This window comes from Engystomops pustulosus, chromosome 1 (assembly GCF_040894005.1).
Source record: "Engystomops pustulosus chromosome 1, aEngPut4.maternal, whole genome shotgun sequence".
Lineage (NCBI taxonomy): Eukaryota > Metazoa > Chordata > Amphibia > Anura > Leptodactylidae > Engystomops > Engystomops pustulosus.
In genome coordinates, this window is record NC_092411.1 from 71136008 (window position 1) to 71280186 (window position 144179).

At 43.3% G+C, this 144179-nt stretch overlaps 2 protein-coding genes across 4 annotated transcripts; both read right to left on the reverse strand.

Moving 5' to 3' along the window:
* Nucleotides 1-15519: 15519 nt before the first annotated feature.
* On the reverse strand, nt 15520-82936 carry SCARB1 (scavenger receptor class B member 1). Of its 3 annotated transcripts, none has more exons than XM_072144358.1 (13): nt 82523-82935; nt 59181-59341; nt 49451-49592; nt 48950-49153; nt 48744-48839; nt 48050-48165; nt 47323-47489; nt 45324-45442; nt 31000-31073; nt 28339-28390; nt 27379-27525; nt 26281-26417; nt 15520-17976 (listed from the first exon to the last, which is right to left on the reverse strand). In XM_072144358.1, exons 1-12 carry the CDS (start codon nt 82640-82642, stop codon nt 26292-26294), a joined length of 1524 nt encoding a protein of 507 aa, XP_072000459.1. In that variant the 5' UTR covers nt 82643-82935; the 3' UTR covers nt 15520-17976; nt 26281-26291. The 3 variants fall into 3 exon arrangements, with proteins under 3 accessions (XP_072000459.1, XP_072000458.1, XP_072000460.1); XM_072144357.1 differs by having other exon boundaries at nt 26292-26417; nt 82523-82932; XM_072144359.1 differs by lacking the exon at nt 26281-26417 and having other exon boundaries at nt 82523-82936.
* Nucleotides 82937-118944: 36008 nt separating this feature from the next.
* UBC (ubiquitin C) lies at nt 118945-121642 on the reverse strand. The gene is made up of 2 exons (XM_072144360.1): nt 121502-121642; nt 118945-120184 (listed from the first exon to the last, which is right to left on the reverse strand). Exon 2 carries the CDS (start codon nt 120179-120181, stop codon nt 119036-119038), a length of 1146 nt encoding a protein of 381 aa, XP_072000461.1. The 5' UTR covers nt 120182-120184; nt 121502-121642; the 3' UTR covers nt 118945-119035.
* Nucleotides 121643-144179: the final 22537 nt, after the last annotated feature.

The following is a 144179-nucleotide window of genomic DNA, read 5'->3' on the forward strand; positions in this document are numbered from 1 at the left end:
TTTTGGACATTCTTGATAAACAAGGCTTTCAAGTATTGCTGCAGTATATACTACAAAATTATGATTTCCATGCTCTGAATTTATACTTCAAGCATATAAAGGCAGTATCAAATTATTCATAATTTAATTAGCATAAGCTTCAAAAGGAGCATTCTCTTTTTCCTTTAATGTTTTCAGTTTTTTATGCCTACCTTAATGTTTTTCATGCAAAATTATCCATTTACGTATAAGAATTTAAAATGAGTGGAACTAGTAATCCTCTTTCAAGCGGTCAGTAAAGCAACCTAGATGAGAGAAATGTTGAATGCTTGCAAATTATAATGATAAATCTCTCATATTTTGATGACTGCTCTTTGAATTGGGTTGAAAAGCCATCAACTTATGTAAAAGTAAACATGCTGTCCTCAGAATGGCATAAGAATAGGTCGAATTAAATTGCAGTGCTCAAACACAATGACAGTAATGGGAATCTACCATCAAAATCCATCTTCTTATATTTGTTATCCATGGCTTCCTTCCTTCTAAAATCAACTTTTAAGATTATGCTAATGAGCCAGAGAGGCTATGGGTTTTTTTTTTCAGTAGCCCTCCATACTGCAGCTTAGCAGGTTGCTTCATTTGGATCAAAATCAGTGAAGTTTCGGCCAATCACAGGCCTTTGTCAAACACTACAAAATATAAACAGTACATAGATGAGGGATCATATAAGAGACCCACTGTAACATAGTGCATACTGAATAAAGAGTACGTGTATACAGGTTGACCAGGGCAATAGATGTCAGTATAATAATAGATAATGCTCAGAGGCTGTAATCTATGACAAGAGATCAACTACGGTATTTCAAATGCACAATATACCGTACAATTAGAAATTTTAGATCATATAAGGGACATCTATCAAAAAACAATCTGAATAACTTTCCTAGGTTTCAAGAAGAGGTTTAGTAATACATTGTGATATGTAACAATACAGTCAAACGCTGTCAGTATAGGTTGCCTTGTATGTCCCTTATCACATATAAATGGTTTATTAGGGTAAACAGTCGACAGCACAAAAAGGACTATTCTGAAGGGGCGTGGCTTGGATGCCGAGCGGAATAGTCGCATAGAGAGACAGCTCCGATACCAGCTCTAATTAAGCAACTACCCACAGCACAAGACCCCAAAAAAATTCAGTCCTGAGAGGTGTAAGAGAGAAGGGGAACGGCCCGCGACCCTGTAAACTAACGGATTTCTATCCCATGACCGCAACAAACCAAGATGGCGCCGACGGCCAGCACATGCGGCCATCGAGATCACCACAGCACGAGCAAGATGGAGCTGGCGACAGACACTTACCTGCAGGTTGGAGATTCTGCTCAGTGCCATGTTCACCGAGCATAGACCACTCGGCAAAACCCGAGGACAGAAGGGAACAGGGTCCAAGCTCCGGAATAGTGGAGAGTAGGCCAGGAACAAGCTTACGCCATAGCAACTCAGACACATGGCCCTTCCTGCCATCCCCTAAAGGCCGGAGCCCGGCTAAAAAATGGCCTAGACTATCAAAGGACACCGATACCGAGGAGGTCTGTCCCACATGGCACGAATCAACGAGAGATGATCCGTTTGATACACTACCTGCATCTGATAAAGGGCTGACAGAAGCCACCATGAAAAACATATTAATAGTGTGGAGGCAATCATTCCAAGGAGACATAGCGAATATGCTTAAACCGGTGAAGGCGACAGTAGACTCGCTGGGTGAGAGAATCAACCATGTGGAGGGCAAAATGGGGGAAATGGTGGCGTCACATGACTAATTAATAGATGCACACTATGATATGGAGGAAGAATTTAAAGTGGTCCAAGAAAAACTGGCAGACTTGGAAGACCACTCGAGGTGTAATAACGTCAAATTCCGGGGTATACCCGAAATCATTGCACAATCTGAACTGACCAAATATCTACAAAACTTGATAAAAATTCTGCTTCCAGAATGTTCAGAACAAGAACTATGCATTGACTGGGCACACCAACTCCCCAAACCAAGCCACCTAGAGGAAACCATTCCCCGTGACGTACTCGCAAGAATCCATTTCTATCCGGTTAAAGAGCACCTCATGGAAAAGGCGAGAAAAAAGGGGACACTACCAGCACCATACTCTGAGGTCACGCTTTATGTGGACCTGTCGGCGACCACCCTGCGACTCAGAAAGCAACTTTCTCAAATCACAGCCACCTTGAGAAATGGGGCTTTCCAGTTAAACTAGTGATCAACAGAAACTGGGTGATCTCGCTGATAAGAAACCCGGAAGAAGGCAGGCGACTCCTACAAAACTGGGGAATACCCATGAAAGAGTCTACAAAAACAACTGGCCAAGCCCCCACCAGGATGGAGAAAGACTGGCATACAGCAGGGTCTAAAGACAAAAGATACAGATGAGAGCTGCGGAGCAAGACATGTAAGATAGTCTGATCTTCATACTTCACAGACTGATATCCTTAATTTGAACTGTTTCTTTAACCCCCATAGAGCAGTCTATACCTAAATAGCTGCAGAATTGTTGCAGGATAGTGATATACCTGCATAGTTTGGTTTACTGTTATGTTCATGTTCTCACAGGGACTCAATTACAATATGCATTATGTGTATAGGAGGTGTATATCATCTAGCTTAGAGCTTAAAATGATCTGGATATTTCACACAGTGAGCATAATTAGGAATACCTCCCATGAGTGTTAAATTTAGAAGTATAAATGCCAAGGGCCTCAATAGCCCTTACAAGAGGGCACAAATATGGAAAGACGCCCGGGAATCCGCATGTGATGTTATATATGTGCAAGAGACGCACCTAAAAGCAGAAGATGCTTTTCGCATGCGCAATACAGCGTTCCCACACATATACCAAGCACACTTTAAGAATAAGAGTAGAGGGGTCCTGTTTGCTATCAAGGGTTCATGTGCATATCAAGAAGTTAAAAAAATACAAGATCCCTTGGGTAGATATGTGCTATTGGTGTGCTCAATCAACAATGAGTTGTACACACTTGTGTCAATATACGCGCCAAATAGGAGACAAATCCATTTCCTAAAAAAAAATATTTAGACTTGTAAAGAAACATTTGCAAGGACATCTTGTTATGGGTGGGGACTTTAATAGTGTTCCTGACCCGTCCTTGGACTGCACATCAGGTTCAAGCAGAAATAACTTGGGCATCAGGGAGGAATTATGGCGAAATGATGTATACGATGCATGGCGAGCACAACACAATACAGAAAGAGATTATTCATTTCATTCAATAGTACATAATACGTACTCAAGGATTGATCTATTTCTAGTAAATAGATCTCTTCTAAATAGGATTGCAGCAACGTCCATAGAAACAATTACATGGTCAGACCATGCGCCCATATCCCTGGAAGTTAAGGACATATATGATCAATCCCCCACATATATTTGGAGGTATAACGAATATATCCTTAACCAACCAAAATACAAAGCAATCATTTCGAGGGATGCAAAAGAATACTTTAGATTCAACCCAATGTCAGTAGCAGAACCAATACTGATGTGGAAGGTCCATAAGGTGTTCATTAGAGGGATTTTCATAAAGCTAAGCATCAGAGACAAAAACCAGAGACTGGCAGAAATTACAAAAATCATGGATGAGATCTGTAGATTGGAACTAATTAATAAACAAACACCAACAATACAAACAGCAAAAGCCCTGTCCACGCACAGAGAAATTAATGCTACATACTTATGAAAGACGATTGCAAAAAACAGGGGCGTTATTCTACTCACAAGGGGACAAGGCAGGCAAACTGCTAGCCGACCGATTTAAAGCCAGGCAATTAAAAAGCCAAAATATCCTTTCTGTATACCCCAGACAAAAATGGAAAACTAATTACCCCTAAAGACATCTCAAATAGATTCAAAGACTACTATGCATCCCTGTATAATTTACAAAATGACCCATTTACATTCCACCCAACGGCTCAGGATATAAATAGCTTCCTAGAGGATGTCAACCTAAAAAGAATAACATCGACTCTGGCCACTAGGCTTATGAAGGTCCTCCCGGAACTAGTAAACACTAACCTAGTAGGATTTGTCAGAGGAAGGCAAGCATCAGATAACACCAGGAAGGTAATTGACCTATTGCATTGTGTGGCACGAAGCAGAGATCCAACGGTGTTGTTGGCTTTGGATGCCGAGAAGGCGTTTGACCGCATACACTGGTCGTACGCCTTCTCGGCGTTGATGAAAATGGGACTGGGGGGGGGGAATTATGAATGCGATAACAGCATTATACACAAACCCATTGGCAAGAGTATGTACAAATGGTGCTTTATCTGACCCATTTCAGATAACTAATGGCACCCGTCAGGGATGCCCACTATCTCCCCTTGTCTTTATTTTATCAATAGAGCCCTTGGCAAGAGCCTTACAGAACAAGGAGGGAATACGGGGTATAAAAGTGGGGGCAGAAGAGCATATCATTTCACTGTATGCGGATGACATAATACTCTCACTATCCAGCCCAGAGGAGTCCACAGAAATATCCATGGATCTAATCCACTCATTTGGAAAGGTCTCTTACTATAAATTAAATACATCCAAAACACAAGCCCTACCACTGTTTCTTACACCTAGCACCCTATCCTTCCTACAGGCCAAATACCTATTCGACTGGAAGTCTCCAAGCATACAATACCTAGGGATACAACTAGCCTTACATACCAAACATCTATACAAACTTAATTATGAGGCCATTATAGAAACTCTACAAAAAGAAATCTTAGGAATGAACAAAGTTGAAGCCTCTTGGATGGGCAGAGTGGTGTCTTTTAAGATGCTGCTCCTGCCCAGGCTGTTATACTTGTATCGCACATTACCCATGAGGCTGCCAGAGAAATTCTTCACAAAGGCACACCAACTGATGTCTTCGTATATATGAAAAGGCAGAAAACCATGACTATCACACAAGATACTTCTCAAACACAAATCTGCAGGGGGGTTGAGCGTACCATGCTTAAAGGGATACCACAGGGCCACAATTCTTCAGCAAGTAGCACATTGGCTTAACGCCGAAATTAAACTCCCATGGATGGAGATAGAGGAAAACATGGCCCACAAATGCCAAGTATCTAAGCTACTAACCTCCAGCTTATATGGAGAGATACAGGATAGGGACATGTTGCCACTTACAAGAGACCTGATCCAAACCTGGAAAATAGCACATGCAGGTAAAACAGCATACACTAAGTCCCTAGATATCTCCAATATAGAATTGGACACAATAGAATATTTAACAACAGACCTAAATCTAGGGCACTGGAAGAAAGCAGGAATAGACACAATAGCGCAAATCATGAGAGGCCCCTCTATCTTGCCATTCACAGAGATCAAGGAAAAATTTCAACTCCCTAGTGGGGAAATATTTACATACCTCCGCTTAAAACATTCTATAGCAGCTACAAACAAAAAAACAATCCCTTGTGATACCCATCTAAGAAGACTGGTGTTGTCCCCCTCTAAAGGACTAAAGATGTTATACAAACACCTTACAGATTGTATGCAATTTTGCAAGAACTATGCTTTGAAACAATGGGATGTGTAATATCTCACAAAAAGAATGGGGCAGGGCGAATGGAATAACACATAAGGCTTTGAAATGTACAGCACATATTGAAAATGCAGTTAAAGTAATGTTGAGATGGTACTTTACCCCAGACAAGATACAGAAAGCATACCCCCTAGCCACCTCTAAATGTTGGAGAGGATGTAATGAAAAGGGCACACTTCTGCACATAATGTGGGACTGCCAAATAATTAAACCATACTGGGATAAAGTATATAATATGATAGAAAACATGATAGGCCCTATGCCAGGCAATGGTCCAGCACAAGCGTTACTCCATTTGGACCTAAATAACATTGTTTTAAAGCACCAAATGTTAATTGTGAAAATATGCACAATTGCTAGAATAATTGTAGCTAAGTGTTGGAAGTCCTCCGATTGCCCGCAGAAGAGAGAAGTAGAATCGCTTATCAATAAGACATATAAATTCGAAAAAGCGTTATCGTATGGCTTTCTAAGACACCAACCAGTGGAAGAGGTCTGGCAGCCATGGGAAGGGTATTGGTCAAAAAATGTCAACCTTAACTAAGCTAGGGGAAAGATAAAAGCCACTTAAGGCTCTTAGAAAGTAAGAACATCATCTGCGAGCACACATCCTACACATTAATTGTAACATAATGATAAATATAAGTGAACCCTGTGAAATTTATTAAGTTCATGTTGTTAAGCTTGAGACATTTGTTAATATATGTTAGATAAGGTCTAAGAATAGAAGAAAGGATAAATTGCGATAACTAACGCAAAGAAGCAACAACAGAGCAACACACGTCAAGAAATACATTGGAACAAGCAAGATAGATGGAAAAATTTTGGTTATAATGTACAGAAATCGCAAATTATACTTTAGATATACACTCACCGGCCACTTTATTAGGTACACCATACCAGTAATGGGTTGGACCCCCTTTTGCCTTCAGAACTGCCTCAATTCTTCGTGGCATAGATGAAGCATTCCTCAGAGATTTTGGTCCATATTGACATGATGGCATCACACAGTTGCCGCAGATTTGTCGGCTGCACATCCATGATGCGAATCTCCCGTTCCACCACATCCCAAAGATGCTCTATTGGATTGACATCTGGTGACTGTGGAGGCCATTTGAGTATAGTGAACTCATTGTCATGTTCAAGAAACCAGTCTGAGATGATTCCAGCTTTATGACATGGCGCATTATCCTGCTGAAAGTAACCATCAGATGTTGGGTACATTGTGGTCATAAAGGGATGGACATGGTCAGCAACAATACTCAGGTAGGCTGTGGCGTTGCAACGATGCTCAATTGGTACCAAGGGGCCCAAAGAGTGCCAAGAAAATATTCCCCACACCATGACACCACCATCACCAGCCTGAACCGTTGATACAAGGCAGGATGGATCCATGCTTTCATGTTGTTGACGCCAAATTCTGACCCTACCATCCGAATGTCGCAGCAGAAATCGAGACTCATCAGACCAGGCAACGTTTTTTCCAATCTTCTACTGTCCAATTTCGATGAGCTTGTGCAAATTGTAGCCTCAGTTTCCTGTTCTTAGCTGAAAGGAGTGGCACCCAGTGTGGTCTTCTGCTGCTGTAGCCCATCTGCCTCAAAGTTCGACGTGCTGTGTGTTCAGAGATGCTCTTCTGCCTACCTTGGTTGTAACGGGTGGCGATTTGAGTCACTGTTGCCTTTCTATCAGCTCGAACCAGTCTGCCCATTCTCCTCTGACCTCTGGCATCAACAAGGCATTTCCGCCCACAGAACTGCCGCTCACTGGATGTTTTTTCTTTTTCGGATCATTCTCTGTAAACCCTAGAGATGGTTGTGCGTGAAAATCCCAGTAGATCAGCAGTTTCTGAAATACTCAGACCAGCCCTTCTGGCACCAACAACCATGCCACGTTCAAAGGCACTCAAATCACCTTTCTTCCCCATACTGATGTTCGGTTTGAACTGCAGGAGATTGTCTTGACCATGTCTACATGTCTAAATGCAAGTTCCCTCCATGTGATTGGCTGATTAAAAATTAAGTGTTAACGAGCAGTTGGACAGGTGTACCTAATAAAGTGGCCGGTGAGTGTATATGGACCTACAGAAAGTTTTCCTGCAATATCAGACTTCCAAGGGAATTAACTAGGAATGACACAGACCAAGCAATTGACATTAAAGAGCTCGGTCTGAAGAAAAAGAGTACTTTTATGCCATTTAAGTCCACACCTGCCATAGAGACCTATATACGTATGGTCACTAAGAACATCGAACAGTTTAGTCATGATCTCAATAGAAGTCAGTACAAAACCCACAGTAATATGTCCGGGACTGACGGGCTCTCCACTCATTATTACAGAACAAAGAGATTATTATCAAGCCCACCGATAAAGGCGGTGTTTTGGTAATAATGGACTAGAAGGACTATGTGGTGGAATGCCTATGTCAACTAAATGAACAAGAAAATGAATACTTTCCTATAGTGATGCTTTGATGGGTGCTAGCTGCTCTCTTCTTCTCCCGGGTTTTCCTCCAGCATCTTTATCATCTTCTGTGCAGGGACGCAGGTGGCGTGACGTCATCACGCGCCGCCTGTGTCCTGCACTACATACTGAGAAGTGCCGTCTCTCAGTCCATTAATCGTGTCTGTGCAGGGCTGGCTCCAAGTTTCAGTAGGCCCCTGGGCAACAGAGCCTCATTGGGCCCCTTTGCAGTGAACTCATTAGAAACACAGAAACTATAGCCCCTTTGAATAATTATATACATTCCCCATGACAGAACGCTAAGGGGGTAAACCCTTGATGCTCCATGACATACTAGTGTTAGTATGTACAGTCATCCAGGGCTGGCACCAGCAATCAGCATAGCTGGACAACTTAGGACTACAACTCCCAGCATGCTCTGAAGGAGAAGAAACAAGAGGAGAGCCCTGCAGGACTACAAGTGCCAGCCTAGAGGAGAGGAGGTGTGAAGGGGAGATCTGCAGGCTTAGCTCAGGCAGGACTCCAATTTTCAGCATGTCCAGGATGAGGATGGGAGCCCTGGTTCATGCAGGACTACAACTCCTAGAATGTCCTGGAGGAGGGGAAGGCCTGGCTCATGTTGGATTACAACTACCAGCATGCTCTGGAAGATAGGGGGAGGTCTGGTTCCTTCAGGACTACAACACTCAGCATGTCCTGCAAAACAGGGGACGCTGACTTCGAAAAGGACTACAACTTTATCCAGACCCTGGAAAAGAGGGGCAGAGCAAGGGGAAAACTGCCCCTACTATGCTGCAGGAGCTTCAGTTGGAGCTGAAGTCATGCTGAAAGGCTCTTACCTTAACCTTGTACGCAGGCAAGTTGCAGGGCAGGTGTTTGTAGAGCATCCTTGCTGACCGTCCTCAGGCTCCTCCATACTTCATTCTCTTCCCAGTGCAGGCAGAGGTGCCAGTGCTTACACAACAGATTGCAGCTCTCGATGTCTGACAGCTCCATGTAGAAGATCAGCTCCAGCACATGGCTCTGTGATTGGCTGGAGGCTGTGGGGGAGACTTTCTAGTTCTGCGGGATTCAAACCACTTTCCAATCCCTCATCACCCAGCACATCAACTTCCTGCCCATAGTCACTTCACTGCTCCTCTTCCAGGCTGTATTCCACATGCCTGCCGCAGCACTGCTATCCCTGAGAGCTGGCAGCAGCACCTGTCACCTCTGCAGTGAGAAGTATGAGTGCCGTGGGCATCACCACTTACCCAGGTATGCTGGATGCTGACACCTGTGATGTGATTGGGGCAGACTTGGGCACCCGAATAACCCACAAACATGGGAACATGCCGCTTCCCCAAGGGCTCTCGCATCTCTCGCCTGAGGCGAGATTCTCGCCTCGCCTCATGGCCAATGAGGCCCTGCTCCCATGGCTAGACTAGTTACATGGGATGTAACTAGCCTTTATACGTCCATTCAACACACCAAGGGACTACAAGCAGTTAGAGATGCTGACAGAATGTGACACAGAACCCACCAAAGTCTCCTTCTATACTGATTAACTCACTTTGGTCCTGGAACATTTTATGTTCCAGGATCAATTTTATTTACAGCTCCAGGGTACGGCCATGGGCTCAAACGTAATATCCCTAATATCCGTAATATACGCTAATTGCTATATGGCCCATTTTGAGAGATGATTCCTCTACCATCATCCTCTATTCAGCAAACATACCATCATGTACAAAAGGTACATTGATGATATATTCTGCATCTGGGAAGGCCCATTTGACACATTATTAGAATTTCAACTTTACATGAATTCCATCTATCCGGAACTAAAATTTACCTTACGTCAAGACATTGACACCATTAGTTTTTTGGACACTATAGTTACAAAAAATGCCAAAGGATACCGCTCTATGGATCTCTTCCGTAAAGACACCGACCGAAACAGTCTCTTACACTTTACTAGTTGCCATTCTCCTGCTACAATACAGGCCACTCCTAGATCCCAATTTACTAGAGTCAGACACAACCCGAAGTCCGTCCACAACGTCTACCTCGCCTGGCTCCTGCTCTCCAAAGGCGGTTCCAGCCTCCAGCCGAACCGTCTGCAGAAGAGCCTATCCAGGTGGACAGAGCCAGACTCTCCTCTCAGGAGTGTTCCAGAAGACATCAGGGGAACCTTTGCCTGTATTGTGCCAGTCCGTCCCTAATGTCCGGGAAACGTGTTCTCCCCAGACCTCAAAACCCACCAGTTTCACGTACGACAAGTTCTTGAAAACGTCAGCACCTAGGGTTCTTGGGAGAAGCGTCCCTAGGTGTAAACAAAGCTTTTCCACGTCTGACTATTCCTGTGCTCCACACTTTTGGCACCTGCACCCAGATCCAAGTCTCTGCTTTCTTGGACTCCAGTTCTACGGGAAACTTCGTGGATGCCGCTCTGGTCTCCCGGCACCACATCTCTGTGGTCCTTCTAGAGAAGCCTCTGGTCATCTACTCGGTCAGCAAACTCTCTCCGATCCGGTATCACAATGAGCCAATTTCCCTGCAAGTCGCTGCTCTGCATAAGAAGACATTGTTCTTCTACGTGCTGCGACACTCTACCTCTTCCCTCCTCCGTGGTTGCAGCTCCATGCACCTGATGTCATTCACTGTGTCAGTCCCACTGTATGGTGGCATCTCTACCAGTACCCGTCTGGATGTCCTCTGTGACTCCCAAGCCGGGACTTTGCCGATATGTTCTCAAAGAAGCAGGCAGAAATTGCCACCACACTGTCCCTACGACTATACTATAGATCTGTTGCCGGGTACCTCTCTCCGTACCCGAGACCTCTGCCATGTTGGAGTATATTAACCCCTAAAAGACGAAACCATATTATAGCTCAAGGCTCAGCCCCATTTTTTGGATTCTGACTTGCGTCGCTTTATAGGGTTATAACTTTTGAACACTGTTACTTATCAAAACGATTATGTGATTGTTTTTTCCCCACATGTTGTACTTCATTTTAGTGGTAAATGTTGCCTAATTTTTTTTTGTTAAAAAACAGCAAAAAACTTAAGAAAAAGTGAAAAATTTACCATTTTTGAAATTCGAAATCACTGCGTTTTCAGGCAGATAGATTTACCGCCTAAATAAGTTGCTGAATAATATTTCCCATTTGTCTAATTTACATTTTCATTATTTTTGAATACATTTCTGGATAATTTATTTTGATGTCACGCGGCTTACAAATCGAATATCGCTTTTCCGTATTTTCAGAACTGACTATTTTGGGGATAAATACAGTTTTGAATAAAATTTTACATATTTAACATCAAAACCCCCTGAATAATCAACCCATTTTCAAATCTGTACTCCTCAAACTATCAGAAACAGCTTTTAGGAAGATTGTTAACCCCTTGAGATCTTCATAGTAATTGAATCAAAATGGAGGTGAAATTTAGAATGGTCAAATTTTGACGGTTACCCGTTCATTTAGCCCTAAAATTGACACATTTCCAAAAGATAAAAAGAAAACTCATCTTACAATTTGTTGTGGGGGATTTTAATTTCCTCATTGGCCCCTTTAGTAGGCTATAAAATTTTTGCTTTTTTGTTATTGGGGCAATGTCACGGCATTTTTTTTGCGGGATGAGATGCTTTTTCTAGTTTTACCATTTTGGGGTTGGCATCTCCTATTGTTGAAAATTTAGGAACTTTTTTTTTTTAGGGCAGGAGTAGAAAAGCATGAATTCTGTACTGGATTTTATACTTTTTTATGGTGTTCACCGTTTAGCCTAATAATCATGGTTTTATTCTATGGGTTGATACAATTACGGCGATACTATACATGAATATTTTTTTCTTACGTTTTACTAAATTTGTCAAATAAAACCCTAATGTGGGAAAATCTATCATTTTTGCATTGCAGTCTTCAAAGTGAAATAACATTGTTACTTTTTTGGCTACGGAGCTGGTTGATGGCTTGTTTTTTCCAGGACATATTCTACTTTGCACCAGTATCATTCTGGAGTAAATACATTTTTTTGATCACTTTTTATAGTATTTTTTTTGTGGGATTGGATAGGTAAAAAATCATCACTTTGAGGGTTTATAACAGTTATTATCTGAGCCCTGCAGGGTCGACCAGGACCTAGTAATTTTATGGTTACACAAAGGAGGCATATGTCAGGGAGTTTCTAAAGTCAAGCCAGGGGAACCAGGTTTTAGTATGTTGTTGAGTGGTTAGATGTGAGTCTGCTGTAAGTACTTCCTTCCTGTGTAATAATTTGATTTCTGGATACAGGCCAGAGCTAGAGGATACCCTAGTGGATTTCCACATATGTGGTATCAAGGACTTTGCTGCTCTAAGGGGTCACCTTTTTGAAAGTTTTTTGATTCCTGATGAAGTTGTCTGTTTAACAGTGTTTCAACCTGGGGTAATAGCATGGGAAGTTTGCTGTAGTTCGCTCATAGACAGAGCTATAGAAACTACAACCGTGTGTGAGCCCATAGGAAGACATGAGCATTAGTTTAGACAATCTCACACTGTACTTTATCAAATGAATTGTAAGGCAAGACATTATGAAATCTCAACCAACCAGCATCAGAAATTTTTATAAATCTGGCATAGCACAAGACTGCCTATGAATATTTTTCGCCTTTTAGTTGGCTTCATTTAAGACCTAAAACCCGCAAACTTATGGAACACCAATCTTTGTTGCAGTTTTTCCCTCAAAGCCATGACCCCTTTTGTTAAACTAGTTGGAAATGTATGAGAATTAGCTAAAACTCTTATTTGGTACCAAAAAAAAAAAAAAAATTGAGGCTTTCAATACTTACAAAAAACTTACCAAAATCTGTAAAGATTCAAAGAAATCAAATCAGCCAAAATACAAAATGAAAGACAGGTAGCTAAAGATAGCAAAACAAATCCCAAGAAATTTTTTAGGTATATCAATGCAAAAAAAATAGGTCACAACAGGTTGGACCCCTTTATTCTGAAAATGGGGCATCGGTGACTGGAGACCGGGAGAAGGCGGAGATACTTAATAGGTTTTTTTAGCTCCGTTTATACAATAGAAGAGAGAACTTCTGACTTGGGTGGTGCTAGTGAGGGTCATGGATCCTGTGATATACTAGGCTGGCTAAATGTAGACATTATCCAATCTAAGCTCAATAAAATCAATGTGTACAAAGCTCCTGGACCAGATGGGTTACACCCCAGAGTTCTTAAAGAACTCAGTTCTGTTATTGCTGTACCACTGTCTAAAATCTTCAGGGACTCCGTAATGTCTGGTGTGGTGCCAAGTGACTGGCGCAAGGCAAATGTGGTGCCAATATATAAAAAGGGCTCTAGAACTTCGCCTGGCAATTACAGGCCTGTAAGCTTAACTTCCATTGTGGGGAAAGTATTGGAAGGGTTAGTAAAAGACTACATACTGGAGTATGTGACATCAAATAGTATAATAAGTGACAGCCAGCATGGGTTTACTAAGAATAGAAGTTGTCAAACTAACCTTATCTGCTTTTATGAAGAGGTGAGCAGATGCCTGGATGGAGGAGCAGCTGTGGATATTGTGTTCTTGGACTTTGCAAAGGCATTTGACACTGTCCCTCATAGACGCCTGATGGGTAAAATTAGGGCTATTGGTTTGGCAGAAATCATTTGCAATTGGATTGAAAACTGGCTGAAGGATTGTATCCAGAGAGTTGTGGTCAATGATTCCTACTCGGAATGGTCACCAGTTATGAGTGGTGTACCCCAGGGTTCTGTGCTTGGCCCACTACTATTTAATATATTTATTAATGATATAGAGGTAGGAATTAATAGCACTGTGTCTATTTTTGCAGATGACACCAAACTGTGTAGTGTAATACAGTCTATGGAGGATGTTCATAGGCTGCAGGGTGACTTGGACAAACTGAATGTTTGGTCATCCACTTGGCAAATGAGGTTTAATGTGGATAAATGTAAGGTTATGCACCTGGGGGCCAATAATCCAAAGGCAAAATATGTCCTTGGGGGAGTAAATCTGGGAGAGTCCCTTGTTGAGAAGGACCTGGGGGTACTAGTAGATCATAAATTGAATAACAGCATGCAATGTCAATCAGCTGCCTCTAAAGCCAGTAGGATCTTGTCATGTATCAAAAGTGGAATGGACTCTCGTGATAGGGATGTAATATTACCACTATACAAGGCACTGGTTCGGCCACACCTGGAATATGCTGTCCAGTTCTGGGCACCGGTCCATAAAAAGGATGCCCTGGAGCTGGAGAGGGTTCAACGTAGAGCCACAAAAATGATAAGGGGTATGGAGGGTCTCAGTTATGAGGAAAGATTAAAACAACTAGATTTATTTAGTCTGGAAAAGAGACTACTACGAGGGGACATGATTAATTTATTTAAATATATGAATGATCCATACAAAAAATATGGTGGTAAGTTGTTTCAGATTAGATCAAATCAAAAGACGAGGGGGCACTGTCTCCGTTTGGAGAAATCAAGGTTTAATCACCGGAGGCGACAGGGCTTTTTTACTATGAGAACGGTCAATCTGTGGAATAGCCTGCCTCAGGCGCTGGTCACAGCAGGGACAGCGGATAGCTTCAAGAAGGGTCTAGATGCCTTTTTACACCTAAATAACATTGATGGTTATGTTATATAGAATTGTTTCCCCTAAATCCCTTCCTCATCCAATCCCTTCCCTTCCTTGGTTGAACTTGATGGACAAGTGTCTTTTTTCAACCGTAGAAACTATATATTTTTTTTTTTTTTGAAACTTTAATCTGGACACATTTATCGGTTATCTTTCCACTCCTCTCATTGTTTGTTTGTTGTTTCTTTTAGGGCTCAGCCCAGTTGTTTTTGAACTTCCTTCATTCCAAAAGCTATAACTTATTTTAACAATTTATTTAAACAGATTTATATGGGCTTGTTATCTGCAGGACAAATTGTACTTTTTTTGGTGGCACAATATTCCATGTAGTGTACTGGAAAGCTTGAAAAAAAATAAAATAAATTGTGTGCTGTGAAATTGACAAAAAAGAAAAAAAAAAACCCACACACTTGCAGCATTTTCTTGGGGACTCCAAAAGACACCTCCCCTTTATTCTTTGGATCAATTTTAAATCTTTTGTACAAAAATGGTATTTGCCAAATTCACTTCGATGTATGGACCCATGTAAGGTGTTATTTTTGTGGTACACACCAACATATACATAGAGCTCTATATATCTCAATTGTTGATCTATATGACAATTTTACTCAAATAGTTATGAATGGTAAAATGATTTTGATAGATTGGAGAAATTTGGGACGTGGAGACACCCAACATGTTTACGATTTGTACTAATTACATCTCTTCCCTTTCCCTAGAACACCTGTAAAAAGTAGTAAACTATTTTTTTCCTATAAGAGAGAAGCTATTAGAGATCATTACAACACACATCAAAAAAGGACCACAAAAACCATGTAACAAAGTCAAAACTTTATACTTTTTTTTTTTCTTCCAATTATTTAACTATTTATATTGTGATAGGAATACAGTAGTAAAAAGAAAATTAGAGAACAGCAGTGAGAAACAGATGTAGCACCTCTATAGAACAGTGAGACAAGGTTAAGACAGCAATAATGTTACTAAACAGCAGCTTTCAACAAAACTTTATATGAAAATAAATAGCACAGAACATAATAGATGGAACGTTCAAAGTGCTACCACTCCTGTAAAGGCCAACATTACATTGATAGTCTTTTGAAGTAGGAAAAAAAAAAGGTTCCAAACAGGTTCTGTAAACCAAAAGGAATGTTTTCATATTTAAAATGTTTTGGGTAATCCAGACTTGGCTCAGGGATTAAGAGTTTTCATTATGGAACAAACACCAGAGTCCCGCAATTCCAACCACCTGCACAATGTTTGCATTGGCAAATTATTCAGACTGGCATATTCGGTCCATGAGATGCCTGCTGGACATAAGGCATTAGCCAGGTTAGGTGGGAATGATTGCCGAATGTACACAGCGCTACAGGTAAGACAAAAGTAAAGGATGACCATGGCAGGTATTCAAATCCATTTGCAGCATCTTTCCAGCTCCATTCAGGCTATGAATTCCTTAATGTTCCCTGAAGAAAATCAATGTCCTAAGGTATCTGCTCCCAAAACCTGCGCATTTCAATCTCAGTACTAGAACAGAACCAGCAGGCCAATACAGGATATAATAGTGATGAAAGCCTAGTGATTGTAAAGATAAATCTCATACAAAATGGTTTTAAGCTATAAAATATTTGTATAAATTTTATATTCAGTCACATATACACATGTATGAATTACATCATATAATTTACATTTAAGCTATTTTATAAATTACGTTTCACAATTGTATAAAAAAGGCACCAGGATTCCATTTAATTAAAATAAATTAATGGATAAGCTTTGGGTGTACTGTAACACTTATGTGCATATAACCTAGGTTGTAAATTGTTTCAAGAAGACTACAATATGTAGTGGAAGTTATGAGTGACCAACATCCCAAATCGACCCAAAGACCTTATTCTGTCATAGGGTGAAAACGACATTGTGCAATTTTGGACACAGTAAAAGAACGGTATTACAATTACCAAGGAGGATTTTTAAATGGAGCAGATCATGTTGTAGAAATTTCCGGTCATTTATCTGACTCAGACCAGCAGAAAAGCATGTTCTCATCAGTAATTCACCATAAAGAATTAAAAGGAATTTCTGTGCTGCCATGAAGGAATATACCCTAAAAGGTGTACCGTTACATCACCAGTAAGCACATTGCCCTGGTAGTATCTGATCTTGGTCTGGCAGAGAGAGAGCGCGAAAACCCCAAAGACAAACATTTCTGGAAAATAAACACAATCCTCCCAGACAATTCCCTGTAAAGGAATCCCCATTGAATGCAGCCTTGTACTTTAACAAACATTACCCTGAGATGTTTGTGGAATAAATCATTGCTTGAGAAGTTCAGTGCAAAATCTTTTGTTGAGGCTTAGAGCTGCGAAACATAGTTTTATTTAAAATCGTCATTTTCCTGGACTTTTTTTCAAATGTGTAACCGTGAACAAATTTTGTAAGATGAGCGCAGGTTATACTGCTAAGAGGGACATAAGTGCTTGGTAAACCGAACACAGGACAACTTGGCTTTTTAGAAGGTAGTGAACTGAAAAATACAAAGCTTCAGTATTATGCTATGACAATGTAATCACATTTCTGAAGGGGTTTATATATTGAAAGACATTCCAATAACGGTAAATACACTGGTTTGCTTCATAGCGATTTGCCCGTTACCACATCCATATATGCGCATATTAATGCAGTTATAACTTGTGTGTCATAAAAACCCTAGCTGAGTAATCATGTGGCATAAATGGAGGAGCTGCATCTAAAGCAGAAGACACCACAGGTTGTTGTGCATTCCATTCAGGTCAATGAAAGTTAACGCACCGAAAACCGCATATCTTATGCATTATGTGATCTGCTCAATATACTGTACACCAGGTACTAGAGGAGTACCTTCATTGTTTAAAAAAAAAAATCCCACTTATGCCAGGAGGTCATTGGTTTGACAACAGGCGTCAGAAGAAATCCAAATATATTGTTTTCACGTTGAGACAGGGAATACCATTAGTCTTGTGAGGACTGACCCCATTATATTTTGCTGTGTGGATGCCCCTCATTTTCGCTTAAATTTTTTTCCACAGTTTTTTTTTTTTGGAACAATGACCACTTTCCACAATGAGGAGATTCCAAGTATTGAAAAAAAGTTTAGGCGAGTTCTATTAAAGTGGGAATTGCCATTTATCAAGTTTGTGGTGTATCATATTCTGGGTCTTCAAGAAGCTTTGCATCATCGGGACACCGATCGGTTTGAGTTATTTCACCTGTGTCTTGCAAGATGTTTTCTGGATTCTAAAAAAAAATGTGAAACACAGGTACAAACATTAAAAACACATTTTTAATCTTTAGAAAATAGAATCTTTAAAAAGGCCCTGTTATCCACCATCAATTCTGGATTTCAGGGCTGTGGAGTCAGTAAGCCAAACCTCCAACTGAGACACCTCAGTGAGTGCAGCTGAGAAGTTTCTCACTTCTCCAGATTCTTCTCCTGGCGCTCCACTCTTTCCCCTAACTCCAGACACTGGCTGTATGCATGGAGATCAGGATCCAGAGCAGAGCACCCCGGAAGAGGACCCAGGAGTGGAAAGTACTTGTACTGCTGTCCACTGTACTCTACTGTTCCCAGGTCCTCTCCTGCACCTGGCACAGCTCTGCTTTGGGTCCTGATGCCAGCACGTATAACCAGTGTTGTACACCGAATGGCACATGGCAGAGAAATAAAGCTGAAAGATACAGGGCAGCCAGGAAAGAAGAGTATTTATTGTATGCTCTTAGGTTTCTAGTATACGTTTTATTGAAAGTATAAATCAGCAATAACTTAGGCTGCATAGATATTGTATCCGACACTCGGTATTGTAAGTATAAAAAGATACAACATGACAAACTAATTTGCATTAACATATATGTACACATTTTAATAAAATTAAACCGCTTACCTTGTATGCATTTCCAACAAAGTATTTGCGAACATAAATTTCTACAACAAATAGCAGGGACTTGAAAAGAATTAGAGCCAGTTACAAAACTGTAAAAAGAGCATGTAGCATGCAGTGCCCTCATAATTACATCTGTATAAGGTGCATATTGTCTGTATACATCATTAGCGTTTTAAGCACATAGATATTTAGCCTCTCTGTATTGGGAGGGATAAACTAGTAGTGATGGTAACAAACACAAAAGAAATAATTGGAGCACTTAGATCTTAACTATACAAATATACCAACATGCAAGTGAACTAAAAGGGAACAGAGCTAGATGGGAAAATAGGTCATTCCCAAACAAAGGTGTAAAAGGTCACAAAAGCAGAATTTAAAATGCTATTAACGTTCTTCCAATTGTTTAGGGAAATAAAAAAAAAAAAAAAAAAAAAAAAAAATCAAATATGATACCTCCCAGTGAGAAGACCAGAGGGGTAGGGATCCACGATCTTCACTCCTCAGGACGGAAACAAAACGCTGACCGACAAGTCTCTTTTCCAATTCAAGTTTGAGCATATTTAACCAAGGATACCGCCAGAAACCAAGATCCGATCAGAGAGCTCCGCTAGTCAAATATTCCGTACCATGGAAAATGAAGCCACAATATTGTGACACCAATGTGATGAAGGTACAATACGTAAAATTTATTATACTCAATGTTCTTAAAGACCTTTTTTTTTTTATTCACGTTTAAAAACGGCAAGCATTAGAGTTCCGGAGTCATAACCATCTAGGTCTCCAACCTTGACAATTCACCATACCTGTGCTCTCTTATACTTAGAAATTTGCCTTGATCATATGTGTATGGATGGCCAATGTAATTTCAAGTGCACTGCATTAAATTCTCCATTTCACATAAAACATTGTGCGCAATATTACAATAAAGTGTAAACACCCATAAAACAATTACAAGTGCTGTAAATATGTAAATAAAAAAGTGCCCATAATAGTATTACTCAAAAAATTATTTCAAAGCCAGCATTAAAGCCTAAAGGGGTAACTGTTTAATTCATAAATGCAATAACCTCATCTCAATATCCCATCGAGTGATCTTTTACTAATAAAATCACCAAAATGTTTAAACAGTCTCTAAAGCATCATTCTCTGTAATATAAATAAAGATATTTTCCATAGAGTTCCAATTTTTTTTCCAATCTGTACCTGGCCGTCAGGGAGGAAGAATGTATTCACAATAATAATCCGTTTTTGGACCATAGAAAGATGTATAAAAGATACATCGATGAGGTTGTCATACTTTGGGAAGGAGATATTGAAAAGTTAGAAAAAGTTTAGGGAGTATATGAATACAAATTCTTCCACACTTCTACATACAGTTATGAAAAAAAACAATAAAAAATCTTAGACTTAGAAATTCTAAAAGAACAGAATAAATTATATACAGAATGTATTTTAAAAGATGCAGACTAACCGTTTTATAGATAATAGGTGTAGCCAATATGGACCATGTCTGAAAAACATTCCGAAATAGCAGGGCAAGAGGCTAAAAAGAAATTTAACTTCTAAAAAGAATTACATATTAAAAACTAAAATTTTAGAGGAGAGATTCTTTAAGAATTATAAGTGAGAGGAGATTGAAAAAGCACTAAGGGAAATAGAAGCTAACGGTTAGGAAAAAAGTCTCCAATGAAGAATGCAGTAAAAATAAGGTAGAAGAATTTTCTAAACCAATATGTCAGATTGGTTTAAATAAAAAACGATTTATTCTTTGCTTTTTCAGGTGGTAGATGTCCGATCATTGGATCATGTCGAAGATATGCAGTACAGCAGGGATCAGGCTGGCTAGGAAGTTAACAGCTGTCTTGGCCAAACAGGACAGCTGAGAAGCTACAGCGTGCCCCATGGCAATAACTGGCGCATGCGTGAGTTAGGCAAGTTCACAATCCTGGCCAGTGCCAGTCAGAAAACCCACTCTGTGCGCCTGCGCGACCACCTCTGCTGGTGTGTGGTGGAGGCATTATCTAATGACAACTAAAGGCTGCAACTGAGGTATATAAAGCCTCATATACAGTAAGTAATCACCATATAGGTACATTTTTTAAAATTACAACCAATTGAAGAAATTTATATCTACAGTTTAGAAATTAAATAAAAGGCATTTAGTGAGTTGGGAATACCCCTTTTAAATGCAGACTTTAAAGTGCCCATAACAGTACAACTCCTAAAATAAATATTTTATTTCAGATATTGTTTTATGTGAAATAATATAATTTAAAGTGCATTAAATTCTCTAACAGACCATACACAACTGCTGAAGCTGGAGTCGGGTGGGAGTCCTAGATCGTTATGAATCTGAAACCAATGCCTTCTATCATTAATGTCCTTAAAGGCCTTTTTTAAAGCTCGTTTGGGAGTATAATAAATTTTATATATTGCACCTTCATCACGTTGGCGTCACACTATTGTGGCTACATTTTCCATGGTACGGAACACTTGACTAGCAGACCTCTGATCGGATCTTGGTTCCTGGCGGTATCCTTAGTTGAATACGCTGAAACTTGAATTGGAAAAGAAACTTGGCGATCAGCGTTTGTTTCCGCCCTAGGTCTTCTCACCGATATGTATTGTTTCATCTATTTCCCCAAGCAATTGGAGTTATGTTGATAGAGGGAAATTCTGCTTTTGAGCAGTGGTAACCCACTGGTAGCACGATAAACAAGACTGCCTTCTCGGGCACAAAGCCTCCAGCATTCCGAAGGTTGTGCGCTTATAATAGACGTTTGTAGGAAACGAGACCTCTGTAGTATCTTCACACCATGCATTGGCACCTGTACACTATTCTCCATTGTGTCACTGTCAGAGCATTTGAATGGATAAGGAGGTAAGAAGGTAAAAAGGTAAAACAGTTTTCCAGCCTCCTTTTACAAGCTAGTAATGCTTGAGGAGTAGGAATCATATGGTTAAAAGCAAAAAAACTTAAAAAAACTTTCTGAGCGTAGGATTGTCCAATCAGCATCTCAAAGTTCGTTCGTATATAAAAGCACATAATAGCAGGGTTCAACTAGATGCGTTTCGATAGCTCCGCTCTCTTCCTCAGTAGCAATTTCAGATTGTGCTCAAAGGGTTATCCGGGTATAAAAATTTACTAAGGACCGGGCTGGGGAGGGCTATTTAAAAATAAACTTGTACTTACCTACACTGGCGCTGCTGATGTCCCACGCTGCGGTCCGTCTCATCTGTACACCAGACACCAGGCCGGAAGCTCCCATCAGACAGCATCTCCCAGTGCTTACAATGCCAAGAGATAGGGACGGATGGGAGGAGCCGGCCACATTGCAGACCGGAAATTCCCTGTGAGCGGCTTCTGTGCCCCTGTAAACAAACAGGGGCACGGATCAAACGGACCGCGGCAAGGGGGACATCAATGGCGCCAGAGGAGGCAAGTATACCTTTATTTTTAAATAGCCCGCCCATAAGCAACTTTAATTGTATCCATGTTTTCCACTTCCTATGGGAAGTATCAAAAAAAGCGCAGTTTCATACAAGATGTGGGCTGGTTTTGGTTTCTCAACTTACATTGATTAGAGGTTATATCTACCTATAAATTCCCATTTTCTTGTGCCTGTCCATAAGTTCATTTGGGAGACAACAAAAAAAAAAAAAAAAACACATGTTATAGACTATAGTACAGAAGGCAACCATACATACATACATACATACATACATACATACATACTAGTAAAAGAATAATGCAAACCGTCAGTAATATAAACCAACATATGCTAACAAAAATGAATTTTGTTATCCAGTATTGGACAGTCTATCCAGCACACGGACAGACGCTGTGACAAACAGCCCGACGAGGACCGACAGTGGGACAGACCCTATAGGAAAAAAAAAAAATATTACAGGATTGTTTAAACCTTTGGAGCCAAGGTTCCAAATTCAAAAAATTTGCGTGACCCTGCATTGGATGTATACAATTTATTTTTTTTTAATAGGGTGTATCACACCCACAGTCCTTGACAGGCCGTTTACCCAGCACGTGGACTGATGCCATGACAGACTCAAATACTTGATTTAGCTTGACCAAATAATTTTATCCATCCTATATTCAGTTTGTAATAGATTGTTAGTATGTGTTGATTAATATTGCTGATGGTTTGTATTTTTATTTTACTAGACTGTATGATTTCATTTTTTAGTTCTGTCCATATGCTTGTGGACTGCCTTCCGTACTATAGTGTATAACATGTATTTTTAGTGGTCTCCCAAATGAACCTATAGACAGGCACAAGAAAATGGGTACTTCTAGGTAGATAGAACATCATAGAAAGATACTGTATTCATCTGTTTAATGCAAGTTGATAAACTGTCATGGAAACCAAAACCAACCCACAAGTTACAGATTCCTATGGGAAGTATAAAAGGAAAGCTCAAACACCTGCCAAAATTATGCTAGTGAAGAAGAGCAGAGCTCTCAAAACAAGTCTAGCTGAACCCTGCCATTATGTGCCTATACAGGCGGTCCCCTACTTAACACCTGACTTACATACGACCCCTAGTTACAAACGGACCTCTGGATTTTGGCAATTTACTGTACTTTAGTCCTATGCTACAATAAACCGCTTATCAGTTATCAATGGTGCCTGTAATTAAGATTTATTGTTTATCCTAGTTCTTATGACAATCCAATATTTTTAAAATCCAATTGTCACAGAGCAAAAAAAATTTGACTTAGGTTCTGTAGGTTTGTTCTTAAGTTGATTTTGTATGGAAGTCGGAACCATATACTTTATTATTGTAACCAATCTTGTATGTAACCCAGGGACTGCCTGTATATGAACTAAACTTTGAGACACTGGTTTGCCGATCCAACGCTCAGAAAGCGTTTTTAAAGTTTTTTGCTTTTAACCTTCCGATTCCTACTCATCAAGCATTACTTGCTAGTAAAAAAGGGAATTTGTACACTGAATGTTGGAAAACAGTTTACCTTCTTATCTCCTTGTTTGTTCAGCTTGTGATCTGTAGGGACCAAATAAAGAATAGTGTACAGGCATCCAACTCAAGGTATGAAGATACTACAGAAGTCTTGTTTACTACAAACCTCTATTAAAACGCGCACAACTTCTGGAACACTTAAGGCTTTGGTAGCAGTATAAGCAAGACTGCCTTTCAGGCAGTATGTTACCACAGCTATTGTCTTAACCCTCCCATACCCTAGTAGTCTAAATATCTAAGTGTGCCTAAACGACTTATTATTTATACAGACCTCATGTGCACCTTACACGGATATAAGGGGACAGCATGCTACATGCTCTTGTCTAGTTTGTAACCTCCATGAGGCCTTAATTCTTTTTAAGTGGCTGCTATTTGCAAACATTTTATTGTTAATACATATAACAAACACATGTAGAAATTTATATAAGATCAGAGGTTTAATTTACATATGTTTTTACATTGCAATCAAACTTAAGGTTTTTATACTTCTTGTATCGGACAAGCAGTATTATATCTTTGCAGCCTAAATAAGTTCTGATCTACTTGTTTGCAGTTTTAATCCCATACTCTATACTGGAGACTCGCACTAAATTGTGGTACTGATATCTTCCTGGGTATTACAGAGCAGTCTTCTGTAGGGGTCTCCATTATCAGTATTTGTCTGCTCCAGGGGACTCCAGTATTAGTGGTTTTATGCTCTGAGCGTCTCCAGTACCATTATTATCTGCTCTGAGGTTTTCACCATTGTCTGCTCTGAATTTATTGCTGTACTGTGGTGGTTGTTGCTTCAAGGGTGCTGGTTACTGATGTGGCCCCTTAAAGTTGAGCAATAGGACAATGTGGCCCTTGGACCAATAAAGGTTGCTCAGGAATAGAACAGACATTTAAAAAGGAAAATTCTAGGTTTTTGGAGTCTGTCCATGTGATCACGACTCCAATTGTCACAGACTCCACAGCCTTGCTGGATTTCTTAATAGGTTTTGCAGTTTAAAAAAAAAAAAGCAATCTTTCTAGAAGTGTGGACATTGTGGTTTTGCAGAATGAATAGAATTGGAAAACCAGAGGATGGTTATGAGTTATGAAGTGTAGTACAATGGAAAGTACCGGTAATTGAATGTGAACTCATACACAGAAATGACAAAACAGTTAGTGATTAATATTAGTTTGTTAGTAGAATTAATTTTGAGCAACAATGAAATTCACCCACTTAAAAACTATTCTGTCCTTAATTGCAAAAGAAATGCTTCGTTATAGCTGAAAACTGATGGGTTGGCTTTTAAATGGGCAATAAATACTTGCCATTAACTTTACACCTGTAGAAAAGATGAAGATAACCGAATATCCCTCACTATATGTAGTGTGGTCAATGGCACACTGGTCAAAATTAGGACAGGAACAATTTAGTGCTTCAGTTATTATCAATGATTCTACCTTAACAGACATTCAAACCTTTTCTACGTATACTGTATTGTATTATCCCCGTCAAATCTATCTAGCATACAGAACTTTGACTTGGTTTTACGTTTTGGTAGTAAGAAGAAAAAAAAATATCAAAGTCATGAATCAAAGTCATGACCCAATGCATGTATCCCATGCCCCTTTCATATACACAATATTTCCAATACTTAAGGAATTCTCTGCCTATTCTGAGTTTGTTTAGCAGGAGAATATTTGAAATTAAATGCTCTTGCATTCAGAACAGATGAAAGAATTTATAAGGAACCCATCAGCAGAAACTGATCACTACAGGTATGCTCTATCACAGGCTTTTTTTCTTCACGTCCGCTGTTTGGCTCTGTAAGTGAAAGCTAATGTTTTCTATGGGTTTTTTCACTGATCCTGTTCACAGAAGGCAGTAGAAGTCAAATGCCTTTTTTTTAACTAAGGAAGGTTAGAGGCTTAGTGTTGTACGAAAAACACAAAACAAACAAACACACAAAACTGATGGCTTAACATTGGTTAGAAGACGCAGAGACAAAACACAACACACACACAAACAGTGTGAAGCCACCCTAACACCTTCCAGATAAACTTTCTTTCAAGGCCTAATGTGGTGGCATCTAGAAAATTAGCTTTGAGATTATTGGAAACTTGTTGTATAAAGCCATGCAGGTGAAGAGCTCTGCACGGAAGTCAAGCTCTCCCCACCAGAGATTGTCCCCTTGACAGTTTGAGGGTGATGCAATCGGATGCATTAAAACTGGCTCTCCAGAAATCAGGAGGAGAATTACCAGACTTGGTTAATCACAGCAGAGGGAGATTGGTTGTAGAAGATCATGAGGGGTGGAGAGCTCCATACTGAAGTCAATTTACATCTTACTTTGAAGTTTATTTTATAAATAAATGCCACCATGCTGGGCCATGAAATAAAACATGATCTGAAGGTTAACCTGTTTGACCTACTAAACCGCTACCAGTATGTTAGCAATTTCTGCTGGCCGTTTTGCTTTAAGAAGAAACCACAAAAAATAAACAAAACTTCAAAAATACCCAGGGTGAGTGTTTACTAGTTGTGATGCATGCAGTTTACTAGTCTAAATTAGCATTAATATTAGTGTCTGATGTCATTTTGTGAGCATCACAATTGGACAACAAAATTATTTATCATTCAGAAAAAAAGTGTAGAAATAAACCCCGAAACCCTCATATATAAAGTTACCTTGTACGCACCTATAATTTGGCTTCCAGCAGCACAGTTCCATTAGAAGCAGTCAACTTTTCTTTTTGGGCTTTAGTGATATCATAATTTTCATCAAACTTTTTTTTATTACTACTCCAAAATAAGGTGAATTTTTCCTAAAAAAATAATTATGCCAGTTTGTAATATAGTATAAAAGGGGAAACGATTGAGGTTAGCCCTGATGTATTACAACATATAGACTCAAAAATGCCTTTCTGTATAGAGGGGTTTAATAAATTATTAGGAAACTAAAACCACTACATTAAAAATAGTAACCTGTGCCTGGTATTAAAGTTGGCTTAAGCTATGATAAACTAGTTATACAATTTTTGCATACATAGTTTTAGGTGGGTAGTCTTGTAAGTGACAAAAACCCCAGAAATGATCAAACAATTAAAATCTAATTTTACAATGTATTCTGTCATTTTTCAATGTTTCTGAATGCATTGATTGGCTTAGTCACTAGATGATCAGTTTTGATTTCTATATCAAAAAAAAAAAAAAAAAAAAAAAATATTGATCACTTGTCAGCAATTTGAGTACATTTGATACCAAGTCTATAAAGTTATTTGATAAGACTGAAGATATATAACAAATTTTCACCCACTCATTTTCGCTAAAGTTAGTAAATTTAGTATTGAGGCAGTGGAATACAAAAAACATCCATGATGTCTGTGCAGGTGTGAATACATGTACATTACTAAAATGCATACATTTAAAGTGGTAACACAACATGCAAAATAATGAAACACAATTGAGACAGGTGATATGACCAAGTGAAAGGAATGACATTTTAACATTTTTGAAATTTGAACCACATTTTTGTTTATCCACAAATTGCAGTGCTGCAGGATTACTACAGACCCTTAGACCCACAGCTTCACTTGTCTGCTTAGACTGTAGCTTGCTTAAAGTGTTTTCAGGGATTCCTGGGGATGTGGGGAGGGGCGGTGGTAGAAACCCTGAGCAGGTTTCACCAAAAATCTTGTACCTTCCGGGTTTTTACAGGATTTCAAGTAGAGCAGTTGGTCAGGAATGCAGACCTTTTATCTTATGCATATGCAATAAGCTTCTTACCTTGCTTATAAATGGAAGGACTGCTGCAACCAGTATAAAACACAGACCAAGAGCTATTAGGATGTACTGAAGGTAGTCAAGCACCACAGGGAGCACAATCAAGGTGTTATAATATGTATTAAACACTGGACCATCAAGATATCCACTCTGAAGAAGAAAAGCAACTGTAAACCATTTGTAAAAATAATTTTCTTGTCTAACATTAATCAAATGCATTACACTTGGTGTCATATGCCGGGTTCATGCAATACATTTTCATTGAATTCTGAAAAGCACTGCAGATGCATGGAGCAAAACAGATCCCAAAATGCAGTTGTGTTTCAAAACACCACACCTAGTTAATGAGGACACGGCCCTTTTCAGAGGATTCGGAAAACAGCCAAAGGGCGAATTCACACAGGCTCAGCAACTACCATAGCATTAGGTTCAAAGACCCTCGCACACAATAGGTCTGGGTGCCAAGAGACTGCATCAGAGCATTCATATTTTCAGTGTAAGGCAATATGCACAGAAGGGGGACCGTGATTCGGCCACAAATACTATAGCACCGTGACCAAGACCCAAAAAAATTAAATAAAATATACGACATATGCTATATTTTGCTGTATAATGGCAACGGACGCTCAGCTGTTAATGGTTAGGAGAGGGGTGAGGAACTCTCAACCCTTCTCTCTCCTGCACTCTGATGCTTGCCTGGGCCTAAAGCTGCAGTTACAAAAACGCATACGTTTAAAACGCATGGTAACATACATGGAGAGTTTTAACTCAATTTTTCTTCATTTCTGAAATTGTGTGCAGCGTTTAACATTTTCACAGCTGCTAACACTTCCAGAAATGGAGAAAAACTGATTAAAACCTGCTAAACACATGGTGCGTTTTCAAAAGCATGCTTTTTCACATTTTACCATGTGATCACACCCCAAAATATAAACACAAGCATTCTCCCCCTTTAAAACCTACCTCAGCAAACCACAATATCGGCAGTATTACAGGCTTAATGTCTCCAGTTTGCCTAAAAAGCAGATCAGAACAAGATCACATATGTTGACAAAATACAAATTAACCATATTTAGTCTGGATAAAGAAAAAGCTAGATGAATTTGTGAACTGTGGTACCCCTACCATATATTTGAGCAGAATCATAATTTCAATCATACAGTAAAAAGGAGCACAAAAGGTTGTTAGGCAGATGCTTTAATCAGAAAAACCTTATAATGGATAACCATTTAGTCAATACAATTGTTCCAAGTGAGCCAGTAATGGGCTCCCACCACCCCAATTCCAATGGAAGACACCTTCTCACAGATCCAGGAACTGTGACTGTGGTAATCTTATATTGGCTTTCCGTGGCCTCCTAAAATAAACATGAAATTATGCTAATGAGTCAAAGGGGCTCAGGGGTTACCAGAGCAGTCTCACCCTCCTCCCTGTCCATCTATCAGCAGCAGAAAATGTGGGGGGTAGGGATACCTGCTCTGCTCATGTTAACAGCCTGTGAAGCTGCAGCACTCACAGGTTTTGGGAGCTCTTCAGTCTCATAAGAATAATTCTAAAAGTTTCATTTAAAAATGGAGACTATGGATAACAAATATAAAAAAAGATTAACACCGACACAGTGCATGGATCTATAAGAAATTGTCCCTGGTTTATCATACTTGCTTTTTCCTTGTATGAGAGCAAGCAATGCCCTAAATTCCCACTTGGTTGTTGTAAATGGGGGGAAAGGACACCAACTAGCCTTTTAATTATAACCCAAGGACAATAAAGAACATTTAAGCCCACCCATAACCTTAGGAGATATATAGCCTTTGTGTGAAAACTATCCCCAAGGCAACACTTAAATGGTATGAATTCTAATTTCCTTTGGAAGAAACAGATTATATTCTGCAAATGGTCAGGCTGAAAATAAACAGTACATAAGAGCATTTGATCAGGTCATCTTTCAACCATTCCCTCCATCATTGTGGAAGGGACTAACTTTTTAAGGCAACTAAACCTCCACTGTCCTGACCCATAACTCGACATGTCATTCACGGTGGCTGAGTGAGTAGCACTTCTCCCTTGCAGCGCTGGGGTCCCGAGTTAGATTCCCACCCAGGTCAACATCTGCAAAGAGTTTGTATGCTCTCTCCGTGTTTGAGTAGGTTTTCTCCGGGTACTCCGGTTTCCTCCCACACTCTAAAACATACTGTTAGGTTGTTTAGATTGTGAGCCCCTTTGTGACCGGGACCAAATTGTCATGCTTTGTGCAGCGCTGCGTAATCTGTGTGCACTATATAAGAAATATTATTATTATTCCTGTGTGTACTCCACAGCTCTTGGCTTTATACCTCCTGCTCTTCAATGCACTTTAAAAAGGTATTACAGGTAAGCAGAGACTTAGTGGAGGTTATAACTTCTGCATGACTGAGGAGGTCTAGTAGCCTGTGGTTGTGGTGGGTGGGGGGATGCATACTGTGGAGTAGATCAGCTAATTACAAAGGCTAGTGGATGGGCTGTCTGAACTGTATATGAGAACTTTATATAAGTAAACTAGGGGGGCTGTGCATAGGTGGCCATTTATAACGAAACTTGGGGGACAATATATAAAAGAAAAATTGCATTCCTTAAAGAGGACCCATCACCCATAAAATGGGCACAAGGAGCTGCTTACTAAAGTTAGCAGCTCCTAGTGCTTAAACAAACACAGTGTTAGAAGGATAGCGTTACTGGAAACCTCCGGTAACGCTATCTAATACTGCAGCGAAGTACAATGTAAACGTCGGACCACTCGCCAAGTGGTCCGATGCATTCATGAGGGGGTGGGGTTGGGGCGTGGCCTATGGAGTGAGCCGGCCTCATGAATACGTCAGACAGCTTTGCGAGCGGTCCGACGATTACATTGTACTCCGCCACAGTGTTAGTAGGATGGCGTTACCGGAAAACCTCCAGTAACGCTATCTAACACTGCAGCGTTTGTTTAAGCACTAGAAGCCGCTTACTTTAGTAACAATACTAATTGTAGAGCAGTAACAATACTAATTGTAGAGCAGTGTAAACAGAGCAGAGCATGCAGACGCATGCCCAGACAGACCCCTTCCAGGTCTGACTGTTAATTGACTGCTGGGAGGATCGGGCAGCTCCAGGGCACTTGGAAGACCTTGTGGCTGCCCACAAGTGGATAGGATCCCCTAGTAAGTGGCACAGGGGATCCGATCCATAGGGGGAACACCCTTACACGCCGCGGCCATGCTTGACTGCGGTATGTAAGGGGTCAACACTCGATCGAAGCCGGCTCCAATTGCGAGTGTTAGAGCGCGGTGTCACCTGTAATATACAGCGGCTTCTAGTGCAGGCTCCGTTCGTGAAGGAATCTTCCCGCATGGATGTTCAATAACTTCCATGTGCGCGTAGGGGATAAAACTATCCTTGCTTTGTTTCAACCCCAAAGAAGATGGGAAGAAGGAGAAAAAAAAAAAAAAAAAAGAAAAGAAAAGAAAATGCAGTCATGGCTGGCACCCTTTGCTTATATCTTCCTTGGCAGCTTCTGGGCTTAGCGGTGTCAAATATCAAACACTAAAAAGTGATGTGGATAGTTCCTCTTTGTTCCTAAATTGTGTGCAATCTTGAGTCAATACTTACGTAATACCACTGACACCCATTGTGAGCAAGCTGAGCTGCATCTTGATTGAACAATTCATGGGGATCCCGGTGAGCTGAAGGAAACAAATGTATTATAAGTAAAAGGCTCTTTTCTAGACTAAATGTTACTACCGCCAGGATGAAGGATTGTAAACTAAGCATACTGAAATACTTGTGTGCACCTCCTCAGGCAGGATCTGATAGTTAAGCTTTTAATGTACTGGTTTAAAAATTATGCAAATGAGTCAGAGGGGCTCATGGCTAAAGCCTTTTTTTCTCAAAATAGATGGGCATAAGAAGCTTAAAAGAAGAGCAGGTTCTGCCAGAGGGGGCACACACCCGTATGCCAGTATGCTTGGTTTAAAAATCCTACATCCTGGTCATAGATGTCCTTTAAAACATCCATGGAATTAGACCACTTATTTTAAGGTTTACAACTTCAAAAACAAAGAATACTGAACCATTGTAATGAAAACCATTTATGTTCAAGAATTATTAATGCACCTTTACACATTTTGGTTGGCTAGAAGAGTACAGTGTAACAGCTATTTTACTAGATCCCTTAAAGGCACACGTTTATCTTAACAGGAGATATTATAGGACAGCAAGAGTGGCCACACACCTAGCATATAACACGATTTGTGGGCAGCATGTCTACAAAGGTAAATTCACAACGTAATATGGTAACATCGGATTGTATGGAAAACTGCTTTATGATCTGCATTATAACTGCTGCAGATCTTGGTATGGAGATCAACCATTGAAATGCAAAAGTTCAGCTATGCCCTTTTGCTGCAACAGTAGAACCCGAAGAGGTCACAGGAATAATTGAGGAGAAGTTAAAATATAACTTTTAAAGAAAAAAATAAAAAAATACTCCAATGTGTGCACCAGTGTGCGCAGAAGTTAGAGGATAGGGACACTGTCACAGATAGTAAAAAGGGACTTATTACAGCTCAGAGAGCGCTATATAATATAATTTTTTATATATACACACACAGAATAGTATATGGTGCAGGTTAACTCAGTGGCCAATTGGCAGGTTCATTTACAGCGTATAGAGATTACTCCAGTTGCCTTATAGACTCAGTTGATAACAGAGTAACCTCCGTAGTTGTTTAACCCATCTCTCCACCTCTACGCGTTTTGCCCCTAGTGGGGCTCGTCAGGAGAACCGTACAGGATGAGACTAAATAGAATGATAATTTATATTCATTGGGGACACAGAAAATAATAAAGATGCCGGCGTCCTGATGGTGGGCGCCGGCGTGTGATAGTCGTGCGGCGGATCAGCTGGAGTACAAGTACATTTGATTTGTATACTTATCACTGTTTTGTTACTAGGATATGGCTAGCAAGATTGGTGGTATGCTCCAGTGCACACTCTGCCGCATGTATACACTGCTGGAGCAAGAGTTCGAGGGTGAATACCGCTGTGACAGATGTGCCCATATTTTTCTACTAGAAGCTCGTGTTAGAGATCTGGAGGAAGATATTGCACGGCTGCGAGCAATTGACAATCTTGAGAGGAGTATGCTGCACACTGAGCAAGCAATAAGCGGGGTAGAAGTGGAGGGGGGAGAGGAAAGCCAGCAGGGCCAGGTGGGTAGCTGGGTTACTGTAAATAGAGGGGGTAGGAAGGGGTCAAAGAAAAGGCGGGCCAACTCTGACTCTGAACATCCAAGCAAAATTGCAAAATTGTGCAATGATGTAAGGACGTCAGTGTCAGAAATGGCAGCCCTAGCGGATCCTGCTCTCCCTCACAGCCGGGGGAGCAGACCAGCTAGTAGTAGGGTGGATGGGAGTGCAGGTAATCCAAGGCAGCTAGTGGTTGTAGGGGACTCCATAATCAGGAAGACTGATAGAATAATTTGTCGCCAAGACCGCCTCAACCGAATGGTTTGCCGTCTCCCTGGTGCCAGGGTTCGGCATGTGGCGGAAAGGGTGGATAAATTACTGGGAGGGGCTGGGGATGACCCAGCTGTTGTGGTCCATGTTGGTACCAATGACAGAATAGATGGTAGGTGGAGGAGCCTGAAGAATAATTTTAAAGAATTAGGTTCAAAGCTTAAGGAAAGGACCTCCAAGGTCGTATTCTCCGGAATTCTACCTGTGCCATGCGCTACACAGAGCAGACAGCGGGAGCTCAGGGAGTTAAATGCATGGCTCAGATCCTGGTGTAGAGCAGAGGGATTTGGGTTCCTAGAGCATTGGGCTGACTTTTCACTGGGGTGCAACCTGTTTTCCGCAGATAACTTGCACCTAAATGGAAGGGGGGCTGCTGTGCTGGGGGAGAAGATCCTAGCAGGGGTGGCGGAGTATTTAAACTAGGATCGGGGGAGGAGGGAAAGGAAGACACTGAAGGGGTAGACAGGTCAGAGAGGGGGCAGGTTATGTTGGTGGGTGGTGAGGTGGGCGGTGTATGGGGGCCTAAGGCAGTGGATAAGGAGATCCACAAGTTGCAGAACAGTGGTGAGGATATATGTGCCAGTAAAATTACTTTAAATCAGATAAATAACTGTGGAAAATTAAATTGTATGTTCACAAATGCCAGAAGTATTACAGGCAAAATGGGCGAGCTTGAGGCTCTGATATTAGAGGAACAGTTAGATGTTGTTGGTGTAGCAGAGACATGGCTCGATGCATCGCATGATTGGGGTGTTAATATTCAAGGTTTTACACTCTTTCGGAAAGACAGGGCAAATAGGAGGGGAGGTGGTGTATGTCTGTATGTCAGAAGAGACTTAAAAGCGATTGTGAATGAGTCAGTGGTCTCAGAGTGTGAGGAGGCTGAAACTCTGTGGGTTGAAATTCAAAGCCAAGAGCTTTGAGAAAATTATTTTTGGTGTAATTTATAGACCCCCTAACATCTCTGAGGAAATAGAGGGTCACCTATATAAACAGATGGAGCGGGCTGCACAGGAGGGGACTGTAGTGATAATGGGAGACTTTAACTTTCCAAATATAAATTGGGGTCAGGGCTCATCTTCATCTGTGAAGGGGAGACATTTTATGAACATTCTTCAGGATAATTTTATGGTGCAGCTTGTAGAAGATCCCACAAGAGGTGATGCATTGTTGGACCTTGTGATTTCTAACAATGCGGAGATTGTCCAAAATGTCAGTATCAGGGAACCCCTTGGGAACAGCGATCATAATATAATTATTTTCCTCTTAAACTTTAAAAATCAGAAACAGGTGGGAAAATCGAAAACTTAGAATTTTAAGAGGGCTAATTTCCAAAAATTCAGGGCTGCAATACAGGATATAGACTGGGATCAGATACTGTCACATGGTGATACTAATGTTAAATGGGAGAAATTCAAATCTATCCTGGGTTTTTATACTTCTAAATGTATTCCAATAGGTAACAAGTATAGACGGGCTAGATTACACCCCGCGTGGCTTACAGCTACAGTTAAAAGGGCAATTAATGAGAAAAAGAGGGCATTTAAAAAATATAAATCTGACGGGTCACCTGAGGCTTTCAATACTTACAAAAAACTTACCAAAATCTGTAAAAAGGAAATCAAATCAGCCAAAATACAAAATGAAAGACAGGTGGCTAAAGATAGCAAAACAAATCCCAAGAAATTTTTTAAGTATATCAATGCAAAAAAAAAAAAAAAAAAATGGGTCACAACAGGTTGGACCCCTTTATTCTTAAAATGGGGCATCGGTGACTGGAGACCAAGAGAAGGCGGAGATACTTAATAGGTTTTTTAGCTCCGTTTATACAATAGAAGAGAGAACTTCTGACTTGGGTGGTGCCAGTGCGGGTCATTCACCCTGTAATATAGTAGACTGGCTGAATGTAGGCATTATCCAATCTAAGCTCAATAAAATCAATGTGTACAAAGCTCCTGGACCAGATGGGTTACACCCCAGAGTTCTTAAAGAACTCAGTTCTGTTATTGCTGTACCACTGTCTAAAATCTTCAGGGATTCCGTAATGTCTGGTGTGGTGCCAAGTGACTGGCGCAAGGCAAATGTGGTGGCAATATATAAAAAGGGCTCTAGAACTTCGCCAGGCAATTACAGGCCTGTAAGCTTAACTTCCATTGTGGGGAAAATACTAGAAGGGTTAGTAAAAGACTACATACTGGAGTATGTGACATCAAATAGAATAATAAGTGATAACCAGCATGGGTTTACTAAGAATAGAAGTTGTCAAACTAACCTTCTCTGCTTCTATGAAGAGGTGAGCAGGTGCCTGGATGGAGGAGCAGCTGTGGATATTGTGTTCTTGGACTTTGCAAAGGCATTTGACACTGTCCCTCATAGACGCCTGATGGGTAAAATTAGGGCTATTGGTTGGGCAGAAATCATTTGCAATTGGATTGAAAACTGGCTGAAGGATCGTATCCAGAGAGTTGTGGTCAATGATTCCTACTCGGAATGGTCACCAGTTATGAGTGGTGTACCTCAGGGTTCTGTGCTTGGCCCACTACTATTTAATATATTTATTAATGATATAGAGGTAGGAATTAATAGCACTGTGTATTTTTGCAGATGACACCAAACTGTGTAGTGTAATACAGTCTATGGAGGATGTTCATAGGCTGCAGGGTGACTTGGACAAACTGAATGTTTGGTCATCCACTTGGCAAATGAGGTTTAATGTGGATAAAGGTAATGTTATGCACCTGGGGGCCAATAATCCAAAGGCAAAATATGTCCTTGGGGGAGTAAATCTGGGAGAGTCCCTTGTTGAGAAGGACCTGGGGGTACTAGTAGATCATAAATTGAATAACAGCATGCAATGTCAATCAGCTGCCTCTAAAGCTAGTAGGATCAAGTCATGTATCAAAAGTGGAATGGACTCTCGTGATAGGGATGTAATATTACCACTATACAAGGCACTGGTTCGGCCACACCTGGAATATGCTGTCCAGTTCTGGGCACCGGTCCATAAAAAGGATGCCCTGGAGCTGGAGAGGGTTCAACGTAGAGCCACAAAACTGATAAGGGGTATGGAGGGTCTTAGTTATGAGGAAAGATTAAAACAACTAAATTTATTTAGTCTGGAAAAGAGACGACTACGAGGGGACATGATTAATTTATATAAATATATGAATGGTCCATACAAAAAATATGGTGGCAAGTTGTTCCAGATTAAATCAAATCAAAAGACGAGGGGGCACTGCCTCCGTTTGGAGAAACCAAGGTTTAATCACCGGAGGCAACAGGGCTTTTTTTACTATGAGAACGGTCAATCTGTGGAATAGCCTGCCTCAGGCGCTGGTCACAGCGGATAGCTTCAAGAAGGGTCTAGATGCCTTTTTACAGCTAAATAACATTGATTGTTATGCTATATAGGATTGTTTCCCCTAAATCCCTTCCTCATCCAATCCCTACCCTTCCTTGGTTGAACTTGATGGACAAGTGTCTTTTTTCAACCGTATAAACTATGAAACAGGAGACTCCGCCTTGTGGGCCGGACGAGTCGCGTCATTGGAGGCAAAACCCGTCATCGCGTCCAATGGAGGGAGAGGGACGTGCGTGTGAAGTCATAGATCCACCCACTCGATGGTGATAGGTTACCACACAACGGTGGGTGGTGACAAACTCTCCAGACTGTATGTGACGCTGTGAGGCCGTCCACTCATTAATGATAGGTCACCACAGCGGTGGGTGGTGACAATAACAATCCGCCCAGGTTCCATTCGACTACAGGAACTAGGTCCTATCATTGTTAGGGGCGTAACCAGCTGTCAAACTCTGGTAAGTATGGTGCCTCTAGGACGCGACCGGGACAACATCGCAGGATAAAGAATGAATGAATGAATGATATATAGGGACCATTGTTCCGGTATTTGTAACCGGAACAGTGCGGCCCCTTGTATCATTATGGAAATATTGATAAATCAAGCCGGCTCAGTGGTGGTGAGTCTTGGGCCGGAGAACATCAAAGATATGTATATATATACACACACACACACACACACGCGTCTATTGCATAGACACCAAGCAACAACCGAAAGTGCCACAGTACACTAGTGGGATGAAAACCCCTAGTGATGGATACCCTCAAGAGATAACAGCAAGGAAGACTAACTCATATGAATGGTGCAAATGAGATGTTGTCATTTAAGCCTTCTGGTTTCACACATTTCATCCGGAAGATCCATTGAGCTTCCTTTCTTAGAATGCTGTTATTCCAACCCCTCTTCTAGGGGACGGTCGAATTTTCTCGATGCCCTGAAATTTCAGAGCATCCAGGTTGCCCCCATGATATTTATGAACATGATTGGCCAAAGGTCTATCCTCCTCTCTTCTGATATTCCCAATGTGGTCCAGGATTCTAACCCTGAATTCTTTTATGGTCTTCCCCACATAGTTACGAGGACATGGACAGGTGGCCAGATAAACATCAACTGCCGTACCATGGGGATTAAATTCACGATTCTGGTAGGAGACCCCAGTTGACACACTACAGAAGGATTTGCTTTGATTGATATGTTTACAAGCTCTGTAATCTCCACATCTATAGGTCCCTTTAATCCTATTCTTGTGGAGCCAGGTATTATCCGAGGCGATTGGTGTCAGATGGCTATGGACTAAGCGATCGCCTAGATTTTTGCCCCTTCTGTATGCGATTGCCGGATGGGTATCTATCCTATTTTTCAGATCTTGATCATGGTACAGGATCCCCCAGAATTTCTTTAGTATGTTTTTTTACTTCTGGGGCCTTATCGTCAAATGTTGCAATCAGTCTGATCATATTATCCCCATCCTCCTTTCGCCTAGGGACCAACAGGGATGATCTATCCAAATCCCTCACGTGACATTTCACCTCATCCAACACTTTTTCAGGATACCCTCTTTTCAGGAATCGATTCTTCAAATCTCCTGTACAAAAAACTAAGGCAGCCTGAAAACGTATTGAGTCAAAACTCATTTTTCTGACGCCCACCGAAGACCTGAAAAGGGAGTTTTGACTTTTAAATTCTAGTTTGTTTTTCAGCACATTTTTTGTGCTGAAAACTCGGCTTATACTCAAGTGTATACTGCAATTTTATTTTTGAGAATACATTCATCATAATGACTGGCACACAAGCCATTTTAATGTAAACTAGTTTTGATTGACAAGGATGTATCAACTCCAATAGCTATATAGTCTGAATAGGGCAATACCATGATTAAGAATTGCTTAATCGTGAAGAATAACAAAACAACAAAAAACACACACAACAACAAGTTATGCTTTGCACATCTGCTGAGTTAATCCAGAAGAAATATTGAACTTTAAGTTTTCTAGATAACGGCTCTGTCAGACAACAAGCCATTGGTCAAATCCAGCCTGCAGCCTTGTGTTATCCAGGCCGGTCTCCTTTTCCCCATGTCGCAAAGTTCGGAGAGGAGCGTAAGACCTATAGTACTCGGATGCTCACCTTTCCCCAAAGCAGCAGCAGTCTTGTACTCGGCTCCTTTGTGCAGAGACTTTATACTGCTCAAAAGCCGGCAGAAGCAAATAATGTCAGACATGAGGATGGAGGCTTTGAATGGAGGGAAAGCTCATGGGGAGGGGTGCTACCAGTAGGGAGCCATTACAAGTGAGGGGGCTACAGAAAACTGATAATACCCCTTTTCTGTAACCCACTCCTTATAAAGTCCTTTTTATGTGACTACTGCTGTGCGATTCTGACTTTTGGCTACTCAAAGTACTGTGACTAGTGGCTAAAAGGGGTCATTTTGACTATTGGGGGGCACTAACCAAGTTGCCTACTGGTTGACATGGTGTCTGGCAAATAGTCACAAATCCCATTTTAGTTTATAAAGGTGGGGGTCACTACCGGGACTGTGCCCATTGCCTGCTATTTTAACCGTCTATTGGCTACTTCAGAGGCACAGAGATGCCATGGCAGTCTTATTTGACATTATGTGCAGATTTATGGTTGCCCTCATGGGGCCAATTTAAGTAATTACATTTGTTACCATACAACCACTTGCTTAAATGTTGAGTAAATGCATTTATACAGTAATACGGTGAAAAGGAGTTTGACACCCCTGTTCTATAGGAAGCTTGCAGTGAATAGAAAAGTGTCCAGGTCATGGGATGTCACAGGTGCACGACTCATTTGTAACACTACACTAAATTATGAAATGGCTCCAAGAGATATTAAAGCATTTCAAACAACTCTGCTGTGCAGTAGCCATTAAAAGTCAGCAGAGGGAGCCAAAGCAATTCCTATGGTGTTCATCCTACCTAGTGAAGTAGTTGCACAATGTCCCACTTGGGGGCGCATTTAAAAACACTTACATTATATCAGAAGCTTAGAGATTACAAAATAGCCTTTTAAAAACATGCTGACCTCCAGCGGGATTGATGGGTGGTTTATATACTTTGGAAAGATCTCTCAGACCTGAATAGGGATTGGCAGTTTAAAGAGGTCAAGTAAATAGGGGCAATAACAGCAAAGATAAAATATCTCCCACTGATTAAAATCAGCACATTTCATTTACAATCCTAGAGATATTTATTATGGCTGCAGGAGTGTCAGCAGACATGATAATACTGGCATGAAGAAACTATTTTTATGGAAAGTAAATGGCACCCTGTGCCCCGGAAGCCATCAGATACAGATGAGGGTGTTGAGAAATTCAGTTACTTAACATTTCTACCCCATTTGTTCCTACACAAAGATTTCAAAGTATTACTACAGACGTGTGGTCAGGTTATTTGTTGGTATATAAACTGTTCATAACCTCAGTACTACAGAGAAGCAGAAGCCCTCAAGTATTCTATGGGAAACCATTAAAGGGCATGCACATTGAAGAAATGTTTATATATGGCAGATTAAGGAAACAGATGTTATTAAAAAAAGAAGAAATTCTCATGAATTTAGCGATATGGTCCCTAAAGACTAACTCCTTGGATAACTCCTTAATCCTGGTTCTGATGACAATCCAACATTTTTAAAATCCAATTGTCACAGACCAAAAAAAAAAAAATTTGGCTAGGGTTACAATTATAAAGTATATGGTTCCGACTTGCATACAAATTCAACTTAAGAACAAACCTACAGAACCTATCTTGTACGTAACCCGGGGACCGCCTGTATACAGGCAGTCCCCGGGTTACGTACAAGATAGGGTCCGGAGGTTTGTTCTTAAGTTGAATTTGTATGTAAGTATATTTTATCATTGTAGATCCAGACAAAAAAAAATTTTGGCCCCAGTGACAATTGACGTTTAAACATTTTTTTGCTGTAATGGCACCAAGGATTATCAATTAATCTTCATTACAGACACCTTACAGCTGATTATTGCAATCTGGGACTATAGTACAGCATTCAGAAAGCTTCACCAGAGGTCAGAGAGGTCTGTCTGTAACTATGGGTTGTCTGTAAGTCGGGTGTCCTTAAGTAGGGGACCGCGTGTATTGTGATTTTACAGTCGCTGGGAGGGTCTAAATGCAGACTACTCTCTGGGAGGCTCAGAGCCATTGTATTTGGTTGGAGGAGACTGCACACATAGCATAAATCAGTTGTGAAAATACTGATTAAATGGAGGTTTGCGCAAAAGGTACTTTAGGGCTTGGAAGAACTGCCTTTACATGTAAATTTTACGTCTTTCTCCCTTTTTCTATGTTAGACTGTGCACAGAAGAGAAATCTAGCCAAGTGGGTGCAAGAAACGGGAAGGTCTGCAAAATTATATTAACTGTTCTATTACTGTTGTATCCACATTCCTAGCATTTAGTGGGAATATGGAAATAGAGGCTGTGGGAAAGCCCCTTTATGTGCAAAAAACCTTTTCAACTTATTGCATATTTGTACAGAAATTGTTTTCCAATGAGTAAACTTTATTTTCTCCATTATTTGCTGTATGCCATTCCCAATTAGTTCTTTATGAGCGTCAAGGAAGAAATCTGATGAGAAGAACCGGCTTCAGTTTATCATCAGTATTTGTCTTCCTTCTAGAATGGAATCCTGCGATGCTGTATGAGGCCAATTTCACATCTTCAAGTAAAGTTACTTGGGGAAGTACAGGCGTTGGATTAAAGATTGCCAGGCCCGTTTCTTCTACCAGACGATGGCTTTGTGCGCAAGCCTGACGGAAGAAACGGGGGTGGACGATGCACCAGAAGCCTTCCACTGCCCAAAGGGGAGAAAAAAAAAAAAAAACACACACCACACTACACACAACGTACCCACCTTTCAGCAGCCCCACAGCTCATCTCTTCATTAGCAGTAGCGCCATCAGCTTGGCTGTGACACTTCTAAAGAGGGTGCAGGAAGGGTAGTACTTTGTTTTTTATTTTTTTTACTGGGGGCAGAGTGCTGGCTTGCTACATATATACTAGGGTGGGTGGTTGGAGGGCTGCAATATGCTGGCTACCTACACACTGGGGGTTGGGGGCTTCACTATTCTGGCTACCAATTTGATAAAGGGGGCACAGTATCTAGTTATTACAGGGGTCACAGTAGTAATTAAAAAGTGGGGACTGCATGTATTCATTCATTCATTATGGTGGTACTCTGTACATGTATATTACAGGGCTATATACATATGTAAAATCATTTGGGATACTGTATATATGTAAATAGGGTCAAGTGTTGTGTTTCTATATGAAGCTTAGTACTAGTACTGTACTTCTGTATTGGACTCCATACTGGTGCTGTATTTATGTACCAAGCTTTGAGCTGATTAAGTATTTATGTAAATCACTATTCAAATTTGTACAGAGTCTTCTCTCTGGGGGAATGGTGGATAGAAGGGAAAGGAGGGAAAAGGGAAAGAATAAAAAGCAAAGAGTAGTAGAGAAAGAAAAAAGGGGAAAAAAGGGGAAAAAAGGGAGAATGAAAAAAGAAAGGAAAACATCGGTCAGAGGCACAAGAATTAGGGAATCTTTTTGAAATTGAAGTGTTTGGTTTATGTTCTGGACAGATTAACCCCTTCCCGCCACGGCCCTTTTTCGATTTTGCGGTTTCATTTTTCACTCCCCACATTCAAAAATCTGTAACTTTTTTATTTTTCCATGTACAGAGCTGTGTGATGGCTTATTTTCTGCGTAACAAATTACACTTCAAAATGGTGATATTAAATATTCCGTGCCATGTACCGGGGAAAAAAAAATCCAAATGCAGTGAAATTGGTAAAAAAACGCTTTTGTGCCGTATTCTTGTGGGCTTGGATTTTACGGATTTCACTGTGCGGCCCAAATTCTTTGGGTCGGTACGATTACGGGGATACCAAAATTTGGGGGATTTTGCCATCTTCTGGCGCTAATAACTTTTTCATACTTTGTGTATGGAGCTGTGGGTGGTGTCTTTTTTTGCGGATTTTGATGACGTTTACAATGTTATAATTTTTAGGACTGCACGACTTTTTATAGAATGAATTTTTTTTTAAATGGCAAAAAAGTGCCATTTTCGACTTTGGTCGCGATTTTCTGTTACGGGGTTAAACGCAGTGAAAAACCGTTATATTTTGATAGATCGGGCATTTTCGGACGCGGCAATACCTAATGTGTTTATGATTTTACTGTTTATTTATATTTATATCAATTCTAGGGAAAGGGGGGCGATTTGAATTTTTAGGTTTATTTATTATAAATTTTTTCTTATTTTAACTTTTTTTTATTTTTACTTTTACTATTTTTCATACTCCCTAGGGTACTTTAACCCTAGGGTGTCTGTACGATCCTATCATATACTGCCATACTACAGTATGGCAGTATATGGGGATTTTACTACTCATACATTACAAAGTGCTGACAGCACATTGTAATGAATGGGTGAACCCGAAGTAGCTTCGGGTCTTCGTGAGACCCGAAGCTACCATGGCGACGGATCGCCGCTCCTCGATGACGTCACGGGGAGAAACGATCCACGGAAAGATGCCGGCTCCCGCGAGCCGCCGTCTTTTTTAAGCCGTCGCCGATCAGCGGTAAACCATCCGCGATTGGTGCCGGCACCGATCGCGGGTGTTACCGGTAAGCCTTTGCTGCAATATGCAGCAAAGACTTACCGGCTTTGGAGAGGGCTCGGCCCGCGAGCCCTCTCCATGTACCGGGACCCGACATGTGACGTACTATAGCGTTGTGATCACATTTATGTACTTCTGATCAACTCCATTTATGTATCTACTGTGAGTCTTTAGAATGATCGGAACTGTGCAATTATTGTATGTATATCTATGCATTTACATTTTTTAATTACTCAAAAAAAATATGTAGAGTCTTCTAAAATTATAATATTGTGCCTGTCAAGAGTTATAAAAAGGGGAAAGGCTTTTTTGAGATTTGCCCTGTACAACAAATAACCAAGAAACTGCCCTGTTGACTCCATAAACATATTTGGTGTATGACCAAGTTTGTAATATTAAATAACCCTGTATATTAAACATTTTCTCTACCACATCAGGTTTTTCCAGTCCTAATTGAACTTGGCTTACAACGCACTGATTTCCTGGTTTATTACATGCAGTACCAAAGTTTAATGTCACAGTAAAAGCAATAAAATAAATAAGCAAATAAAAACAGTAGGTAATATTTGACTCAGACTGACATAAAAACATATGGCCCATGTTCGCCACTTATCTCTAAATGATAGCAAGCCTAATGAATTTATGGCTTAAAAGAGCCTCTTATCTAAATTACTTCTCATGTTTCAGCATTATGAAATCCTTGTACTATGGAATAGAGGATGCTTAAAACAACACGCAAACCCCTGCCCAGATTTACACTTGTCAGTGGAAATTTCTGTACAGCCAGGCCAATATGGCATATTGTATAGTTCCATGGCACTTCAACAGACCAATCCATAAAAAATTAAAAGAAAAGTTTGGTTTTTTGCTATTGCAACAAAATATCAGTGTATGTAAACACTCAACTCTGACCTGGCCACACAAGCTTTTTCTGGCTCAGACAATACTTATTGTCCACATTATACAAAAGAAAAATTGCTCCAAAAGGAACCCCTTTTTTTTTTAAAACCCTGAAAACTTATATATGGGCTGTTGGGATAGACTCCCTTCCATGCACAAGACACAGTTGAAGTAAAGCAATGCCTTGTACAAACCCATCCTACGACATTTTTCCTCAGACTGCCTTACCATTCATAAATAGAAGAAAGTGTTCTTTTATTGAGCCTCAGAAAGACTCAGTTGTCCCACGAGATTTACTCCACCTAGAAAACTTTGCTTGTGCCACTGCGTTCTCAGAGAGCATTTCCAGATGTTCTGAATGGCTCCTATTTACTACTATGGAATCCCCTTCGCCAACAGAGGCTGCAGTTCTCAATGCTGAACTGCATACAATACAATGTTTCTATTGTTTACCACATAACCAACAGAACAGTAGAATAATGTGGTGCCTGGAGATTACAAACCATTTCTCTGCCAGAGAGAGTCCATACAAATCTCAGGAGCTGCTTACAGCTAGCTCTCTCGAGGAGGATGGGGGTGGATTATATGGATTCAAGAACATTGGAAGAAACAAGAGTTAAAGAGAACCCGTCATGCAAAATAACCCCCCTAAACTAAATATATTTTCATAAACTGCCATTAGAGAGCATTGCCTCTATCCCTTCATTGTCCCTCTACATGCCTGTAAACCTAAGCATTGAGGTCCTAAAGCTGTATGCAAATGACCTGTGAAATGTCCAATGAAGCATTAGCATATTCAAGCTGTCCACTCTATTCATGAGTGGGAGGCACAGCCACGCCCCCAGTGCATGACTGACAGCCTGTATAATGATGTGAGGCTGTATAATGATGTGCTTCCTGGTGCTGGTGGCCACGCCCCCTGCAGCCTGTGTGTGCATGTGTGTGTTTAGGAGAGATACAGCAGCTCCAGGCAGCCATGTTACAGCAGAACATGTCAGATTCATGTGTAGCTGATGTCTGTGTCTCTCACCTGTATATTAGGAGGATGCAGCATGTCAGCAGATACAGCACAGATACTTTACTATACATTACACACAGACATGAGCAGGGGGAGGAGAGGGGAGGGGGAACAGGGGTGACATCACTGCCTCTGACCATGTGACCAGCCTCATTTATATGATAAAGAATAGATGATTTTACAATGAATAATGTATGAAATAACTAGATAAAGGCTGGGATGGGATCCTTGTGAGCTGCTCCAACAGGTAGAGGTGACAGGACAAGTGACACAGACCTGATGACAGGTGTCCATTAAGGACAGATTCATCAGATTGTAAACTCCCGATTTGTGGACTTCACTCACTTCCTAAAGATTTCAATGTGTGTTTTTATGGAGCAAACCAGGGCTGCTTACATCTTGGATTTATCATCTCTATTGTGATAAGGCAATAGAGAATCATCATTACAAGACACACAGATACAAAAACTTACAGGATGTAGGTCTAAGAAGAGAGAGTGCAGTGCTTCACTAGGATGTAAACCGTCCACAGATTCCAGAAATGCTGGGTCAGCATTGTAAAAATGTGGAAATGACAGGAAGAGAGGGGCACCTGGTAAAAATATAGGAAAGTTAATAAAAAAATAAAAAGTTGTCAAATTTACAAAAAAACTCCAAATATTAACCACTTCATTACTATTACCAAGTCAATTCTTGAAGTTCTGTTCTTTAAAGGAGGATCTACAAGATGTAAAGTGGTACCACAGATAACACTTTACCCTCTCCCTCCACTCCCTCCCCCCTTAAATGACTCACTTGATTTTATTAACAGAAAAAAAAAAAAAATAAAAAACCCAAATATTTTATAAACCTGTACAGCGTCAATCCATCACCATTTTCCAGGTTTAGAGATAGTCCAAGGTTGCATGTACTTTTGCAAATATTCTTCTACAGCTCCATCTGCATTCTGCCTGCAACTGACAGACTGAAAGGGGCTCAAATAAAAGTCACATCTCCGTTGTTTCTAAGCAAAACAAAATCGGAGACGCACATAGTTAATCAGGAAAACTTAGAGGGGATATTTCCAGTTCAGTTTCACGTAGAAACGCAAAATATAAAAAAATGGGATATTCTATTTAATAGGAAACCAGAATTGTGTTTCTAGGAGTCACGTTTCCAGAGATGTGACCATTTGAAGTGAGCCTACTCCAGCAAGTCAGCTAGTAGAAGTATAAAGCAAGTAGTAACTAGTGCTGCATCCGCTGCCTCTAAACAAGGAAATGGTTAAAGTCTCACATGTGAGATAGGGACCAGTCAGTCGCAAAATGGTTTATCTTACAGTCGGGATTTTAGATCTGCATTTAAAAAATCTGAATTTTTTTACTTTAACACTTTACATCTCCTCTTTAATAGGGCACCAAGAATTCTGGTGCCACGGATCAGGAGATATGACCGTTTAAAGTGGGACACTGTCTTGACATGTATATACAGTATACGTGCCATGTGCATGATGCATTAGCAGATAGGATGAATATAGCCATATGGATGTAAAGGGGTTAATAAGGGACATTGCAATACAGCAAGACCAGACCACTGCTATCTGTGTAGGGCTGCGTAATCTGTATGTGCTATATAAAGGAATTATCATCAACTAATATAGCAGCATTGTTATTTGGTACATACAGAATAACTTGTGGTGAACAGCCAAGTTTAAACACCCAAGTACACTAAATAAGTTCACCAAAAATACAAGTGTATTTTCATGGGAGAAAACCCCCAAAAAGCTAATAAAATAATCTCTCTAGATTACTTGTTCATGTATAAATCCAGTTGCGTGTAAAGGGTTGCAGACAGGGTGTGCCTTATAGTTTGAGAATAGCACGGAATAAACTCTTTCTTAAAGGGGAGTTAGAGGAAAGAGGCAGGTCCATGGTTTGTCATTTGTTAATGTCCCACAAGAGATTTATCCAGCCATAGTGGAGCTCTCATGCCTCTGCATTCACATTTATCCGTATGCACGATTTACCAGGGGTAAAAAAAAAAAAAAAAAAAAAAAAAAACCACACCACTCAACAGCCCCAAGGCAACTGATCTAAGTGAACTGAACCTTGCTGGGAAAGAGCAGGTGGCAAATTCAGGCCCGTTTAAATCTATTAAAGCAGTGCTGTGCCTTTGAGTTGTTCATCCTAAACATCTACAAATAAATTCATAACCCTTTTGAAAGTGCCGTGTGCTTAAAATCCAATTCTGTCAACAAGGAGCAGAGTAGAGAAACTACAAGCAAAAGTTATAAACTATTCCTTTCTAGGAGAGGCAGAGATACAGCACCAAAAAAGAAATGCTGTTACTTCAGAATTGTTATTTGATGTAGAATACAAGAACCTACACAGTAAAGAGAATTTCAAAACAAGAATGTTATACTTCACATGCAAGCTACAGGTAAAAATGTACAGTCCATTACATTCAATATATAAAATATAAACATATACATACTAAACCGGCAAGAGCTAACATTCATTACTCCAGACGCAACACAGGGGCAAAACCCCTCATTTGGAGGATAATCCGACCCATTCGCAAAAAGATAATTTGGGGCACTGTATCGAAATGTTGGTATTCCTCGGAAGGAGTGCTCTTTTTCGTACACCAATTTCATAGATCTGCATTTATAAAAAAAATAAAAAGTTTTATAATAAGCATTTCTCACCACCACAGTTAAAGGTCACCTCTCAGAATTTCACATCCAAAAGATGTCAAATGTAGCAAGACAAGTCGCAACCAGTCTGCCCTTTGAACAGCAACTTGAAAACAGAGTGTAGATGGTGAAAGTTACAGATGGCATGCCCAGTTCCAAATTTGGAAATTTACGAAATCTGATATGTCTGGCCATCACTTCTGGGAATCTTATCTCCTCATGCGTTAATAGTATTGCTACTATACAAGGTCATTAAATGGATTCATTTTCCTACAAAACCCTGAGATTTTTTCAAGTCTCAGCTGTTTCACAAGCTAAAGTGAAAGATTTATCAAGGAAAAAAAAAAAAAAAAGCACATAATGAGGTCCTTCACATCAACATTGAAATGTCCATTTAAAGGTCATATTCTGCATCAGAAGATACAGTGGAAGATTCAAGGCCAGATGCCCTTGTTTCCTGGACCATTAGCCTCTTTGCTATAGAAGGGGAATTGCAACAAATATCCAAGCCCTTCTCACCCTTACCTGCAAGCATCTGGACTGTAAAATTCTAAAGGTTGGGAGGGGGACCGAAATGGGGGCCACATCTGACCAGCAGTTCCATTGATCATATTGGCTTGCTCAGAAGTCCAGTAGTTAACCTAGAATGGCCATGTAAAATAATATTTGAAAAGCCACATCGAGAGCTATATAATTTCACTTCTTATACAAGATAATCTGCTCTAAATATACTCGAGTAGAAGCCTAGGTTTTTAGCAAAAAATGTGCTGAAACCCCAAACTCTGCTTATACTGAGATAGATATAGATATAGATATATATATATATATATTTATTATATATATTCTCAAAACTCACCTTTCCGGCTTCCCCCCGCAGCAGACTATATACTGGGGATATGGGCCGGCAGGCTATATACTATGGGGCAGGGTCCGGCAGGCTATATACTGGGGAGGCTGTGACCAATGCATTTCCCACCCTTGGCTTCTACTAGAGTTAATAGGTTTTCCCAGGTTTTTGTGGTAAAATTAGGGGCTTCGGCTTACACTTGGGTCGGCTTATACTCGAGTATATACAGTATGTTGAATAAAATCTGTCTATTCCACATCAGGTATAAGGTATAATGCAGGCGCTTCAAACCATTTGCAGATTTTGCTATAGAAGAAATGAGTTTGTAGTCATATAAAGAAGGTATTATATGTATTATATCTTTTAGACTACCTCTGTGAGTCCATTCCACGTATCCACCATTTGCACTTTGCTGATATCTTCTACCCCAGTATTCACTGTAAAAATACCAGTGTTCGAATTATTGAACTGAAAAAAAATATAAATAAAGTCTCCTTCAGTCACCACATTGTAATCTGAAACAATAGACTGACATACTGGCTTTGCCAAACGGTCATTAGATATACAACTTTGCTTACATCTGCAAAAAGGCCAAACTTCCCTTTAAAGGGCAACTTGCCAGGAAGCAAAGTATTTATTAGATCCAGGAATGGGTCACTGTAGCCCCACAATATCTCCTTCACAGTACGATTCATGAATGCTTTTTGGTCATACATCACATATGCAGCATTAAGCAGGATTTTAATTGCAAAAGACAAATCCTTTGACATCTGTGCAGAAACCTACGGAAAAAAAAAGAAAAAAAAAAGAGAAAGATGGTATTTAAGTGGAAGCTTTAAATCAGTGTTAGATTGTCAACCATCAAGTACAATTGCGCAATTTCAGTTTTACGTGGGTTTTTACAACACCGACCTACAGTGTGTGAATGAAAGGTGGGTGAAGATGCACCTATTAATCAAGTGTACATATGCAAGGCATTTGCAAGTCCAAAGCCTACCCCCCCCCCCCCGAAAAAAAAAAAAAAAAAAATTAAAATAAATAAAATTCTATACAAAAAATTTTTCTTTCACATTATTTACCATAAGGAGAATATTTGGGACCACTAAATAATCCTCTTCTCTTCCAGCAGACTTTTCAGGGTCAAACTGAAACGTTCTCGTTTCCACAAAGGACACAGTTGAATTATCATGAAACGTTATGTTCACTTTCTGCTTGCGCTCCCTATAAGGGAAGACATTTAACTTTAGACAGTGTAAAATGTATACCTTTATCATGCAACTTATTTTTTTTTTTATTTCAGATCAGCCAGACATGTTATTATGTTTTTCCTGGTCAAGAAGAGCCATTTGTCCTCCCCTTTGTGCAGCAGAAGGCAAGTTAACAAACTACCAACTCTCTACACTTAAACACCCTACAACAGGCAGTTGAATATATATTTTAACAAGTCAGATTATTAACCTTTTATAACATAGCATACAAAGTTTCATGTGGATGGGATTTAAAACCCTGTGTCAGTGGAGGAAAAAAAAATTTGCTCCAAAGACCCACGTCTCAAGATTTTGCCACATTTCTTTTGGTCCAGGTGTCCAAATATGCAATATATACATTAGGGTTGCACGTATCAAAACCTTGATACTAGATAGGTTACATGTATGAAAGTATCAAACAAGTTTGTCATTTAAGGTACTGAATGACTTGTGCCGATCTACAGACATCTAGTAGCAAGGGAATCCTCAGAGGAGCCTTCGGGCAGAGAAGCCATTGAGTAGATATGTTGGCCACTGACAGAGCAGGACCCACATCATGAAAATATCATTATCAGTCCACATGGTGTTTCTACATGTCCCAGGGCTTCCACCGACACATGGCATCTAAAGGATTTCATATTAGTGAATAAAATATTATTTTTTTTTTTGGCCAGAGGGGGATTTTAACTCAAACTCTAGTCTATCTGCCATAGAGGTACAGGACTTCTATCCACTAGACCAGCGGTCCCCCAAGCACCAAGCTGTGGAACACCAGATACCGACCCGCGGCCAAAACCATGAGAGAAAAAGGGGAGAGAAAAAAAAAAAAAAGAAGAATTATGACACTTGCTTCCAGGTCTTTTCACCTGCGGTTCTGGTTTGTTCTCATCTCAGATTCACAGCAGTGCAGGAGAGGCACATCTATTCACTCTGCCCACATGCTCTGTTCAGGGAATTCATAAAAGGGAGGCTGCTGCAGACATTTTATTAATGATAGAGGCTGCTGCACATTTTATTAATGAGAGAGGCTGCTGCACATTTTATTAAAGAGTAGAATCTGCATTTCACACCCTTTCAAAGCCACGTTTTCCCCAGTTTGTTGGTAAAATTAGGTACGCAAGTTTACACTCAGGTCGGCTTATACTTGAGTATGTGTGGTATGTATGGCCTTTTTCATTGTGAGGAGTAAAAACTAAAGACAAGGGAACATTGTTAGGTGTGTGGGGGCTATAGAAAAAGGGGTATTATAATGTCCCTTTTTCTGTACCCCTTTTTAAGACAATTAAGTGGGCAATTTAGACCAGGAGCTGCAGGAAATGGGACATTATATTGGTTGTGGATAGATGTGGAGTATTTGCTATACATTTTTTCTATACTTAAAAAAAATTTGGTGTAGCCAATCCCCAGATATAAAAAGGTTGGGAAATATTGCACTAAACTATGAGCTTACTGATAGTCAATGGGATGATCTTTTATTCCAATGAAGCTCTAGTTTACATTATAAAAAAGAAATCCACAGGAGCACAATGTAAAAAGGTCCCACAAGAAGGGGGGGGGGGGACACTTCAAACCCCAGACAGGGAGTTCAAGTAATATGTATGGAGGAAGGGGGATTGCTGCACGCGCATGGAAGAAACTATTCACTTTTTTTGATTCAATGGAACGTGTGGTATAATTTTTTCAATAGATTTCACTAGAATATAGAGGGATCTTAGAAGATGCAGCACTACATTATTCATTTAAGCATATAATTAAAACCGTGAAATTGAATACAAAATGTATTAGACATAAGGGCTCATTCAGATGGGCATGTCTGTTGTGCATGCTCAAAAAATGCAGCCGTGTTCAGTCAGCCTTCAGCAGAGGTCGCACTAACATTTTTCCAGAAGGTAATAATACTCTGCTCACCATTTTTGAGAAGTATTTTTACCCAAAGAAGAGTATGGAATTTCCAGTAATACAAATATATAACTCCTAGTCGTATACATTGTTAATAGCCAGCCCCAAACCCCCTACCCCCCCACACTGAGCAGGCTGGGGCTGCTGCCACCAAATCTAATATTTATTTTTGGTGTGTTGAGTTTATTTTTTACTAAAGTGTATCGGGCGATAGTCCTTCCCAAAAACATAAGCCTTCTGAACAATGCACTTAGCAAAACACAGGGTGAAATCAATTAATTAAAACCTAACTTTTAATAATCTTAATATAAAAATGTGTCCTAAAAACCAAACTTAAGGACCAAAACCCGGCAAAATAAATCAATAGTTGCCATAAACACTGGCCATACCACTTATCCTTAACCGCTCTACTGTGTTAGAGCTGGAACCAACCAAGAAAAGCATGAAATGGTCTTACCAGTGGCTGAGTCATGTACAGATGCCGAAGAAGGGTCAGGAGAAGACAGGGGTGGACCCCAGGTCAGGAACAGATGACAGCACTGCACCTAGAAGTCCCTATTGCTGTCTTTCCCTATACCCAGTTCAATAGCTCCTGCCCTGACAAGGGCAGTCCCAAGGTAACCCTACCTAGGGGTAAACCCTGGTAAGCCCTAATATGTTCCCGACGCGTTTCTGGAGCCCGGGATGTCCCAGGTCCGTCATCAGGGGAAATGCAGCTTGTATAGAGGTAGATCCAAAGTAGGGCCTGATGATTGCTTCACTACTTATATCTACGGCGTGCACGTGGACAGTGGTCCTTAGAGTTAGTAAAGTGCCGTCGTCAGTTTGGGATGCATCCCATTAAATGTGGGTTAGATGTGATTGTAGTGGCCAATGGGAGCGGGGAGGGGGGGGAGCGGAAGGGGGGGCGTACCGCGCCGCCCAATGCCTATCGGCTACGCAATACCTACCCAGGTGAGGATCATCACGTCCTATACTCCCCGATCCCGCCGTTTCCCAAAAGCACGGTAACTGATTGTGGCCATCTACAGCCCATAGTGATCGCATACCGGAAGTGTTAACAGCGTCACTTCCGGTTATGCGTAACAGGTGGAACGCATAGGGAGCGTCGTGGACCGCAAGACCGGAAGTGATGTACCCCCGGTCTTGTACATCCCACGGCTCATCCCATGTGGACAACTGACCTATCGTTAGGTGTTTTGATGTGACTAGGTCTCAGTCGCCGCCTCCTGGTTAGCAAAGCGGCAGAGGAATCCTAAGTCATAAGAGAACGTGGCTAAACTCGTACTGATAATTGACAGCTTAGACCAATGTTTTAGTAGCAGGGATAAAAAAGTCACTTTAATGCTTACCCCGTGCTGTAATGCACGTTGATCATGGGTAAGAGTCCCTACAATACATAATATACACATAAAAGACAATTTGGGTAAGTATGACAGAATAAAGAGGTCGATGTCAGAGAATATTTTAAGTCAATGAAACGTTGCGTCAAAGTGAAGGAGTATACCTGGATGACAAAATGTCATCGTCATGAAATGAAACTTGTAAATGTTAGATTTTCATTAAGGCCATTTGGGGCTATTGTGTTGCATCTATAAATCCATCTTGTTTCTCGCTGAAGGATCATCTTATCCCAGTCACCACCCCTCGGGTTGGGTCTAACGATATCGATCCCCATAAACTTGATTTCATCGATGTTACCCCCATGGCATAAATTCATGTGACGGGCCACCGGGGTGTCCCTGTTGTGACGTATGTCACCAAGGTGGTCACCGATCCGTTTACGTAATTGTCGTCTAGTTTTTCCAATGTATTCTAGGCCGCACTTACATTCAGCACGATATATTACTCCCGTCGACCGACAATTGATCATCGTTCTGATCTCAAAGTTTTGGCCAGTGACATTAGCAACAAAGAACTTGCCAACCTGGATTGTTGGGCAAGCAACACAGCCGCTGCACTTGTAGCAGCCCTTTGTTCCCAAGGTCAGCCATGTGTCCTGTGATTTATTGGTAAAATGACTCTTCACCAGGCGATCCTTAAGGGACTGCCCCCTTCTATACGTGATGTGTGATGTCCCACCAACCACCTCTTTAATGTCCGGGTCCATAGCCAGGATAAACCAATGTTTATCCAGGATTTCTCGTATACGACCCGAATCATTATTGTAGGTGGTGATCATACGGATTGGTGTATTGTTTACCTTTCCATCTGGCGATACCACATCCTGCTTATTATTGAGCAAGGAATGTCGATCTCTACCTAGGGCGTCTTGGTAGGCCCTACGCAAGATGGTATCCGGAAAGCCTCTCTCTAGGAATCTATTCCTCAGTTCACCAGCTTGCTTCTTGAATTCTACTACATCAGAGCAATTTCTTCTCAATCTAAGATATTGGCCCTTAGGTATCCCTCTGCGTAAGGGAAGGGGGTGACTACTTTGCCATCTAAGTAGAGCGTTTGTAGCAGTGGGCTTCCTAAATACTGTCGTTTCCAGAGTCCCCCTGTCATTCTTCTTTATCAGGACATCAAGGAACGGTAGCTCGTTTTCTTGGATTTCAAATGTGAAGTGTAATCCAATGTCATTGGTGTTCAGTCTGCCCACAAAATCAACAAACTCATCCCTAGGTCGGCTCCAGATGATGAATATATCATCTATATACCGTGCCCACAACTCAATACCATCTGTGATGTCAATTTCTGATTCCCGAAAAACTATCTTCTCCTCCCACCAGCCCAGGAGCAAATTGGCATACGTGGGGGCACAAGGCCACCCCATTGCCGTGCCCCTGAGCTGGTGGTAAAATTTCCGATCAAAGAGGAAAAAGTTATGTTTTAGGGAGAAGTCTAGAAGGGCCAGTATTAGTGAGTTGTGGGCACGGTATTGTACTCCCCTTGAGTCGAGGAAGTGCGACACCGCCTTCAAACCGACCTCATGAGGGATCGAGGAATATAATGCCTCAACATCAATAGAAGCCAAAAAATGGCCTGGCTCGATGGAGATGTCTTCGAGGCGCTTTAATAGATCCAGTGTGTCCCTCGTGTATGATGGCAATGAGGTAACAAAATTCCTCAGAATCTCGTCTAAATAGAGGCCCAGATTTTGGACCAGACTGTCAATCCCTGAAACTATGGGTCTACCTTTTAGAGGATGGGTCCCTTTATGGATTTTTGGTAGTGAGTAAAAGGTAGCTAGTCTGGGGAACTTAGGTAAGAGGAAATTTAATTCATTCTTGCTGATTAACTCATCAGCAAGAGCCGCATCAAGAATCCGTTTTAATGCAAAAGAGAAATCTTTCGTAGGGTTCGATGTTAAGACTCGATATGTGTCTCTATCTTTTAGAAGGTCCTTACACATGTTGATATAGTTATCTACATCCATGATAACCACATTCCCCCCCTTGTCAGAGGGCTTGATTACCCGGGATGTATCAGTTTCTAATTTGCGAAGTGCCGACAATTCGCTCAGCTCAGGGGCACGGCAATGGGGTGGCCTTGTGCCCCCACGTATGCCAATTTGCTCCTGGGCTGGTGGGAGGAGAAGATAGTTTTTCGGGAATCAGAAATTGACATCACAGATGGTATTGAGTTGTGGGCACGGTATATAGATGATATATTCATCATCTGGAGCCGACCTAGGGATGAGTTTGTTGATTTTGTGGGCAGACTGAACACCAATGACATTGGATTACACTTCACATTTGAAATCCAAGAAAACGAGCTACCGTTCCTTGATGTCCTGATAAAGAAGAATGACAGGGGGACTCTGGAAACGACAGTATTTAGGAAGCCCACTGCTACAAACGCTCTACTTAGATGGCAAAGTAGTCACCCCCTTCCCTTACGCAGAGGGATACCTAAGGGCCAATATCTTAGATTGAGAAGAAATTGCTCTGATGTAGTAGAATTCAAGAAGCAAGCTGGTGAACTGAGGAATAGATTCCTAGAGAGAGGCTTTCCGGATACCATCTTGCGTAGGGCCTACCAAGACGCCCTAGGTAGAGATCGACATTCCTTGCTCAATAATAAGCAGGATGTGGTATCGCCAGATGGAAAGGTAAACAATACACCAATCCGTATGATCACCACCTACAATAATGATTCGGGTCGTATACGAGAAATCCTGGATAAACATTGGTTTATCCTGGCTATGGACCCGGACATTAAAGAGGTGGTTGGTGGGACATCACACATCACGTATAGAAGGGGGCAGTCCCTTAAGGATCGCCTGGTGAAGAGTCATTTTACCAATAAATCACAGGACACATGGCTGACCTTGGGAACAAAGGGCTGCTACAAGTGCAGCGGCTGTGTTGCTTGCCCAACAATCCAGGTTGGCAAGTTCTTTGTTGCTAATGTCACTGGCCAAAACTTTGAGATCAGAACGATGATCAATTGTCGGTCGACGGGAGTAATATATCGTGCTGAATGTAAGTGCGGCCTAGAATACATTGGAAAAACTAGACGACAATTACGTAAACGGATCGGTGACCACCTTGGTGACATACGTCACAACAGGGACACCCCGGTGGCCCGTCACATGAATTTATGCCATGGGGGTAACATCGATGAAATCAAGTTTATGGGGATCGATATCGTTAGACCCAACCCGAGGGGTGGTGACTGGGATAAGATGATCCTTCAGCGAGAAACAAGATGGATTTATAGATGCAACACAATAGCCCCAAATGGCCTTAATGAAAATCTAACATTTACAAGTTTCATTTCATGACGATGACATTTTGTCATCCAGGTATACTCCTTCACTTTGACGCAACGTTTCATTGACTTAAAATATTCTCTGACATCGACCTCTTTATTCTGTCATACTTACCCAAATTGTCTTTTATGTGTATATTATGTATTGTAGGGACTCTTACCCATGATCAACGTGCATTACAGCACGGGGTAAGCATTAAAGTGACTTTTTTATCCCTGCTACTAAAACATTGGTCTAAGCTGTCAATTATCAGTACGAGTTTAGCCACGTTCTCTTATGACTTAGGATTCCTCTGCCGCTTTGCTAACCAGGAGGCGGCGACTGAGACCTAGTCACATCAAAACACCTAACGATAGGTCAGTTGTCCACATGGGATGAGCCGTGGGATGTACAAGACCGGGGGTACATCACTTCCGGTCTTGCGGTCCACGACGCTCCCTATGCGTTCCACCTGTTACGCATAACCGGAAGTGACGCTGTTAACACTTCCGGTATGCGATCACTATGGGCTGTAGATGGCCACAATCAGTTACCGTGCTTTTGGGAAACGGCGGGATCGGGGAGTATAGGACGTGATGATCCTCACCTGGGTAGGTATTGCGTAGCCGATAGGCATTGGGCGGCGCGGTACGCCCCCCCTTCCGCTCCCCCCCCTCCCCGCTCCCATTGGCCACTACAATCACATCTAACCCACATTTAATGGGATGCATCCCAAACTGACGACGGCACTTTACTAACTCTAAGGACCACTGTCCACGTGCACGCCGTAGATATAAGTAGTGAAGCAATCATCAGGCCCTACTTTGGATCTACCTCTATACAAGCTGCATTTCCCCTGATGACGGACCTGGGACATCCCGGGCTCCAGAAACGCGTCGGGAACATATTAGGGCTTACCAGGGTTTACCCCTAGGTAGGGTTACCTTGGGACTGCCCTTGTCAGGGCAGGAGCTATTGAACTGGGTATAGGGAAAGACAGCAATAGGGACTTCTAGGTGCAGTGCTGTCATCTGTTCCTGACCTGGGGTCCACCCCTGTCTTCTCCTGACCCTTCTTCGGCATCTGTACATGACTCAGCCACTGGTAAGACCATTTCATGCTTTTCTTGGTTGGTTCCAGCTCTAACACAGTAGAGCGGTTAAGGATAAGTGGTATGGCCAGTGTTTATGGCAACTATTGATTTATTTTGCCGGGTTTTGGTCCTTAAGTTTGGTTTTTAGGACACATTTTTATATTAAGATTATTAAAAGTTAGGTTTTAATTAATTGATTTCACCCTGTGTTTTGCTAATTTGATACCTCTTGGTGATTTATAGTGCATCCTGGATAAATTCTAGGTAACACTACACATACTCTTTTTTCACAGCAAACAGCTGTTATAAATATTTGATTTTGAACAATGCACTTGCGTTCAATTACTAGCAAGATGTAATTGGCCGCGATAAAATTGCTACTTACTGAGCACAAGTGTTTTGGTTCGGGGAGGGGGGGTATTTATTTATTTTATACCTTACTTGAAATGCCTGGATCATTGTACAAGCAGTTTCACCTCCTGTGTCCCCTACTCCTTCTCATAGATTGTAAGCTCTTGTGACCATTGTACAAGTACCGTCACCTCCTGTGTCCTCCTCCTCCTCCTCCTCCTCCTCCTCGATTGTAAGCTGTGGGGCCCATTGTACAAGCACTGTCACCTCCTGCCCCCCCCCCCCTCATAGATTGTAAGCTCTTGTGACCATTGTACAAGCACTGTCCCCTCCTGTGTCCCATGCAGTCCAGCCATGCATAGAACCTCAATCATAACTATTTTGTACTGTATTGAATACATCTTATGTCAGGCTCAGGTAATCACTATTAATTAATTGAACTCCCTGGGAATAGGTCAGTCACACAAACCTGCGAGAACACAAAGTAGGCACAGGACCCCCACAGATGACAACATACACCTTTGGAATCAAACGCTCCTCCACTCTCCTTTCTCACTCTGCTAAGTCTGCTAGTGCGCGTTTGCAGCTGTATCTATTAGAACTAGAGAGACAGGTCAGGAGGGGAGGAGGAGCAGAGACCCCAGTAAAGGTCACATGTCCTGTCCTCCTGCCTATGCCTTGCCCTCAGTGTAATGTGATTCCCCTGCTGCTCCCTATATGCTAGTGACACTGGACACAGAGCAGCTGGGAGGGGCGTGTCCTGAGCTCCTCTTCTGCGGGGGAGGATCAGATACATCTGCAGTGTAGTGGGGCAGTGTGCAGGGCATGTGACTGCTCTGTCTGAGCTCCGCTGGCAGCTCTGTCCCTTACACACTAGCAGGCAGGAGCTGCACATCGCTACTGCCAAGAGCCAGATAGCGCTGACACAATTACATCACCAAGAGTATTTATACGCTTGGTGGTTTTTTTTGAGAGTAAATGAGCCTCTGCATGCGTCATAGACGCTTGTAGAGGCGTTATTGCGATCTCTGGCCTTCAGTCCGTATTTTAACCGCATTCGTTAGATCTGATTACAAACAAACTGTCAAACAACGAAAGCTCTCCTCGAAAAACACTAGTTGACAATTACTAATCATGTGTTTCAAAGGAAATGCATATGATATTGGGCCGGGCCCACAGTTTTGCATTGTGTTTTTAAACTTCCCATGTTACTGCACCTTAAACATTCTGATAATACAATATAAAAAAAAGGTATCCAGTATTGTGTCCAGTTTTTTTTTAATTGGTGAAAAACAAAAAAATTTTGGGTGTGCAATAATATCAGCATTCAATTAGCATGTTAAACTTTTTTACCAATTGGAAAGAAAAAAAAATGCCTTGGGACATACAGCAATTTCACAGTTGCTTGCTACAAAACAGATACAGCAAGGAGACATTTAGGCCAAGTCCACAACTCCATGACGAGTAAGGGGTTGTGAAGAGAATAGCTCAATTTTTTTTTTTATGCAAGAATACCTCCTTACCTATAAACATAAGGTCCTCGTTCTTCAAGCCTTGGCTTCTCTCCCAATAAAACTTCTTTAGGGTTCATCACTTCAAAAATATACATAGACATGTAGAATGGCACTGGGAGATCCCTCCACATTTCATAAGCAAAACCACTGCTGGGATCTATGCGGACATTCTGTAAAAGATTTATAATAAATAAATACACATTATGACTAGGGTTAAACATTAACAATGTTTTAAAAGAAAATTGCGCACACACACACACACAACGAACTGGAGAGAGCCTCTGGCAGGGTCTCATAAGCAAATGATGAAGACCAGCATATTAAAAACATTCACCACATGCTCATCTCTACCATCTAGCTTGCGGTCGTAGCAAGCGAATCATGAACTATTCACATCCTTATAGAAAGTGAAGCATCTGATCACATGGAATCACAGCAGGCATGTGGAGGAGAAGAAGTCCATGCAGGTATGTGGTGATTTCATGTGATCAGATACATAGGGTACACTGTGAAAATGTTAGTGGGTAAAGGACCTCAGATGAAATCACCCAGGTCACATGATAGGAAGTCCTAAATTGTGAGAAGAAGGCATTCACCAAGCTGAGCAGGCCACATCCCCTTTGTAATCTTGCCTGGCATACAGCCAGATTGAGCTGGAGTCAAAGTGTATTTTATGGGGATGGGAGGGCATAAACATAGGTATACAAGTCTGGTTAAATGACAAAACAGGTAAAGGACAATAGTGGTTATATAAACCAGTTACAACCACTACCCATTGCTAAAGTGGAAAAATATAATATATATATATTTCTCACTTTATGAATAGGATTAGCATATATACTCGAGTATAAACCGAGACCCCTAATTTTACCACAAACCGGGGAAAACCTATTGACTTGAGTACAAGCCGAGGGTGGGAAATGCATTGGTCACAGCTTCCCCAGTATATAGCCTGCCCAACACTGCCCCATAGTAGATAGCCAGCACCTGCCCCCAGTATATAGCCTGCCATCCCATATCCCCCAGTATATAGCCAGCAGCGGGGGAAGCCGGAAAGTAGAGTTTTAATTTTTTTTTTTTTTACTTGAGTATAAGCAGAGTTTGGGTTTTCAGCACATTTTTTTGTGCTGAAAAACTAGGCTTATACTCGATAGAGATATCTATCCATCTATCTACTTTAAAAACATTTCTTTGACTTGAACAATTTCTTAGGTCCCACACACACATTCATTTTACCACTGCATAGAGGTATAGAGTTGCAAAGTGCCAGAATGCAGTACTGTGATGAACCAGCCTGGGGAGCTGTGTGAATGAATGTAAAAGACTTTTGCACATATCTTTGTTGTGAGCAGCAGTCCCCAATTCAACAGATAAAGCTGAAGTTCTGCAAGGTCAAAGGGGAGGTTTATTTTACGATTGGGAAATGCAGAAAACAGCCACAAACTTTGATACATTAAACTTCAGCTAAAATACTGAGCTTCTGTTCAACGTATTAAAACGAACAGATAAGATAACACTAGAGGATGTGGAGGGGGAAGAATTAGTTTTCTTACAACATTGAGTTCATTTTAGAGGGAAAAAAAAAAAAATAAAAAAAAAAAAAAGTTAGAATCCCCTACAGCACGTGCTCCTTTGTATCCTAAAATCAAAACTGCCCTGCAGGCATGTAATGCAGGACATGTGGGGGGCAGGGATACACATCACATTCCTGTCCTGACAACTGAAGGACAGACTGCAAACCTGCCATTCCATAGTAAATGATGCAAATTTTTGAGAAAAATTAGTTCAGTGGACAAGGGGCACCATGCAATCATACGGCTTTCTACAGGCAAGTTCTCAAGTCTCTATTAGTGTCCATAGTAGGAAATATATATATATCCATCTTATGAAAAGGTGCAACCTTTTTACTCTTTTTTTGGTTCATTTGGCAGTGGACAAAAAACTTGACCCACGTCTTCCAAGAACTCGTTGATATAGCAGATCTAGAAGTTGATATACCCATTTGTCAGAGCTAGGTTTCATGCCAATCATAGGGGCCAATTATAGAAGCAAGTCTTCCTTTAGAAACTTTTGTAATGTTTAAGCAAGGCTGATCATAGACAAATCTCACCACCAGTAGTGCTCCGCCCTTCACTCACACCCATATGTGACCAACAGCCTTCAACACAGAAAATTAACTCCTAGGAGGAATGCTAGGCACATTAAGTGGTCTTCTAAAACACTTAAAAAGGGGTATTCCAGGAATAAGCATAATTCATATATTTTAATGACCTATTTGTATAAGATAACATGTAATAAGTTATATAAAAAGTTAATCCCTTTAGCAGAAAAATGCTGTGGACATAAACTAATGGAGAATTAAAATGCTACTGGTTGATTTACTCCACACCGGACAGAAGATGTGAAAGAGTTCAAGCTCACCTAGATCTGCAGTAACTTTATCCGCTTGCACGGATCCACCCCGCTGCAGGGCAATGAAGTCCATGATAAGGAAAAAAAATTCCAGATCCAGCTATTTGCAGAATAAGACCGCCTTTATTGTATTCTTAGGGCATCCATCAGGTAAAATACAGGTGGCATGGTAAAATCATCATCAACGCGTTTCTACCACAGACAAGTGCTCTTAATCATGACCAAGAGCACTTGTCTGTGCTAGAAATGTGTTGATTTTATGATGCCACCTGTATTTTACCTGATGTATGACCTAAGAATACAATAAAGGCGGTCTTATTCTGCAAATAGCTGGATCCGGAATTTTTCTTCCTTATTGTGGACAGAACAGAAGATGGCTGCTGGTCACAAGTCCACATCACAAGACCTACCCAGGCAGATGCACCACTACGTTTGTGTAGTTGGTTGCTTGCAGTGCATCCAGTATGGCCAGTATTGTGACAAGATGCCATCTCAGTGATTAAGGTGCAGTGATGGCAGTTACACACAAAAAAAAAAAAAAAAAAAAAAAAAAAAAGGAGGCAGGCATGGGGCGGGAATACCCACATGGCCTATTCGCACAAGAAAACTGGCGTAAAAGCATCATTACTATGGAAACTGAGCCAGACAGTCTGTTCAAAGGGAGTCTATCAAAGGGAGCAGAGCTTAAGAGGGAGGAGGAATTACTGAGAACTAAAGGATCATGGGAGATGTAATTTCCAGTGGTGGCCATCTTGGTGATAACTCCACATACTTTAAAAAGCCCATAACATTTTGAGAATCTTAAAATCAACTATTTACGCTCCATTATGTGACTAATGACATGGAGTTTTGTTATATTAAATTTATAGAATTATGGGCTTTTGTATCCATATTCCTGGAATACCCCTTTAAGTTTTGGGAAACCCCATGTGCAAACTATGTATATGTCAAATGTTATGCATTTATGATCAGCCAAAACAAACCAGATTTCTATAGATCAGCTTCAGCGTGTCCAACAAGCACAAACAAGGAGACACCATCCCATTTCACTAGGTGACAAAGCATCCTATTCCATAATTCTGGGGATAAACAGGCAGATCTTAAAGGACACCCGTCATCAAGACTCTGCAGCTAATGCTGTCACCACTGCCTGTTGGAGCAGCTCACAAGGATCCCATCCCAGCCTTTATCTAGTCAATTCATACATTAATCATAAAATAATCTTTTCTTTATTATGTTAATTAGGCTAGGCACATGGTCAGTGGCAGTGATGTATGCAAATCTGTAAAGCTGTATGCAAATGACCTGTGAAATGTCCAATGAAGCATTAGCATATTCAAGCTGTCCACTCTTTTCATGAGTGGGAGGCACAGCCACAACCCCAGTGCTTGACTGACAGCCTGTACAATGATGTGCTTCCTGGTGCTGGTGGCCACGCCCCCTGCAGCCTGTGTGTGTATAGGAGAGATACAGCAGCTCCAGGCAGCCATGTTACAGCAGAACATGTCAGATTCATGTGTAGCTGATGTCTGTCTCACATGTGTATTAGGAGGATGCAGCATGTCAGCAGATGCAGCACACACATTAGCCATGCTTTACTATACATTACACACAGACATGAGCAGGGGGGAGGAGAGAGGAGGGGTAACAGGGGTGACATCACTGCCTCTGACCATGTGACCAGCCTCATTTACATAAAGAATAGATGATTTTACAATGAATAATGTATGAAATGACTAGATAAAGGCTGGGATGGGATCCTTGTGAGCTGCTCCAACAGGTAGAGGTGAAAGGACTAGTGGCAGAGACCTGATGACAGGTGTCCTTTAAAACCAGACAAGGTTAGAAAGGGTGGTGGTGCTGGGGGGATTATGGTGGTCGAGGTGGGCACATTAGTAGTGTAGGTGCATCGAATGCAATTGGTCCATTGAAACAGACCCATGTGCTGGTCAGATCCCAAAGACCAAACATAGTGCAGTGGATGAGAGTCCTTGTATCATAGTGTTATATAAATCAAGGATTACCCCAGACACCTCACAACAATACACCATGAAATGAATGTAGCTTTAATGTAGCCCTGCTGTTTGGCCAGCAGACATGGACTCCTACACAGGTCCGTTTCCATAGACGGAGCAAGTTTGTATGCTGCAGTGTGCACACCCAGACTGGATCCTTTGTGTAGTACATGCCTGGGTGAAGATGAAGGGGGGGGGGGGGTTGAGTGCCCCTCTCTGCTTCCATTTCCACTGAAAGCTAAGTGGGTGCCATAGACATCCATGGTAGCTGTGAGAATGGGGCCCTAATCAACATCTGTCAATTTTCAGTTATTTGCACAACTTGTTGTTACTGCAAGTCTTTATTATACATTACCTCTATATAGCCAGAAAGACTTGCACCTGGGTGTTCATCCCCCTAGCTTTGGCTTACAGTAAGTGAAGCAAATAAACCAAAGACAAACAGAAATGTGAACTGAGCCTTAGTAGGGAAGATGGGAGGATGACAAGTATTTGGAGAATAAAGCATTTGGAGAAAAAAAAAAAAAAAAAAAAAACCACCTTAAAAGGGGATAGTAAATCTTTGTTAACACTACAAACTTCAACATAAAACCAACCCCTTCTTACCTCTGCTCTGTGACAATCCAGCCCTGCAGCTCCATCTGTCCCACTAGTGGTTATCTGGTTAACAACTGCTTTCACGATTACGGTGATCAAAAATGAGAGCCAACACTTGCTAGCATGGTGACTCGGCAGAAGAAGCCAAATTAGAGTTTTTGATTTTATATATTATAGCATTTGAAGAATTTTTGTATTCACTTTTATAACCCTTACTGGTCCCTTTAACACTACATCTCAAACTCACTCTCCAAAAATCCCTTCCAATGTTTTCCTTTAAAATGTCCACATGCCAGAGATTGCACAAGAAATTGGAAGCACAGCCAACGGTAGCAAACAAGACCCCGAAACATATTACAGATGACTGCTGAATTTTTCAGGTCAAAGACAAATGATCCTGCAAGCAGGCAAAAAAAAAAAAAAAAAAAAAAATCTTGCAACAGATCATCAAGCAGAGTGGCAAGGGATAGAAAAATACTATCCAATACACCGGTACAGTTCTCATACGCACTGTATGCAGACAGGCATAAAGGGAGCTTCTGTATGTGCTACACAACTCCACACATCTAACATTCTCCATACTTTGCTAATGGAGAATGTATTCACAGGCCCATTGACCCAGACATTGACGCTGAAAATTGGCACTATATGTCCAGCTGTTATGTGGCCTGCCTATTCATACCGCCACAGTATTTGCATAGGTAAATATAACGAAGACAGGAGAGTCATATCAGTTTTATGGCACACAAGATTGTATCCAGCAGACTGCATTTATGTATATAGTTCCCATTAGCAGTGCCGTCACTTAAGTGACTAAAGCCTTATCTAGCGAGTATCCAACTTTCAATTGAATTCTTAAAACACAATTTTTAGCTGAAAGAGGAAGTGTGGTGGATCTCATGTTTTTCAGCATGACAAAGTACTGGTCACACATAGGCAGATCAGTCATTTCTGTAACCTCTATGCCAAATTGATTTTTGCCTTCTCCAAAACAATCTTGGCATGCAGATTTGTAGGTCGCTTCCCTATTTCACTGGAGTACACTGGACAATCCTGCAGATTGTATTCCCCATGCGTAACATGCCATTACATACTGTTAGAATTACCATCTTTGTACATGAACAAAAAACAGGAATAGGATTACAGAAATCAGATTATAGTGGATTAAACTCTCGTTAGGTTACAAAGATGGAGGATGGGACAGGATTGTGTGCTAGGTTTTGACTATTAAAGTCTTAAAGGTGAAACATGATGCAAAAGGAAATGCCGAATAGGTAAAAGCATGGATGTGCAACATACAGTTGTGCTCAAAAGTGTACATACCCCTGCAGAGTTTTGGCTTTCATGGCCTAAAACAAAACCTACAAGTGGTTTGGTGAAGCAATGCTATGTCAAACTCCTGGGTGTCCCCTTTTTAAATCATGATGGCACCCAAAAACATTCAAATGACCCAGATGAAAAGTTCAAATACAGTGTATTGCCTCCTCCAACAGTAAAAGCTGCTAATTCCTCTTGGCAATAAGCCTCCATTTCCTGTAAACCCCTGGGCTGTCTTGCTTGAACTATGCACTTGAGATCTCCCTAGAGTGGTTCATCATGCCTTCAACTTTGACAAAGTTTTTAGTGCCTTTGTAGCACACACATTCCATCATCAGTGATACCCACTGTAAATCACAGAAATGTATGGTGTTCCTTTCATAAAAGGTATTTGACACCACTCCAAAATGTAATGGTTGTGGCCAAAAAGTTTAATTTTCGTCTCACCACCTTGTCCCAGAAATTTTGAGGCTTGTCTGTGCTTTTTGGCGTATTGTAGGCGAGATACTTTGTGGCCCTTTGAAAACTCACGTTGTGGCTGTTTTAAGGTGCACAATCAAAGAGTCCTGTATTTCAGCTGTAATCTGTGGGTTTTTTATCCCGAAAAATTTTAATGCCAGATGTGGCCAAAACTTTGGTTGAACAAACCGTGGTTTGGTTTTAAACAGATCCTGATTTTCTATTTGTTAATCACAATTTGAACACTGCCGACTGGCATCTGTTAGTATCCCTTTCCTGCTTTATACAGTTAAACTACCTTTTCCCATAGATTTTTTTCAAAATTCTTTTCCCTTCTGGTATTTTACAGATTGAGAGTCATGTCGAGTGTCTGGATCCCACAAACGCACCCCGCTTTAATGTGCACTCACGCACGGATTACGAATAAACCGGTTACACGTGAGAAGGTTACTGAAGCTTCAAGGTGCATTCACATGTGGCGTTAACATACGTATTTTCAAAACACACGAGTTACCTTTATGTTAACACACGCATCAACGTCATACACACATTAATATGATGTGAGTGTGTGTGTTATCAAGGCAACTCATGCATTTTGTAAACACAATGTTGACAGCAATGTAATTGGGCAAATCGCCTGTTATCAGCTATTGTGATGCCTCAGAAAATTAATGCGTTAATGCCATGTGTGAACACAACCTTAGCCATTCAAACGTGTGTGTTTTTGTTATCAGATCAAAATCATCAGGGCATGTGATATAAGGGTCATTATGATTGAAAAATAAAAAATACAGTAGTTTAATGGTTAGAAGTTGGGTGAAGCGATTTATTGTCAGTTGGAAAAAGTTTGGGTCATTCATATTGTCTGAACAAAAGGCCAAGAAATCCAAAATTCTGCAAGGAGTCTAAACTTTGAGTATAAATTACATATAATCATAAGCAGCATCTTGTTTCCATGGTTAATCAGGGTGTTCACACTACATGTATTGAACCCCACAACTGCTGGGCCCAACAAAAGTTCACAGCCAAGTTGTTAGCCGTTAATAGTTTAGATGTCAGTCTTGTTCTATTAATATGTTTAGACATAGCCCTTTGAAAGGTCTCATCTTAAAGAGATGCTGCCTTTCAACCCAAATCCCCTAGTTCCATGGGGACAGGGACCAATTTGACATGCTTTGTGCAGCTCTGAGTAATCTGTGTGCGCTATATAAATAAAGAATTATTACTATATTATTATTTTAGAGTTCATGCTGCCTATACACTGGCAATTTTAAAAGAGGAGATGTGGACTGAAGAACCACAGAAATTTCATAGAGTTGCAAAATTAAGATAATGCGCCAACACAACAAGGTAACAGGTCAAGTCAAATGTATCCAAGAAGTATAGTTACAAAATGTGACAAAAATAAAAATATAATTAACTTTGGACAGATTTTAGCAGATTATTACTGTACAATTGGACTAGAGTGAAAAGCATAATTGGGTTCAGTCCACACGGGACAAGAAAATTACTTTTGTTAGATACCTATTCCATCTAAAACACATAGCATTGATACTTAGAAATTTATACATTTACATAAAAAGTGTATTAGTTTGACAAAATCCCCAGCATACAGGTTTTATTAAAATTATTTTTACAATTATACACACATATAGAAGTTTCAAGTGATCATACACTTAACATTTGAAACCGTTGTAGCTGGTTACGTGGCATTTTGGAAGAAAGTACCGAGTATATTTTATGTCCACACAATAATTAGTGGTTTCAAGAATTGAAGGCCATTGGATTCGCGTGAAGAAAATGAAGCATACAAAATACCAAAATCACATGCATACTTTTTTTTTTAGTATGCATGTCTTAAAAGGAGTTGGCTTCCAAAACAAAACTTTAGCAGCAAGTATAAAGACCACAATAGGATCTCCCATAGAAACTAAGGGTAAGTATTCTATGTAGACGCAGGTTACAAGACCACCTAGCAGGCCTAGGGACATCACAGGAAGTCCTACTGCCAGTGGGTCACATGACCAGCTGTTACACAAACTTTGTTATATGTAGAATTGGCAAAAGCAGGCAGGGAGGAGGGGTGGTGTTGCGTGCCGGTTTTAGCGAGGTTCGTGTCAGAGGAGGCGGGGTGAGATTTAGAAAACTCTGGAAACTTACTAAAACATTAGACACCAGTCCGATGTATTGTGCAAGACTATGCATTGGTGTTCGAGGTGAAAAAAGGTTCCCTTCATTGCTCGGGCAATTTCAGGTTTTATTCTTTTTTGGTTGTTTCGTCACATCCTTTGACAAGCTACAGCTTTTTCAGGTCACTATAGCCGTAGCAGGTGGGAAAAAAAAAATGTAGTTTTTAATAGCACAACTTTGGGATTTATATGCCCTACAGGTGAAAATTTCATTAAATGTTTGTGCAGTACATTAAAAAAAAAAAAAAATGACCTTCCCTTGCATAATTAAATACTTTTGAGGGCACCATAACTTTTGCAAAGAGACCGGTGGATTTTATTTGTACATGTTTGGTATTTATAAAGTATTTTGATTGCAATATAATTTTTCTTGTAATTGCTGAATTTAGGTGGTGCAGTACTTATCACAAGCAACCCTGGAGTCTTTGCTGTAATCTCTGGGTGCCAGTGGTGTTGCAGTCAGAGGGCAGAGGGAACATGCTCGCTCTACAGCAGCTCGGATACCGCGGTCCATGTTTAACCTCAGTTGAACACCCAGGATCTGAACTTCTCCGATCCTGGGTGTTAGTGTTGGGGCCCAGCCATACCCTTTAAGGGGTATTCCCATTTCAGCAAATTAATGTAAATGTTTGTATTATAAAAAGTTATACAACTTTCCAACATACTTTCTGTATCAATTCCTCATGGTTTTCTAGATCTCTGCTTGCTGTTTTTCTATAAAAAGCTTTTTACTTCCATGGTCACACAAGTGTAACCCAATGTGATGGGGGGGGGATAAAGTTGAGGGCCTTTATTTGGGCAATATTTTCAGTTGCCAGTTTTTTGACCATTTTGTATAGTGATTGGGACGTGTCAATATAAAAATTAGCAAAAAATATAAATTCGAGGGAGGGGCCTGAACCTTTAGGCAAATTTTAACACCTAGGGTATTTAAATGATGAATGACCTAGGGGTCTCATCACTGCTACCATATACTGCGGTATATAGTGAATTTGTTGTTGATCTGTTAAAGTGCCAGCACACGGCATAGAAGTGACATAGAAGTGATGACGTCATGGGGAGAGATGCCAAGCCAAGATGGCAGTGCCCATAGCATGTAAAGGTGTAATACCTGCAATAGTGCTGCCACTAATTACTCCACAAATGATCAGCCCAGAAGCAGTCCTCTGTTCTTGGTGCAAAGAAAATGATGATAAAAACCGCATCCTACTGACTGTCAAACCCATAATGTGCAACTCATAGGTTACTACTGAATTTCAAACCTAAAAAGCCATCACTATGGAACAGATATCCATGTGCAAGCTGTAATCACTACATCAAAAGCTTGCACTTACCCTCTTAGTACAAGTCTATTGCCATATGTTACAGTTCCCAACTCAATGGACATTAATGTCTGTATAGAAATTGTAAATACTTTTTTATTCTGGCAACTCAAGTCTCTTAAAGATAAAGCAATGATGATATGTAGAGTGACTCATTTGTACCAGCTGCAAACAAAACTATAGGTCCTGTAATACATGGAGACAAAAGATAAGGAAAAAAAAGCCATGTTTTTGTGCTGACCTTTACTCTGCTGAAACATGTGATGAGGAATAGGAAGATGTGTTGAGTTGAGCAATTTCACACAGCCACAATTTATGCTACAGTGAAATATTATAGCGAAACAAGTGCCCGATATTATGATCTGCTGTACTATCCTTGATTAAGGACGCAGCTTGTGTCCATTTTCTTTTAAATGTTGTGAATAAAAAACATTTTAATGAAAGCCGTGCCTCGGTGGATTTGAGCTGGATCACTTTGTGCTATGGTGAATGGTTCTCAGGTAGAGCGAGGTTCTGTGCCCTCCTAGTTTGGAGTTTCCATGTTGTAGTAGTAGCTGAACATTACTCAATCAACTATATAGGGCTTCCGCAGGTCATGCTAAAGCCAGTAGATAGGAAGGGCAATTATATACATGTATGCTGTTAACTAAACTACTCCGTCAGACAATATCAGTGTGGATACAAGAAAAAGATTGAATCGCAGCACTTCCATTAAAAACGAAATCTTTATTCCAGTATGGTTAAGATCATCATGTGGGAGGTAGAAGAACGCCGACGCGTTTCGGGAAGCTCGTGCCCTTAGTCATGGCATACAAACAATAAATCACTTTACAAATTTAAAAGAAAGAACCACCAATCACAGAACGGGGGTGTGTACGAGTCATGTGTTGCAACACGTCAGCAAGTGGGCGTGTGCAGCAGGTGACGCATCATGTGATGCATCACGTCATCAAATGGGCGTGTGCGGCAGATGACTCTGCGATACAGGAGAAAAATGCAATGAATTCCCGTAATCTACTGATCGTTATCGTACTATGTTCAGACAATAGGAATAACATATAAATATGTAGAAATAAAACATAATAAATTCATGTTAATGCCATAATCGAAAGACTTTGTATACAAGGTAACAAAGAAGATGATAATTAAGTTACATTACATAGAGAGGTGAGGACACCTTGACACGAGGTGTGTAAAGTTAGCTGTTTAACCAAAGATGTGGATGACCAAGGTAAATATCTTTTAATAGAAATAAGAGAAGTCCGTTCTGAAGTTCAAGCCGGCTGGATGTGGATGACCAAGACTATAAGGATTTTCTATACCAAGCTGATTCATTAGGTGCTAGACTAGCCGCCCGGAATTACCCCAAATGTTTCCCTCTAAAAGAGGAGCCAATAAAAAAAACATTTTGCTACAAAGAGAAGACCTCTGGATTTTCAGGCTAGGCACTCGATTTCCAGCCGGCTTGAACTTCAGAACGGACTTCCCTTATTTCTATTAAAAGATATTTACCTTGGTCATCCACATCTTTGGTTAAACAGCTAACTTTACACACCTCGTGTCAAGGTGTCCTCACCTCACTATGTAATTTAATTATCTTCTTTGTTACCTTGTATACAAAGTCTTTCGATTATGGCATTAACATGAATTTATAATGTTTTATTTCTACATATTTATATGTTATTCCTATTGTCTGAACATTGTACGATAACGATCAGTAGATTACGGGAATTCATTGCATTTTTCTCCTGTATCGCAGCGTCATCTGCCGCACACGCCCATTTGATGACGTGATGCATCACATGACGCGTCACCTGCTGCACACGCCCACTTGCCGACGTGTTGCAACACATGACTCGTACACACCCCCGTTCTGTGATTGGTGGTTCTCTCTTAAATTTGTAAAGTGATTTATTGTTTGTATGCCATGACTAAGGGCACGAGCTTCCCGAAACGCGTCGGCGTTCTTCTACCTCCCACATGATGTTCTTAACCATACTGGAATAAAGATTTCGTTTTTAATGTAAGTGCTGCGATCCAATCTTTTTCTTGTATCCATGCTACGACTGCGATCCCAGCAGACATCGCTTTTGCACTCCTCGTGTGGTGGATTCACACGCCAGATATACCCCATTGTGCCTGGATCTTCATTAAAGACCTACGAAAGGGTGAGCCGCATGTACACTTTTCTTTATTATAAGACAATATCAGTACTTGTTCACATCCTACAGAAAACCTCCAAGACAAGGTAGGTATCCATTATACATAGACCATATAGAGCACAACCATTCTAATAAAAGTGAACCAGTAAACCATTTGATCATTTTGTTTAATGGAAGATAATATACAACATACATTTGCAGAGAGCGACTGTGGTAGGAAGGCTCCAGAGAGTGCTGCAACCCCTTTATATGAACTTCTTGCCGAGTTTCTTTCCCTATAGTGAGCAGTTTATCATCAAGCCCAGTGGTCGCCAATTTTTTTTTTTTTTTTTGCCCAGGGCCGGTTGAGCATAAATTTTCTTCAGGGACCGATGGGATGTGGTCTGGTGTTTAGCCAAAAATGTATGTTGGCACACCTGACTAACTCTGTATAAACATGATATTGTATAATTAACTATATTAAGAAGCTTAGTCTCTACCTACAGTGTCATAGAGTAGGCTGCTCCCATGACATGTCATTTTTAGACCTATGAGACAACCATGTGTCAGAACAGAGTTTTAAAATGTTTGACTCATAGCCACAGCCCTTCTACAGAGTGGGAGGTAGGTAAAGAAAAGCACTGATCCAGAATTGTTATAAAAAAAGAATAATTGTAGAACAGAAAATGACTGGCAGATATTGTTCATTTGTTGCTACACAGAATGAATGACGGGGGTGTGGAGAGAATGCAGTATGGCAAATCTAAACTGCATTACACAGAAAACTGGTGTAGTAGCCAATTTGAACTAGCATTGTCCTTTTAGTCAGCATTCGATAATGCAAGTCATGTAACCACAACTGACTTGTTACACCAATTGCCAGCCTCTTGCAGTCATGTAACCTGTGATGTCAGACCCAGATGGGAGGAGGGAATATTCATGAGGTCTGATTTTCAATAGGTGTCTTATTGCAAAAGGATGCCACTTAGCTTTCTTTTCCCCATCCTCTTGCAGTCAACTGCCTGCTAGACATGGGGTTGGAGACAGAGACAGAGACGATGTAGTGAGCAGTCACTCCTACTACCTGGAAGTTTGGCAGGGTCAATAGCAAAATAACTGTTCTCCAAGTGATCAGATATTGCTTGAAAATGCAGGCTGCACAAAAAGGAACACTTTTTTTCATAAAGTAAAAAGTTTTGCGGTTCCCAAATTCACATAACGCCTTAAATAGACATGTGCCACTTAGTGCAGAGACAGACATGAGTCTTCAATCTGGTAGACATAATGCAGAACATTTTTGGGGCACCCTGCAGTCTGTTAATTTACAAACTAAGCAGAATTTCTAAATCTGGGAACTGCAGTAGAGTGAAGAGATTGTGGTTTCCATTGCAATACTAAACATGTCTACTTTGTGCTACTGTATTCCACGATTTTATAATATACTGAGAGATTACTTATGGTTATAAAACCAAAGAAGAGACATTGAGTAACTTGCCAATTTCGACAATAGACTTTATTCATAACTTTGTACAAATCCTTACAGAGAATTAGAATTAAGCACGTGGTAGTGCCCTCAATTACAACAAACATCTAACAGTACAAAATAAAAAAAAATATAAAGTGTACATTTATGCCTAGAAACAGGCAAAGCCTACTGTAACAAATATATGGGCAGTTCTGTAAAAATAAATAAATGCAATATTATGTAGTTTGCCAAATATATTAAGAAACCCCTCTACCCTCTTTTATTCCGTTTTTTAAATAGGCCAAGTATAATTGGTTTTGACAACATAAAGCCATCAACTACAAATGTAGGTCATGTGTAATGGTCTTAGTTTTAAGGACCACACAGACAGACACTATACAAGTAGAAATATACAAGAGGACATCAATGATGCATCTAAAAATGTTAACAATTGTGACAGCCAACCTCCACACTGTGGTTTAACCCCTTCACGACTGCCAAACCCGTCCTATTTGCACATGCCCCGTGTAGAAAGGACGTTTATATAAATGTTACAACAGTGACCAACTTCAAATGGCTGCATCTTCTAAACCCTTTAACAGGGCAATCTAACCAATAATATGATATCTGGATTGTGCCAGAGATATCCACTATTGTAGTTGTAAATCTAATCATTTATATTTTTATGCACAGCTTTCTAGTTCCAATTGAAACTTTAAAGGAAACCTACCATTTAGAATGGCAGGGGTAAGCTGTAAGTACCGAGCACCAGCTCAGGGTGAGCTGGTGCCGGTACTTACTTTCGTTAGTTTATTGCGGTTTTAACACTTTTTAAACTCTAGACCAGAACAGGCTTCGGTGCTGTGTGCGCACGATTGTGCACGCGCCTACATAGGAAATAGCGGAGATGTTGCGCGTGCACGGTCGCGCGCAGTGCTAAAGACTCTCCTGCTCTAAAGTTTAAAAAGTGTTAAAACCGCAATACCGCGGTTTATAACACTAACGAAAGTAAGTACCGGCACCAGCTCACCCTGAGCTGATGCTCGGTACTTACAGCTTACCCCTGCCATTCTAAGTGGTAGGTTTCCTTTAAGGGGGACATCACTTCTTTAGCGCTTTCTTTGCGGTTTGACTTTGGTTCGCTTCTAGATACTACGCCTAAAGTTAGCTGCCTCAAGGATTTAATGCAGTGCATGGATTGTTCTTTGTGCGATTTCTGGGCTCTGAAATTGTCCCATTCTTGTGCCTAATAAGTCGCAAAACTTTTGGTAAACTACTATTTAAGACCAAAAAGTCGCACAACACAAAAAGTCACAAAAGTGAGACTAAACAGTTAACTAATCACATGTATCACAAAGGGGGGAAAACGTAAAGGGGGTTACATTTGGGGTCAAAAATATGACACCTGGTAATAGCCCAGACGGCTTCACCCCTAGATTCTATAAATTCTGCAAGACAGCATTCAACTCCATTTCGGGGAGCTGCCCCTTTAGGAGCCAGGCCTTACAGGCATATATAAAAACGGTGATACCCAAGCCTGGAAAGGACCAGATGCACTGTGGCAATTTCAACCAATATCCCCTTCTAAATGTGAGCACGAAAGCTTTAATATTTTGTAGCGCACATAATCTTTGGTCCTTAGGTAAGCATTTGCATTTATCCAGCATAGGAGGGGAAAAAAAAAAAAACCACACACTCTCCACACCAGATAGGAAGTTTTAAACCTTGGATGTATAACTCTTTATGCTGCAGGCTAGTAGCGGTCAGAAATGGGAGGAGAGCCAGCCATTCTATACCTGCTTAAACAGCAAGAGAATTTTAGCTTCCAGCATGACATTCCTTATGTATTATCACTTACAGTCTACATTGACTGTATTAGAAAATCTTCTGCATCTGGGGCTTATGGTTGAGTTATCAAATATTTTGCAGGCTCCTACTAGCCTTTGTCACTTAACTGGAAACTTTCCCATACCTCATTACAATACTGGAAGTATTACACCAAAAAAAAAAAAAAGTAAAAATTGTGACTACTGCGCACAAGATGGAAAAATAAAATACAATTCAATTAGACTATATAATATGTTATGAGGCCTTTAATGGGGTAATGAAGAAGAAAAAAAAAAAAAAAGGGAGGAGGTCATGCAAAGAAATGTCAGCATTTTTACAGGTATTTTTTGCTGTGTTTTGGACATTTTTCTAAGAGGGCAATATATCAGTCATGTGAAACCGCTTCTGCAACCCTCTTCAAAACAATTGTGTAAACCTGCTCAGGACTGCCAAAATTGCACCTATATATCCACATATATATACATCCACAACACTAAAAAATTCTTGCGCATCCAACTTTTCTCAGCACATTCATCATGATTGCCAATTTTTAAGACAGACAGACAGTCTTTATGACCTCTTAACAGGTCTCATCCTACATTAAGACTCACTACAATGTGACTTGTATAAAATTTCATATACAGGCAGCCCCCTGGGTTGCATACAAGATAGGGTCTTTAGGTTTGTTCTTAAGTTGAATTTGTATGCAAGTTGGAACTGTATATTTTATCATTGTATTGTATCATGTTACAGTCCTGTAGCCTTGGACTAAAGTACAATAAATTACAAATATCCAGAGGTCCGTTTGTAACTTGGGGTCGTATGCAAGTTGAGTGTTCTTAAGTAGGGGACCGCCTGTATACATTTTATGGAAAACTCCTAACAGCCTAAACTATTCCCTCTACCATCTGTTACAAAAACCTCCAAGAACTTTCCATATTAAATTGGATACCCTACTCAGTACTTTTCCGAAAGTGTACATATACCAGCCAGGTAGCTGGCAAGACAACTGTAGTACCTTAAAACCAAAAATAAAAAAGGGATTAAAGAACTAAATGAGAGCTTGATTTCCATAGTACAAAGTTGTATTTTACATTTGGCATACATTTATTGGGGGGGGGGGGGGGGGGGGGGAGGATTTGTTTTAACAACTTTCAGTGTTTGGGCAAAGGACACACCACATTTATTTGTGGGTGTTAAAGTCTTTATACAAAATACTGCATGAGTATATTAAGAGATATAGAGAAATATATATATATATATATATATATATATCTATATATAGAGAGAGAGAATATATATATATATCTATATATCTATAGAGAATATATATATATATATATATATATATATATATATATATATATATATATATATATATATATATATATCTATATCTATAGAGAATATATCTATAGAGAATATATATATATATCTATAGAGAATATCTATATATCTATATATACACACATACACACACACAGTCCCCGGGTTACATACAAGATAGGGTCTGTAGGTTTGTCCTTAAGTTGAATTTGTATGCAAGTCGGAACTGTATATTTTATCATTGTAATCCCAGCCAGAACTTTTTTGGTCTCTGTGACAATTGGATTTGAAAATTGTTGGGTTGTCATGAGAATCAGGATTAACACTAAATCTTCATTACAGACACCTGTGATAACTGTTATAGCTGTTTATTGTAGCCTAGGACTAAAGAACAATAAATTACCAAAATCCAGAGGTCCGTTTGTAACTAGGGGTCGTATGCAAGTCGAGTTTTCTTAAGTAGGGGACCACCTGTATATGGGGATTTTACTCCTCATACATTACAATGTGCTGATAGCACATTGTAATGCAATGGTTAAGCCGAAGTAGCCTTCGGAAGACCCGAGGCTACCATGGCGACGGATCGCCGCTCCCCTATGATGTCACGGGGAGCAACGATCCTCAGAAAGATGGCAGCGCCCAAGCAGGAAAACACCTGCGATCTGTGCTGGCACCGATCGCGAGTGTTATCGGTAAGCGTTTGTTGTAATTTGCAGCAAAGACTTACTGGCCATGTAGAGTGCTCAGCCTGTGAGCCCTCTCCATGCACCTGCACGTGACGTAATACTACGTCACATGTCGATAAGTCGTTAACCAAGATTGCCAGGTTCAGCCAATAATCTAGTGTATATGGGGCTTCAACACAGTAGATGCCATAAGAGAAGAATTCGATTGACCAATATTTGTTTGCTGGAGATAAACCAATATAAGGCATGCACTCCGTTGATTTCTTGTGCATTTTCAGCTAAGGGAGAGATGGATGAACAATTTTTTTTCTGGCAGCTCTTATACAAGGAAGAGAGAAGGAATGCATTTGACTAGGAGCACTCTCCATTACCCTTTGGGACATGAACAGTCAAGTGGGTTTGGGCAACCACAAGGAGATACACACACATAAAGTGCACAAAACTTGACATCAAGATCACCTTACTTAATCTACTGTAGGTTGTCCTGTATAAAAGCAGAACAGATGTTTGTAAAATTCAAAAGTTACCCTAAATAGATGATTAAACATGCACATACTTCCCTTAGGAAGAAGTTCTACTTTGTATAAAGGTCAAAAACTTTTAGGTCAGATGTTTATTTAAACTTTGGTACATAGAACTTTAAAATGTTATGGAGTGTAAGGTTTGCAACCAGAGGTACAATTTGGTTGACTAGTCTATATAAAGGCTGCATTAAAGTACCCACAACGTACTATAGTTACACAGAAATAAGGTGTTCAGATTTTTGCCATTAGCAAAGTCAAAACAGATAGGACAAGTTAGAACATTTTCTGAAGTCAGACTACAAGAGCTTAATAGCTGCCCAAATTCTTAACCCTAGCTTTATCAAGCAGGCTGTAATTTATCAGCATAGTTAAGTTATCCACAATTTTGTTTGTTAAATGTACACAACCCTTTAAGCATTGGGCTCAAACAATTAGCTCAGAATCCCCTGCAGACATTCAATTCTTAGCAGCTTGTCAAAAGTCACATCAGATTGAAAGTCAAAACTGGGCAAAGTTTTAAGACTCATCCAAAGGTCCCCCCAGAATTCTAAAAGCACATTCATCAAATGGCGGGGAAGAGATGTGGAGTGGACCAAGCTGTGGAGTACCATGGTCTAGGGATGTCCAATGCTTTCCACGTCAGCTAAAGCCCGCGCCAGTCCCTGATACAACATACCAGCTATTAATACATTTCCCGTGATCTGTAAGAAACTTAGCCTTACAATTCTGTAGTTTTTACGCTCACTTTCTCCGAAACATAAACACAGGCAGTGTCACACCCAATAACAAAAATACTTCACTGATGATTTGGTCTCCCAGCAGGTGGTTTACTTTGCCTGACCTCATTACTGGGCTTACATTTCATACAAAAAAAATATTTATTCACTTGTCCACTGCAGGCTCAACATATCCACAACTATGCCAAGTGGCTCTTTTCATCAGATTTAAGATTAAACTAATTCTAGAGTAACAAAGTCTTGTATACAGCCAAGCATTCCCATGAGCTGGTAATGTATCATTATAAGGTGTGAGGTTATTACTCCATCTGAAACCTGTTTTTTTTTTTTTTATTATGTAAAAAAGCTGAGTGACGTTGCATCTCACCATTATGGTGTGATCACACAAGGGTGTGTAGAATTTGTATAAATTACTGTATCACATGACAAATATTGTATTATGTAAATGGTTGTAGACCATTTGACACTGCACACATTGTTAAAGCCTTACATGATGCACTTCGATAATGATCAAGTTTGTCTAATCCATTTGCTTTGCTCCCCCCCCCCTCTTCCCTACACATTTGGTTGTGACAACTAGGAATAAATGACAGAAAAAGATTATTATAACAACTTCATCTCCTTTACACTGCTGCCAGCTTTCAATGTCATCAAATCAACAAGACACATAAGGAGAGGAGGCCAGCTAGCCAAACGGCAGGGGCAAAGCCTGAAGCCTTTTTTTTAACAGATGCATTTTTTATGCGACTAGAGAATAATGGTAGGGTATAAAATCAATTATTTAGAATTCCTTTTTGAAAAATCTCACATTTACACACACTTTATGATCTGCTCATTTGTACATGGCTTTCGAGAGGAGTTATATTTGTCTGAGGAGTCAAGTTTAGAGGCTACAGGTGGAGTCACTTCAGGATTTCTATACTTCCTAGACATTTGGGGTCATATCAAAGATAACCTCATAATTCGGACTGCATCATCTCCCTACTGTAGCATAAGATTGGGCTGACCCTTAACTGGCAAAGTCACCGCAATTAGCATTTTTTTTCCAAGGACAGATAATCACTAGTGTTGATAGACCATAATGTATGTACACCTACTGTACAAGTTACCTTATTCTTGGGATTCTAAAAAAGGATATACTTCTAGCAAACAACTTTTAGGACACACAAGTGAGATAATCTTTGTAGTACTTGGACAGTTGGCCATTGCAGCTGGCTAAAGCTTCGGCCATGCAAAATGTACATCAATAACAGCTAGTTCAAATGACTTTTCAGGAGATCGTATTCCTATACTTAACTCAAGTTTAAAAATAGATAAATAAAATGTGATTACTATACTTTATTCACTAGGAAGCATATGACCCACCTCACTCCTGCGGGATGGATCCAATTAACATTGATCACATGAAAAGTTATCGTTCAATGTCACATCTCATATGCTGAGCAATCGTGACTAGAAGCGGAGCCACAAATTCTTCATTAATGGGCAGACTAAAATAACAGCAGATGTCTACATGTCACTAAGCACAAGGAAGGTTGCCGTGTATGCACACCACTCTGTTCGACCAAATACCAGCTCAAGTTTGGCATTTTGAAGAGAAGGACATGTTGAAATTGTAAATGGAAACAGCAAAAAAAGTACCCAAGTAGGAGAAAGCAGCTTTCAGCCACTTCTTTCAGATTCCAATGTAAAAACACTCAATGTCAGTCTTGTGTTTTATTGAAAATGCACATTGTTGATTGCATCTTCTAGAGCAGGATTTGCTGAGCATATTTATGTAAAGTTTTGTGGGAAAAGATTCAGGACTTAAAGGGGTATTCCCATCTGAGCATTCACATTTAATTAAACTCATTTGCTATATGTAAACATTTCTGCAATTGGATGTTATTAAAAAAAAAAAAAAATGTTCCTGTGTGAAGATAAATTTCTCATAATCATAGCCATTTTGTCCCTTAGAAACAAGAAAGCTTCCTCCGTTACGACCACCCCAAACTCTGGCAGCGGTGGCCAGACATGCGCTATTGAGCCTGACCAGCTGGATTCAGCAATCATTACCACAGGACGGCTGGGGGGGGACATACAGTAACTCCTCGGACATTTCAAATACAAAAAGGTTTTGTTTCTTTGTGCAATCTCCCCAGCAGAGGTGGCTGTAGCCAAGGACAGTCTTGTTTCTAAGGGACCAGATGACTAGATTTATGAGAAATTATCTTCCCACAGGTACATTTTTTTTTAAAAAACATCTAATTGAAGAAATCTTTATAGATGGCAGATTAATTAAACTGAATGCCCAAACAATCTATGGGGCACATTTGTCAAAATGCAGGTGCCAAATGCCTGGGGACGCATCCTCCTGATAAATCCTGGAGGGCAGCTGACCTGGCGTATATTTCCATCCTCCAAGTTAGAGACAGACATCTATAGTCTCACCTTGACTTTAGCATAGAAAGTTTTCCTTCTCTTGTGCCCCATTTCACATTGGCTCACCTGCTGATACCTATAGGAAAAAGGCCGCCAAGCCACAAAGAAAATTCATACATTTGTCAGGTTTTGTCACCTTTTAACTATGGCAAGCAGAAAAGGTACATGCAATTCGTGGATTTCCACCCAGCCCTACTCCTGAAAACCCCAATAATGGTTGCAGAGGAAATGTTGTATTTGGTGACCATCAGAATGAATGTAAGTCTTTGTCATCACCAGAACGGAAGCAGTTTATGAAGAGCTAGGCCTTCATTCTTACTTATAATAGGAAGGAGATCTCAAAACATGAAAATACCAGTTCTCCCCACCAACTACCCAATTAGGTCAATGGCACACGTTAGGTCTCCACAGAAAGGAGTACAAATCTTTCCATGAGACATTAGCTGTGGCACTTGTTGTGCGGTTAAAGGGCAATATCCACTCTGCATGGATTACATGGGGATTCACTGCCGATTTTCATCTGGATTCTTCAGATGGTCTCTCCACAATGCTTATCTAATCCCATGGACTACGATGTTTCCACCGACTTCATTCCAAGTAAATGGTCACACTACAACATGAGGACCACAGCCATACTACCAGTTTTGCTCAGAGTTGCAATATGACCACATTCACTTTCATTACTTGCTATGAAGATGGTGAAGACTGGTGTAGGACCAAGTATGCCAAAATCACCATGTAGCCCTAGGGAACACTCACACATCAATATTTTCATACCAAAACCAGAAGTGTCTCCAAAACACAGGAGGGGAACAAATCTTTCCCCTATACCAGTGATGGTGACCCTTCTAGAGATGGGGTTCCCAAACTACAACCAATAACCACTTATCACAAAGTGCCAACATGCCAATTTAAGCAATAAAATGTTATTGCTCCCTGTTCTGTCACAGCCTTCAATCGTATTGACATCCTGAGGACACCAATTCAGGAGAAATTCAGTGTATTATTGTAGCTTCCCTCCAAGGTCCCCTGAACAGATAGAATTGTGTGGCTTGGAGAAGGAGCTCCAATAATCCAGCTCTGTCCATGACTTCTCACACCTCCTGTAGTCAGACACCCAAGGATGTGTCGCTGTAAAGATATGCTAAACTGCGGCACATTCGGCGGTGCCTCGGACTGCAGGAGGAGGCCTCAAGTCATGTCTAGGAAACTGGTGTGTGACAGCCAAAGTGCCCACAGCACATAAGTATAGGGCAGTAGTGGTGACCCCAAGTTTTATTTAGGAGCCACTTTTTAAATGCAGTGGATATGAAAGTCTATGTTTCCATTAGAAGTCAAAGGATATTATTTCACATGACGTTACAATTATCTAACGTTCACGTGCAGGATTACATGGCGTTTCCTTACATCTAGGAGCAGTTTGATGGACTTTGTCTGCATTTTCATGATTATCAGTGAGGAATTATAACATCTGAGACATTTATCTGCTGCTGAAGCAAGTAGTGATTACTGGGAATGGAGGCGCTAGTGATGATAAGCGTTTATAGAGCGCAGGCAGGATTAGCAGATTACATTTCTCAGCAAGTTCAAAGTTAGGTAAGAAAATCCATACACACCCGACCATTCATTCTGTATCATTGAAAGTTTTCATCTTCCGAAACTCCTGATAAAAGCTTTCAAAAACATGCGAGTCACATTTCTGAATTGCGTCACTTGAGGTGTTATCATACAATGGGGTCCAGTCTGTGCCATCACTGGGTGCCCCTGGCTATTGTGTCCCCTGCCTCATGACCCATGCTGGGGGTCGTCTCAGTTCTGCCCCAGTTAGGTGATCCTCTGACTAACCCCCCCCTAAGCCATAGGCTACACGGGAGCTAAATATATGTGTCCTGTCTGAGCAGGACCCCTCTTACCTTTTCCACTTGTTGCTTCATGATAACAGGGACTAAGAACACCAGCACTGCCCCAAACGCCACCAGCAGCAGGCCGACCACCCCGAGGATGACGGACCTCTTATTGCCGACATTGGCCATGTCTCCCTCAGGCTCTGGGGTGTTACACACAGTGCGGAGCGCAGCCGGCCGTCCTGCTCAGCGGTACGCGCTCCTGTGTCAGTGGCAGCAGAGCGGCAGACATCCTCTCAGCCCGTTTTATTCCGAGGGGCAGGTAAGGGCCCGCCCTGTGTCGGCTTACCCAAACTCACCCCATTCTCCAGCCTGTCATAGTGTCAGGAGGACTCCACCCGGGAGGAGGGACTGCACATACTTATCCCGGACTCAGTAAACAAACCCGCCGCCAAAAAAACTATGAGAGGACTTCAGTGTAGAGCGCGGCATCTGATGTGTGAGGGGAGAGGCCTGCTGCTGCCACTGGCTGACGTGTAACATAACGCTCCAGTATAGGGGGTCAGGGAAAATACGTGTATACTCGTGTGTGTAGTAGTAGCGGAGGAAGCTGTGTCCACAGGGAGAGAGATAGTGTACACATAGGGATACAAAGACAGTTCTAAGCGAGCACATTACCAATATATACACAGATATCTATACATATTCATGTGTTCGCTTACAAACCTCTATCTATCTATCTATATATATATATCTATATATATATATATATATATATAATCAGTGACTTGTGACGCATGTAGTAAACTCCGGAGAAGCCCAGGAATATCCTGTGTCCTCCCGCTACATACAATGTGCTCGTGTTCCCACGTACCACCAGCTCTCTCCAATAGAACAGCGCCACGTAGTGGTTGTTGTGAAAACAGCTCAGCAATCATGTGCCATCACCGTCCCCTGCTCCTTACTGCCATGTCCTCATATGATTATTGGACGTTTCCTGTTGTTCTCAGTCTGGGTCCCCTACTAGCTAAAACACATCCCGATGATCCCGGTATACGTTTCATGAGAAACACATATATGTTATGGCCAAACCCCCCTCCCACCTGATTTTTGTATGTGTTTAAAAATGCCACGTGGGAATCTGCCCTAAGGGTGGCAATTTTTGATGTCCCAACCAGGAGTGAATTGAAAATAGAGGAGGAGCAGCTTCCCTCAATGAGAAGTCCTCACAGGCTATGATCCACAACTACTTTTGGCTCCAAAAACTGCATCTGAAAAACTGAACGTATGGATGCACCCTTGTTTGGCGTTCCGTAAGATGTTCCGCCGTATCCTTAGAATATGCTCCTTTCTCTGAAGTTATATGTCTTCGTCGATAACGATAGCCTAATTCTCCTATATGTGTGTATTGCATGCTTTAACTACTAGGTCTTTTCCACCAGCCTTAGTATTGGCATATAGTGTTTTTTTGGGCTATAGTCCATAACGACATTACACATAATATATTCTATGTTTATTTTTTTATTCTTCTACTACCGATATCGACAAATATAGACAACTGCACGAATACGATCAAGTTCCGTGCAGTCCCGATGTCATCTTCCAAAACTTCCGGTATGGTGGAGCGCATGATGTACACATTGTCCCGGTCACTTCCGGTTTGGTGGAACGCACGGCCATTTTCTCAAGGTGTTTAGCACATGTCCGGATATTACATCTCGGCGTGGCGGAAGTGGGTGGGCTGGGCTACTTTGGAGAGGCTGAGGTATTTAAATGTATCACTCTCTGTGTGCCGATAACCCCTGACGAAGCCCGCGAGCCGGGCGATACGCGTGGGGCATCTGTTCCTGTCCAGACCGGACCTATTTCTATGGTAATGTAGACCGCATCCCTTTGAATGTACCTTGTTTTCATTGGACTCTGTTATTTGTTGACATGCATATCTCTTGCAGGGATTTTTTTGATTGTGTGTTCCAATGTGTATGTGCATTATTGTAGATCACTCGGATCATTACCTATTCATTCATGTAATATCTGTTTTGGCATCTTTTTGCCGCACATTTAGGCCGTATTTTAGGGAAGGCTATGTGGTATATACCCACTTTGGGTTTTTAATTGTGTTTTAATGTTGATACTAATAAAGCTTGTCATAGTTTGTCATAAATACACATCTCCTTTTCTTTCAATATAATAGTATTCTTTAGATGTGTGGTGATTCCATTATTTTGTATTGTTACCCCACAACACTAGAAGTCTATGTTTGGATGCACCCGTAATGACCAACAATCTCTTCATAATTTTTCCATTGTTGTCATCAATGATGTAACTTAGTCTTCTCATGAGGGAAAGAAACACCTTATGGACCCCATAAGCCTCTTGGGCCTGGTTGCGACCACACTCTCTGGGCCCCTCCGTGTTATGCCTTTGGTTGTTATCCTAAGGCCCCTTTCGTATGCTATTATTGGGCCAGAATTTTGGCGTAGCATATGGTCGGCTGAAGGACAAGGGGAAACACGGTGACACACAGTGGACTCACCCATGCACACTGCACTTCTAGTACACCCATGCACCCATGCCACTTGTGCGGCTAGCTTACAACTGCCATAAACGGTCGTGTGAAAGGGGCCTAAGACCTGTGGGTGTTCAGTCCATGAAAAATAAAGACTACATGCGTGCCTGAGCACAGTGCCGGGGACTGGAGTCCTTGCATCATAATGAGTCCCTTCCTGCCAGACGAACAGCAGTGCCAAAGTGCCAACATTGAATTTTCCGAGGAGGAAGGGACTCTGTGTAACATTTATAACAAGTAGGAGTCCCATCCTCTGCACTGTTGCCAGTCAGTTAAACAGGACACTGCACGGTCCATGATCTGTAGAGTGAACAGAGTTGTTTAGAAAATCTACCTGGGCATTACAGTTTTATTAAATATGAGGTGTAGTCTAGTCGTGTTTAGATGTTTGGTGGTACTCTTCAGCCAGTGTATACTTGTATTATTCAGACTGTATGGTGGTATCATTTAGCCACAATATCAAGATATTATATAGACAAGATATGGTTGTAATAATTGTTTAACTGTTTTATTAAAAAAATATATATACAAAGTGATAAACATAAATAAAGAAGTATCATACCATAATACAGTATTAGCCACAAATACAATAATAGATCAGAGCATATACATATTGAAAATAGTATAAATAGAACTCAAACACATCAGTTTTCTAAGGCAGTGATTTTCAACCAGTGTGCCGCGACACATGGTCTGGTGTGCCACGGGGAAAGTTCCCCAAACTATGGTGCCCCCTGTGTTTCGCGATGCGCAGTCACGGCTTCTTACAATGTAGGAGACGTGTACAATAACACATGCACAAGCTTTGAACCTCGCGCAACAAAATGATGTCACCGAGGCCGGCACATCAACCTGAGAGCGGAGAGACTCTCGAATTTGCCCACCGCCAAGGTAATGCCCACCAATAATGCTGACTATATGAGCTTTTGCCTGAGTATATGAACTGTTGGCAGAATACTCAGCATATGAGCTGGTACTTTTAGTACTCCAGCAGTATACTGCATATAACAATGAGAAATGTAAAATGAGAAATACTATAGTCATGAGGCTGGAGTACTACAAGTACCAGCTCATATGCTGATTATATGAGCTGGCACTTGTACTCTGGCCTCATGGCCATAGTACTTCTCATTGTACCCCTTTATTTTGAAGTACATGAGCCACATAATAATCAGCACCATATACTAAAAACAGGGAGAAACTGAGAACTGTTGAGGAAGAGCTTTGTGTGTGTCTTTCCACCATTCCTGCCAGGATATCCCTTTTGTGTTTATCGAAACAGGCCCAGGTTTCACAATGAGTGAGTAAAACAAATTTAGAATCTATATTATTAACTATATGTATAATATGACTGTTTTAGTGTCATTTTGTGCTATTTTAGTTGGTGGTGTGCCCCAGGATTTTCTAAGTATAAAAAGTGTGCCGCGGCTCAAAAAAGGTTGAAAATCACTGTTCTAAGGTCACAAATCTAATGACATTGGGAGCAATAGTCCGATAGTAACCTGTTTATCTACATCCATCATAATAAAGAATCCATAGGTCAATACAGTAATATTAACCATCAAGTGGTCAGCGAGGGAGAGGTGGTGGAGAAGAAGCTAGTCAGAGCAAGAAAGTAGTCCAACAATACAAATAGCACACGTTCGGCTGGAGAGGCAAATGGATGAGTGCTGTTCACCCCTCTCCTCTCCCCTCTGTAGGGACGCCTGGTGCCCAACCCTATTTATGGAAAAAGGTAGAGCATGCTCTGGTACTGTGACACGCTTTGTGGTCACCATAGTGTGGCCAGGCTCCATAGAATATTTTGCGGCCAGATATACGTCCCCACAATGCTTGTGTGAAAGGGGCCTAAGGCCCCTTGCACACAAACATGTGCTCACCTGGAGGGAAGAGGGGTGAGTGCTCCTCCCCTCTCCATAGAAAGCCATGACTGGGTGCTATAGACCTCTATGGAGGCCGCAATCTGGCCACACATTATGCGCCAGGTCACAGACACCATTACGGTCATGTACATGGGGCCTAAATGAATGATGCATGATGGTAAGCACATTTGTGTCTGATTCTATTTCTAAGTAATATAAGAAGTAAGTGGAGAGTCATATCATATATTCTAAACCTTATCAATAAGGGGATAATCTTATTTACTAATGCCTTCCATTGTGAAGATGAGGGCAATAGCTTTCCTGGCTAAAATAAGGGAATTCATTAATGACTGTGTAGATCTCTACAACACTAGTCTAGTGCTGCAACAGCTTCATTATAAGGCCTTATTGAACATGGCTGTGTGATTGCCTGGACCAGATACCGGACATGTCACACGGTAGAGGGGAGGAGGTTACAGCCACTCCATTTACTATTAAAATGCCTAGCAGTGGCCTCCCTTGATAATAAAACACCCAGAGGCCTTGCTTAACTAATAAAATATGCAGCAGCGCCCTCCCACCACTAATAAAATATTCAGCAGTGTCCTCACTTATAACATGTCCCAACAACGGCCTCCCTTCACCAATAACATGTCCAGCAGTGATCTCCCTTCACTAATAACATTTCCCAGCAGTGGCCTCCCTTCACTAACAACATGTCCCAGCAGTGGCCTCCCTTCACTAACATTATGTCCCAGCAACAGCCTCCCTTCACTAATAAAATGCCCAGCAGCTGCCTCCCCTCACTAACAGGGACGATTCTAGGGTGTTTGCTGCCTGAGGCGAAAAATTGAATGTTTAAGTACATACAGATCTACCGCCCCAAAATTTTATTTAAATTGTGCCCCCACTTAAATTACATACAGTACCCCATGTAAACCCCCCTCCCTTTTAAATACATCTCCCTCCTATATTTATATTATATAAGGCCCCATCTCAGATAATTCTTCACCCACAAGTTATATTATATACATCCCACCTTGATTATATAATATGTAGTTAAATTATGGTTAAAAGCCACCCCAGGTTATATAATGTCCAGCTCACTTCCCATATTATATTATATAATGTACAGCCCCCCTTATTGTAAAATATGCACCTCCCGTATTCTATAATATACAACCCCCTTAAATAATATGTAGCCCTTTTATTATATGATATACAGCCCCCGTTATTATATTATACGTAGCCCCCATTATTGTATTATATACAGCCTCCTTATTCTATAATGTGAAGCCCCCCTTATTAGATAATATGTAGCCCCTTGTATTATTTAAAGCCCCCCTCTTTATTATATGCAGCCCCCCCTTTTTCTATTATGTTCAGCCCCCTTTTTCTATTATATACAGCCCCACTATTCTATTATATAGAGCCCCCCATTTTCTAGTATATAGAGCCCTCCGTTTTCTAGTATATACAGCCCCCCATGTTCTAGTTATGCAGCCTCCTTTTAATAAAATAATTACTCACCTTGACTCCTGTCTTAAAGAGACAGGCACGATTGGTTTTTCATGTGGGCGATTCGGGGGGCAATTGCCCCATTATGGCCCCAAATTTCACCGTCTCACTCATGGTTCGGGCATCCCTGCTCACTAATAAAATGCCCAGCAGTTGCCTCCTCACACTAATAATATGCCCAGCAGTGTCCTCCACAAATTAATAAAATGCCCAGCAGCGGCCTTCCCTCACTAATAAAATGTCCAACAATAGCCTCTATTCACTAATAATGCAGTCTCCCCTCACTAATGAAATGTTCTGGGACTGCCCTTGTATGGGTGGGACCTATGGGGAAAAGGTAGGGGCAAACTAGTATTCGCCGAATATAACTGTTGGACCCAGGACCTGATAAGGGTGGTGGGGGCCCCTGAGCTCAAAATGGAGAGGGCCATTCCAACAATGTTTTTTCAATAAAGTCAATGTTGCTCAAGGGAAATAATAATGGTTCTCCAGATATCCTAGATAAGGGTGCGGTCACTAGTGAAACGCATGCGAACGGTAAACAGCACCCGGTCTACTTCTAATTGTTAAGTGAAAGACACTGAGAGTTGGTTACTGATCGCATGTGTATCACAAGAAATGCATAAACAACTGGGCCGAAGCCCGCCCCCGTGCACTAATGTTGTGTTAGAAAACGCAACACTAGCGGCACATGTGACATAGCAGAATTGCCCTTATACTAATAGAGAACTGATTTACAAACTTTCTACTTACACAGTGTTTAGTCCAAGCCAAGCAGTGATCAGTGAGCAAACATACTCATGGCTCATTCTATCCTATTTGCGGCCTGAGCCTGATTTAAAAATGGTGTCAAAATAATTAATAATTGATGACATCCCCAAACAGTGTCATATACATGCTGATGTTGTCACGCACATAAGTATCAGTCAATGACATAGACATTAGTGGCATCCAGTACCTTACCGGTGATGATCTGCTCTATCAGGGACTTCATTATTTCTTCTCCTGGATGAGGTTCATCTGCCACAAGATTCGCCAGATCATTACAGCTCCCAGCAGCCATAAAAAATACCACAGTCACACTGTAATTTCACCTGGATAACAGTGTTTCAGTGTTACAAAGTTAAATCATATACACCCCTCACAACACAACTGGCCACACTGTCTCCCACGGTTAAAATTTTTTTATTTATAATATATACTAGATAAATTATCTCATAGTTCTCCTACCAAATTGAGTGTTAGTAATAATGCCCCACATGGTTCCACGTACACAACTCATGATGCATTTTGTAGGTGCATTTGCAATGCATTTCAAAACACAAAGCAAACACATCATGTGACTGCCGACTCAATAATATAGTTGTCACACTTGGGGGTGGGAGAGTCTCTTGGGGCTAGAGTCTGTGGACTCCCTGTTCCACCGCAGGGGATGATGGTGCTAGCCGCAACCCGGGACCGGAGTCTAAGTGGCCTCTGGTCTTCGCCGAAGCTCACCGCAAAGCAGGATGGTCTTGCTGTGGCGGGTGCCACCAGGTCATTCCACGGGTGCGACTAGGCCCGTGGTGGCAGCCAAGGTAGGGAAGGCAGGAGCTCGGGAAGGCAGGACCTCTGGAAGGCAGGACCTCTGGATGGCAGGACCTCTGGATGGCAGGACCTCAGGATGGCAGGACCTCATGATGACCACAGGAACACAGGACTGCCACAGGAACACAGGACCGCCACGGGAACGCCACAGGAACACGGGAATGCTACAGGAACACGGGAAACACGGAGGCTTCTTGAAACGCACAGGAGGCTTTCACTTTAGTGGAATGACTTGAAGATCTGGCAAAGAGTGAAGGGAGGTGCCGGATTAGCCAGCGCCAATTAGGAGGATGCTGGCCCTTTATATCCTGTGGGCCCAGACAGACAGCAGGATCGTGGCCTAGTCAGGGCCAGGGCCAAGCCAGGAGAGGTAAGTCCGGGCAGGGGGGTGACCGCGCCATACCGGAGGGCACAGGTGTACTGCGATCCGTACCGTGGATCGCGGGTACGGCCGTTACAGTATCCCCCCCCCCTTTAGGGCCCCTCTTCTCCTTCCGCTTCTTCTTCCTTTTCTTCTGTCTCCTCCAATTCATCTTGGTGAAGGGACACCTGAGGAGGAAAGCAGAAATAGGACAAACCCACATTTTTCTCCAGCTTCCCAATACACGCCACGGAATAATAAATATTTTGACATAGAAGTAAAATTTGTTACGCACAAAATAAGCCCTCAAACAGCCCTGTATAAGGAAACATGAAAAAAGTTATGGATTTTTGAAGGTGGAGAGCAAGAAATGAGCAAAAAAAAACCTGCGTCCTTAAGGGGTTAATTATTCTTATATTTACTGCTCCTCTTATCAAATATTTTATACAAAAGTCCTAATAAATACTCATATTTGGTATATATTGCCACAGCACAGTACTGCTAACCCTATCCTATACATATGGGCACAGCACAGTACTACTACTCCTATCCTGTATATATGAGAACAGCACAGTACTACTACTCCTATCCAGTATATATTGGCACAGTACAGTACTTCTACTCCTATCCTGTATATATGGGCACAGAACAGTACTACTACTCCTACCCTGTATATATGGGCTCAGCACAGTACTATTACTCCTATCCTGTATATATGGGCACAGTACTACTACTCCTATCTCGTACATATGTAAACAACACAGTACTACTACTCCTATCCTGTATATATGAGCATAGCACAGTACTACTACTCTTATCATGTATATAAGGGCACAGCACAGTACTACTACTCCTATCCTGTATAAATGGGCACAGCACAGTACTGCTACTCCTATCCTGTATTTATGTGCAATGCCCCACTATAGTCCTAGAGTGCCCCCTTATTATATTGCATGAAGTCCTCTAGTGGCCATTAAATACATTCCTGCAACCACTCCCATTATTATATATAGTCTTCTAGTGGCCCTTTCATGTATATATATATTGCTGCAATGGGGTCCCTTTATATATTATATATGGTCCCTTTTTACTATGGCCCCTTACTATTTATAGTTCTGCAATGGGCCCCCTTAAAATATATTTAGTCTGGTAGTTGAAAATAATAAAACTCACCTTTAGCAGTGCTCCCGCCTCCTCCACTTCTCTTCTCCCCGCTACAGTGGGACTGTCAAGAACAAGACGCACAGCAGCATGACTACATCATCACGCTGCCGCGCATCAGGGGTCACAGTGCAACACGTGCTGGCCAAATAAATGGCTGCGTTACATGCACAATGTCAATGGCAGCGCATTATATCATAGATAGTACTTGAGTGGCCTCTTACAGCCGCATCGAGTACCAGTGCTGTCACTCACTGGCAGGAGCCTCAGATGGGGATGGAGGCCCCTGCCGTAGTGGAACTACAGGGGTCTCACTGTGGGCCAGTTCGACCCTGCAGGCAGGGGACTCAGATGGGGATGGAGACCCCTGCCGTAGTGGAGGTAACAGGGGCCCACTGGAGGATCCAGCGGTCCTCTGGTGGGCCAGTCCAACCCTGGCCACCAGTCCCCTGTAGTATATAGCCTGCCAGCCCGGCATGCACGCAACGGAAATCGGGGGCGTGGCCATCGGAAAACTCAACGGATTCAGAAAAAACACAGAATTTTTTTTAAAAAAATGTGTCACTTGACACGTGCTTACCTGAACCAGGAATAGGCTAGTGAACTCCGACAGACTTCAGCGCAGCAGCAACACCTGGTGGACATCGGGCGCACTACCTTAGTGAATCGCCGGAATACCCGAATCCTCGACTGAGAACACGCCGCTGGACCGCGACAGGACCGGGTAAGTAAATGTGCCCCACTGTATTTTTAGACCCCTCAGGGCACTTTTATAAAAAGCTATTTTTTTTGTAGTCTAGTCTGTCTATTCTAGGGTTAAAATAATTTTGCTGGTCTGAGGGAGTATGAAGCTGTACTCTTCCACTCCTTTGCACTATCACTCCGACTCAGGGTTGCATGGTCTCTCACCAGCCTTTGAAATGTGATGCCGTTGAAATGTGATGCAGGTGATAAGTGATGTGATATATGATATGATGTGATGTATGTATGTATTAACGCAGACAAGCATCATTGTCACAGGTGCCCCTGCGACCCATATCCCAGGTCGAGCCACCATCGCGGCTCAGCAGATCCAGCAAGTGGCTGAGCAAGGTCAGCAACTCAGACAAGTCTCCGCTATGCTACAGCAGCTATTGTCATCCCAGCAGCAGAATCCGGTTCCTGCGGTATCCTCCGCTACTGCAGACGCATTGGGGCAGATTTACTTACCCGGTCCATTCGCGATCCAGCGGCGCATTCTCTGCGCTGGATTCGGGTCCGGCCGGGATTTTATAAGGTAGTTCCTCCGCCGTCCACCAGGTGGCGCTGCTGCGCTGAAAAGCATCTGAACGCGCTGGAGTTCACCGGCTCGGGCTGAGTGAAGGTATGCGCGCCCTGAGCGACACATTTTCCGTTCTTAAATGTGGCGGTTTTTCCGAATACGTCGGGTTTTCGTTCGGCCACGCCCCCCCGTCGAGCGCATGCCGGGGCCGATGCGCCACAGTCTGATCGCGTGCACCAAAATCCCGTGGCAATTCAGGTACAATCGGCGCAAATCGGAAATATTCGGGTAACACGTCGGGAAACCGCGAATCGGGCCCCATTATCTTCTGCAGAATCGAGACTGCATCTATCTGTGCCATCTAAATATGATGGGGATCCCAAATTGTGCAGGGGCTTTATCACGCAGTGCTCCCTGAACATTGAACACATGCCTACGCAGTTCAGCACAAAACGTTAAAGTGGCTTTTGCCATCAGCCTCCTCTCTGGGAAGACCCTGGCATGGGCTACTCCCCAACTGGACAGGAAAGACCCGGTCACGGCTAATATCACCACCTTCTTTGCCGAGTTCCAGTCCGTCTTTGCTGAACCAGCCCGGGCTACTTCTACTGAGACCGCCCGTTGAACTTGCATCAAGGGAACTCATCTGTTGGTGACTATGCATTCCAGTTCCGTACCCTGGCTTCTGAGCTTGCCTGGAACAAAGGCGCCCTGGTCGCAACTTTTAAAAAGGGATTGTCTGGTCTGATATAAGACAGTTTAAAGCAGAACAAAAGTCATTGTAAGAAAAAGCCAACAACGCTCACCCGATGGGCGCTTCAGCCCCGACTTCCACTTCTGCGACTCGGATCTCCATGTGACCAGCGTGTTCAACAGGGAAAGGATCCAAAAAAGATACAACGATCCAGTGCGGGATGGTGGAAAAATCTCAAGCACTTTTTATTGGCTCCAATGGTAACAGATATACAATCACATGTGCTCAAGCACTGCGTCCACAGCGAGGGCTATGGTTCTTTGCCTACGCGTTTTGAGTGCGTTATGCACTCTTACTCATTGCTACCACGGATCTGGAAGAAGCCGGTGATATACTTTTACCGGAAAGCCGTCATCGAGACAGGGGAGGAAAGCCCCACCTGCTTGTAATGACGTGTGTGCCTTACGGAGCAATCAAAGTCGCTTCCAGGTGTGAAAATATATGTCATATGTAAATCATGTCGTACGTGGCTTATCCATCACGCATCCAAACTTGTTTGTATAACTGCGTTTTACCCCCTCTGCTTTAATGCAGGCGTTTTGTTCGGCTGTGGGCTTGATCCGTGTCACTTCTGGTCCTATTACCAGTTATATAATAGGTGATTTTCAACCTTTTTTGAGCCACGGCACACTTTTTATACTTAGAAAATCCTGGGGCACACCAACAACCAAAATAGCACAAAATGACACTAAAACAGGCATAAAAGGCCTCCCTTTACTAATAAAAACCTCTAGCGGCCTCCCTTTACTAATAAAAACCTCTAGCGGCCTCCCTTTACTAATAAAAACCTCCAGCGGCCTCCCTTTACTAATTAAAAGACCCTAGTGGCCTCCCTTTACTAATTAAAAGACCCTAGTGGCCTCCCTCTACTAATTAAGAGCCCCTAGCGGCCTCCCTTTACTAATTAAGAGCCCCTAGCGGCCTCCCTTTACTAATTAAGAGCCCCTAGCGGCCTCCCTTTACTAATTAAGAGCCCCTAGCGGCCTCCCTTTACTAATTAAGAGCCCCTAGAGGCCTCCCTTTACTAATTAAAAGACCCTAGAGGCCTCCCTTTACTAATTAAAAGACTCTAGAGGCCCCCCCTTTACTAATTAAAAGACCCTAGTGGCCTCCCTTTACTAATTAAAAGACCCTAGAGGCCTCCCTTTCCCTTTACTAATTAAGAGCCCCTAGCGGCCTCCCTTTACTAATTAAGAGCCCCTAGAGGCCTCCCTTTACTAATTAAAAGACCCTAGTGGCCTCCCTTTACTAATTAAAAGACCCTAGAGGCCTCCCTTTACTAATTAAAAGGCACTAGAGGCCTCCCTTTACTAATTAAAAGGCCCTAGAGGCCCCCCTTTACTAATTAAAAGACCCTAGAGGCCTCCCTTTACTAATTAAAAGGCCCTAGAGGCCCACCTTTAGTAAGTAAAAGGCCCTAGAGGCCCCCCTTTACTAATTAAAAGGCCCTAGAGGCCCCCCTTTACTAATTAAAAGGCCCTAGAGGCCCCCCTTTACTAATTAAAAGGCCCTAGAGGCCCCCTTTACTAATTAAAAGGCCCTAGAGGCCTCCCTTTACTAATAAATAGGCCCTAGAGGCCCCCCTTTACTAATTAAAAGGCCCTAGAGGCCCCCCTTTACTAATTAAAAGGCCCTAGAGGCCCCCCTTTACTAATTAAAAGGCCCTAGAGGCCCCCCTTTACAAATTAAAAGGCCCTAGAGGCCCCCCTTTACTAATTAAAAGGCCCTAGAGCCCCCCTTTACTAATTAAAAGGCCCTAGAGGCCCCCCCTTTACTAATTAAAAGGCCCTAGAGGCCTCCCTTTACTAATTAAAAGGCCCTAGAGGCCTCCCTTTACTAATAAAAAGGCCCAGCCTCCCTTTACTAATAAAAAAAGACCCTAGCTTCCTTCCCTATACAAATAATAACCTTATATACTTACCCTTGATGTCTTCTTCCACGTACCTTCACTCCTAATGGCGATCCGCCCACCTTCTGGAGCTACAGAAGGTGGGCGGATCGCCGACGCAGGGCTTGTAGGTAAGTATGGGGGCAGAAACACAGGGGCACCATAGTTCGGGGAACTTTCCCTGCGGCACACTCAACCATGGGTCGTGGCACACAGGTTGATGCGGACCAAGGACCGGGCATAACATATCTTTACCCTTCTCTCCGCTTTACTTTCAATTATGAAAAGTAGTTTGTGGCTATCCCGTCACAAATGCATGTTTTTTGAAAACACAATCTTATTGGACTTGATAATCACCTTTGTCTCATATTCAGGACTATTGGTCATCCTAGTTGTTTTTAACATTATTGAAATTTACAAAATATTTTAAATCCAAATAAATAAACTATGTTTTAAAAAAACACTACCACACACCTGGAAGCGTGCCATGAGTAAGAGTGCATAACGCACTCGAAATGCGTAGGAAAAGAACCATAGCCCTCGCTGTGGATGCAGTGCTTGAGCGCTGTGATTGTATATCTGTTACCATTGGAGCCAATAAAGTGCTTGAGATTTTTCCACCATCCTGCGCTGGATCGTTGTATCTTTTTTGGATCCTTTCCCTGATCTAAGACACCCTGTCTTCATGGGACCTTCCGTCTAAGCTGAGTGAACTAATCTCTCTGGCCATTCAGATAGACATCCAGTTTACTGAGCGCGCTAAAGAGCTACATCTGGAACAACCACAAGTCAGGACCCGTCGTCTGTCGCGCTTGGCCTCAGGCTTCCAAAGACCACCTCAGCCGTCTTCCATGTCTGTTGCAGAGGAGCCCATGCAAGTGAATAGAGCTCGTCAGATCTCCCCAGGAACGTTCAAGACAAAGGCTGCCTCTATTGTGCCAGCCCAAAGCACTTTCTTACGTATTGTCCAGCCGTCCACAACGTCCGGGAAAATGCCGACGCCTGGGGTTCTCCTCATGAGAGCAAGGCTTCTCTTCGTCTGAATGTCCCTGCTCTTCTCAGTTTTGGAAGAGGCAACCCGCTTCAGGTCTCAGCCTTCCTGGACTCTGGCTCTGCAGGGAACTTCGTGGATGCCGCCTTGGTCTCCCAGCATCACTTTCCTGTGGTTTGCCTAAAGAAGCCGCTGGTCATCTCTTCCATCAGTGGACAGATTCTATATGGCCTGGACCAGTATCGTACCGAGCCCCTCTCTCTGCAAATTGGGGTGTTGCACAAGGAGAGACTGTCATTTTATGTGCTTCCCCGCTCTACGTCCTCTGTGCTCTTGGGTCTCCCGTGATTGCAGCAACATGCTCCGGTGCTCGATAGGCAGACTGGGGAAATCCTTCGCTGGGGACCACTGTCTCATGGACTTCACCTGGTGTCTGTAATGTCTTCTGTGGACTCTACCAAGCAGCTGGCAGGCCTTTTCGCTGCTTGTAAAGATTTTGCAGATGTCTTCTCTGAGAAGCAAGCACAGATTCTGCCACCACACCGCCCCTATGACTGTCCCATTAACCTGCTGCCGGGTAAATCTCCTCCACGAGGTCGGCTATACCCATCAAAGAGAATTTATAGAAGGGATTTATCCGCAAGTCGTTTTCTATTGCTAGTGCTGGATTTTTCTTTGTGGCCAAGAAGGATGGTTCCCTCCGTCCATGCATCGATTACCGCGGCCTCAATGAAGTCACGCTGAAAAACCGCTACCCTTTGACTCTCATAACTGAACTGTTTGATCGTCTTCGGGGGGTGCCAAGGTTTTCTCCAATCTGGATCTGCAAGGGGCATATAACCTCATCTGCATCCGTGAAGGCGATTGGAAGACGACCTTCAATACTCGGCATTTTGAGTATTTAGTGATGCCCTTTTATACTCTGCAATGCCCCAGCAGTGTTACAAGAATTCGTCAAAGATATTTTCAGAGAGTTACTCTACATTTGTTTCGTTGTCTATTTCGACAATATTTTGGTGTTTTCGCCTGGCCTACAGTCTCATCTGACCCACGTCCGGCAAGTTCTCAGGCGTCTAAGGGCCAATCACTTATATGCCAAGCTTAAGAAATACCAATTTCATCAGAGTAGTCTTCCATTCCTGGGATACATAATTTCTGATAAAGGTCTACAGAAGGATCCTGCCAAGCTGTCTGCTGTACTTCAGTGGCCTCGCCAATTACTACTGGCAATTTATTCCACTTTTTTTTTCTCTTGTATCACCCATTGTGCCGCTAACTAAGAAGAATGCAAATCCAATAGAGATGAGCGAGCACTAAAATGCTCGAGTGCTCGTTACTCGAGTCGAACTTTTTCCGATGCTCGAGTGCTCGTTTCAAATAACGAACCCCATTGAAGTCAATGGGAGACTCGAGCAATTTTCAAGGTAACCAAGACTCTGCACAGGAAAGCTTGGCCAAAAACCTGGAAACCTCAGAAAATGATGGCAACACCACGAAAATGGACAGGAAACAGCAGGGGCAGCATGCATGGATGCCTCTGAGGCTGCCTAATCGCACCATTATGCCAAAATTATGGGCAACAGTATGGTGATGACAGAGTGACCGAGTGAGGCTGCTATGGAGACAATTAAATTTGGGTAGTGCCTGTATGTGGAAGTCCAAAAAAGTTTTCAAAACAGAGGACCGGGTAGGTGGCCCGCCAGACAAATTAAATAGATAGAGTACCTGTATGTAGCAATCCCAACATTTTTTTAAAACACAGGACCGGGTAGGTGGCCCTCCAGAAAAATTAAATACATAGAGTACCTGTATGTGGCACTCCCAAAAAATTTTTAAAACAGAGGACCGGGTAGGTGGCCCTCCAGAAAAATTAAATACATAGAGCACCTGTATATGGCACTCCCAGACCGGGTAGGTGGCCCTACAGAAAAATTAAATACATAGAGTACCTGTATGTGGCACTCCCAAAAATTTTTTTAAAACAGAGGACCTGGTAGGTGGCCCTCCAGAAAAATTAAATAGAGTACCTGTATAAGCACTCCCAAAAAATTTTTTGTACTAGAGTACTATAGAGTACATAGAGTACTATAGCTAGAGCCAGCTGGCCCTGGCAAAAAATAGGCAGTTGCCTCTGCTTTAGTGTACAAAGAGGAGGCGAATGGAAGGAGAGGAGGAGAATGGAAATCATGAGAAATCCATGCTTGATTCATCTTGATAAGCCTGTCAGCGCTGTCAGTCGACAGGCGTGTACGCTTATCGGTGATGGTGCTACCAGCTGCACTGAAAACCCGCTCTGACAGCACGCTAGCGGCAGGGCTGGCAAGAACCTCCAAGGCGTACAGCGCCAGTTCGGGACAGATGTCCAGCTTTGAAACCCAGTAGTTGTAGGGAGCTGTGTGATCATTTAGGACGAAGGTATGGTCAGTTACGTACTCCCTCACCATCTTTCTGTAAAGATCAGCCCTACTCTGCCGAGACTGGGGACAGGTGACTGTGTCTTGCTGGGGTGACATAAAACTGGAAAAGGCCTTGTAAAGCATACCCCTGCCAGTGCTGGACAAGCTGCCTGCTCGCCTACTCTCCCTCGCTACTTGTCCCGCAGAAGTATGCCCTCTGCCTCTAGCGGTGTCAGCTGGGAAAGACTGTTTCAGCTTGTGCACCAGTGCCTGCTCTTATTCAGGCACTCTCACACTCCTTTCCTCTACAGGGATGAGAGTGGAAAGATTTTGCTTGTACCGTGGGTCCAGGAGAGTGAATACCCAGTAGTGCTGGAAAAATTCTTTGAACGCGAGGGTCAAGGGATAGGCAGCCTAGCATGAAATCTGCCATATGCGCCAGAGTTCCAACGCGCAACAATTCACTCCCCTCACTGGCCTGACTCTCCATTTCCTCCTGTAATAGCTCTTGGGCGGTGTGCCTTTTATCGCCTAGGCTCAGCAGTTTGAGCACTGCCTGCTGTCGCTTAGCGACGGTACTGCTGCGCCTAGAGCTACCGACTGATGGTGCCATGCCCAAGGAGGAGGAGGTGGAGGAGGGGTTGGAGGAGGAGGAGGAAGCATAATAGGCCTGAGAGACCGTGACCGAGGTAGGCCCCGCAATCCTTGGCATGGGCAGTATATGAGCGGCCCCAGGGTCTGACTTAGTCCCAGCCTCCATCAAGTTAACCCAATGTGCCGTCTGCAATATATAGTGGCCCTGCCCGGCAGCACTCATCCACGTGTCCGTGGTTAGGTGGACATTGTCAGAAACCAGACTCGTGCTGGTGCAGGGCTGGGACGGCACATCGGGAAAAGTAGTGTTGGCTGGGGACCAAATACCGAGGGGCGGCCGCCACCCTGAGGTTGCGAAAGGCCTCGTTCTCTACCAGCCTATAGGGAAGCATCTCCAGGCTCAGTAATTTGGAGATTATGGACGTTGAGGGCTTGGGCGTGTGGGTGGAACTGTATTTTCTCTTGCGCTCCAGAGTCTGGGGTATAGACAGCTGAACGCTGCGCTTGGAGACATTGGTGGACGCTGTGGAGGATCGTGGAGGCAAAGGTGTGGTTTTCGAGCGGGAGGTATTTGTGCCAAGGTCCTGGGCAGGGGGCTGACTAGCAGAGGCAGCAAATGACACAGGGGAAGGAGCAGTGGTGTGCCCGGCCGGAGGTGAACGGCCTTGGTTCCATTGAGTGGGGTGTTTAGCATTCATATACCTGCGCATACTGGTGGTGGTTAACCTAGTAGTGGTGGAACCCCTGCTGATCGTGGTCTGGCACAGGTTGCACACCGCAGTCCGTCGGTCATCCGCTGTTTCTTTAAAGAACCGCCAGACTTCAGAAAATCTAGCCCTCACCACGGGAGCTTCACCACATGAAACATTTGGCACTGATGCACCAGCTCTGGCCCTGCCTCTCTAGATAAGAGAATGGGCTGTTCAATAGATGTATCCCAAGCTGGGGATAGGAAACAAATATGAAGCTTTACTGGTATTTCTTAAATGAATCTGCCTTACACCTACAGAAACAGGAAAAACTCAGTTCCAAAGACAGGATCGTATTTTCCACATCATATGAAAACAGACTGCTCTACTTTGACATTCTACATGTGGAAACACCTCTCTAAAGTTTTCCCTTCTATACTAGATCCTAACTCTCTTGAATATGCTCATTCCCTGAAGCCTGGAGTTTGGGTTGTCCTAAAGAAATGTGTCAGAAATACACTTGAACCCCTGGTTTAACATACCATTCCAGGTGCAGTTTATAATGCCTACTGCTGTCAAACTTGAAGGAAGAGCCACCTGGATTCATGCCAGTCACTGCAAGAAATCCTGGCACAACTGAAGAATGAGCAGGGAAGTTGTGCTTCTAATTCTGATCTCATTAGGGGAATACAGTCATGGCCAAAAATTTTGAGAATGACACAAATATTATATTTTCATATGATCTGTTGCCCTCTGGTTTTTATGTGTGTTTGTCAGATGTTTTTATCACATACAGAAATACAAGTGCAATCATATAATGAGTAATAAAAGCTTTTATTGACAGTTAGAATGAGTTAATGCAAAAAGTCAATATTTGCAATGTTGACCCTTCTTCTTCAGGACCTCTGCAATTCTCCCTGGCAGCTCTCAATCAACTTCTGGACCAAATCCTGACTGATAGCAGTGCATTCTTGCACAATCAATGCTTGCATTTTGTCACAATTTGTTGGTTTTTGTTTGTCCACCTGTGTCTTGATGGCTGACCACAAGTTCTCAATGGGATTAAGATCTGGGGAGTTTCTGGGCCATGGACCCAAAATCTCTATGCTTTGTTCCCTGAGCCATTTAGTTATCACCTTTGCTTTGTGGCAAGGTGCTCCATCATGCTGGAAAAGGCATTGTTGCTCACCAAACTGCTCTTGGACGGTTGGGAGAAGTTGCTCTTGGAGGACATTCTGGTTCCATTCTTTATTCATGGATGTGTTTTTAGGCAAGACTGTGAGAGAGCCCATTCCCTTGACTGAGAAGCAACCCCACACATGAATGGTTGCAGGATGCTATACAATTGGCACGAGACAAGACTGGTGGTATTGCTCACCTTGTCTTCTCCGAACAAGCTGTTTTCCAGATGTTCCAAACAATCGGAAAGGGGATTTATCAGAGAAAATGACTTTACCGCAGTCCTCAGCAGTCCACTCCCTGTACCTTTTGCAGAATATCAGTTTGTCCCTAATGTTTTTTTCTGGAGAGAAGTGGCTTACACCTGCCTGCTGCCATTCCTGAACAAGCTCTGCACTGTTGGTAGCCCGATTCCGAAGCTGAAACATTTTTAAGAGACGGTCCTGTCGCTTGCCTGTCCTTCTTGGCATGTGTTTCTTTAGAGATAACCATGGTTAGCAGAAGAGAAACAATGATGCTAAGCACCAGCCTCCATTTAAAGTGTCCAGTGGTGTGATTCTTACTTAATCATGATAGATTGATCTCCAGCCCTGTCCTCATCAACACCCACACCTGTGTTAATGGAGCAATCACTGAAAAAATGTTAGCTGCTCCTTTTAAGGCAGGCCTGCAATGAATTTGAAATGTGTTTTGGGGGAAAAAGTTCATTTTCTAGACAAATATTAACTTTGCAATTAATTGCTGTTAAGCTGATCACTCTTTATAACATTCTGGAGTATATGCAAATTGCCGTTATAAAACCTGATGCAGTAGACTTTGTTAAGATTAGCAGTGTTAAAAAGGAAAATGCATTTTACATTGTTGAGGGCAATTCCTCTTGAGTATGCCAATACCCATTTTGTCACTGTACCCTGCTGTACGGGCACAGGGGGGCACTTGGAATGGAAAGAGCGTTGTTTCGTTTTTGCAGGGCAAATATGGCTGAAAAAGTTTTCATGTGTCAGGATGCATTTGGAAAGCCATAATGGTACCAAAACAGAGAAAAGCCCCAACATGAGACACCATTTTGGAAAGTTTACCCCAAATTTTTGTAAGCCACAAGGGATAAAAGATGAAACAACCCCATAAATGTGTAAAACTATTTCTCCTAAGCACAGAACTGCACCACTTTTGCATATAAAGTGTTGTATGGGTACACAGTAGGGCTCAGAAGGGAAAGAGGGGCTTTGGCCTTTTAGAAGCCAGATTTGACAATCATCCTTTACATGTGTCGGGATGCATTTGGAGAGCCCTAGTGGTACCAAAACAGAGGGGAACCCCAACAAGTGTCACCATTTTGGAAAGTGCACCCTTTGGAGAATTCAGCAAGGTGTGATATGTGTATTTTCCCCTACAGGTGTTTGCTTCAATTAGGTCCCTAAAAGGAAAAAGGTGAACATTTTCCCAAAAAAGTAACTTTTACGGCTAATTTTTGTATCCCATAAGGCATTAAAGATGAAACAACCCCAAAAAATGTGTACTAGCATTTCTCCCGAGTATAAAATTGCCCCACACATGCAAATAAAATGTTGTATGGGTACGCAGTGAAGCTCAGAAGGGAAAGAGGGGCGTTGGCCTTTTAGAAGCCAAATTTGACAGACATCCTTTACAGCATGCATTTAGAGAGCCGTAGTGGTACCAAAACAGAGGGGAACCCCAACAAGTGTCACCATTTTGGAAAGCACACCCCTTAGAGAATTTAGCAAGGTATAATATGTGTATTTGTCCGTAAAGGTGTTTGATTTAATTAGCACTTAAATAGATAAAAGGTGAACATTTTCCTATAAAGGTCATTTTACTCCTAATTTTATATAGCCACAAGGGATAAAAAAAATGTAATAACCCCCCAAAATGTGTAAACCTATTTCTCTCAAGTGTAGAAGTACCCCACATGTGTATATAAAATGTTGTATGGGTGCACAGTAAAAGGAAAGGGGAATGTTTGCCTTTTAGAAGCCAAATTTGACAGAAATGTTTGACATGCATTTGGAGAACCCTAGTGGCAGGGCCGCATCTGCCATGAGGCGAGATGAAAATCTCGCCTCGGGCGGCAGAATGCGGCCCTCTTTAAAAGCGGCATTTTGCCGCTCAAATGTGGGCGATTCGGGCGCCCGCCAGATAAATCGCACCTGTCTCTTTAAGAAACAGGTGCGATTTACATGCGGAGCAGCGCAGCGCCTTTACGGCTGCTGGCGTCGCTCCGTACAGTGCAGTGACACAGGCGGCGGATGATGACGTCACGCACCTGTGTCACTCAGCGGAGCCGCGGCTGCCAGAAGAGCCGCGTGAATATGGGACCCGCGCGCCGTGGGACCACCCTGCAGTGAGGTAAGTACAAGTTTTATTATTTTTATTGTCCAATTATTAATTAAATGTGGCCATATATATATTATGGGGCGATTACTGCTGTAACGGGGGGGGGGGGGCGGGTTTTGGTCTTCTATATATACTTTTTTACTGGGGAGGCTGTGTACATTAATAAGGGGCCAGATCCCATTTTCCTGGCGGGGGGGCCAAATTCTTATTACACTGGGGGGGGGGGGCTGTATATATTTATATGGGGGGCCAAATTCTTATTACACTGGGGGGGGGGCTGTATATATTTATATGGGGGGCCAAATTCTTATTACAGTGGGGGGGGGCTGTATATATTTATATGGGGGGCCAAATTCTTATTACACTGGGGGGGGGGGGCTGTATATATTTATATGGGGGGCCAAATTCTTATTACACTGGGGGGGGGCTGTATATATTTATATGGGGGGCCAAATTCTTATTACACTGGGGGGGGGGCTGTATATATTTATATGGGGGGCCTGATTCTGTTTATTCTGGGGGGCTGTATATATTTATATGGGGGGGCATACTCTGTTTATTCTGGGGGGCTGTATATATTTATATGGGGGGGCAGATTTAGATTATACTGGGGGGGGCTGTATATATTTATATGGGGGGCCAGATTCTGTTTATTTTTTGGGGGGCTGTATATATTTATATGGGGGGCCAGATTCTGTTTATTTTTTTTTGGGGGGGGGGCTGTATATATTTATATGGGGCCAGATTCTGTTTATTCTGGGGGGGCTGTATATATTTATATGGGGCTGGATACTGTTTATACTGGGGGAGCCTATAAAAATAGGGGGTGCTATATATTTACATTAATCAGGGTAGTACTCTATATAAATTCACATGTAACATAATAACTGGGTGGGATATATTATTCATAAGATACAATAGATTACTTTGCATCATGTAAAACAAATGTTTGGGGGGGGGGTCTGTATTAATAAATTGTGGGTGTTGTATATTGATTGGTGCATAGCATGCTATAATTCCAGTAGAATATATATATATATATATATATATATATATATACATATATATATATATATATATATATATATATATATATATAATGAAGGGATGTTTTGTATGTGGGGAGAGTGCGGTCAGTTGCTTTGTGAGGAGTATATAATATTTAGGAGCACAGTGTTATCCAGGAAACTTTATACTGTAAGTGACTGTGGTATTTTTAGGACACTGGGTGGAGATGTGCTGCACGGAGCTGAAGATATCTGGCCGTGAATTCAGCAGTGATACGTCATGGATTGGAGAACCCGGAATAAAGTCCTCCTGATGGAAGAGATTGTCATCTATAAGGTACTAGATGCCACTAATGACTCTCAGAACCTGTAGCCAGTCACACAGTGTCAGGGAGCTGTCTGTGGGGATGTTAATTGTTAATAAAGTTTTCAGCATTTTCTGAACAGGGAGCGGGGGGGGGGGGGGGACGAATATGCTAGAATCGGCCCTGCCTAGAGAAGAGAAGAATCCGAAAAGTGACCCTAATCTTTGAATGCACACTCCTTAGAGAATTTTGCAATGTGTAATATATGTATTTGCCCCTACAGGTGAATGATCCAATTAGGCCCTAATCATTAAAAAGGTGAAAATTTTCCTATAAATGTCACTTTACCCCTAATTTATGTAAGCCACAAGGGATAATATATTAAATAACCCCAAAAAAGGTGTAAAACTATTTCTCCCGAGTGTAGTAGTACCCCACATGTGCATATAAAATGCATTATGGGCGCACAGTAGAGGAAAAGAGGGATGTTTGTCTTTTAGAGGCCAAATTTGCAAGAAATCCTTCACATGTGTCAGGATACATTTGGAGAGTCGTAGTGGTACCAAAACAGAGGAAAACCCGAAAAGTGACCCTAATTGTTGAATGTACACCCCTTGGGGAATATAGCAAGGTGTGATATGTGGTGTAGTGTAATACACGTGGTGAAATGAGCATTTTGAACATATAGGTGGTTTCCAAATATGATGTGCAATGGAGTCCAATATGGAAATTTCTGGAAAGTTCAGTGCCCGTTATGTGGCGCCCCTTATGAAATAATGGAGGGGTATAGGGAGCAACGGGACATAACAGTTGTTACAATTATTCATTTTACCGAAATTAATTCACAATAGGTTGGGCGTGAATTGTGAATGTCTGGTGTATAAGGAGGTAGTATATATCAAGGGACCAACTAAACTTTTGTCACTCTGGAGTTGTCGCAGGTCTCTTAGTAGTATATAGTGTCCATCCTAACTCCTCTTTTGGAACAGACTCTTTATTGAGTCCTACCATTAGAAGCAGCAGAATTCACCGGGAAAATGCTGTCCTGGCAAAACACAGGAACATCTAAACCAGAGGTACTGGGGCCCGTCCTTCTTGTCCCAATATTAGTTTCCTAATATCTTCCTCTTGAAAACGGAGAAATGATACGGCAGGACCTGCACATTGGAACAGCATGTAAGAGTTGTACAGCGTAATCTGTACAATGTGCACGGCCAGCACTTTTCTTCGTTTTAGTAGGGAAATTATCGCCAAGTGTTGCTCTTATTCACCTTAGTGATGCCCATTGTGACGAATATTGCTGCTTTTGGCTGGACCAAATCGACCAGCCAATAGCGGCAAACATGGACAGAGGGGGGCAACAAAACCCCTCTGGACCGCAAGGCAAAATTGGTGGCTGTCAGGAACAGCCGCCACTCTGCCCCGATCACCGTGTCTACAGACATGGTGACCGGTATTACTGACGTCATAAGTAAATTCGCTGCTATTGGCTCATCTGAATTGATGAGCCAATAGCAGCGATAATAAACTGGGGGTGTGTGGGGGGAAGGTAACCCTTCTGGTCCATGGGGCAGGATGGATGGCTGTCAGGAACAGCCGCCATCTTACCCTGACCGGTGTTGGAAAGTCACTACTCGCCGCACCGTTCTATAACAACGCTCGTTGGGAATAGGCTATACAATCTTTATTTATTTTTTAAGCAATTTAGACAAATAAGGGCTTATTTTTTGCGAGACGAGATGCACTGTAAAAAAAAACTTAATTTTAGTGGGTTTTTAGCTTATTGAAGCAATTTTATTAACTTTTTACGTGTGGAGGAAAATAAAATCATCAATTCTTGTTTTGGATTTTTAGCATTTTTTTGGGGGGGGTGTTCACTGTAGCATAACAATAATATATTATCTTTATTCTACGGATCACTACGATTACGGTGATACCTCATTTATATAGTTTTATTTTTATTTGTCCAATTTTATTGAAGGAAAACTAGAATAGAAAAAATTGCATTTGTTTTAGTATTGCCATTTTTATAGCGGCATAATTATAGTATTTTTTGGTTTACGGAGCTGGTTGTAAGCTTATTTTTTGCGTGACAAGTTGCTCTTTTTATTGGTATCATTTTGGTGCTTGTAACTTTTTCGGATCACTTTTTAGAACATTTTTTGTAAAGCAATTTGATAAAAAGTTGTCATTTTTGGCAAGTTTTTGGTTTTTTTTTTTACCACGTTCACCGAGCGGGTCCAATTATGATTAGGATTTATTGTACAGATTGTTACGGACGTAGCGATACCAAATAAGTGGGGTTTTTTCGTGATTTAGTGTTTTTTATACTTTATTACTTGTGTAAAGGGAAATGTGGTGTTTGGGGGGACTTTCACTTTCTTTATTATTTATTTTTATTGTAAAAAACCTTTATTTATTTATTTTTACTTTTTTTACAGTAACTGACATCTAAGCTTGAACAAGTGATCTTCTGATCACTTGTTCAAGCTTTTTTACAGGTTACACAGTGCAATACAGATGTATTGCACTATGTAATGTGCTGCGCATGCCCAGTGTCTTACAGCCGGGTCCTGCCAGAAGGCACGGACCCGGCTTCCAGATCAAGATCTCGCAGCCCCGGGCACCGGCAGTCCCGGGGCTGCGATCGGAGCAGCGGACCCCCCCGGTAAGCGCCGCGGGGGTGTCCGATTCAGCTTTAATTACCTTGACATCGATAAATGTTAGGTCCGCCGTCCATCCCGGGCAGTGGGGGCCCTGTAGCAGCAGCTACGGCTGCTACAGCTGTTTTTATGCCACTCGGCTAGGGCCTGACTAACGTCGGTGGGCCCATGGTCCTGTGCATCAGGCCTTTGGCCATGCCAGAGGTTTGTCTTTATGGGATCATATCTTGATAATACAATAATTTACAAACAATGACAGAATGTATTTTTTTTGTATAAAACATCATATATATCCCAAAATGGCAAAACAACACAGGTGTTCCCACACAAAAAGCCTTCACATAGCTGTGATAAAAATAAAAATGTTCTTTTTTACTCTCTGAAGGTCTTTTGGAACAGCATCACTCCTTCCATGCATCACACATTTTATGTCAATAAAGACATTGTTTCTTTTATTGCTTCATATGCTATGTAAACTTAGCAAAAAAATATATTTGTTCTTTAACATTACTGAGGCCGCAGTACAAAATATCAAAACGTCAATTTGTGAAGGTCAGTGCTAACAAAAAATAAAGCTTACAGTCAGTTACACTGCCAGCAATGACTAAAAGCTCTCTGAGGCCAGTGGCTCAATGGCCTACATTTATTATAAGGCTATATTCACACTGCCGTTGCCCGCCCGTACCGTAACGGGCAACGGCAATGCACGGGGAGAGGAGTAGGAGGTGAGCGCAGCTCACCCCCGCCCCTCTCCATAGAGATACATGGCGCACAGCACCATATTACAGGAGAAGATAGGACAGTGATGGCGAAACTTTTGGAGACAGAGTGCCCAAACTACTACCAAAATCAACTTATTTTCCCGTGAAGCGCCAACATGGCATTTTAAACAGTAACTTATTGCTACCTGTTCTTCCACATTTTTCAATTGTTTCGCCCCCCCCCTGAGACCACCAATACAGTTGAAATGAGGGAAAATTCAGACTCTCGTTGTAGCTTCTCTCCAGTGTCTCTGTAGAGGAAAAATGGTTGGTCCAGCAGGAGGACCTCCAAAGATATTGCAGTTCTGTCAACACCTTCTCACTTTTCCCGCAGTTCCTAACAGCCAATGAAGTGTTGCTTTAAAATAGCGCTGAGAGCAGCATCTCTTAAGTTGCCTGGGACTTGGTGGATTTGGTCCTATTTGGTGAACTCTGTCCTGAGGTGATGGTCTGAGTGCCCACAGAAATGGCTCCGAGTGCCATCTCTGGCACCCGTGCCGTAGGTTCGCCACCACTGAGATAGGACATGTCCTATCTTTTTCCTGGGTACGGAGCGGTACGGTGCCGCACGTGTGCTGCACCGTACCGCTCCCCTAGGGCGCCGTGGGCCCATTGCTGTCTACGGCGGACGTATATCGGCCGTATATACGTCGGCCGTATATACGTCCTCCATACAGTAGTGTGAATGTAGCCTAAGTGAGGCAAACTACATGTAGGCGCATGGTCTTCAATAAACTGGCATACACTGCATCCTCTGGTTTTTCTGGTGCCTACAGTTTAACCGGTGTGCACCACAATTATGTCGGACTTGCCGACATAAATGTGGCAGCCAGTGCAAATGCGCAGCGGAAGGCGCAAAGTACGCTTGGCAATTATCCCCTGTAGTGTGTGAGCTGAGCGGTCCGGAGTGCACAGCAATGGTGTGCAGGACATTACAATGGCAGCGCGGGATGATGTCACGGGAGGGGCAGAGCCTCCAGGAAAGGGGCGTGGCTTACTACGCAGTCTCCTCACAGGAAGTAGAGCTGTAATGGCTGCTTGCAAGTAGAACTTGTACAGGTCCTGTGTGCACACATGTGTATGGAGGTGAGGGGCTTGATAGGAGTGTATGTGATAAGGTCTGGGAAGACCTGTATGTTACATGGGACTGCATGTCTTGCAGGTGCTGAGTTGGCATGAGGTGTATTTTACATGGGACTGCATGTTTGACAGGTGCTGAGGTGGCATGAGGTGTATGTGACTTGGGACTACATGTCTGGAGAGTGCTGAAGTGGCATGAGGTGTATGTTACATAAGACTGCATGTCTGACACGTGCTCAGGTGGCATTAGGTGTATGTTATGTAGGACTGCGTGTCTGCCGGGTGCTGAGGTGGCATAAGGTTTATGTTACGTAGGACTGCGTGTCTGCCGGGTGCTGAGGTGGTATGAGGTTTATGTTACGTAGGACTGCGTGTCTGGCGGGTGTTGAGGTGGTATGAGGTTTATGTTACGTGGGACTGCGTGTCTGGCGAGTGCTGAGGTGGCATGAGGTTTATGTTACGTAGGACTGCGTGTCTGGCGGGTGCTGAGGTGGCATGAGGTTTATGTTACATGGGACTGCGTGTCTGGCGAGTGCTGAGGTGGCAGGTGTATGTTACGTGGGACTGCATGTCTGGTGCTGAGGTGGCATGAGGTATATGTTACGTGGGACTGCGTGTCTGGCGAGTGCTGAGGTGGCATGAGGTGTATGTGAAACAGGACTGCATAAACAGTAAAAACACGTAAAAAATGACAAAGACGCAAATTCAATTAATAAAAAACCTAAAAAAAACCGCCTCCCCCAAACACAGACACCAAAAAAGATAAACCAAAATTTATTTTTAAAAAAAGCATTTTACAAAGCAACTATCATGTGTTTGCAGTGTCAGCTGCAGTCTGGCCACTGGGGCTCGGCGGCGGCTGCCAGTCTGGTCACATGGGGAGAGGGATACATTGGGGCAGATTTACTTACCCGGTCCGTTCGCGATCCAGCGGCGCGTCCTCTGCGGTGGATTCGGGTCCGGCCGGGATTCATCAAGGTAGTTCCTCCGCCGTCCACCAGGTGGCGCTGTTGCGCTGAAAAGCATCTGAACGCACTCAAGTTCACCGAGCCGGACCAAGTGAAGGTAAGCGCGTCCCAAGCGACACTTTTATTGTTTTAAATGCGGCGGTTTCTCCGAATCCGTCGAGTTTTCGCTCAGCCACGCCCCCCGATTTCCGTCGCGTGCATGCCGGCGCCGATGCGCCACAATCCGATTGCGTGCGCCAAAATCCCCATTGTGCTTTAGCCGCAGTCTGGACGTTTGGTTTCAGCAGCGTTATCCACTGTCTGGTGGTGGGAGGACTCAGCGGCCGCAGTGTGGTGGTGGGAGGACTCGGCGGCCGCAGTGTGGTGGTGGGAGGACTCGGCGGCCGCAGTGTGGTGGTGGGAGGACTCGGCGGCCGCAGTGTGGTGGTGGGAAGACTCGGCGGCCGCAGTGTGGTGGTGGGAGGACTCGGCGGCCGCAGTGTGGTGGTGGGAGGTTTCAGCGACTGCAAAAATAGTAAGAGGAGTATTATTACCCTTCTAGAAATATGTTAGTACGACCTCTGCTAGATTGCTGCACTTAAAGGACATCATTTAGAGGTGGTAGACTGTCCCCAAACGTATGGTTCATGAGGACCTCCTACTGGCATGGTCTGGGCTGTCTTCTATACCGAAATATGCAGTTGGGGCCCAGAATACCAGAGTAGCTGGCTATTGCAGCCTTGGGCTTGGTATAGGGATCAGAGGGCTGACGGAGGGAGAGGCTGATGTGGTGGTTGATGGGTGATGTATGGGGAAGCCTGTGGTGGAAAGCAGCCTGGATCAAGAGATCAGATGGAGGCAAAGTTGTGCAAATCAACTCACAGTTCTTTATTGAACGGCAGGCAACAGCCAAAACGATAAGATTCTTGAGCTGAAAGAGTCTTAAAGAGTTGGTCCACAGGAAGGTTACACACAGCCTGGTTGTAGGTTCAGGCTGAGCTGGTGCAGATGGAACTGAGTCCGGGTGGTGGAGCTCAGTTCTGGGCTTAAGTCTCCAGACTTGCCCTGGGTGCTAGACAGTAGGCCTGAGGCACTTGGATTTCCTGGGATGAGGACACTGGTTCTGTCTGCAGACTAAGAACTGAGACCTGGTTGACCACTAGTGAGCTGGCCCGAAAAACTCACTCCCTGCACTTGCATCAGCTGTAATCACTGAGCTGACATACAATCATTCATGCTCAGCCCATCACTGAATGGATTTTGATGACTGAATACTGTGTGGAGGACATGACTCCAAGCATCTACACAGGAGATCAAAATTGATTTTATGAGAAATAATGTAATCTCCATTGATGAACATTTGAAGGATTTGTGTAAGAAGTACATCATGCCACTAGAACAGTGTTTTACAAAATTACCAAAGTATATCAACATAAAACCTTGATTTTGCAGAAAATCCAATTATCATAATTAGAGAACAGTAATGACTGCACAGAGAAAGATAATAACAAATTTTTCTGAAGGTTATAACAGTCACCAATCAGTATGAAATGTACATTCCTTTCATTTGTATGACATCTGCATCCACTGGACATCAAGAGTCGCTCACATTGCTCTGGAGTGATTTTGGCCCACTCTTCTTCCAGTCACTTCAACAGTTCTGTGGCTGTTATTGGTTTTTTAATTTAACTTTTGTCATCAAGGATTTTCCTGAGGTTTTTTGTATTGTGTTTATATCAGGACTGTGGGCTGACCATTTCATTGTTTCAATGTTTTCTGTTTCACTGAACTGCTTTACTCGTTTTGCTGACGAGACAAATGTAAGAACTGCTTGATAAATCTTCAGCACCAAACAAGTTTGTCCTAATGTACTACTCTACTATTTCAGCAATTTCTTTTTAAAGAGAACCTGTCATCAGCTTTAACCACAGGGAGCTGTGCAGCTGCGCCGAAAATCCAAGCAGTAGTAGGACAGTTTTTGCAGCCAGCTCACGCTGCTGTATATGGACATGTGAATGGCTCCTTGTGTTCTTTAGCTGGAATTATGGTATTAGATAAAAGAAGAGAATGTCTGCGATTCATGGTTGTGTGAACTGCAGAACCAGAGACGCAGTCTGGTTCAATCTGATAGATGACATTCTTATATTTAATATGACAAAAACATGTTTGAGATTATTATAGAACCAAAGATAAAGGTATCAGACACTATACTCCCTCTGCTGCCTCTAAACTTAACTCATTGTTGCATGCATTTTAAAAAACCAAACATGCCTCGTTCGTACTGTTCACTCCTTAGCTCTCAGCCCCCACCTTTGTGCTCCTTCACAGGAACAGAGCTCACAGCATGGTGAGCTGACATCAGTGAGGGAGGAGCTGTACAGGAGCAGAAAAGTGGGGACTAAGAGATGAGGATTGAGCATCACACAGGAGGCACGTGTGTTTTTTTAAAAATGCATGCAAACCAAAGCCAAACAAACCTTGACGTAGCCTGTTTGTATGTTAAGGCTCAGTCCTTTTGCTTAAAAAATTTGACCATTGCTCATCGCAATGCGGAACATCGGGGTGCGGTACAGAATGTTTCTGCTCCAGTAGTCCCTGATCAATGGCTTCTTTATAATCCCAATAAGAAGTATTATGCCCCAATACATCTCCATCTCTGCTGCAGTGACAGGGGTCCACCTGTGGGTTTGTGCATAAAATGAAGTGGGGTTTTGGGAAATATGCTGTGCAGCATAGAGATTTGTATGGACTACAATTAAATTTAATAGGTCCTCATCAAAAAAAATACTTTAAAAAGTCTACAGCTCGGAGCCCTGCCGTGTCAAATTTAATTCCAGGTCAGCCCAAAAAGTCTGAAAACTGAGGGATATAATTATCTGGAGCTATCCATGTGGGGTCAGTGGAAGCCTCAGAAGTCCTAGGAAGTTCTCCTGCAGAAGTCCCCGCTACTTCTCCAGCATAAATCCTACAATGCCTTCTCGGGGGTTCTTGCAGGTCACTGGAAGATGAGAAAGAGGAGAGGTAGAAGGGGACATCATCTCCACTAGCTGAGTCTGTGTCAGAGGCCAGCATATTGTATGCCTCAAACACGGTGTACCTCTTCTGAGATATTGTACACAGAAAAATAAGATAACGTACACCAGAAAAATTTGATAATGTGCCACCAACTATACAGACAAGCCGGCACGTAGCAAACTACGGGTACAGCTATGGGCACGTTGGGAGGAAAAAAAAAAACTATGTGCACCACGCATAAAGGCACTACAGATTAACCTAGCTTGCCCTAAGTCGCCCTAACTACCACTAAAGATAATGTGCAGCGCTATTCACACAGCACAATAAAAAGTGTGCCCAGTGCAAAACAACGCTAACACATCGCACTAAAAAGTATGTTTGGGTTCAGAAGGAACAAACAGGAGATGGGAAAAAATAGAAGACAAGTGTGATCACGCAAGGTGATCACGCAGGGAATATACAGGACGCAGGAGGGAACAGATAGGGATCAGACAACGCAATAGTGATTTTGGTGTAACAGTAACGCTCAGCTCTTCTCTCTAGCGATTCCAAACCAAAATGGTTCCACTAGATTGAAGAGGTAGGAGATAAAACCTCAGTTTTCAGCCCCAAAACACTCCAATTGGCCAGTCAGATTTGACTGGCTAATCACAGCAATCAGTGGATGCTACGGATCCAATTAGCCAGATGATGTCAGTAGGAAGTTCTCCTGTCCCAGTTTCCCGAGTTTCCTATGGCAATATCACCATGTCCCGTGACATGGTTACACACAATGCAATGGGTGTATGGCGCTGAGCGTGAAGCGGAGAGAGCTCCAATGGGTTCAATTCCTGTGTTAGTTTTTCTGAAAAAAACATTTAGTACCTTGGGAAAGCTGGATTGAATTGCTGGATTGGATAAAACTCCATTTAGACTACATTTTGCACCTTTTGCCATTTGGGCAGCATAAATTTCACACCTGTCTCACATGCATTAATTTCAACCCATTTGTTGTCCTAACATTGCTCTTGAGTAGTTTCAATAATGGGGTAATTTATGTGGTTTTACTAATATTAGGCCTCTCAAAGTCACTTGAAAACTGAGCAAATGCCTGAAAATATAGGTTTTGCCGATTTTCCGAAAAATTTGAAAAATTGCCCCTACAAAAGATGGACATTCTGGAAATTTTATAAAGTTATTTGGGTACTATGACTATCTATGTAGTTGAAAAGCAAAGAATTTAGAACTTAATAATATTTTATACTATATGTACTTTATACTATAATAGACAAATTTCTACTTTTTTCATTATTAAACGCAAAAGATATCAAAATATTTACACTATTTGAAGTACAAATATACAGCCGCCGAATATATATGTCCCGCGTAGGCCGGCAATGCGCCATATATCTCTATGGAGAGTTGCGGGGACGAGCAGCGCTCACCCCCTCCTCTCCATGCGCAGTGTGCCTGTCGTGCTACGGCAATTTGTCCTTGCCCTTAACAGGGCAGATAAAAATAAAAAAAGGGCTCGGCCCTTAAGAGGTAAAAGTTTTACTATTAAAAAAAAAAAAAAAAGGACAGCTTTCTATTCCAGATTGTAACTTAGAAGGGGTTTTCCCACAAACCTAAGTTAGGCCCTATCCACAGCACAGTGCTCGGCAATTTCCATCAGCTCCATAGAGATTAATGGAGCAGAACGGTCATGTGCGCCCTTCTGCTCCATTACTCTGACCGAGCGGCAAGGGGTTGGACCCCTAGTATTTGTGATCTGTGGGGGTCTCATTACTAGAACCCCCACCGATCACCAAGTTAAGCCCTATCCTTCATGCATAACCCTGGTTTCTCGGGTCACGTGTCACACTGGAAATATCATTTGTTTTTTATGCCCCTTTTGGAGCACACCCTGCACCTCTTCTGTGTCCTTCCCTTGCTGGCAGTTTTGGGAACTTCTCCTGGTAAGTGCTGCCCTGGTACAATCCGTGTGGCCCCCCTTCCTCGTCTCTAAAAATCAACTGCTTGACTACCACCTCTTGAAATTCGAGGAAAGTTCCCCTCTGGCATGCACAACGATGTAGCACATTATATATGGCATTATACAGTGCCATCTGCATGATGTACACGGCCAGCTTCCGCATGGCTTTATATGGCTGAAGTACCTGGTCCGACAAATCCACCCCTCTTATGTACCTATTATAATCCAAAATACAGTCCGGCTTGGAGGCTTCTGCACTGGTACCTCGTACAGGAGCAGGGGTGGTGGTGTGTCCATGTATTGTTGTTAGTACAAGGACATCCCTCTTGTCATTGTACCTACCACACAATACTGAATTGCTGCATAGTGCTCGGCTCTCGTGCCTTCTGAGCTTTTCCCCTAGCGGGATACCTCTCTGATTTTTCCTAACACTGCCGCATGCTGCCGTTTGTCTGGAAACGAGGCACGTGAACAGGGTAGTACTGGTATAAAAATTATCCCGGTAGAGGTGGTAGCCCTGGACTATCTTTCCAGTAATTCCCAGGAAGGGGGTCATTCAGGGGGAACTATTCTAGAGTCCTTCCCTTCAAATACCCCAAACCCCTGAATACCCTGAAAAAAGTGTACCCTGCTGCACTCTCGCACAGCTTATACATCCTCATGCCATACCTGGCCATCTTATTGTACCAGGGACTCGTCAACTGATATGTGCCTCTTCGGGCCGGACCTTATACAACCTATCATAACTGGGGTCATCTCTGGGTGGGCACTTAGAATTGTATGCAAAATGCAAAAACCTATGGATGGCTTCAAAGTGCATCCTATTCATCGCCATGCAGAACATCAGGGTGTACAGCAAGTCTGTGCTCCAATAGTCCCTAATAGAGGGCTTTTTGACAAGCCCCATAAGAAGTACTATGCCCCAATACTTCTCTGCTGCACAAAAAGGGGTCCATCTGTAGGGTTGCGCATAAAAAGAAGTGGGGTTTTGGGCAATATGTTGTGCAGCGTAGAGATTGGTCTGGGACACCATCAGACTAGGTCCTCACTAAAAAAAAACCTAAACTAGTCCACTGGCCTGAGTCCACTGTCTCTAGGTATCAGGGACCTGAGGGGCATAACTACTGGGGGTCGCCCATGTGGGGTCAGAAGCCCAGGCACTTGAGCAATACTACACAAGCGCCTTCTCGGGGGTTCCTCAGAGTCGCTTTGTGAGGAGGGGGTAGACAAAAAAAAAAAACACGGACACTCGTCCCCATTCTGATGACTCCGTAACAGAGGTTATATCATACACCTCCAAGTCAGTTTATGATTTTTGTGACATAATGGGGGGATAGTATAGAACTTACACAGAAATAAAACTACTCCGCAGAACAACACCTGCTCCACTACACCACACAACGCCTGCTCCTTGCTACTCCTCCAACTCCTAACAGATGGCACTGAAAAGTGCGTTTGTAGGGGATAGAGAAAACGTACAATGGGGGGGGGGGGGTTACCATCGAGTGTTCTGGGGTACAGTAAAAGGGACAGATCACTAGCACAACTCTAACAACTCAAACGCCAAAATGGAGATGTTAGAAAGCGTTGGGCTAGTAAGATCAGCCCCCCAGCATCATAGATCGCTGTCATTGGCCAATCTGAATCGATTGGCCAATGGTGGCGATCAATGTCACAGGACCAATCAGATCGGTCCTGTGATGTCATCGGTGGGGTGGCGGCTAGCAATGGGGACACTTCCCACTGTTGGGTGACGTCCGAAATGCGATTAGCGCTTGCGTCTGATATATCGGTCGCTGAGCGTAAAGTCACTGCGCTCAGTGTCCGATATATCGGATGCAGAGCACTAAGGGGTTAAAGAAGCGCATAGCAGAAAGTCAAAAATTGACCTGGACATTCAGGCACCAATAACCATTGGCCATGAAGGGGTTAATAATAATATGGAGCCTGATGCAACATTTTACACAATCCGACATTAATACCTGTAGGGTTTAAATGGCTCACTCTATGCCATCATAAATTGGGTGGTGTAGTTAGAAAAAAAAAAAAAAAAATTGTTATACTGGAATTAAGGGGGTTTTCCCCACGAATGAAAATTCTCAAATTTCAAGCCCCTAGTGATATTAACACAAGAATAGTTAACCCTTTATTTTACAATTTCTCAGTTTTATTGCCGCTTTAGCACCGATCACTGCCTAGGCTGGCCAGGGACTCTAGGCCAGGGGTGCACAACACACGGCCCACCGATCCCCAGGTTGAGGCCCCCACCCTACTGCCGACAGCTGCTAGTGCAATTGCTGGGGATCAATTTTGTTTTTGCCGCTTTTCCCTGCTGAATAGAGAAGCTAAAGGACCTGTGAGGTCATCACCACATGCACCTCCGGCTTCATTATACACCCTCCTGCAGCACTGGGCTGCTCACAGTGAGGAGAGGGGGACTAGACCATGGGGGGCAGAAGAGGGCTGTCTGGGTGAAGAGAGACACCTGGGGGGAGCTAGGTGTCTGTGGAGGGGGGCAGAAAAAAGGTTAGAGTTGGCCCTGTGCAGCTGATAAGTATGAATACCTGGCTGATTGCAGGCCGGGCACAGTACTGGGGTCTACCAAAGCCCCTGTGTGCAGTCAGTTATCCAGTTACCTGCTGCATGGCCTCCAATTTCCACCATCAATATTGTCTTGTTTGTGCACTGTCTGCTCTGGAGCCTGTTACCTATTGTACAAATGCAGTAGTGGCTTCCGGGGAGGGGGAGGAGGATACTTTGTGCTATGTTTTTTTTGGCACATCTATGTTTTGGTTAATAGTGCAGCCCCAAGACAACGTGGCCCTTGGGCTGAAAAAGGCTGAGCACCCCTACTCTAAGCAGACATATTAGGATCCATCTAGTTTGGCAAGCTGAATATGTGGTTAGATTATGAGGGTGCAGGTTTATATACACTTATTTTGCTTCTGAACATTGTACTAGTATGACAAAGATTAGGGAGATTAGATGCCTATTACACACAATGTCAACTCTCCAACATTATTCCACAACCCACCATGTGCTGTGCCGCCCCAGATAAAGTAATTCTATCTGTAGCTTGAAGTTCTCATGCTGAGTGCGCTCCGTCCTGGACTGAAATTGGGTAAGAGTGCAGGGAGCAGAGAAGCTCAGCAGTACGGCCGTCACACAGAAATCCAAGATGTTGTCCCATACCCAAAGTCAGAAGTTACAGGGTCGTGTTTAGGGGCAGACAGGTTGGACTTGTATCTATATTGCTGTATTTGTTAACCAATTAGAAAATGTTATTCTGGTATCCTGAGTACATTTAAGATACTTCTCTTTGTGGGAATACCACTTTAAGCCTCAATAACCCCACTTTCCTTCTGTGCCCTGTAGTGAGCCCATAAAGAGGATTACATTCATACATGTGGGGTATTGCCATACTAAGAGTGGAACTGAATTTATGGATGTGTGTAGCCCTTTGATTTATACAGGATAAAAAAAACATTGTAGATAAAATCAAAGCTGTCTGAACATTTGAGAAAAACTTCCAATGCTTAAATTGTACTGTCAATTAAATACATTGAAAATTAAATTTAACCACAAAAAAAGGAATTTTTGGAATGCAATAACTTTATTGAAACAAAGTGCAATACATGCATGATTAAGAAGGCTGGACAAGCCAGCAACAATTGATTGTCATGCTTCAAACACCACCCCTCAAACGCAAGACAAGATGCAGAGTAGACTCCTTCTGAATATTGTAATCTGAGAGCGTACGGCCATCTTCCAGCTGCTTTCCTGCAAAGATCAATCGCTGTTGGTCAGGGGGAATGCCTTCCTTGTCTTGGATTTTAGCCTTCACATTCTCAATGGTGTCACTTGGTTCCACTTCTAGGGTAATTGTTTTACCGGTGAGGGTCTTCACAAAGATCTGCATACCACCTCTTAGACGCAAGACCAAGTGCAGAGTGGATTCTTTTTGAATGTTATAGTCAGACAGGGTGCGGCCATCTTCCAGCTGCTTACCAGCAAAAATCAATCTTTGCTGATCAGGGGGAATGCCTTCTTTATCCTGGATTTTAGCCTTCACGTTCTCAATGGTGTCACTTGGTTCCACTTCTAGGGTTATAGTTTTCCCAGTGAGGGTTTTTACAAAGATCTGCATACCACCTCTCAGACGGAGAACCAAGTGGAGAGTAGATTCTTTTTGAATGTTATAGTCAGACAGGGTGCGGCCATCTTCCAGCTGTTTTCCTGCAAAGATCAATCTCTGTTGGTCAGGAGGAATGCCTTCTTTATCCTGGATTTTAGCCTTCACATTCTCAATGGTGTCACTTGGTTCCACTTCTAGGGTAATGGTTTTCCCAGTGAGGGTCTTCACAAAGATCTGCATACCACCTCTCAGACGCAAGACCAAGTGCAGAGTGGATTCTTTTTGAATATTGTAATCGGAGAGTGTTCGGCCATCTTCCAGCTGCTTACCAGCAAAAATCAATCTTTGCTGATCAGGGGGAATGCCTTCTTTATCCTGGATTTTAGCCTTCACGTTCTCAATGGTGTCACTTGGTTCCACTTCTAGGGTTATAGTTTTCCCAGTGAGGGTCTTCACAAAGATCTGCATACCACCTCTCAGACGGAGAACCAAGTGCAGAGTGGATTCTTTTTGAATATTGTAATCGGAGAGTGTACGGCCATCTTCCAGCTGCTTTCCAGCAAAAATCAATCTTTGCTGGTCAGGGGGAATGCCTTCTTTATCCTGGATTTTAGCCTTCACATTCTCAATGGTGTCACTTGGCTCCACCTCTAGTGTAATGGTCTTTCCAGTAAGAGTCTTCACAAAAATCTGCATGTTCTGAAAGAAGAAACAATGTGCAATTTATATATTAATATTAATTTTAATATATTAATTTTTATAGTGAGAAATAATGAAATGTGATTAGCACTTCAATTTTTGTAAAGATTACAGGTTAGGTCAGTTTTTAAACTAAAGGCATTCATATAAGATACCAGGCAATTGCTACCATTTATAATTACTGAAAAAGCAGATGGGAATAAAACAGGGCTGCAATTCTCATGCATATGCCATCAGAGGAAGGAAATATATGATGAGAAAAACATGCCAGAGACTTGAGAAGGTATTCTGGCTCAATAATGGAATTACTGAGTTAAAGTCAAAGGTTCACAGGAGAGGAGCACTTAAACTACCCTCCAATCTCAACTTCATCCTCTTCATAGGGGGATAAGGAGTGTCCCCTCACTCCTTTTGTTTGCAGAATTTCCCAAACTCAACTGTACACCTCCGATTCTAAGATTAGTCCAGTAAATCTAAGTTTTGATCCCATAGTGAAGCTCTTATAAAATGACTGTCCTGAATGAAAAAAAAAAACACACACACACACACACACACCACCTTACACCTACCACCCCCAGCACTCCTGTTGTCCCATGCGGTCAGTTTGTTCCAGGCTGGTTTAGAGGAAGGCAACCAAACTCCCACTGTGCCTTATAGGCATTTAAGCCAAAGCTTTATCAGGTGACAAGTGGAAGTAGTATAAGCCATGCATGCTTCTAAACAGTGGCCACGTGCCAACAGAAGATGGCGCAGAATACTGAGCACCTGTATATAATTGTTATACACCTGGACAACCCCTTTAAGTAAGGCATCAGCTAAAGAACTGGGGAGGCAGGCATATAGATGGCGCTACATCGATTATAAATCTAACATGGGTGAAGCCCATTACACATTCCCATAGCAGAGCCATAGAAAGGCTAAACTCCCTGTAGGGTTTGTGCCGAAGGTAACCTCGGATGCCACCTCCCACCGCTGGCAGCCCACACAAAGGAGATCCCTGGAGAAAGGACATCAGTAACCGGGAGCACACAGCGCCCGGGGCGTCACAGCCCGCACTAGGCGCCAGCCCCTCCCCTCCAGCACCACAGCCCGCGTCCGCTATTGTCTGCCCAACCGTCCAGCAGCTTCACGGGAACGGCGGCCGCTTACACACGGCACCCAACAGCCGCCATGGCGGCCCAGCTTCGCAAGAACACAATCATAACCCAATACAACGGTACCACGAAAATACTTTAAAAAATCCACACGCGCCACCTATATAGCAAACGTTAAACGAGGAATCAAAGCGACAGCAGTACTGCGCCTTGTAATACTTACTGCAATGTCTAGTAGCGCCCACACCAACAGTAACCTCCTTCTGCCCTGTGTGAGGAATATATCTACGTTCCCAAGAGAACTGCCTTATATAGATGACGTATGTAACCTTCCGCAGATCCCGCTAGACTGGGACTACTTCACATACTGAGACGTTCCACACAGTCTCTCTCTCTTAGAGCTATATAATTAGAAAGCACTAGCACCTTATTATTATGTGACGCTCAGTACATTGTGGAAATATATGCTGTACGAGTTCTATTTAAAACATATAAATCAAAAGAGCAAAAAAAAAAAAAAGTGGCGGAGTAGCACACATACAGTATGGTGGTAAATTAATGAGGCGTTACTCTGCCGGATCTTTTATGTAAGCCCCGCCTCTCTTGGTTCTCTGTAGAAGGTGCTGGGCTGGGTGTTGCTGCTGGTTACATGCAGGTTTTGTTGTGTAAGCAGGAGCTCAAGAGAACAAGTGTGAAAAATCAGCGTTGTGATGCTGGCAGTCTCTGAGAAATGTGACTAAAACGTGCGTGTGTGACTATAACTAACTAAATACCAATTATGTAGGCTGCAGTGCCAGATATAGCTCTTCGGGTCAGTTGCCATCTGCATTTTGGTTCAGGGCGCGTTCACACAATGTGTTGTTGTTTTTGGTTTTTTTTTGCTGTGTTTTTGATGCATTCCAACGTCTTCAGCCTAGATCAGATGCTAATGTTACATTGCATTTCCACTGTATTTGCTAAAACACAATGTAACCTCAGCATGTGATCAAAATGCAAGCCCTTGCAATGCGTCAAAAACACAACAAAAAATGCATCGTGTGAACATGGGGTTTTTTTTTAAACAAAAAAGGATTGTAATTTAAACAGATGTTTGGACAGATACATTATCAGCAAAGATATCTTGCTTTCAGTTAGGCTGGTGACATGTAGCGTTTTTGTAGCGTTTTTTTCATTGTGTTTTTGCATCCTTGAAAAACATATTTTCATATTGGCATATTGGTTCAATAGTTTATATACACTTTTTTATTTTTTATACTATCGGCTAAAATAATGGAGGGTTGTAATGGGAGGTGTAAAAGCGGATAACAATGGACACCATTGCAAGTCCGAATCCGTTATCCATATGTTTTTCCACAGAAACTGACAAGCGGAAGTAAACTGACTGGTGGTTTGCAGCCAGATCTTGTTGCATTGAACACAGCAGATTTTTGGAGCGCAAATATGATATAGTGGTTATCAGCTAGACATGGCTGGACAGTAGCTTTGACTGGGCTGGTAGTATAGATGGTTATAGTCTTTTTAGAAATGATCATATAAATAAAAAAGGGGGAGGGGTTTGTGTATATTTGAATTCTTGCCTCAAGCCTGTCCTGCGAGATGACATCGGTGAGGCAAATGAAAATGTGGAGTCCCTATGGGTGGAGATAAGGGGAGGTAAAAAGAATAATAAAATATTAATAGGGGTTTGTTATAAGGCCCCAAATATAATGGAGGCAGCAGAGGAAATGCTGATAAGTCAAATGGATATGGCTTCAAAGCATGGTGAAGCACTTATCATGTGGGACTTCAATTACCCAGATATTGACTGGGGGCAGAAACCTGCAGGTCCTTCAAAGGTAGCAGGTTTTTGTTAGGGTATAAGAATTACACTGTGGCTAACTAGTCTTGTAAGGAAAACAATAAGCGAGAAAGATAAGGCGTTTAAGGTGCTTAAATGTGAAGGTAGCTGTGAGGCATTACAGGATTATAGAGAGAAAAACAAATCCTGTAAAAAGCAGATAAAGGCCGCAAAAATGGAGACTGAGAGAAATATTGCCAGGGAGAGCAAAAATAATCCCAAATTATTTTTCAAATATATAAATGATAAGAAACTAAAAACGGAGATTGTGGGCCCTCTTTGGAATAACATGGGGGTCATAGTGGAAGGAGACGAGGAAAGGGCCAATCTACTGAATGTCGCCTTCTCGACTGTCTTTATCCAGGAAAATCCCCTGGTAGAAGACATGATGATGTAAATTCTCTTTGGAATGTCAAGAGTTTAACCGAGGAAGAGGTACAGCACCACCTCACAACCACTAAGATAGATAAATCACTGGGGCCAGATAGCCCCTTGGTTTCTACAAGAACCATGTACCGTGATAGACAGACTGTTTTTTTTAATATTTGAAGATTCACTGAGGACTGCTTATGTTTCACAGGACTGGCACATAGCAAACGTGGTACCAATATACAAAAAAGGATCAAAAAGTGATCCTGGAAACTACACACCTAACAGAGTCTAACTTCTTTGGTGGGGAAAATATTTGAGGGGTTTGTTAGAGATGCTATCCTGAAGTATCTCACTGTGCATAACCTTATAACCCATCGTCAGCATGGGTTTATAAGAGATCAGTCCTGTCAGACTAATCTGATTGGTTTCTACGAGGAAGTAAGTTCCAGACTGGATCTGGGGGACGCTGTGGATGTTGCATATCTGGACTTTTGTCAAAGGCATTTGACACTGTGCCACATAAAAGGTTGGTACATAAAACGAGACTGCTGGGACTAGGGGAAAATCTGTGTATTTGGGTAAGTATTCGGCTTAGAAAACAGAGGGTCGTCATTAATGGAACATTCACAGATTGGGTTGACGTTACCAGTGGAGTGCCATAGGGGGTCAATATTGGGGCCACTTCTTTTTAATATTTTTTATTAATGACCTTGTAGTGGGTTTACATAGTCAAGTTTCAATATTTGCAGATGATACTAAGCTGTGTAAAGTAATAAATACGGAGGTTGATAGTTTAGCTTTACAGAGGGATTTGTGGAAGCTTGAGGAGTGGGCAGAGAAATGGTTGATGAGGTTTAATGCAGATAAATGTAAAGTTATGCACTTGGGCCATGAAAACGTAAAGTATAATTATGTTTTAAACAGTCAATTACTTGGTAAAACTGGAGCTGAAAAGGACTCCAGGAGGTGGTACTAGCCGACACCTGGGACCGGAATCTAAGTGGTACCTGATCTTAACCAGAGCCTGCCGCAAAGCGCGATGGACGTGCTGCGGGAGGGTACCACTAGGTCGTTGCCTGGTGAAGGCGGAAGATCCGCAATGAAATCCATGGCCAGATGTGGCTACCAGTAGAATTGGGCACAGAACTCTGCACCGCAGGATGCCCAGCAACATGTGAGCAATGTCCCAAGTCAGAATCTTCGTTGTATGTAGGTCTTGCCAGAACCGGAAATTAAAGAAAGCAGAGACCGGTATCTGGGTGCCGGTGCCAATGCTGAGAAGCACCGGAATCATCAGGCGCAGAGAATCTTTGCTTACACCTAGGGACGGTTCTCCCAAGAACCCTAGGTGCTGGCGTTTCCCGGACAATGGGGACGGATAGGATAGGACCCAAGGAAGTGCTCAGGACTGGCACAATGCAGACAGAGGTTTCCCTGGCATCTTCTGATGTGCTTCTGGGAAGAGAGTCTGGCTCTGTCCACCTCCATAGGCTCCTCTGCAGATGGTACAAATGGAGGATGGAACGGCCTTTGGAAAGCAGGAGCCAGGTGAGGAAGACATTGTGGGTGGACTAGGGGTTGTTTGCGGTGTAACTCTTTGGCACGCTCCCTAAACCACACGTCAATCCAGTTGGCTAAGGGGATGAGACCACTCAGGGTAGACGGCAAATCCAGACCGTCCTTAACATGAGAAGAGAGTCCCTTTTTGAAAGCTGCGGACAGGGCCGCATCGTTCCAGGAGAGTTCCGAGGCCAGGATACAGAATTGGACAGCATATTCTCCCACGGAAGAGTTCCCCTGGCACAGATTCAACAGTGCATTCTCAGCAGAAGAGGCCCATTCAGGTTCTTCAAAAATGTACCGGAACTCTGCCAGAAATGCCATGAGAGTAGTAGCTGCGACCGGATCGTCTCTGTCCCAAAGAGGAGTAGCCCAGGTCAAGGCTTTCCTGGAGAGAAGGCTGACGATGAATGCCACTTTGGATCGCTCTGTTACAAACTGAGTAGGCATGAGTTCTATGTGCAGGGAGCACTGGCTTATAAAGCCCCTGCACAACTTGGGATCTCCGTCATACTTGCCGGGCATTGAAAGTTGTAGCCTGGGTTCAGCGGCAGGAAGCCTAGCCGGGGTAGCAGTAGCAGCCTCAGGAACCTGTTGCTGGGCCAGCAGGAGCCAGGACAGGTGAGTTCAGGGAAGCGGGGGCACACGGAGGGACAAGAATGCGTCCGTGATTCGAGACGAGTCACAAAGAGCTTGTAGAAAGGGACCCCTAAGCCCGAAGAATTGAAGGGTAGCAAACATAAAGGTCCAGTTCAATCGGTCAGATGCCTTTTCGGCATCAAGGCTAAGGAAAAGGGCCTGTTTTCCCTGATGTCTAATGACTTATGGGAGGTCAGCCGCCCTTCGTGTATGGTCCCCGGCTTGGCGAAATCTGACAAAGCCCACTTGGTCCTTATGGACCAGCTTTGGGAGCCAGCGGTTTAGCCTATCTGCTAGCAATTTAGTGAAAATGTTTAAGTTCGAATTAAGAAGGGCTATTGGCCTGTAGCTAGCACAAATCAGTGGGTCCTTGCCCGGTTTGGGGAGTACAGTAATGTATGAAATTAGCATAGTGTCCGGTATGGGCATTCCTCCAAGAAAGGCATTGCACAGCTGAACCATGTGGGGGAGCAGTATGTCTCCATAGGTTTTATAATATATAGGTGAAACCATCTGGCCTGGGGGACTTGCCATTGGGCAGGGCTTTCACCATGTCTGATAGTTCTTCTATAGTTATATCTTGGTTCAGGTCCCTCAGTGACTCTGAAGGAAGAGATGGGAGGTTACAGTCCTCTAAGTATTTGCAAAATTGATCTGTTTGTTCTGGGTGGTCTTTGGGAGACCTAGGGGGTAGCGTATATAAGCTACTATAGAATTACCCCAGAGGAGTCTTTAATGCCATAGGGGTTACTATTAGCTGTTTGGGTTCGTAATTGGTTGGCCAGCAGGGTTTGCACCTTATTGCTATATTCATAAAAACGTCTGCAAGAGTAATGAAGGAGTTTCTCACTACTCATAAGTACTACTCACAAGACGAGATTCCAGGGAGCAGAGTTCCTTCTCACACTGTATCCAACACTGAAACTAAGGTCACGTAACATAGGGTCGTGGTCTGACTTGGTAATTGGTAGTCCTGAGAATGGAGATATCACCAAAAAAGTAGTTGATGCGTCTATATACTTTGTTGGGGGAGGAATAGAAAGAATACGACCTGGCTGTCGGTTGTCCACTCTCCAAAGGTCATTCAAATCATATTGGCGGATCAGTCTCCGGAAGCCTGTAGCTAAGCATTGGGTCCCTATGAATTGCGACAATCGCGTCAGGATTTGGAAATAAATGAGGCTGTCCCGAATTTGGCGCGTAAATATTACAAAGTACTATAGGAAGGCCACTCAGTGAACCTTGCAAGATAATGGGGCAGATTTATCAAGCTGTCTGAAAGTCAGAATATTTCTAGTTGCCCATGGCAACCAATCACAGCTCAGCTTTCATTTCATTAGTGCTCATGAATATTTTAAAGGGGAGCTGTGATTGGTTGCCATGGGCAACTAGAAATATTCTGACTTTCAGACAGCTTGATAAATATGCCCCAATGTACTAATCGTCTGGATCAGATAGAGAGTTGGAGACTGTAAAGGAGCATGTACGAGAGACCAAGATTGCTACCCCTACTTTTTTGGATTGGGAAGATGCTAGAAAAGCCTGCGGGTATTGACGTCTAGCAAATCTTCAGGAGCCCGATTCAGCAAGTGAGTCTCCTGCAGGAATGCATGGGGATAACCTCTTCAGCTACTGTAACTATAGATGGCGCTTACTATTTGAATTAAGGCCTTTAACATTCAACGACACCAGTCTCACCATGTCAGAAGATTTCTCAGGGGTACATAGATCTTTTCTGTGATCTCAGAGCACCGTGTAGGCCCATCATGGGTCATGACAGTCTCCGGGAGTGTGGACCTTAGTGTAGCCCGCACCTCTGTGGTCCCTAAGGATGCATATTGGGAACGCCTACCTCTAGTAAGAAAGGAAAAGACAGCAAATTTACTCTATAATAGAATGGGAAAAAGAAAGGAAGGGAAAGAACAATAATATGAGAAAGAAGTAAAGGAGCTCAGTCAGCGTTGCGAAGGTTGTGCTCCCTGGAAGGAAGTTGGAGATCTCTCCAGAGCTTGGGTGCGGCGTCCTCGTCTGCGGGTGGAAACACGTTAGTGTAAGTGGAGGAATTGATGGAATGGGTGCCATTTGCATGGTCGCTGGAGTCGGGTTGTCCAGCGTCTTGCAGAAATCTGGCAGGTCTTTGTGGCTATGAAGAGTTGTGGTGACTCCATCCCTACAACACTGAGGCTAAAGGGGAAGCCCCAGCGATACGGGATGTTTAATTCTTTCAGGGTAAGGCTCTGTGTCACTGCAAAGTGACCCAAGAGATGTCCTGAAATAGTTGGACCTGCGCACCATGATAATCAATATATCGCGTCTTGCCATTATGTCCTCTTTAAGCAAGAAGTCGGTGACAAAGCAAATAATGTCCCTGGGGCGGTTGGAAGCTGATTTAGGGCGCATGGCCCTATGTGCCCGGTCCATCTTGAGAGGAGCGTCAAAAGGATTGCCCAGGATAGTTAAAGAATGCCTGTAGAATAAAAAATACGTTCTCTAAACCCATAGCATCCGGCACTCCGGCTAAGTCCTTAATATGAGACTTAGCTCTTGAATTGTCTCTTCCTGAGACATGACTTGGACTTGGTTGTGGAGTACATTAATGGCTTTATGGGCTGTCGCATGATCGTCCTCCAGCGCATCTACACATTGAGCCACCATTTGTATATCTTTAGGTATTTCAGCTATAGCCAATTTACATGTCTCCTTGACTTCCGATATCAGACCTTGAAAGTCCAGCTTAGTAGGTAGTTAATGTACTTGCATCCACCAATCTGCAGGTGGTTGGGATTGGGGTTCTGTGGCAAATGATCCATCAGAAGTAGGAGACCAGCTCTGATGGGGTGATGATGACCGCAGGGCTTGCGGGGTAGCAGCATATTCCGCTGCACCTGGATCAGGGCCACTATTTACCCGCCTTTGTGAGGCAGGGTCCATCTGTGGTAAGGGCCAAGGGGTAAGAGACAGGGAGGAAGTAATAGCCCTGCATGTGTATTTGGTAGAAGGCCTATGAATAGGTGGGCAGGTCTATGAAGAGCTGCTGATGGGGTGCCTGGGGCCGCAGAGTTGCATTTGGCTGGCTCCATTGATTGTGAGGCAGGCTCTGGGAGTGCGAGCGTTCCCCTCGCTGTGCACATGGCTGCGGGGGGGGGGGGGGGTTGTTTGTCAGTGCCGGGGATTGCAGCAGGGCCTTATCGTAGGGCCTGTCCTTCCCCATGGTAGGAGCTGGGGTGAGCGGTACCAGAGTGTGGCTGGAGCTGTACCAACACCGAATGCTGTAGTAGGCCGCGTGGAGGGTCTTGTGAGGAGGGCCTGTGGCCGCCAGCAGCTGGGAGCGACGGGAAGTGCTCCGTGCGCAGCGCCTCTGCGCGCAGTGGTGCCATCTTGCCTGAGGACGCCCACATCTGTCTGCTGAAAAAAATCCTTCAGGGTGGGGGTTTTTGGCACACCGGAGTGGTCTAGGGAGGTAGTGGAAGGCTTGGTCCTTTGTTTATTGCCCATAACGAAGAAGCAGGTCTCTTAAAACCTTAAAGAGTAACCTTAAAAACTTTTGATATGTTGCATGGCATGCAATTTAAAGCCCTCCCACAAACACTTAGTGAATGCCCTCCTCAGACACACATAGGGGCACATTTACTTACCTGGTCCCGTGGAGTCCCCGAAAGTGCATTGTCCGACGATAATGCACTCTGCCGCGATCGTGCACCCGATATCTTGCATGTGTTGCTTCCCTGCTCAGGTCAGACAGAGTTCAACTTCAACAATCCCAGTGCAAACCCCTGTTAAATACCTGTCAAAGCTGTGCAAATCCCGAAAACCGCGAGCAGTCCGACAAAAGTGCGATCTGCGACCCTTGGTAAATAAGCCCCATAGTGATAGCCACCTCACACACACTTAATGATAGCCCTGTCATACACTTAGTAATGCCCCCCACACACTTAGTAAAAGCCCCCCTCCACAAATATTGATAGCCCATAAAAGAGAAAAAGACTGATGCGATAATGGAACAAGGTCAAACTTTATTTAGTACAAAGATATAAATATAAAAACATTTAAAAGGCCCCCAAATAGAAGGGGGGGAGGGATAAAAAACATATATGAATATTAAATGAGCAACTGTAGCGTGAGTACAATCACTGCATTGTACAAAGACAATTAAATGTACACAAATAGTTAATTATATAGCAGTCGAGCAAAAATGTTTCTATTTTTGCATTGTCCCTCTCAACAAAAAAGATCTTTCTTCGAGTTTCCTAAATTAAATTTTCATTGTCACGGTTACACCCGCGATCCTCGGTACGGATCGCGGGTGCACCTGTGCCTGCTGCCGCTGTCCCCGCTCCCCCTGGTCCATACTCCCCTCACCTGGCTCCGGACTCCATGACGATCCCGTCCTGGTCCCACACTGGCTTACTCCAAGGCCGTGCTCCTGCTTCCTGCCGAGGCCGTGCTCTCCTGATGCTAGGGTGCGTGCCCGACTCTTAAGGAATTTAAAGGGCCAGCGTTCTCCTTATTGGCGCTGGCATCCCGGTTCTGCTATATAGCCTGGCGACTCCCAGCATCGTCTGCCGGATCTTCAGGTCATTCTGCTGAAGAGAAAGCCTCCTAAGCATTTCCAGATGCCTCCGAGTTTCCTGAGCGTTTCCAGATGCCTCCGTGCCAGTCCGGTTTTCCTGTAGCGATCCTGTATCCCAGTGGTCTTCCAAGGTCCTGCCAGCCGTCCTTCCGAGGTCCTGCCATCCGAGGTCCTGCCATCCCGAGGTCCTGCCATCCCGTGGTCCTGCCATCCCGTGGTCCTGCCTTCAATTGGTCCTGCCTACCCGTGTCCAGACCTTGGTTGCCATTGCAGGCCTAGTCGCACCCGTAAAGCGACCTGGTGGCTCCCCGCCGCAGCAAGACCATCCCGCTTTGCAGCGGGCTCTGGCGAAGACCAGGAGTCCAGTTAGACTCCGCTCCCGGGTTGCGGCTAGCATCATTATTCCCTGGGGTGGTCCAGAGAGTCCACTGACTTTAGTCCCAAGAGACTATTCCCATAGACTTGACAGTAAGATCCGGCTATGGACTCCGCCAAGGTCTTGTATCCTGCTAAAGCCCTAGACTGTGCCCACGCCAGGACCCACGCCAGCTACTGAGTGACCTTCCCAGCCTTATTGCCCAGCAGTCTCAAGAGATTGCTACCCAAAAAGAACTACTGGACAAACTCGCTGCCACCCTTTGCTGGACGAATGCCTCCCAGCAGCAGGCTCCTGGGACTCTACCTCCTGCTGCTTCAGTCACCCCGCTGTGTTTTCCGGCAGAAGAGACTGAACCCGAAAATTTTTGGCCTGGCAAATTTGATGGCAACCCGAAATTGTGCAGGGGATTTGTTTCCCAGTGCTCGCAGCACCTTAAACTGATGTCCTCCCAGTTCCCCACCGAAGGTGCAGTTCGTCTACTGTTTGCTCTATGGAGAGGCCTTGCCTTGGGCTACTCCTCTATGGGAGACTGGTGACAAGGACATGGTTACCCATACCAAGTTCCCAGCAAAAATCCGGTCCAGGTTTGAACCACCTCAAGTTCAGCTACAGTGACTCCACAGCCTCCTAGAGCTGCCCCAGTGACTCCGCAGCTTCCCAGAGCTGCTCCAGTGACTCCGCAGCTTCCCAGAGCTGCTCCAGTGTCTATGCAGCTTCCCAGAGCTGCGCCAGTGACTCTGCAGCTTCCCAGAGCTGCCCCAGTGACTCCCCAGCTTCCCAGAGCTACTCCAGTGACTCTGCAGCTTTCCAGAGCTGCTCCAGTGATTCCACAGCTTCCCAGAGCTGCTCCAGTGACTCTGCAGTTTCCCAGAGCTGCTCCAGTGACTCTGCAGCTTGCCAGTGCTGCTCCAGTGGCGCCCCAACCATCGCAGCTTGCCAGTGTTGCTCCAGTGGCGCCCCAGCTTCCTCAGCTTGCCAGAGCTTCTCCGGCTTTTCCAGAAGCCGTTCCGGTGACTCCGCAGCATCCCATGGCTGCTCCGGTAACTCCTCAGCTTCCTACGGCTGCACCGCTCCAGAGTCTCCACCGGCCTCACCTGAGGCCGCTCCGGAGTGCCAAGGGCCGCCCCAGCCAGTGGCTCCTCAAGAGTCGCTCCACCCTCTGCAGCTTCCCAGCGCTGCTCCGGCTTTCCAAGGGCCACACCAGCTTCCGGCATTCCATGTGCCACTCCAGCCTCTTTCCAAAAGACGCTCAACTCGGCTTGTTCCCTGCCCGGTCCAAACATCTCATCAGGGTTTGTCTTCTTTCTGCTCTCCTGGAGGAAGCGAAGGAAGAGGAAGAAGAAGGGGAGGCTGAAGAAGAAGAGAGGAGGGGCCCTAAGGAGGGGGGATGAAATTGTTACGGTTACATCCGCGATCCTCGGTACGGATCGCGGGTGCACTCGTGCCTGCTGCCGCTGTCCTTCTCCCCCTGATCCACATTCAGCTCACCTGGCTCCGGACTCCATGACGATCCCGTCCTGGTCCCACGCCGACTTCCTCCAAGCTCCTGCTTCCTGCCAAGGCCGCGCGCTTCCGATGCTAGGGTGCACATGCCAAACTCTTCAGGTATTTAAAGGGCCAGCGTCCTCCTTAATGGCGCTGGCATCCTGGCTCTGCTATATAGCCTGGCAACTCCAAGTATCCGCTGCCGAATCTTCAGGTCATTCTGCTGAAGAGAAAGCCTCCTGAGCGTTTTCAGAGGCCTCCGAATTTCCTGAGCGTTTCTAGATGCCTCCGTGTTCCCGTGGTGTTCCAGTGTTCCTGTGGTGTTTCGTGTTCCTGTGGTGGTCCTGTGGCGGTCCCATTGTCCTGTGGTGGTCCTGCGGTCCTGTAGCGGTCCCGTGGTCCTGTGGCGGTCCTGTGGCGGTCCGGTTATCCTGTGGCGGTCCGGTTATCCTGTGGCGGTCCTGTAATCCTGTGGCTGCCGGTTATCCTGTGGCGATCCTGTATCCCAGTGGTCTTCTGAGGTCCTGCCAGCCATCCTCCCAAGGTCCTGCCATCCGTCCTCCCAAGGTCCTGCCATCCGTCCTCCCGAGGTCCTGCTATCCGTCCTCCCGAGGTCCTGCCATCCCGAGGTCTTGCCATTCCGTGGTCCTGCCTTCCCATGGTCCTGCCTACCCGTGTCCCTACATTGGCTGCCATCGTGGTCCTAGTCGCACCCGTGGACCTGGTGGCTCCCCGCTGCAGCAAGACCATCCCACTTTGCAGCGGGCTCTGGCGAAGACCAGGAGTCCACTTAGACTCCGGTCCCGGGTTGCGGCTAGCATTGTTATTCCCCGTGGTGGTCCAGGGAGTCCACTGACTTTAGTCCCAAGTGACTATTCCCATAGACTGTGACATTTATTTTTAATAAATGGATGTGAAATGTTTCATCTTTGTAAATCTTGTAGTCCTGGGTGTCTTAAGCCAGGGAAGATGGCTGTACACTGTGTTACCCCCTGAATAATAATAATTTTTACTAGTCACAATTGTAGGATAGCCCGTAAATTGTAAGTCGTCGTATAATTTTCATCTTGATAATTGTCCATTGGTTGTTGATTAGGTATCATATATTTTTCGTTTTAATGAATTGATCTAGTACCCATCTATTCACATGCATGTATATTTTTTTCGAGATTTCAGGACACTTAGTATTTTTTAGAGCACGGTAATTTTAATCTCTTTAACGCATCCAATTGTTCTTGATCATATATATTTTCACTGGTGTTTACACTGGTATACACACTAGTGCTATCTTCTAAAATGGACAATATAAATATGAATTTTGAGTTTGTCTCCACTTTATCTTTCACATCACCTTTGAGGGGTGTTTTTCTGCAGTATATCTTTGTCGTCATATAATATTATTTAATACAAATCATCTTGGTTTTGGTAATTGTTTGATCTTTCGTTCATACACTCGCATTCACCTGTAAAGTACCATTATGGTTTTATTGTTTCCATTCTAGATTTATGAAAGTATGATATACAAACATACCATTTATAATGTTTTTGCAGAAATATTTCTTGAATTTAAGATAAAAAAAAATGTTCTATTTTTTTTTTCTGTGTATTATAGTAATTTGGGTTATACTTCTATTTGTTTTGATGTAATCATTCTAGGGCAGTGGTGGCGAACCTATCGCACAGGTGCCAGAGTTGGCACTCAGAGCCATTTCTGTGGGCACTCAGGTTGTCACCCCAGGACAAAGTTCATCAGAATGGAACAAATTCACCAAATCTTCCTGCAGTCCCAGGTAATTAAGAAAAGCTGCTCTCAGAGCTATTTTAAAGCGACACTTCATTGGCTGATTGGAACTGCGGGAAAGTGAGAAATTGTGGACAGGGCTGCATTATCTTTGGAGATCCTACTGCTGGACCTTCAATTCTTCCTCTACAGAGAGACCTTGGAGAGAAGCTACAATGATATTCTGAATTTGCCCTCCTTCCAACTGTATTGGTGGCCTCATAGGCTGATACGATTGAAAGATGTAGAAGAACAGGTAGCAATAAGTTACTGCTTAAAATGTCATGTTGGCACTTCACAGTAAATAAGTGGATTTTGGTTGTAGCTTGGGCACTCGGTCTCTAAAAGGTTTGCTATCACTGTACTAGGGTCTCTATACCGGCAGAAAAATATTGTTTGTAGATTAGGGTCTAAGTGTTAGTCTGGTTTGTGGGGCATGATGTCCGATATGCTTATCGGAATGATACATCTTGTTAATTGACCAGTGTCTATCTGCAGTTTCTCTTGCACATTGATACACTCTGATAGAACCCGGAAGCATCAAATTCTCTGTGAGCTTGACACGCATTGTTTGGACTTCCGGTATCCTTCCGGAGGGGGTAGAAAACCTATTCTGGCGTCCGTGCCTTAAAGGAGTGGAGTTGGATATATAGAGCAGCACTTTTCCCTTGCTGAAGCCCGTTTAGCGGGCGATAGGTGTGGGGCATCATTGGTCTCCCTCTCCCTGTGATAACATCTGCCTGGCAATGTGAATTTACTTATATATTTGTTTACTAGTTCATCACTGCAGTTTTCGGCTTATATGCTATGGGTCACATTTAGTGTTGTACTGTATACCTATTCACCCTGTTTGTGACAATTATTTTTGTTTGACTGCTATATAATTAACTATTTGTGTATATTTAATTTTCTTTGTACACTGCAGTGATCGTACTCACACTACGGTTGTTCATTTAATATTCATATTGGGTTCAGGAGGACTATTTGATTTTTTATCCCCCCCCTTCTATTTGGGGGCCTTTTAAATGTTTTTATATTTATATCTTTGTACTAAATAAAGTTTGACCTTGTTCCATTATCGCATCTGTCTTTTTCTCTTTTATGATATATTGCATATTTGACCCCAAAACAATCTTTTTCAAATATTGATAGCCCCCCATACACTTAATGATAGCCCCTCACAAACAATAAGTGATAGCCCTCCTCACACACACTTATTGATGGTCCCGCACACACTTAGCACTAGACCACCACCCGCTTAAGGATAACCCTCACACACACCTAATGATGGCCCCCTCACACACATTTAGTGATAGCCCCCCTACACACACTTAATGATTGCCCCCACACGCTTAATGATAACCCTCACACACACTTAATGATGGCCCTAGCAAAAGGTCTAGCAAACAAAGACTTGGAAATTGCCTGTCTAGAATCAAACACAGAAAACCTTCTCCAACCTTTTTGCAAAAGTTGATTAACAAAACATTGACATCATGACCCCCTTACAGCTTCAGCATGAAAGATACCCCTGACAATTGCTTGTTGACATTGTGGAATGACATGTTAGACTTATGTATGGATGTCATATAATCAAGAGTAAATCCTAGCAGATATGATACTATACGATAGTCCTTTTTTTATCCCCTGGGGGGAAATTGTTTTGTGCCAGCAATTGTTACCCACACAGGCGGGTTTAAAGTTACAGTTACTGTGTTGATGAGATCTAAATTAAGAGAGACTCTTCTTCTTCTACTATTATAAACACATGCTGGAGACCAGGACAATCAACACCCCAGCAGTGCTCACCCAGACCCCCTCATAAAATGAATTGAATGGGGAGAAGAGCCACTCTACATCCTCTCACCAGTTCAACTATAGGTTATGGCCTACTCACTAAAGATAACAGTAGAAGTCCCCATCTTGATTTATAGATCAGAGGAAAACGTGGCATAATCCATATTTCAGAAAATCCAAAAGGGGGTATCAATCAACCCAAAGGCAACATAGCCAGGAGATTAAAATTTAACTTTCATTAGTAATATATTAATAAAGTGACAAACAAAAAAGGATAATGTCGAGACCTAAAAACACAGGAAAGCCACCAATGGAGTGTAATGATTCAGCTAGAACTGGTCTTCCCGGGTAGCCAGACTAGCAACCGAATCTGGACAAATATAGTCGTCTACCTGCAAAGTGCAGTAACTTAAAATTGTGTAGGGCAGAATGTTTACTCTCATTCAAATGATCCAGGAGGTTGTAGGTGTTATATGTCAATTAATAAACACATAGACAATCCTGCATCGCGCCAGGTACAGTGGTCTAGATTACATGCACAGGTAAGACTAGGCAGACTAGGAGGGGGTGGGGTGTGCTTGTGTTGCAGTAGGAGTACAAAACTAAAATGTAACAATCTGTGTGTGTGACTCCAGAAAAGTGTGATGTCAAGGCTGACAATCTGATCGCCTGACCTGCTGATGGCTGTACTTTGACTGCATCTTTTACACCTCTGGTGACACCACAAGTCGGCACAGGTGTTGATGTGCAACGTCACTGCCAATGCGCATGGCAGAGGAGTAGTTGCGAATAAGCCCTTTTACTACCCAGTATATATAGAGGTAATTCAGCAGCGGTAGATTCTGCCTGGATAGGCAAGGGTTAAGAATGTTAATGTTATCATCCAATGATATGCCTCAATGCACTTAATTGTGAACTGGAGTGTGATTGGAGAAGGAGATCACCTGACCAGGGATTAACTAAACCCTTAGTCAGGGGAGGAGTTAGCTCTCTTCGGGCCCAGCTCTGCTAGTGGGCAGATCTCTTGGAATCCAGCTTCGGACTGAGAAGCACCACCTCAGAGGACATGCTCTGCACACAGGCCTCCTAGGCCTCATCAACTACACACAGAGTGACCCAGGAAAAACAGGACAAAGCTGCAGCCTCCAGCATTGGACACAGCTACATCCCAGCCTGCTCCTGCATCCAGGCTGGTGACCCAACTCCTGAGGTTCCTTCTCAAAGATCCCTCCAGTACTGCACTTGTACAGAATCGTTTGGCGTGTTGTTACCGTTGGTTTGAATAAAGAACTGTAAGTTACTTTTATGGACAACATTGCCTCCGTCTGGTCCCTGCTACGACTGTATCACCATCAAGGGCCCCCCATCCATCTACCAGGGACACATACTACAGACACTAAGGGCTGACCAAGGGAAAACCAGTACATCTGCCTCCCCCTCTATATAATTTCTTGCATACACCACCTGCTGGAGACCTGCCAGGCTGTGGGACAGCTCTCCGGTCCCCATACCAAGCACCATGACACTAGCGTGCCTAGGCCGCAACTGCCAGCCAATCCAGTATTCTGGGCCCCGGCTGCCTCCAGGCCCCAAGAAAAGGCTAGGCCCCGGTGTGTGCCACGAACAGGATTTCTACTTCTTTGCCTTATTCTGGCACTATAGACTGTCCTTTATTACAAAATCTACTGTGCCGCCTAACCCTGCTGCCATTCGGGTAAAGGCCCAAGTGACTTTGTGCTATTTTCCACATTGACTGTGTTATACTGTTGCCACATGCTGTCGAGCTCCGCTCCAGCACTCAGGAGGTTAACCCCTGCAACGGACTCTGTCAGCCCTGCTACATCCGGCTCTGCAGTGCCTGAAGCATTTACCTCAGGAGATTGTGGTGCAGCAAGTATTAACAGCCCGCCAAAACCTTCACTGGCGGGAAATCCAGATGACTCATCAAGCTCCACCCATGCGTGGATGGCGCGAAGCGAATCCCGCCTCCTGTGGCACAGAAGAAAATAGAGTCCGCCACAGCTATTGGCGCAAAAGGCTTGGACTCCACCCTTTGGCGCGAAGCGGACTTCCTGCCCCGCCTCATCGAAGTGCCAGAACTTCTTTGGACTTTGAGCAGAGAGGTCAGCACCATGTTCGGTCTTAGGCCTCTGCCCTCAGCTGAGGCACCGGAGTTCTTAGAAGCCTTGAAGACTTTCATCGTGGTCTCCGCACAGCCGGTCCGGAGGCCCTTTGCTGGGCACTGGCTGCGTCGCGGACTGACCCGAGCCTCCGTCATGCGGACCTACCTGCAGTCGGTGACGGAGCGCCAAGCACCCCCCGGGCGGTACCTGCTGCCTCTACCGGCTACCATGCTGGTACCGCGGGCCCACGTGGAGGCACCATGGGGGGAGGCCCCGACTCCTGCCAAGCCAGCGCCTGGGCCTGTTACGACTGCCAAGCCAGTGCCTGGGCCACAGTTGCTGACCATCATACGGTTCCTGCTGTGGTTCCCGATCCTCCAGCTGCTCCTGCTCCAGTTCTGGCACCTGCCCAACCACCTACAAGGTCAGAGCCTGCACAGGAGAGACAGCCTGCAGCACCGGCACCCCCGCAACCTCGGGGCCGAGGTGAGGCCCTCCGCCGGCATCTCTGAAACAATGTCTTGGAACAGAGACCGAAAAGGAGGCCCAGCGGTTCATGGCAGGCCGATCCAAAGAAGGCGCTTGGGTCAAGAAGAACCGGACCGCCGGTATGGTCCACCACTTCGACCGCCAGCGGGGTTACGGCTTCACCACCCAGGACTACACCAGACGGGAGGTCTTTATTCCCCGCCAGTCCGTCAACAGGCCTGATTTGCTGGAGCGGCTTCACAACTTGAAGCCAGGGGAGTATATCGAATTCTCCGTACAGGAAGGAGCCCGCGGACCATGGGCGGCTGGTGTCATTCGAATCCCGGATCCAGACGAGGACCGCTACCAGTCCTGTGAGGATCTCTACGAGGATGATGAGTGGCCAGAGTCTCCAACTTCTTCCTCTTCACCTGCGGTTAGTCCCCAGGCTCTGACCCATGTTAATGCTCCGTCCATGGTCATCATGAGTACGGGTTCCATTGCCATCCACGGGTCGGGAATGGTCCAGGGGAACACCCCCACCGCTTCTACTGCAGGGAGCACTGCTGGATCCCGCGGGTCCTCCGTGGTGGAGGATGACCCGGCTGATGAGTCTTATCCGGAGGCTCCAACATGAGCTTCACCTCAATCTGCCACCTAACAATGGGGTTATGACCCGGCCCCGGAAGAGTTGGAGCTGGAGGGAGCTGCAGCGCTGCCGCAGGTTCCTATATATTTGTTCCTGGACCCTTCCGTGGTCCCCGGCTCTGTTGAGCCACTGGCTGGAGCAGCCGACACCCCGGAGGACAGCGCCCCTCCCCCTGAATGCCAAGAGGGCACTGTGGAGCCTGGAGCCTGCAGTTCCTGAAACTGCCACCGGGTGACCCAGCCAGCTTCTATTCTTGCTGACTCTGCACAGGATCCCATTCTAACCCCGGATCCTGTTCTTGCTGGAACCAGCAAAGATACTGAGTAATCCCTGATGGGCTGTAGCCCTAACAGGTAACTTTATGTATATATTGTAAATATGACTTTGTCTGCTATTCCCAGTTGGACAGAGCCACTTATATCCTCTGACCCAGAGACTTTCCTGGGACTCTTTCCCCTATTTATTATACAGTCAAGAAACTTTCCTAGAACTGATCATCATTGTTATATGCCATGTTAGCAACAACCTCTGCTGACGCAGAAACCTCCACAAAGGATTCTTTCCCTCCACGCAGGAGGAGACCCTTTGTTTATTTGCACTTTTCCCCACATCAAGGGCTGTGCCCAGAAGATGGACTTTGTTTTAAAAGCCTTCTGATACACTTTTAGCCAACTACTACAAAAGGAAAAGTTTTTGATGACTTTTGTGTTGCACTGAATGCTCTTCATTTGCAGGAATGGACATTCTGATTGCATTTCCTATGCCTTTTTCTCCACAGGAAAATGGACATTTTGGCACTTTGCTATTGCTACCCTGCGTAGCTATTCCATGTAACGTTTCTAACGTTCAAGCCACTTACCCATATGTGTGTTATATAATGTTTGCACAACTGTCATTTACTGTCAGTAAGTTTGCACTTAACATTTTCATAGACTTTGCAGGTGATAGAACGACTGTTTTGGACCGTCTTTTATATGTAAATCCTGACCGCAAGCTTACGCCTAGAAGCTCAGTCATTGGGGCAGATTTACTTACCCGGTCCATTCGCGATCCAGCGGCGCGTTCTCTTCGCTAGATTCGTGTCTGGCCGGGATTTATTAAGGCAGTTCCTCCGCCGGTACGTGCAATTTTCGCGACACTTTTTTTAAAAAAATGCGGTGGTTTTTCCGAATCCGTCGGGTTTTCGTTCGGCCACGTCCCCCGATTTCCGTCGTGTGCATGCCGGCGCCGATGCGCCACCATCCGATCAGGTGCGCCAAAAACCCGGGGCAATTCAGGGGAAATCGGCGCAAATCGGAAATATTCGGGTAACACGTCGGGAAAACGCGAATTGGGCCCTTAGTAAATGACCCCCATTGTGTGGCTTCTGTAAACTGCAGGTCCTTAGGGGACCGGGCGTGTTCATCCAGAAACACCTAGATGTCATACACACAGGGTAAGACCGTCAGACAGCAGGTAAAGTGTACTGTATGTACTGCATGTACTTAAGTGTATTACTATTTGTCGCCAAGGAAGAAAAGTTTTTGAACAAATAGTCAGGCCTTGTTGCAAGGAGTGGATTACAGGACATGACACCACACCTTTCCCAAACAGAGTTGGTTTAAGGGCTTAGCTACCAATTGTCACATATGTTTGTATTTTTGTACTTATTCCAACACCAACCCAGGTGCCTGTCTCCAGGACCATGGGCGGTTTGTCCCCTACACTGCACATAGTCAGCACTTCCTCGAAAGTGCAACCTATTCCATCTTTACCCCTACCGGCTGTTACACAACTGGACCCTCCGGAGGCCATCTGCTGCTGGACAGCGGTGGTTCTCTTTACTCCCATCCGGTCCATAGTCGATCTGTGGGCGGCTCTTTCAATTGCCCTGGGGGTATGCAACATCCCTGCCAATGCGCACGGCAGAGGAGTAGTTGTGAATAAGCCCTATTACTACCCAGTATATATATAGGTAATTGAGCAGTGGTAGATTCTGCCTGGATAGGCAAGGGAGAGGAGTTAGCTCTCTTCAGGCCCAGCTCTGCTAGTGGGCAGATCTCTTGGAATCCAGCCTCTGACTGAGAAGCACCACCTCAGAGCACATGCTCTGCACACAGGCCTCCTAGGCCTCATCAACTATACACAGAGTGACACAGGACAAACAGGATAAAGCTGCAGCCTCCAGCTGTCACGGACACCCCCGCGATCCATACCACGGATCGCGGGTGCACCCGTGCCTCTCTCCGCTGCCCCGCTCCCGTGCACCCACCTCTCCTGGCTCCCGCTCCCGTCCAGATTAGGTCCGGCAGTGTCTCTAGATTTAAAGGGCCAGCGCGCAGGTGATTGGCGCTGGTCATTTCCTGTTTTGTATTTAACCCTATTTCTCCCATCATTCCCTGCCGGATCCTTGTGCCTCATAGCCTTAGAGAAAGCTTCCAAGTGAGTATTCCTGCATTCCTGTGTATTCCTGCGTTCCTGTGTATTCTCGCTCCTGAGTCCTGTGTTGCCGTGTTACCCAAGTTCCTCCGTGTTGCTGTGTTCCGTGTGCCTGTGTTCCTTTTCCCACCTGCCTGGACCTCCCGTTGCTGACCCCGGACTTGGACTTGACGTTGCATCTCTGCCGCCTGCCCTGACCTTGTGCCTGGACCTGACTACATGATTGTCATCTGCTAAGGTACCTCGACCTCGGCTGCCACCGCGGGCTAGTCACACTTGGGAATGACCTGGTGGTATCCTGACGCAGCAAGTCCAACACGCTTTGCGTTGGGCTCTGGTGAATACCAGGTGCCGCTCGACTCCGGTCCCAGGTGTTGGCTAGTTCCACCTCCCGCGGTGGTCCAGAGGATCCACTGATCCTTACAGTAATATCCGGCCATTGATCCCACTGAGGTTCCACTCCCTGAGTTGGCTGATATCACCACGCTTCTGGCTCGACAGTCTCAGCGGATTAACGTGCAAGGTCAGCTGCTCGACCAGATCACCGCCATGCTGCAACATCTCTGGACTTCTCAGCCGCATACGCCACAGCAGGCGTCATCAGCTCCTTCTGTTCCTTCTGTTTGCTTGCCTCCCGCTGAACCCAGATTGCGACTTTCTTTACCGTCTAAATATGACGGGGATCCCAAACTGTGCAGAGGCTTCATCACCCAGTGCTCTCTGCATATTGAATTTATGCCGTCGCAGTTCTTCTCTGAGTGGTCCAAGGTGGCGTTTATTATCAGTCTTCTGTCTGGGAAGGCCCTGGCATGGGTGACACCCCTTTCGGACAAGAAGGACCCCATTACAACTGACATCTCTTCCTTCTTCACGGAATTCCGGTCAGTATTTGAGGAACCAGCCCGTGCATCATCAGCAGAGACGGCACTGCTGAATCTTACGCAAGGAGACGCTTCTGTGGGTGACTATGCTGTCCGTTTTCGCACCCTGGCTTCTGAATTATCTTGGAATAAAGCAGCTTTGATGGCATCTTTTAAAAAGGGATTTTCTGGTCACATTAAGGTCGCTCTGTCTGCCCGGGACTTGCCTTCTACACTGAGTGGTCTCATCTCTCTGGCCACTCGGATAGACATTCGTTTTTCGGAACGTTCCGATGAATTACGTTTGGAACATGCCCAACCTCGGGCCCAACGCTTGGCCCCGGTTTTTAAAGACCAGCCCAGCTTCCAGTTCTCCCTGCTGCTGAGGAACCCACGCGAGAGGGTAGATCCCGGCTCTCCCCGCAAGAACGTTCCCAGCGTCGGCTGGAGAACCTCTGCCTATATTGTGCCTCTCCTGGACATCTTCTCAAGATATGTCCTATTTATCCCCAGCATCCGGGAGGACGTTCTCACCTTGGATTTATAGGGGAGTCGTCCCTAGGTGAGAGAGAGGCTCCAAGATTGAACATTTGCGCATTGCTCGGCTCTGGTTCTGGAGATCTGATCCAGGTTTCTGCGTTCCTGGATTCTGGCTCTACAGCGAACTTTGTGAATGCTGCCCTGGTCTCTCAGCATCACTTCCTGGTGGTTCGTCTAGAAAAGCCATTGTCTATCGCCTCTGTCAGCGGCCAGATTCTCTTTGTACCCATTTGGTTCCGCACTGAACCTCTACTCCTTCAAGTTGGTGCTCTACACAAAGAGAGACTTTCTTTGTTTGTGCTACCCCACTGCACTTCTGCTCTCCTGCTGGGACTCCCTTGGTTGCAGCATCACGCCCCTGTACTGGACTGGTCCTCCTGGCAAATCCTCTATTGGGGACCGAACTGTGCTTCACACTGTATGCAGATTCCTCGTCCGCTACCTGTCAGGACTTCGACTCTGTCTCCCAAGTCTCTGGAGGGTCTGCCAGCTTGTTATCAGGACTTTTCTGATGTTTTCTCAAAGAAGCAGGCGGAGATTCTGCCACCACATCCGCCACGTCCCTATGATTGCCCTGTGGATCTTCTTCCAGGCCCCGATCCTCCCAGAGGTCGTGTCTATCCTCTTTCTGTACCTGAGACTATAGCCATGTCCGACTACATCAAGGAGAATCTGCAGACGGGTTTCATACGCAAGTCCTCCTCTCCGGCTGGCGCAGGTTTCTTCTTCGTTACCAAAAAGGACGGCTCCCTACGTCCCTGTATAGACTATCATGGACTGAATAAGATCACAGTAAAAAAACGTTACCCCCTACCGTTGATTACAGAACTCTTTGATCGCCTGCGTGGTTCCAAGGTGTTCTCCAAGCTGGACCTCCGTGGTGCTTACAATCTCATCCGGATCCGCAAAGGTGACGAGTGGAAGACGGCGTTTAACACCCGTGACGGACACTTTGAGTATCTAGTAATGCCCTTTGGACTGTGTAATGCCCCTGCTGTTTTTCAGGAGTTTGTGAACGACATTTTTCGGGACCTTCTTTATACATGTGTTGTGGTCTACTTGGATGACATCCTAGTGTACTCTCCAGACCTTGAGTCCCACCAGGCACACGTACGACAAGTTCTAGGTCGACTTCGTGCCAATCACCTCTACGCCAAGTTAGAAAAATGCCTGTTTCACTAGCACTGCCTTCCTTTCCTTGGTTACATAATTTCTGACAGAGGCCTCCAGATGGACCCCACGAAGCTGTCTGCAGTTCTTCAGTGGCCACGTCCAGAGGGTCTTCGAGCCATATAGAGATTCCTGGGGTTTGCGAACTATTACCGGCAGTTTATTCCCCATTTCTCCACTCAGGTGTCTCTCATGGTGGCGCTCACCAAGAAGGGTGCCAATCCACATGCCTGGTCTCCGGCTGCTGAAATGGT

Bases quoted from the DNA above. Each gene is read 5' to 3' on its own strand.
- SCARB1 (XM_072144358.1), bottom strand. From the start codon at position 82,642: ATGGCCAATGTCGGCAATAAGAGGTCCGTCATCCTCGGGGTGGTCGGC. The intron at 59,342-82,522 runs GTAAGAGGGGTC...AATCTTTTACAG, and splicing joins TGAAGCAACAAGTGGAAAAG to AATGTCCGCATAGATCCCAG. The intron at 48,840-48,949 runs GTAAGCAAAGTT...ATTTTTTTTCAG, and splicing joins AGTTTGGCCTTTTTGCAGAT to TTCAATAATTCGAACACTGG.
- UBC (XM_072144360.1), bottom strand. From the start codon at position 120,181: ATGCAGATTTTTGTGAAGACTCTTACTGGAAAGACCATTACACTAGAG.